At 38.3% G+C, this 144,179-nt stretch overlaps 1 protein-coding gene and 1 long non-coding RNA gene across 2 annotated transcripts; one reads left to right on the forward strand and one right to left on the reverse strand.

Moving 5' to 3' along the window:
• Positions 1–558: 558 nt before the first annotated feature.
• Hmga2 (high mobility group AT-hook 2) lies at positions 559–121,007 on the reverse strand. The gene is made up of 5 exons (XM_078053206.1): positions 119,698–121,007; positions 116,982–117,068; positions 106,521–106,571; positions 11,906–11,938; positions 559–718 (listed from the first exon to the last, which is right to left on the reverse strand). The coding sequence occupies exons 1-5, from the start codon at positions 119,806–119,808 to the stop codon at positions 671–673; spliced, it is 330 nt and encodes a 109-aa protein (XP_077909332.1). The 5' UTR covers positions 119,809–121,007; the 3' UTR covers positions 559–670.
• On the forward strand, positions 71,210–74,361 carry LOC144378626 (uncharacterized). The gene is made up of 2 exons (XR_013440532.1): positions 71,210–72,329; positions 74,089–74,361. It is a non-coding gene; the product is annotated as an uncharacterized LOC144378626 (long non-coding RNA).
• Positions 121,008–144,179: the final 23,172 nt, after the last annotated feature.

Genomic DNA, 144,179 nt, shown 5'->3' on the forward strand with positions numbered 1-144,179 from the left:
CTAGCTGAATGAAAGGATACATCAGCATTTCGTCTCATTTAGAAATTAAAAAAAAAAGTTAAAAATCATCAAGTAAGTGTCTACAAGATTATACGAGATAGAGAGAGTAGTATCTAGTCCTTATCTTTGGTGTTCTAAACAGGCTTCACTACGGGGCGAGCGGGTGGGGTGGTGTGTGGGGTGGTGTGAGGTGTGCGCAGAGCCACACACCGCTTTCCTATACAAATGCCCGGTGACACCAGAGTGACACATTTCTTGTCTGCATGCAGCGCGGTGATTGACTAAACCCAACTCATGAGTTTTTTCTCACCCACCCACTCTTGCTTATCAGATCAACTAACTATTAGTAGGTTAAGGAAAAAAAAAAAAAGAAAACAGTTATTACAAGTTGCATTGTTAAAACTGTGTCCCCTGTGTTTACAGCAGTTTTTCACTAAACCTGGGACTGTGAAGGGATTACAAAGAGAGTGATTAATATAGTCCTTTTTAAGGTTACGTGATTTCGCCCCGCCCCGCCCCCCGCCCCTCGCCCGCCCCGCCCCTCGCCCTCCCGCCCCGCCCCGAAGAAAGTGGAAAGACCATGGCCATAGACAGTAAGTGGTCACTGCAGTGTCTTCTCCCTTCGAAAGATCCAACTGCTGCTGAGGTAGAAATCGAACGCTGGCGCCACCTAGTCCTCCTCCGCCGACTCTTGGGAGGAAGTCTCTTCAGTCTCCTCCTGCAACACACAAGCGCACAGGGTTAGCCACCCCGGGGGGTCCCTGCGCGCTGCTCCTGCCCGCAGAGCAGAAGGTGACCAGTTCCCACTGCACATTAAGCTTGTTCAAAAGCGCATCCAATGGTGGGCCAGCCCTGGTTCCCAGGGCTTCTTGCCCTGTCATTGAGGAATCAAGGTGTTGTTTTTTCCCAGAGCCCTCCCTAGCCACTGTTGACTTAAGGCTTGACATCATGGCGGCTGGTCAGCAAATTCAATTGTTTGCATTCCCGGAGACTGTCAGGCCAATGTAAGCCAATGTACTCACTCACTAATTAGAGTAAAAAAGAAATGGATAAAATTTTTACCCCCCGACAGCACGCCAATCATCAGTTTTAAAAACCCACCTACAAGTACAAAAAAAAAAAAAATGAAGTTATGGGGATCTTAAGACATAAATAAACCCATCCTCCAGATACTGGTGATGATAGCTGGTATTTCTATAGTGCTTACTAGATGCTTTTAGGTACTGTCTGTTACTACCCCTCTTTTACCAAAACAACAGACAAGTCCACTTGCCGAGTTTGAGCCAAGTCAGATGGGTGTCAGAATCTGTGTGCCCTCTAGGCCTTGTGTGGAGGTGGGCAAGAGCACTAGTGGACACCAAGAAAAGAGCCATAAGGGTACTGAGAATTTCCTTTCCAGGCTATATCCTCGTTTTTTTGCATTTATTGTAGCACATTTTGAGACAACGACGGAATTTGGCATAGCTGTTCAATCTCAATACTAAATCCATCCACATCAGCCCAAACATTTAACGGTGGGCTGGCCAAGCAAAGAAAATCTAATATATATGTTTTTGAAGGGCTTCCTCTTCATAAAAATCTAACTCCTCCTTCCCTTTTCCTTTTTCTGATTCCTTATGGCTCTGGAATTTGCTGGGGTTTCTGCAAGCCGGTTCGAGCAGCAAAGTTCTCTTTACTTTTGCTTATTTAACAAATGTGCAGTACCTTTCAGGACATGGGTGGTAAAGCGGAGACAATAAACATTTCTGATAAAAGCGTCGTTAGTGAGAGGATGATTTTTATCAAATGCTGCACACTGTCTCCTAAGATGGCATGTGAAAAAGATCTGGGAGAAGAGGTAAACATTTACTCTCGCAGCAAACTGAGCCCCTTTAAGGATGGCCAGCTTAAAACAGCTTATAACAGCCTTCATACTTTAATAGATTCGATTTTCCACATGGCTTCATTTTGTCTGGGTGGCTAACTGACACAATTTATACCTCTCTTCCTTTCCCAGGTCACTACAGTACACCATTCAGTAAAGCATGCCTTAGAGCTTGAGTGCATTAGATGACCAAACTTCCATTCATTAGCGTCTGAAACACTTCAGCTGTGAAGGAGCTCCTAAATGCTACCATGTGTGACGCTTTTGCGTAAAAGCAGCAAACGAGACGGAAAAAGCCCCCATGAACCGGCCACTCACACACACCCATTGAATGTGCACCCACACATGCACACACTCATACGCACTCTAGACTGGACTTGAATCACAGGCCACTGCTAACTGCAAACCCTCTGCAAAAGGTTTCAAACATTCTCTTTCCCCCAAAGACTGAGAGAGCTGTAAATCCTGGGAATAAACACACATACAAATGAATGGATTACAGCTTAAAAAATATAACCACGGCAGCATCAAGTCATGAGATTTCACACCGGTTTTGTTTAGTCTGCTTTGGGTTTTGTGGGAAATGTGGAACATATGAAGCTACCTCCTCTCTCCCCACCAGCCCCCAAACTGCGGGCTTCACATATTTAAGCAGCAGGTTTATACCTCTTGACGAGGCAACAGGCCATGACCCTGAGATTCTCTGTGGAGTCCTGGTCACAAAGGAGGATGTAGCATGATCAAAGCCACGGACAGACGAAAGAGAGGCAAGCCAAGGAGCAGCTGCCCTGTGACCTTGTCTTTTCACTTAATATTTAAATTCCAGAAAGTCACTAAGCTGTTCGGCAGATACACTCTTTGTCTGCTCCCAAAGGACTCACTTCTCATTATGACACGAGGTGTGGACTTGGTTTACTACTCAGAAACAGACCACAGAGTACGAGCTGGCAGGTATATTTTACTCCATCTTCTCACAGTTAACAAATTAATAGAGCTCAGTCAAGCTGGAAAATCTCCTGCATCTAGCTGTGATTATTCCATCTCTGTTTGATTTTCCTCCACTATCTGGAAACCAAAGTACTTCAAAATCCGGAAGGAAATAGAATTTTCAGGCCATGAACTTACAAAGACCTTGTAGTGGATGGGATGTGATCAGCTTTTCAAAACATTCCCAGAAACTTTGCTTGATTTGAGCTCCTGAAACTCCTGATAATCAAACCCTTTAGACACAACTCAGCCGAAAACGACTGTCGTAGATATTGTTTCCTTTACTTAACAGTTCTTAACATGGGTAGTTGTTTTATTTATGTATCTTTCTGCTGACCTTGAAATTCTTCGGCTAGTAACTATCAGTTAGTACTGGGAATGTAACTAGGAGATCAGGGTGAGGAGTCTCACTCCATTAAACTTTTGGTGGCAATGTTGCTCTCACGTGCTCAGCACGATGGTTTTCTCAAATGTCTAGTTAGTGGAGAGCTCTCTCTTCTTGGCATGGTCTCTACTGGCCACCCTCCAAAGGAAGGCATGGCTGCCAAGCGGATGATGCTGGCGGGGCGTTGGCACTTCCCACGTCTGCAAACTTCAGTTCTCACCTCTCTAGTGACCTGGCCTTTTGCTTGATGTGTGGCTGCGGTGTCACAAATGTGTATGCAATTAAGAGAAGAAAAATCCTCCCTGTCTGGAACAAAGATAAGGTTGGAAAACCCACCCTCTGGTCTCCTAGGTGTCACAGCCTGCTTAGACTTTCACACAGGGCGCTTCGGCGGTGCAAAGAGTAGACAGAAACAAAGGGTATGGGGAATAAGCAGCTGAGTCTGGAATCCCCAAAGAATCTTTTTTCCCCCCCCACAGCTAAGTAAAGTTGGTAGAGACCCCTGGGCTTCAATACTGTTTTAACTTATCATAGATAACAGTTTGCACTTCCAGGTATTTTCATAGTGTTTTCATGTTTGCAACTTACTGCCGAAGGACCTGTAAGTGCATTCAGCTCCTCAACAGCAGTCTTGAAGTAATAAGGGGATTGAAATACTGTGACCAAGAGCTGCACACATCTCATTAGGGGCAAGTTGATGGGGTGGGAAAGCCAAACAGCAGCTCTCTGGTCAAGAAGGCTTACCTGTTGGAATGGGGCTTCAGGAATGTTGTGATAAAAGGACTTTTCAGAAAGGAAGTGCACAGTGACATTTTTATGAGCACCAGCCACTAAAACCTCTAAACACTGAACAGTTCCCAGCCGTTCACATAGGTACTTTACAAAGACAACTGAGGCTGCACCACGCTGGGGTGAAATGTGTGTTTTTTTGGCAGAGGGGGGAAAAGGGAGTGGGCAGAGTTAGAGAACTATATTTTTATTATAGCTATTGGAAAACTGCACTCGTTTTGCCTTAGTTTTCCTTTTGTTCATGGGGAAAAGGGGGGGGGAGGGATTTAATAAATGTAACTCTTTCATTGCTTTGGCTAAGCTTGAAAAAAAATCCCCACTAAAACCAGAAATTACGGTTTGCATAGAATGCCATTCTTTCAAGTTGATTCAACAGGATGCATAAGCTACATATCTCTGGGCACACTTTGACTAAGTTATTTAAAAAGGAGAAAGAAGACAATCTAATATTCAACCTTAACTCCTATGCTTGATGGATTCTTAAAATATCTTGAGTTTCATCATGGATCTTACCACACAAGCATGGGTAAGGGAGTAACACGGGAAGGATGTTCAGTATTTAAGGCTGAGAGCTGAAGCTCTGGGTTTAATTTTCAGATGCAGACTAAACAGCAGATCTGTAGTAGAAGAGAGGCCAGTAAATCCTTCATGAAACTGGGAAGGGGAACCGCTCTCCCTGTAAACTTTAAGGGTTGTGTCGCCCTGGTGGCCCTCTGTGCGTGTAGTTAGGAGGGCAAAATCATAGAGGTCCACATCAGGTTTAATAAGTCCTCTTTTTTTAAAAAAATTCATAATTACAAAGAGTTCTGCAACTTCTATCATATGATGCTGCAGGCCAGAAATACTATTGTAATTTAAGCTGTCCCACCAATACATCTACAAATACCTGGATATCAAGAAAGGGAAAGTGACATTCTTTTTGTCATTTCAATATGTTCAACTCTTTAAGGTCTAAGAATTTTTGTGTTCCCAATTATCTCCAGTCATTCCAGTCAGAACAGAAATAAAAGGTTTTCTTCCTCATCATCAAGGGGCCCGGAACCAATTTTTCAAGTTTCATCTGTAGCTAAGAGACCCACAAGGCCACAAAGCCAAGTTTTTCTATTTTTCTGTCAGATATTTTAATTTAAAATGGATTGAGGCTGTTTAACTTCATGGAAAGTGATTATTTCCTTCCACTAGGAAAACTTTATAGCAGATTTTTAAAAAACATGTTAAATGGAACATATATAACTTGGCAAGTACAAGGAATTCTGATGGAAATGCTATGAGGGAAATATGCTTTTCTAAAGGAGATGTGAGAAGTTGGGATATTTACAGCATTTGTACTGATCTTTTCTTTATTTTAGCTATATGTACGTAACAAGACATGAGTGGCAGCATTGCTTTGTATGTGTTACCAGCAATGCCATAATTGGCTCTAAGTTCTTATGGGGCATGATTGGTGTATAAAGGGTGGATCTTAGACGCCACTGGCCACAAATGCCCACCATGCCACCAAGCGCTGTGTAACCATTGCTTTGCTCCCACTGTGTCACATCAGTAATGGCAATACCTGTCTAATGGCACTGTGGGGTTGCATGAGGAAAAAAAAAAAGGTGAGCTACGTGGGAAAACTATTATTCAACGGTACTCCCAAAAGAAAATAAAATGTCTTAGATTGCTAACATGCACTTCTGTTTGTCTTCTCTGTGCCCTTAGCAGAGTTCCGGTACTAAAAATAACGCCACCCAGGTATCACTGGTCCCCAGGATACTACAAACTTCTCAGTATTGGTATCAAGAGCTACTTAAAAAAAAAAATTCTTTTTGAGATTGAGTTACATTTTTCAAATAGGGAAATCATTTTATGTATAAACTAATTTCAAGTTTCAGGAGTCAGGATTTCTTTCTTTTTTCTTCTGTGGGGAGATACCAGGTAGACTCAGGGGTGCTTAACAACTGAGCCACATCCCCAGTGAGTTTTTATTTTATTTTTTATTTTAAGGCTGTAAATTGCAATAGGGCCTCGCTAAAATGCTGAGGCTTCCTTTGAACTCGCAATCCTCCTGCCTTAGCCTTCCAACTCTCTGGGATTACAGTATGCAAGGAATCACAATTTCTGAGGATTGCAGGCTTGATCAATTTTTCCATGTCAGTTCCAGTTCTTATGGAAGAATACTTACACTTGAAAAATAATTAAGATGTAGGGAAAGGATTCTTGCATGAAGAAATCTTTCAGGGGAAGGGAATTTATTTCACTATTTCCAAAACTGTTCAGCAATGTTCTTATTTTCATGCCATGTGGCTAGGTTGAGCTGTTTCATGGTTCTATTCCAGGCATGCTTACTGATGGCAAAAGCTGGGAGAAGCTGTTGCCCTTCATTTTCTACTTGTATTAACTTTTGCTTAGCTGCTGTATTTGTTGTCAAAAAACAAATTATCCACTTCTGAATTTTTATCATAGTTGCACCTATCTTCCATTATCCTGTGTTAAGAGTTTATGAAAATATCAATATTCACAGTTAAGTAAACAAATAATTACTCAGTGGACAGTTGAGGGACTAGTAAACTTTTTCTGTATATAAAGGAAATATCATAGACAAAGCCACCTATATCTATTCAATCATGAAGGATTTTCTTAGAAAGATTAGGTTTTAAGACCAGTTACTATTTGTTCCCTACTAATTTGGGTCAGAATGTTTGGATAATAAGAAGAAAGTTTAGATATTGAATAAATAAATGGTTTTGATTCAGCTCACCTCCAAATACAGAGGACAAGCCTTCTGCAATATGAACAGGAAAAGCAAGCAGACATTGCCATATCATGCTGAGCCTAATCCACAGACTTCCACAGTTAAAAGCTGTCATACTTGTAGAAAACTCTAATAGCAAATCTGTCAAGTCCAGAAGTACTACAGTTTGCCTTTTGGAGTTTTATAAATTGCCTCAAATTCAGTGATGTTCTTTCCCTTCTGTTAGAATTTATCTTTACAAGACAGTGCCTGCCAAAAAACAGTTGCCTTCGTCTTGCCAATATTCCTTTATTACAACTGTTAGCTGAGCTAATGACTTCATCTGGTTTTGGTTAATAATCATTTTGATATGCTTCCTTTGCCCTCCAATTTCCCTGTGCTGCTATGTCCTTGAGCTACTTTACTGAGGGTTAAATGATGGTTTCTGTTTTGCTCTCTCCTTTTCCCTTGACCTCTGCAATGCCAGAGGTCAGAGGTTAAATCAAAAAGTATTTCCTATACAACAAAATAGTACCACTTAGGGCAACCTTGGATATGATCCTTCATGTTTTGCCAGTTGGTACCAAACATTTACTGGCCCACAAAATGTTTTACCAGCTTGAAAGAACATAAGTAGGAAAATAAATAAATCAGTACTCTTTGTGACTTAGGTGGTATAAATCACGATGCCCCTGAGTGAGCAGACGAGTAACTGTTTGCAAGTCTGATTTATTATGAACTATTTACTGCATTGGCCAAGGTACCATGTAAAAGATGAGTGTTAGAGTGAGAATGCTTTCTCCTTTCTCCTTCTTTCTTTGTGTGTCTAGACTGAGAGCCCCCAGTAAAAATGCCTTCTTTGAGAACAAGATGCTGACTGCAATTCATCAACTTGCTTGTCCCAAAATGAAATCTCTCATTTTGCTCCAAACAATGTTTAGGTTGTCTGAAATATAAACATCCTTAAAACTGCCCTTGAAGTCTCTGTAAAAACATTCAACATTTTTCTTTAAGGGGGGAAAAATCCCATGATAACCAAGGCTTACTGAGATTTCTTTGCCCAGGTGCATGCCACCCACAGAAGATGTTCCTTGCAGGTAAAAAACTCTATTTTGAAACAGAAAGCTTTTTTATAGTCTTTTATGAAGTACAAATTTTCCAATTCTCTCATTGGGAAATTGAAAAGAACAGGTTTATACCTGTCCTAATTGCTACAGTACAGCTTGCCAGGGCTACATAACAATGAGAAAGTAGGATTCAAACATGAAGAACGTCTGGGAATTTTAAAAACTCATTTTCCCTTTGGGTAGGGCCAAGGTAAGTAAAAATATCTGAATTATATAAAAGGAATCACTTCTAATTTCAGTCTAAAGCTTTAAAACGGGAACATCAAGGAACGATGTCATGTGATAAACTAGCCAAGCCTTTTTAGAAGTCCAAGATAAGGATTTATTTTAACCAAAATAAAATCTTGAGAAACAAAACTCCTTTCCTTTATCAATAATAATAACCTGATACCTTTATGGTGTACCTTTATGAAAATAAAAAGGAAAGAAAAACCTATCACCATTTGCTTCTCAAGTTAAGAACAGAATCCATATAGCTGACCGCTTCAAATTGCTCAAGAGCTAGCTAGTTTCTACTTATTTCTAATTAGCTAACTTCCATTTATTGCTTATTTTATCACTTTAAAGAAATACGTCGAACAGTACATCTTGTTTTTACTGGCTTTGGAATTTAGAAAAAAAGTTTATGAGAAAATTGCACATTTTTCCCTTTAGACTTTTAAGGGATGATAATCCTTCCCATTAGGATTATGGGACACACTTGAAGTTTGCAACTAATGGTATCTGGTGTATTTTCCAAACATAAGCGCTCACAGAGGAGCTTCCCTTAATTTTTGATTCCTTTCTAGGAATAGAATGTACTTCTAGACACAAACCCAAACATATAAGTAGATGTTGAAAATTATGATAAATATAAAAATCTTCTCAGAATGATGTTTGCTATTTTGCATCCCAGTTTGTCTTCTCAAATCTCTGAGGCTTCAGAACTTGATAGCATAAGCCCATAGAGTCTTTGTAATTCCACATACATATGACATACATGCAAGGAAGCCACTGACTGCTCTAATCCTATTGATAGGATTTAACAATTACTATACCATTTTCCTTAGTTAAAAAAAAAATTCTTTATTTTTGAAAACATGCAACAAAGACAGTAGTTTTGAATAAATCAGAATTTTCAAATTTGGAGAATATAAATCTCAGATGAAAAACTCAGCCATCCAAAATAAGTCAGAACATAATAATACCTTCTGGAATTCATATAATTATGACTCTCTCATAATGTTCTGAGGTTTAAGTAAGAGGCAGTTATTATTCTATTTCCTAGATGGATAAATAGGACAAAAACAGATTAATGTGCCCACTGATGGGACCAAATAAAAAAAAATCTAGGTCTCCTTGAACACTGTGCAAGGAAGTGCTTGCTTCCTTGCACAGTGTTCAGCACACTGCTGAGCCCATTTCTTTACATATAAAATATTTAATTGTGCTAAAACCTTCACCACCTCAAAGCTGGATCTGAATGTAACTCCTCAAAGTGCTTTTGATGAAGAAAGGATATGAGGTTGAGTTAATCCAGATTGCCACATGGAAAAGCCATCTGGGAGGGTATTTTGAAAGAAACAGATGGAAAAGGAAGAGATTCTTTCAAATGTAGTGTAAAATTTACATTATCCTCCACGAACTTCCATGTAGTCCCCATGTTTATATAATTCATCACTATGTCTTTAGACAATATAAATTAGGTAGTCCAATGAGCTCATATTCTTTTTTTTTTTTTTTTCTAATTCGAAGTCTGAGCTCCTCTCCTTTAAAGGGCAAATTTGGAGCAGGGTAAAACAGCGGTAAAAGAGCCAGATTGATCAACACAATCCACTTGTGACTTCTTTGAAATTCCTGACTCTTTGGGGGAAAAAAAAATCTGTGATTTCACTTAGGCTTTTTGGAGTATTAAAGCCCAATTTGCATTCAGTTCCAGATACGTTAATGATCTCTACTGTGATATATCTGTTCTTGCGTCTCTATTTGCCATCCATCTCATCTCTAACATATTCTTTTCTTTAATGAATGTTTCCGTTTTCCCTTCTACAACTAAATAACAAAATAAAACAAAACAATAAGAATTCACTCTTCAGAAAATCATCCCCTTAATAACTCAGGACGTTCTACTCATTTATCTGTCTTTCCTATCTGTCCTATGTATACTGACATTCTGTGGTCATTTGCTCAACAACTGTTCAAACATCTTCTCATGTGTTTTCATTAAATATCTTCATCCCTAGCTACACATTAAGACTGTGTAGGGAGTTCACAGAAAATACTCATGCTTGTGTCTCCAGGCCAAATAAACAGAATTAATGGAGAGTAGGGCAAGTGGTATGTAGGTCAATGTTTAATAATTTGCTTTCCAAGAAAAAAAAGTCTAGATTTGCAGCATTTGTCAATTTCCAGAGTGTAAATATTCTCACCATAGTGGATTTCCAGCTACCTGCTCCAGTACCCCACTGAATAGGATGCAAGCATCTCTCTCTCTCTCTCTCTCTCTCTCTCTCTCTCTGATTTTAATACTCAGAGAAGGTTAAGAACCTCAGAGTTAAATTGCATCTTTCTCTGATGCATGACCCTGTTCAACTGATCTTCCCTACAACACCAAGAGTAGAGTTGGAATCCATATTTTCAACAGACCCTCTACAGTTCATAGTCCACCATGCAACAGTGAATACTGCAGTATTCACTGACTCAAATACATAGAATTGTCAATTCACTTTCTCTTGATTGTGTTCCTGATAAAGGATGAAAGGCTAAATATATTTGGGATCTTCTATTGAAATATCCACTTTTTGTTTATATTTTGTTTTCTCTCAGAATGCTTACAAACAGTATTTTTAGTGTCCACCTACTCCCACTGCGGGCTGCTAGGTTTGGAATCAGTAATGATGATGATTTTTTTTTTTTTCATCGTAGCTCTGCTTTTATCCCCTCAAAATACAGAGTAATGATCTGAATTCACTTTCCTGGGATTCTTACTTGTGTTTAAAAGCTTCAACTTTCTTCCAAGCAGCATTTTAAAGAATAGTAGATCTAGAAGCCTGTCCAAGGGTCTCTTCCAGGCAAGGCAAGGGAAAAAGCTTCTACAGTATTTTAAATTATAAAAAGGAGATCTACAAGGAACTAGATAACATCATGATACTGCTTAATGGCTTACTTCAGTAGGTTTTCTGTAAGACACCTCCTCGGTGTCTATTTAGATCCAGAAGGAAAGAGCACAGCAGTACATTCTTATACTTTAATAGTTTACATTCACAATCATGATTAGTTTCATCTTCAATTTGTCTTCTTCAGTATATATTTCCTCAATAAACGTGAATTTTATGCTTCTGCATATAGAATGTAGTTATGACAAACAGCTCCAGGCATATAGTAAAGTAAATCAAAAGTAAAGCTGGTTCCTAATTTTAGTGTTGTCAAAGACTTCAGAGACTATGATTCCTTCATGAAAGCAAGACCTGGGAATTCATTAATCTGCAAAATCACTAAAACTTAATTTCCTAGTTTCCCAATCTAGTTGGGGGTATTTTAGGGTCACCAGATGTTACAGAATAACTCAATGAACGAATTTTTTCCCCGTCATTATTCAAACAATAATTTGCAACTCGTAAGTGCTGTATTAAGTCAAAGGGATATAAACAGCCAAGTGGGAAGGATACAATTTGATATTTGAGAATTGATAAAGCAGGGGCTGGAGATATAGCACAGTGGTGAGGGTACCCAGTTCCACCACCACCAAAAAAATAATAAAATAATGTAGAATACATAAGGTTAAATATTAATTTTACATGTGAGATACTACAAGTGTTTTGTTTAAAGTACTTATATTTGCTTTTACACTGAAGACCTTGATATTTTAGGTTTTTAGTGACACAATCTCAGACTATGCATTCCTGAGCTTTTACAACACATTTTCAAGAATATTTCAATACCGACATGATCACAACTAGAAAAGTTATCAAAGGTTTAATTTGGGAATCTTTTTTCAGTATGAATTTTACTTTACTTCTTATACTAACTGGAAATGAAAAATCAAAATGATCATATTTTACCTGAGCAGGCTTCTTCTGAACAACTTGTTGTGGCTAAGGGAAAAACAGAAACAAAAACACAAATGAAAGTCATACTCTAAAAGAAAACACGCACAAAGAAAAAAATCAAGTATGTACATTTTAAATGTAGATGAATGTTTACAAAGCAAAGGAGAAAATTTAAAGTTTAAATGGTTCATCTAAGGTTAAAGGGTGCTTATTCATAATCTCTGTGTGTAAATACAATATAGGTCATCTCAATGAAAATGATGCTCAATTAAAGCTTGGCATACAAACCAACTATACTGAAATAAACTTACCCTTATTTGAAATACTTTGCTTTTAGTCTGCATATCACAACATTTAAGCAAAGGATCTAATTTTTTAATATTTGGATTTTTAAAAATAGCTCTACTGAGATAAAATTTACATAACACACAACTCACCCATTTAAAGTATATAATTCAAAAAAATTTTAGTATATTCAGAGAGTTCTGCAAACATTATCCCAATCTAATTATAAAGGCCTTTCATATCCCCTAAAAGAAACCCTGTATTTATCAGTGGTCTCCCCATTCCTTCCCAACTTCCGCTATTTTTCCATGTCTGACCAGCCCCGAATCTACCTTCTGTCTTTATAAATGTGCCGATTCTATACATTTAGTGTAAGAAGAATCATACAATATTCATCTTTTGTGTCTGGCTTCTTTCTCTGGCGTAGTGTTTCCTAGGGTCATTCATACTGTAGCATCAGTAGTTCATTCCTTTTTATGCCAAATAGTATTCCATTGCATACATGTACCACCATCCTCAGTTGATGAACATTTGGGCTATTTCCACCTTTTGGCTATTATGAGTAATGCCTCTATGAATATCTGTATGTAAGTTTTAATGTGTATGTATTTTTATTTCTCTTGGGTAACCTAGGAGAAGAAATGCTGGGCGATATGGCAATTCTTTTTTTCCACATTTTTGGAACAGCTGCCTGATGGTTCTCCAAAGCAGCTGCAAAATTTTACACTCCCATCAGCAACATACGAGAGTTCCAATTTCTCCACATATGTGCTAATGCTTGTTATTGTCTGTCTTTTTTTATTATAGACATGAAACGGGGTGTGAAGTCGAATGTCATTGTTCTGATTTGAATTTCCCTCATGACTAATGATGTTGAGCATTTTTTCATGCGCTTATTGGCCATTTGTGTATCTTCTATAAAGAAATGTTTACTCAACTCCTTTGCTCATTTAAAAAATTGGGTTATTCATCTTTTCATTAGTGAGTCGTAAGAGTTCTTTTTATGAATGGGATACAAGTCCTTTATCAGATATATGGTTTGCAAATGTTTTCTCCCGTTCTGTAAGTTCGTGTACTTTCTTGATAGTATCATATGAAAAACATTTCGTTGTATCTACATCTATATATATATTTAATTATATGTGTAGGCCAAAACTTTCCTCTCTTGAGTGAAACATCTGAGGGTAATCTTTTCCCTTGCTTAAATTAATTTTCCAATAGAGTTATTAAAAAATATTCGTTTCTCTAGTTTTGTGAAAGGCGAATTTAAAGTCCCAGCTTTTAAATGGATTACTTCCAGTTCTTGCTCTCAGGTCTGAATGTAAGCCTTTCTCATTCCACCTATATATCACTGAGATCTGCCAATACATTGAGTCACTCTGATGTGGAGAGAGACACGCTTTTATGGTACAAGCAAAAGAAACAGAATTTCTACAGTTCTGCAAGTAACAGAAGTTGGGTCAAATTCACAATAGCATAAGCACCTATGCATTTTCTGTCCTCTCACAGTTTTTGTGGTGGTGTGGTGTTCTATTGCCACATATTAAAGATGTTAAATAAAATTATCAGAATTAAAAAGACACATGATAAAAATAAAATAACCAGCAAGATACTTTGGCTCACTTAAAAAAAAAAATTCTCCCTGGTTTCTTTCAATGGCCTTAGAGATGATGTCATCATAAAAGCCCAGGTGAAATGGAATTAAGGATAACTAGGACTTCTAGCCTCTTAGGACTCAAAAGCGTTGCTGAGAGTATTCATTTCAAAGGGTCATTTGTAAGAACAGACTACTTTTCTTCCTCCTCTTTTTTTCTCCCTGCCGATTACACCTGTACACATGTTTACTCCAAAACCGTTTCAAATCCACACACATTCTTGCAGGCTGACTGGTTCCTACTGCTCAGAAATCCCCCTCCTTTCTTGGCCCGGGATCCCGCATTCATGTGACTCCTGCACAGTGCGTCTCAATGAAATCGTCTGAAAGGGCTGCCAGCTCACCCAATTTTCCATGAATTAGGTCCTGACACTTCAATGAGGGGAAAGACAATGTCTGAACCCCTGCCAGCCCTGGCTGCCGGCCTAGTCCATGTCACAGAACTTCCCCAGCTACCCTTAGACACAGCACTTCATACTTCTCAGACCACCAAACAAACAGACCCTTGAATACTTTAATGCTGGTTGTGGTTAGGGCTGCCAGGATGTTTTCCCGGCCTCTGGCACCCAATGGCTCCAGACTGTGCCGAGAAAAAGTTTTTTTTTTTTGTTGTTGTTGTTATTTTGTTTTGTTTTTATTTTTTATGAATGGCTTTGGTCGAAAACGCAGACCGAAGCATAATACTACCGCCATTCATAAAAAGGGAAAGGAAACCAACTGCTGGCTGGAAGGCTTTTTGGCCACCAAGCAAACAGCAAGTCTCTTATCTTCCTTGAGGCATCTCCCAGCTTAGAACTTAGTGTTAATACCTAAACCAGCTCCTCAGGGTTCTTGGCACTTCAAACATGTTGGCCACCACAATTTTATGAGGACTGAATAATATCAAATATGCATATTAATCGCTAGTGGGGTTAACAGTGTGTTTTCGTGTGCTTTAGTAAACGGGTAATGTTTTACACATGCATTTCCTACATAGAGGCTAAAATCTTTTGTTTTCAACATCTGCCCCTTTGTGACTGGGAGGGCTCAGACCTTATTGTTTTCATTTTCTCACAGGGAAACTAAGGCATAGGGAATTTAGATAATCTCCCCGAGATCATTTTCTAAAACTAAAACAACTCGAGTCTATTAATTCTCTTAATCCTTTATATAATGTTCGGAGGAAACCTGTTCTCTTCCTTCAAAAAAAAAAAAAGTTAAATCCAGAGCCTATCCAGAGAAGCTAAATTTCCTGGCCTTGATTCCACCTCCAGATTCCCCTTCATCTCTGGGATCTCTTAGTACTCTTCAAAGCCTCACGGCCAGGGAAAGCTCAGGACTTCTAGCTCCCCCATCTCACTTGGAAATTTTTTAGTATCAATCGTGGAGGATCTGAGTAAGATCTTTTAAGTGTGAATTTCATAATGATGGTTCTATTGAACCAACAGCAAAACTTGTTCATTTAGACAAATCTAATGACTTCATTCCTGATAAACAATGAGTTTATATAGTATAAATGCTTTGTCAACTCAGCACGTAAACTCTGTAGTACAGGAGGTTTTGGGTTCATTATGTTGAGACTTACAACTTTCCAAAAGCTTCTCATGAAAACCCTCTCAGTTTGCAGTTGCAATCATCCTTCTAAAATACATGGATTTGTTTGCTCCCAGAACAAAACCACCACCAGCAGGACTCTAAAGAAATGTTTTGGATTAATATAATATTTTTAAAAACCTGTGAGAACTGAAAGGCCCTATCAATAAAACATGTCAGTCAAGATGAGGACGGGTCCTCTGGCCACATAGCCTTCAGTAGGTTAGTGCTCTGTAGGTTAGCCCTTATCCATAGTGACTAACTCAGCCACAATCCAAACTAGTAAATACTTAAGTAAATGATACTATTGTTAAAGTTCACGTAAGTATCTTAGGGTGTAACATGCTAAGAGAGTGCAGAGTATAAAAAAGAGGAAAGAACATAGCTTTGAATTTCTGAGATCATTCAGCAAACCAGCATCTCTTCAAGGGAAAATGGTTCTTGAATTCTCAAAGTTGACTGTGTATGTCAGTTTTTAAGATTGCGCTGAAAAACACCTGTGTAGGAAATGTTCTGCAATTTCATCTATTTCAAAATAATGGGGGCACTCTCCAGCCCTCTTACACCCTATGGTTCCAGGGAGTCTAGATAGTCTAAAGCTGATACTTAGACAGCTAAGCTCCCCTTCTCATAGGCATTGAAAGAAAATCCTTCATAACAAAGGACCCAGACATTAGCAGTTCAATTTAGTACTAATCTGAACATTAAATGAAAACAGGCTTGAATTCAGCTTAACCAACTAATTTTTAAAAAATGAAGTACAAAGTATAGTAAAGGAAGTATAATTGTCATGCAAAGGGTCTTAAGTTGACCTTAGAAAGCAGCCCTTCTTAGATCGTTGTGCAGAAGTGTCTTTGGGTTTTATGTCAGCAGCAGAATTTGAATCTAATTATATTTTTTGGTTTTTGTCAGCCAGTAGTAGGTGGTTTTGCTCACTTTGTGTTAAAATCAAGTGAGTATTGTTCAGTGGATAAGTACTTCTATTCCCTAACATAATCTTTTTTTTTTAAAGTAGATTGTTTTATCATTCTCATTAAAAGTATAGGATAAGACAGATTCCCTAGCTCTTTACTAGAAAGGACTCAATAACTCTAATTTCTGGGAGAACTGGCAGACCCTTAAAATGTAACTCTCAACCCAGCCCCACAAAACAACATCTCAAGACAGGCCTGGTGGTGCAAGCCTGTAATACCAGTGATTTAGGAGGCTAAGCAGTAGGATTACAAGTTCATGGCCAGCCTCAGCAATTTAGCAAAACCCTGTCTCAAAATAAATAAATAAATAATGACTGGGGATGTTGGTCAGTGGTTAAGCACTTCTGGGTTCAATGCCCAATTTAAAAAAAAAAAAACTCAAAGAATATGTTCAGTTGTTGAAATTTAAAGTCAAAAATGGTGTCATATTAAAAAATATTTGCTAAAAGGATACTTGGTTTTAAGTTTTCAAAGAGTGCTTTATGCTTAAGGCAGCTTGTAGACATAGAGGGGGCTTGTGACTGTGTCCACAGAATCCAAACAACTTTGTCCATCTTACCTGTGCATCCCTATCATGTGGAAAAATTCTAATATCTGAATATACTTGCCGCTCAATGATTTCAACTACTTCTAGAGTGAACCGATTAGTTATTAACAGTAAAAATATGTCAAAAATGGAATAAGTAGATACAGCCTAGAGTTTAGATGAGTAATTGTCAAGTCTATGCAAATACTCCCACACACAGCCTTGGACCATTGAAGCGGCAGCTTTACGTTATGTGATGTACTTCAATAGGAGCTCTTTTTGATGGGGTTTGAACTGTTTTTCTCCTTTAGTCTTTGTCCCAAGTTGTTCAAGGAATCAAAAAATAACCTTTTTCTCTCTATAACCATTCGCCGAGATTCACTTTTCATTTATGTGCTGAGAAATAGGCTTTCATCCTCAGGAATCTCACAGTGCTGTTCTGAATATACTTTCTTTGAATATGACATTAACCTGGTTGGAGGAGGATTACCATTTTCAAAAATGAAAATTCTTTTCTTGCCTTTCATGAAATGATGTAATCAACACACTTGTTCATGTTCTCTGGACTTACAGTTTTAACATTTTTATATTCTAGAAGGTCAAGGTTTGTATTGGGATCATTTTAAGAAAACGCACTCCATGCTCTAAATGTTTTAAAATTTTGCTTTCAAAAGTAAAAACAATTTTTTAAAAAAAGTCTTTACAAATCATGTGGAACTCTACAGCAAGAAGCAGACTAAATGGCACTTCTGACTTCAGTGCTGATGGAGGGTTCTAGGATCCATTCATGAATCTCTGCTATTCTTGTGAGGAGACTTTCTGCCACCTCTGCCACCTTCAGGATGCCCCTGAGGGCCTCTGTGCAACTCCAGAGCTCAGGTAAAAAAATCTCTGATCTCTAGAAGCAAATCCTCCATGAAGTCTGTATCACCAGGATAGGTGGAGGCAGAGCATCTTGACAAGCTTTTGCCCAATATGCCTCAATTGCTGGGTTGAATGATCTGAACTTGCATTGTTGTAGATCAAAATCCACCAAATATCAAATGGATTAGTCTAACAAAATCAAGGTAAGGCCTCCCTAATTCTGCTACATAATTTTTGTGACTTGACAATCACCTCTGTTAGCCAACAAATTTCTGCACCATCTATGTATCTACAATGTGCTCTCAATTCCCCTTTTTACTGCTCTCCAACCTGGTCCTGATCCTTATACATATTTTGCCAAAAGCTACTAGACTCTCTGGTGAAGGGAGGGGCTTCCCTACACCAGGTGTGATGTTTCCACTTTCTCCTGTATACTTCTGCTCTTCATGCAGAGCATGGTGCCTGTCCCTGGACTACCTAGCTAACTTCTTATTCCCCCACCCCCATGTCCTTCTGAGCTCTACCTCTTCATCAAAACTGGATGCTGAAATAACTTACGCATTTGGAATTCTCTGTGTCTAACCAGAGAAGCTCTAGAATATAAACCATAACTTCCAATTCAATTAAAATTAAAATATAAATTAGTTATTGACAACAATCTAGGAAAATTGAGTTTAAGATATTCCATAACGCCAAGTGGTCAAAAAAGTAATTTGATTTATCTAAAGAATATTTGGGGAACTAGATATGATAAAGGTTCAGGAATTTATTTCAGTTCAACTGTTGGTGCAAACAATATGAGGATGATCTGTGGTTATAGCTACCCAATCACACCACTATAGACCATTGCTCTTGGGTAGAAAGTTTTCCTATCTTAGTGGCTTCCTAAATTGAAAATGATCCTGCCCCTTAGTGGTGGGAGGCCTTGGTTTAAAGGAGGAACCACGGATCCTGTTCTTTGAACTTGGTTAGAAAAGAATTGGGTTGGGTCATCAATTCCATTCCTGTGCCTCCTGTGTGCACTTAGAGATGACTGTGCAATGTGTGGCTGCATGTACCCATGAATGGTTATAATTGGACAATAACATCTGGCCCTTCTAGTGCAAAGGAGATTTTGTAGTTCTCAAAGTCTCCTAAGAAGTGATTAGTCTATGGGGAACTTTGGCAACATCTCTGGAATTTCTGTTTGGTATGGGAGCAAGGGGATGTGTTCTTTATCTCCTATTCTCCTTGGCTTCACTCTTGGACTCTAATACAAATGACAAAAACAAGCATCATCTCAAAAGTATTTATTGGATTATTATAGAAAAGTGCCCTTACTGCCACTGGCCTCATTTCATCTGTGTAAGGATCAGAATGGCTAGGATCTGCTCTAGTTGGTCTTGATTAACATCTGCCTGCATGTGGGTGGCAATAAGCCATGGCAGCTCTCTGGAGGGCAACTGAAACCAACACTTTGGAGTTTTGCCTTCCCTCTGGTGTCTTTGAGACACCTTTGGGATGGAGGAGGAAGAGCAAAGAGGAAACCTTTAAAAATATGTGTCCTGATTAGTTTAGAAATTTGTCCTATAACCTGGTTCTGATGAAGTTATTCAGTGGCTTATCCAATACTAACTCATATTTGATGAACTAGGTGTAAGACAGGGAAGGGATATACAAAATAAAAAAGCAATGTGTCAAGAAGCCCAAAGTTTAATGGGGGAGATAAATGAGAAAACCTAGATTAAAGAATACGTGCAATTTTAGGTTAATTTTTTCTATATTCTTAAGTACAAACAGGCATGCTCATCAATATAGAGAAAAATTGTAGGAGAGAACAAAGATGTAAGCACAAGTGGCCCTCCATACCCACTGGTTCCTCATCCATGAATTCAACCAATCATAGATGAAAATATTTGGAAAAACAAGCTCCTTATATAAAATGACATAGTATTTGTATATAACCTACACACATCCTCCTGTACATTTTAAATCTTCTCCAGGTTGCTTATAGTACCTAATACAATGTAAATGCTGTGCAAATAGTTGTTATACAGTATTGTTTAGAGAATAATAACAAGAAAAATAAAATGTCTATGCCCAGTACAGATACGTTTGAGATACTAATTAACATCCAAATTTGCTGTTACAACTCCAAATCCGATGCTGTCACACTTGAAAGTCCATTTAAGATATACATCTTCTTAAACTTGAATGATTGTTCAGATAGTGGTTACATTAAACTGGATCTGGACTTAACTATAGGTTTACAAATTTGCACGTAACATGCATGTCTTATCTTGTATGCTTACCCATATGCGTAATCGTGTAATTTAAAAAATAGTTCTAATTACTTTAATTTTGACTAAAGAGATTCGGGATCATTATTCCCTTGGTTCTAAAAACATTTGTCCAGGTTTTAGACTAAAACCTTTGAAAATGGTTTCACAAAATGATCAGACTATCAGTAATTTCCCAGCAGCTATGACATTTACACATGGAAACTGAATTTAAAAGGCTGAATCATGATTGTAGGCATTTACTTCCTTTCCTGAAGGAATGAGTCTGTACATTTATTTATTGGTAATCTCTTATGTTCTCAAGGATTACCAAGGGATGGTTTACGGTTGAGAGCTGATACTTCTATGATACTTCACTGAGTCAGAGCTCTCCTAGACAACTGAACACTATTTTCTTGGCACTAGTGAAGGGGCTGACTTTAGCAGTTGAGTTGTTTTCTTTGGAGGAAACCTAATATTCAATTTGAGAAATGTTGGCTATTCCCGAACATTCACTTATATCCTTAAACTTTTTAAAGTCGTGAAAGTGAGTTTTTTCTCCCATATCCTCTCACTACCAGCATGGCCCCTGCACCCTGGTTTTCTCAGAGGCTCCTTCCTAGATCCTCCCTCAAGGGTTCCGCTGGATTAATGTCTCTTTTCTCCGAATCTGTCAATTCAAATGTTTTTGTTCCCTTTTAAGAAAACCAGTTTCTCCATTCTACTTAATTTCAAACCCAAGCAGAGCTTCAGGCATCCTCCTGAACAACCTACCTCTCAGGGAATCTCTAAAACTGAAGATTCTGGGATCCGAATTCTGTCGTCTGAACAGCTATACATCTTTGTTCAGGATTGTTTAGAATCTTCCAGACATGCCTCTGAACTCTGCTTCGTGTTTGTATCCATTATATCAAACATTCTTGAATTACCAATCAAGATGAGAGGACATGACTCTCCTTTTTATTTTTATATTGATCCCATGATAATAACAGCGATACAAAGTATATGGAGTGGTTCAACTGTGCACTGATTTAGTCCTCACAACAGCTCTCTGAAGTATTGTCACTCAGATTCACACAAGAAGTATTGTCACTCAGATTCACACAGATTCATATGTGCATTTGTTTAATTTATTGAAACCCAGCAATGTGGTGTTTCAAATATCATCCTGAACGAATCCTAAAGAAAATGATTTTCCAAAGATTACAAGGTCAGTAGCTGGTGAAGCCCCAATCCCAGCTCAGGCTGCATGACTCCCCCCCTTCCACTCTCCACCAGCCACGCTGCTGCAGAAAAGAATTCTGGGAAATTTTTCAGGTTATTCTGTGCCTTTTTTTTTTTTAATGAAAAACCAGTGTTATATGTAACCATTATCTTTTATTTATAAAAAGCATTTGTTTTTAAGAAATAATAAAAACCTATCTTTCCAAGTCTGTGATTTCACTACAAAGAAAAATGGCCAAATAAGGAGAAAAAGTACATTTTAAAGCAACAATTTTTTTTTTTTTTTTAAATCTTAGTTCAGAAGACTGTTTCTAACATAAAGGACAAGTTAGCATTAGGAAACTATTCTAAGAATGATGACTTTGTTCTGAAAAGTTTTTTTTTTTTTGTCAAAAAGATCAAGCTATCAAAAAAAAAAGATCAAGCTATCTTAAAAATATAAATAGTACTTTTTTTCTCACTATATTTTTATAAAAGTAGAACTCCTATCCTGTTATAGTCCTCTATCTATCCTTTACATAATCCTTATGTTTCTTTTATTCTGTCAAAAACTCTGTAGAAATTTTAGGTAAGGCTATGGACACAAAAACAAAACAAAACAAAAAAAGTGTTATCTTGTGTTAAACACTAATTATTTTGGGTTTCCTTTCCCTTCTTGTTTATCATTTCCTCTAATATTTGATTGGGTAACAAATGTAAATTTTAAATTGCATGGTATCTACGACATAAGAAATATACAGACATAGCTCCTGCGTCTGTGGAGTTCATAATTTCACATAGTTTATATTATTGTCTGTGATCAAAATGTGAAGAAGAATAAAGAAGCTCATCTCCCCTACACAGATGTCAGACAGGTGCATCCCATATACTCCCATGTACGTCATCAGACACTTTCCTTCTCATCCCTGTGGCTTTCTAGTTAACACATCTGCACATCTCTTGCCTTCAAACTCTTGTCCAGTCGGTTCTCTGTACTCACTGGCCAGTGCCTTTGTGCATGTGTTCATGTCTTTGGAATGTGACCACCCGTGACACTTATTTTTTACCCATGGTATACATAAATACACGCTTCTATATAGAGGGAATAGTTTCAAACACTCCATTTAAAGCCTGCTCATATTTATATATATTTATATTAAGCCACAATTACTAGTTAAAGCTCCCAACACTGATCACTTCATGCTGCAACCTCAGAGATGTTTCACAAACCCTGAGCAGACCAGCCACTGATGGAAAATTACAGAGTGATTCTTCCCAAGCAGGGAGAATGTCCACCCACCTGACTCAGCCCCCAGCACACCTTCTGTCTTCTGCATGGAATAAAGATTCAAAATGCATTTTCAGTTAATTTCTAAAATGGTCCTGTGGCCTGGAAGAAATCCTGCTCCTCTTCCAGTCCTTTTTCCTTCTGTGCTAAGTCCTGCCTTTTACGGATCTCATAAAGGGTACTTGTTACACATGCAGATTCTGGACTGGACTCGCAGATTCAGGAGGGGCCTAGCAACTTTTTTTTTTTTTTTTTAGAAAAATACGGACCATGCTCAGGACACCTTGTCACAGGAAAGCAAAGCTTCCACAGCTCCAGTTCTCCCTTCAACAAGGCAGTAGCAGGCATGAGAGGACAGCCTTTCAAAGATTCAAAAGTAGAAAGAGAAAAATGGGTATATTTCTAAAACATGATGAAACAAATGGTTATTTGGAACTAAAATGTCCCCCAAAGACCTGTGTCTCCAGGACTGGTGCCCAGGCTGTAGAGCTACTGGGAGGTGGTGGAACCTTCAGGAGGTAAGGCCTAGTTGGAGGGAGCTACGTCATACCCTCGAGGAGAATATTGGGACCCTGATCCTTCTCTCCCTCTGCTTCCCAGCCACCATGAGGTGAACAGGCCTCTTCTGCACATGCTCCCACCGTGATGTACTGTGCTAATACAGGCCCAAAGCCACAGGGTCCAAAGCATACCTGGATTGAAAACATGAGTCCAAAAAAGCCTTTCCTTCCTAATTTGATTCCCTCAGGTATTTCTGTCACAGTGACAGCAAGCAAACACATATTAAATATGATTTTATCTGTCTGTATACTTCCCTGTAAATGAATGTATATGAGGAGGGATAATGGGAAGTAAGTCAATTTATAAGAACCTAGGTAATGAATTCTGATGAGTTTCTTGTGGCCCAGCAAAGAAAATTCCTCTTGATGTGTGTGGGCATAAGAGTAAAGCCCAACTCAAACTGACTTAATAAGGATATTGTTTATCTAACATAACAAAAGCTTGGAGATGTTGCACCTCCCAAGTTCGTAAATTCAGAGGGGAAAGAATGATCAGAGCTTGAGAGTCTTTCCATCTATCTGCTCTACCATGTAACATTTGTTCTCAGTTTGTCGCCTTCAGAGCCATAGAAGAGTGGCAGTGGCAGTTCCAGAAATGTCAATGTCCAGCCGAAGGAGAAACAGTTTTTTCCTTCAGTCCTAGCAGATTTCCCCGCCCTCCTTAAAGGCCAGACCTGTCTGCAAGAGGAGTAGGACAATCATGACCATTGGCTTCAAAAGGTCAGGTTTACCCTACGGAAATGGAAAAGGTCAAATGAGGAAGGTAGGGAATGAACATAGTAACCACCAGTTTGGCTTTGCAAGTTTTTTTTTTTTTTTATTCACTGTGCTGGTTTTGTCTTCAGGACTGGTAAGAAATGCTTTCTTGCCTCACTTGAAATCAGCTGCACAAGATTCTCCTTTTACATTGTTGTTCTGAGCTCATACATGAAGGTTTGCCTTTGCTGAACTGTTTCTGGGGAGGCAGAAGAACGGCCCTCTTTGTAGAATGTACACATTTTACAGTTATTATGGAGGTGGTGTGAATGGTGTTTGCTTTCCTGGTCTGTTTGGAATTTTCCTCTGCTAAATCTAGATTTGAGTTCATTTCATTGTGGACCAAAGGGTGTAGCTGTTCCTGACAGCTAGTTAATGAGTGTGCCATGCTGCCTAAAAGCCAGCTGTAACTCATTGGTCATGTCCAAAAGAAATTCTAGAGACGGGTAGTAAATAACTAAGAAGAATTTCTGCCCATGTTCTGGAAATCAACTAAATGTCTAGTGCCTTTTAAGGGGAATCAACAGGAGTTCTGCTTGGTTAAACTGAAGAAGAGTAGAGCCCAAGGGTGTGCTAGGGGCCCAGGGCTGCCTGGTGATAACTACTCCCTTTGTTTTATGCTGCTCTTCGACTCCCTGTCAGTCCAGCGGGGGAGGATCCCTACTCTGTGAACAAGTTGTCTATTGAAATGAGATGCTTGTCTCTCTGCAGATGCATCAGTATTCAAGTCCTTGGCTCCAGATAATACACGTTTCAGTATGTCTGGGCTTCTTGCCAGATATGTGTAGGTATCTCTGATCTTGGGAGGGACTGTTGGTGGTAGCTTTTTTTTTTTTTTTTTTTTTTAAATAAAGGAAGGATGTTTGTAAGGTGCTCTTTTTGATTGCAGTTGCTGTTTCCAGGATATGGAAGCTACTCTGGAGTATTGGCCTTGGGAAAAATTCTCCCCAAAGAAGAAACTCAATTCACTTTTGCAAAGGTTAGGAGGCAAATGAGCAGTTCTACTCCCTTCATGTATAGGAACAAAAGTTCAAGAGAGAGGTGAAGAACAGGGCTTTGGAGCCAGAAAGACCTCTGAGATCAGTTGTGGAACCAGCTATATGTAAGCTGTGGGACTTGGTAGTAATCTTAATTCCCATTTTTAAACTTGTATAATGTGGATACCTTATTACCTCATTGGTTTGTTAGGGTCATTAGAAACGGTGAATGTCTTTCAAGCACACATCACAGTTGCTGGCTGTGAGAACTTAATAAACACTATTTAATAGAACTATGGAAGGTGGCCGTGGTGGCAGCAATGGTCCTCACAGCAGCAGTGGTGACTTAACCCTCGATAATTACAGTTTGTGTTGTTCAGTATCAAGAAATGGTATCACTCTGGACGATGATCAGAACACTCTCTGTATTATAAACTTAAAATCCACATGCTCCGATGGATTTGCCAGTATGTCACTTAAGCCTTGTCATTTCTGTGGCCTTCAAGATTCCGGTTTCAGCTGCACAGGAATACGCATGACAACCAGGACAGGGTTTTTTATGTGCTTTGTTCACCTAACTTGCACAGGACAATGGCGATTTCCTTTGTATTGTGTGATGCAGAGTTCATAGGCATACATTTCACAGAGATGTTATCTAGGCTGATTTCCTTCATTCAGCTCTAGCTTGGCTATTTAAAGCACTTGATTTGTGGATAGGGATGTCCTCCCCCCACATTCTTAAGGAAAGAAAAAAAAATGAATAGAACAAAAGATTTACAGAGAGAGCAAAGAACACACGCATTCATAATATTAACAAGGAACCATTACTTAATAGTAAAAGTAAAACAGCTTAATAATAGTGGCTTGCAAACTGCATCTGACCCACAGATCTCATTTGTGAATGGATCCAGCCATGTGAACATTAAAGCTATATCTACCAGGCGCGTATGAGAATTCCCTGAAGCCTTTTTTTCATAACATTACTGTAACATGACGCTGCATCAAGAATGCGGTGCCTTAAGTGCTTCACTGTGACCCTGAGAGACTTTACAACTTAAAGCCCTTCCCTTGTTCTCCTACCTGCAAAACCCAGAGGCTGCTGGGAAAGAGAGCTAGGCTTTAAAATCTACTTTGGTCAAGCATTTCTTCTGAAAGAAACATACATTTTATTAAATTTAATGAATGGCTACCAATTAATTACACTGAAAGATTTAAAAGAAAAACTTATTTTCTTCGAAAACGACCATTCTCTGAAGATAACTTTTAAAAAATATTTTATTAGTTATTGGTGGACTTTTATTTATTTTTATGTGATGGTAAGAATTGAACCCAGTGCCTCACACATGCTAGGCAAGTGCTCTACCACTGAGCCACAACTCCAGCCCCTGAGGATAACTTTTGGCAAGTTATAAAATTAGCATTTCAATAAAAGCAAACTTAATTCTTCTGTGTTCAAAGGTTGGTGTTGCTTGCAAACTACCTTTAGGAGGCTCAGGTTGTTAAAAGTGAAGAGAAACACTTTTTCTTTAAGACAATAGCAGCAAGCATTCACATTATGACCAACACAGGAACAAAAATAATAATTCAAACAGATGCCCTTAAGCTATACTGAGCATGTAGAACACACTAATTACTCATATAATGTTCATTTACTTAACAATTTTTTGAGTATCTACTTTGTGCTAAAATGACTAACAGATTATTCTTGAACTGCTGAGAAGTCATCTAACCGACCACATTCAACTCTATATGTACTATTTAGCAATACTTACAATGATTGTAATAATTGAAAACATTCCCGGGATAAATGGGACCTTAAAATTAAGCTAATTTTTCCACCTACAGTGTAACATCAAACCGAATACAGAGCGAATATCGGAGAGCTTGAATATGTGAATAATCTAATTTTTCTAAAGTTTCCCCAAGAGATTCAACATCTACAGTATCAGGATTCAAAGTCATAACACTGTGTAACTTCCCTCCTGCTGAGAAGTAACAAAGCCAGCATTTCTAGCTGTCCTGACAGGGGCAGAAGAATTAAGAAAAGCAGAGTCAGGTTTGGTTGCTATTCATTTCAGAAACTGTCACTGATGGAGCTCATCTGCATCTGTGGAGCCCTTCAATCTCTGCCCTGACCACTGGTAAGAGAGACCACTCCTTCCTTCTGCTCTAAAACACCCTCCAAGTCCTTCAGGGTAACACCTGCTCAGCTTCTGAGAAAGAGCCAAGTCTGTGTTCTAACACCTTTTGTGGAGACTCACCACTTATTCAGGATCTGCAGAGAGAAGGTAAGGAAATCAACATCCAGCAACTTGAATATCACCAGCCTCTAAGTCGAGTATGTACATTTCCAACTGCTCAACCTAGATGCAAACTTGGGAACTTTCCTGCCTGTGAACAAAGGTATGCGACCGAACAAAGGCTCCTCAGTTCTGCCCATGGCTAAGAGATGACATCTGGGGGAGTCCTAGGGTTATACAGAGAAAACGGAGGCTGGGGATGATTTGGCAGAAATCATTGCCAAGGCTCTTATGAAGGCAAATTCTGCATCCTCCAGTTATAGCTACATTACATGGTAGAATCACAGGAATATAAATGCACAAGTAGGCTGGGGTATAAAAAGAACCATTCTACAGCATGAATTCCAGTATTCTTCCAATGAAAAGCAAAAAGACCCAAGTGTAAAAAGATGCTAATGTTATTAAACAACATGGTCATTGCTATACAACTGGGGAAAGTGAGCGCAGGAAAATGACTGGATCCATACAGCACTAGTTTTATCTACGTTTATTTTATCAATGTTTAGAAATGCCACTAGTGAAAAGCTTTATAAAGTCTCTTAAACTGTGTGGAATAATATCTCACAATGTGTCCATTTAAATTTGAATTAAAGCGCGTAGACCATATATGTTCAGACAGCTCTTTCAAAGAAAAGGTAAGAATTCTCTTCTCTCTGAAGGGGCCTGGTGGATACACAGACAAATGTAAACATTGTCTGAGGAAATTGAACAGCTGACAGAGACTTACAGATCTTACAAAAGAGAGAATATTGTTGTAGAAAGATAGAAAGGGAGGTAAGTTATGGCTGATACAAGAACTACACAAGATTTTTGTGGCTTTTTATAGAACTCACATCTGGGCATACCCCATTCCAGAACAGTTTTATATTTCTGATAAAATGGCCCTATGTTGGCATTGCTTTCTATACTGTATTCTAATCATGCCCCCACGGGCTTGGGTAGATTAAGGCCAGGTCAACTTTTCTTAGAAACAGAAAATAAAAATTTAGTGATTAGAAAGAATTTTAATTTTTGTTTATTGCTTATAAATAAGATAAAAACATTTTAGGTGGATATCCACCATCCTTTTTTTGTACTGTGGATTTAACCCAGGAGTGCATAATCACTAAGCTATATCCCCAGTCCTTTTAAAAAAATATTTTGAGACAGGGCCTTGCTAAATTTCTAAGGTTAGCCTTGAAATTGTAATCCTCCTGCCTCAATCTCCCAAGTCTCTGGGATTATAGGCACCCAGCTTCCACCTCTTTTATATTTATTCTTTCATCAAACAATAATTTCAGAACAATAGAATTATCTATGCATAGCTGCTGGGAAGCAGGATTATAGCATTGGGAATATTTTTATAATCATTTTATCCCTTAGCATTAATTACTTTTCATTCACCATATGGATCATTCAATATATGAAATATTATTACAAAATGGACTTCAATGAGAAACCTGGTCTATTTTGAAGACTATAGAGACTTTAGACATGATGAGTCAAAGGGGTACTTTGCACTACCATATGTGCTTAAGAGGACAAATCTTAAGAAAACCTTAAAAAAACCTTCTAGCTGGATATGGTGGCACATGCCTGTAACTAGCAACTCAGGAAGCAAAAGCAGGAGGATCGCAAGTTCAAAGCCAGCCTCAGCAACTTAGTGAGGGCCCTAAGCAGCTTAGTGAGACCCTGACTCAAAATAAAAAAATAAAAAGGGCTGGGGATGTGGTTCAGTGGTTAAAGCACCCCAGGGTTCAATCCCTGGTACCAAAAACAACAACAAAAAAACCTTTCTAACTAGCATTGTGTCTGGTCAAGTGTATATAATGTTCAGTACAATTAAAAAAACAAACGTGCATGGAGTTTTGCAAGGCTTTTCCATACAGGCTGAGGGGTATGCCATGTTCATGAAGCACTGACCCCTCCCCAGGGTTACCCACACAGCTGGTAGTGGGTCTACCCATTGCCCAACACTTTGAGTTCCTTCACGTTAAGCTGGAGAGAAGAGTAATGATGATGAAGAATTCGTAGGAATGCAACTGATCCCTCAAGTATCCTGGCTCAAATTCTTAAAAGGAAAAGAATAACCTTTCTGTCACAGCCCAAGAATAAACTTAGTTAACGTAGGACAGAGGTGTGATGAAGAAAACAACATATTCGTGTCTGAGGTGTGTCCGAGAATACCAAAACCACCGAGTTTCTGAATATTGTGGCAAGGAAGAGCAGTCTGTAGTTGGTACAGTAACTGTATTTTTAGTATGTGAGGAAACCCTTTTGGGAGGTGGTTGCTTTAGGTTTTGACATGAACATGAACTTTGCAGACAGCAGTGTTGTCACAATGCCCAGAGTCCTGTAACTGCACAGGTTTCCTCCTCTTTCCTGAGAAAGGGGTCAATGAAAAAGGAAGCATTCTTATATTCTTATATAACAATATTCTTGATATTCTTATATCAAGGAGAGACAGGGCACCAGTGCCTGCTGGTGGTCACATTCACCCCTATATTCCACACTAATCACCACCATCCAACTTTACTACAGTCATTGCACTGTGGTGATCTCATACCCAAACAAAATTTGCTCAACTGAATATATCCTTAACCATCCATTGAGCTCACTTATTCACTCCTTTGTTTATTTGGCACATATTCATCCATTCACCCCAGTGCCTTCTATACCTCCAGGACTAGAATAGATACATAGCTCCTAGCCCACAGTCAGCACTCAGGAGATGAGGAAAGAAGGAAGGAAGAAAGAATAGGGTCTTTGGTACTCAACAAGTCTAGTCATGCTTGTGCTAATGACCAAACATGATCAAGAAACACATGAAACTGCTCAGTGCATTCATAAATGTAGTTTGAGACATATCGTGTACGTTAGCTAGATTTTCATGTAAAATAACTTAAGAAAATTTAAAGTTAAAATCTGAGCTGGGTACAGTGGCCTGTGCCTGTAATCCCAGGGTTTCAGGAGGCTGGGACATGGAAGATCAAGAGTTCAAAGCCAGCCTCAGCAACAGCAAGGCGGTAAACAACTCAGTGAGACCCTGACTCTAAATACAATACAAAATAGGGCTGGGGATGTGGCTCAGTGGCGGAGTGCTCTTGAATTCAATTCCCGGGACCCGCCACCTTCCGCAGAAAAAAATCCGAAGTCATCAACGCAACTAACTGTAAAATTAATCCTCTCTGGGAGTCTAGGATTAGATGGGCTGTTATGGTGTTAGGTTTTGACCCCAGCTCTCACTCTCCCTTCCTTAGAGAATGTGAGGGACAATAAAAATGTATGTGAATCTTAAGTGAAATACAACTACCTTGCTTTATACTTTTTAGGATGAAAATGTAGATTTCTTGTGCTTGAAAATATGAATCTTGAAGTCAAATTTATACTACAAAACAATTCAACAATGAAAACAACTAAACTGTGCAACTTTAAATAGTTCATTTGCGTTTTTCAACTATTCAAACAAACCTCAACTTTTTGGCTCTCTTAAAAATTTCAGTCCCCCACTGACCATGTCAATCTGGCCATTATCAACTAATAGGTCCAATAGACAGCATTTTAAGAGGAAAAAAATGCCTAATTAGTAATGTGTATGCTAAAAATACTGTGCATTTGGACACATATCTACACCCCACACATATACATGCAAACATATATACATATCTATAAACTTAGCTAGCTCCTGGGTTCCATTCTTGTAGCTCTTGATAAGCAGAGGAGTTATAATCATATAAAAGATATTTATAGGCGCAAGAGTCTCTTAAAGTCTTTCAACATTGGACTGCTTTATGCAGTTGGGAGATGATGGTTTGGAGAGGGAGTAAAGAAGGAAATTCCAAAATGTGAATGGTATTTAAACCTCTTAAATTTCTTCTTCAAAGGAAGAGAAAAAGGATAAAATTATGTTTTCCCTATTCAACAAGATGGCATGCAGAAGGGCTATGGGCAGAAAAATAACTAAAAAGAGTACACAGACCCAGTGACTTGAGTCCTTTTCATGAAATATGTGGGTTCAAAAAAATCCAATAACCATAAAACAACCTTTTCTTTGATGCCGAACAAAAAACAAGCTTGAAATTTAGTGCTTCTGAGCAAGTGAATGAAAAATACAGATGTCTGTACCTTCAGTTCAACTCAGATTCGCCATCTGAACAGCCCCATGCTTAACTCTTTGTACGACTAAAAGTATCAAAGCATTTAGTTACCAGTAACAGTTAAAAGTAAAATGTAAAAATATTTTTTCCTCGTTAATAAATCCAACGAATTAGAAAATTCATCTGTGCCATATCCCTTTTCTTATCCTGTCTGAATTACAAAACTTAAAATAACACACAAAAGCCATTAGGTACATCTTTTCCTGGTGTAGTACTCCAGACTGATTTTTAAAAAATTAAGATATCGATCATTTTATTTAAAATGTAGGACCTTGACGCTATTTTCATTTTCCAAAGTCAGCTTATAATACCAGTTTCCCCAAAGGTCAAAAACAATATATTAAGGAAATACCACCTGCTACTTAGAGCTTGCACAGGAAATTTGCATTTCCACTTTGTAATGTATTATTTAGGGGGGGAGGAAATGACAGACTGCTTCATTATCCCAAGGCACAGAATCCCAATAGCTGCAAAGCGGCAGAAAAATAGAAAGTCAGCCAGTGTCCATTTTCCTACTGAGTATCATGGAAATTAAAAACTCAGTAGGCAAAGGCAAAAAGCATGTGATGAAAGGTGCCAGGCTCACTCCAAGCTCGCTCTCCTGTTCCCTTTCAGACCAGCCTTGCTGTCCAGCTCACTTGAGATGAGAGAGTGCTCTGGAAGGGCAGGTAAGAGCACATTTTTCAGTCTTTTGTAAACAGTCTCTGAAGATCAAGGTGGTGGTCATGGCTGTCCTCTTCAACCTGACTCTAAGAACAAAGGAAAGCCATGGAGAATGCCTGTTCAAAGTTCAGCGGACCCTTTCTACAGTTTTATTTGCAAACCAAACAAGATTGACAGATGACTTCCTACTGTCCAGCCCACAGGAAAGGAGCATTCTGTTCAGATACAGAATAGACATTAAGAAACACAGCAGTCACCGACAGCACCTCCTCTTAGAAGCAATCAACCCTACTGGGGTTTAGCACATACTTCACTCTGCAAATAGTTTCCCATCGTTCACCTTTTCTTCAGAGAATTCTCTCTCTCTCTCTTTCTTCTCAACCTTTTCCATCTTTCGTGGTTTCCCTCCCTCTGCAGTTCTTGTTAGTATAGAAAACCAACCTGCCATTTCCTGCCACAGATCCCATACTTGATGTGTATAAAATTTAAGTCACCAATGTCTGACACATTAGAAAAATGCATTTACTGGATCGATGATTGTATCTAGGCAAGGGCAAACCACCACTTTAAACAATTGTTTCTGGTGAGTTGACTGAATATTCTCTTCAAATTACATTTTCAGTTCAGTTTAGCTTAAAGTTGAGTAGAAATGGAGATTCCTTGAAGCACTTGGCATAAGGCACTTGAAATATTTGGGAGAACTGATGTGAAGTTTATTTTGTTATCTCTCTGTGTAAATTAGGTACGTAAACATACATCTCTTTTGAAAGACCAAATTGATAAAGATGGTTTCATTTTTCATAAATCAGGGTGAGACTTTAAAATTAGCAATATCTTCCCTTCATCTTGTGAAGACAAAATTTATTTAAATTTTGTGGACATGATGTACTAGTATGAGCAAGAAAAACAAATCTCTGTTCTAAAACATCAAATATGTTAAGAACGCAACACTGAGATATAGAAACTATATATATATATATTTTTTTTTTTTCCTATCTTTTATAAACACAAGAAAACCTTCTATTGAGATAAACAGTTCAACAAACTATGGTCAGAGTACAACGCCAGTATTTCACCAGGAAGAGAGAAGAGTCTGAACAGAGAAAGGTAGAACTTGTCTGCACACCATCTAAACACCCATATAAAAACTTGGCCAACTCCCTGAATATTTTTATTCAGCTTCTGTAAGTCCGTTACGCACAGATTAAGTTAAAAAATGATTTTTTAAGCTGGCCTCAGTGGCTCATCTATAATCCCAGTGACTTGGGAGGCTGAGACAGGAGGATCACAAGTTCAAGGCCAGCCTCAGCAATTTAGTCAGGCCCTGAGGAACTCAACAAGACCCTCAAAATAAAAAAAATAAAAATAAAAAGAAAGAAAGACAGACAGACAGAAAGACAGAAAGAAAGAAAGACAGAAAGAAAGAAAGAAAAAAGAAAGAAAGAAAAAAGAAAGAAAGAAAAAAGAAAGAAAGAAAAAAGAAGGAAAGAAAAAAGAAAGAAAGAAAGAAAGAAAAAAGAAGGAAAGAAAAAAGAAAGAAAGAAAGAAAGAAAGAAAGAAAGAAAGAAAGAAAGAAAGAAAGAAAGAAAGAAAGAAAGAAAGAGAAATTAAAAGGATTGGGGATGTAGTCTCAGTGGTAAAGTGCCCCTGGGTTCAATCCCCAGTACCAAAATAAACAAATACATTTAGAAAATGATTTTTAAAATATTAGAAAATGAAAATCCCAAGATAAATGAAGAGGAATTGGACTATTTAGTTTGAAGAAGGTCAGGATATTTGTGACTGTGAGCTTCTTAAGAGATATATATCTTTGACATATATATGTATATATATCTGTAGACCCTTAATACAGTTTTACTTGTAAACCAAACAAATTTGAAGACAGATTTTATATATCTATATCTATATTTATATATAACATATAGGAGAGACAGAATGAACATTAATAAGCCTTTATCTTCTAGGAGAGCAAATCCGGAGACATTTGTTTTAACCCAGTGAAAACATTTGGAAAGCCAAACACACGAAACATCAAGATTCTGGCTTCTATTTCACTTTCAGCTTCTGATGAGCTGTGAGATCTCAGGCCAGTTTCTTGAACTCTCTGGGTTTCCATTTCCCCATTGTAAATGGAGATGGATGTCAAATCCTGCAATTCCATGAAACACGGCTGCCTGTCCCTGTCCCTGCCTTCTCCAAAATGAAGCTAATTACCAATTTTGTCTATAACCAGGTCACTTGAAAAAAGGACTCTCTTTTTCAGTCTGGTTTCTATATTTGGCAGGAAAGATGGACCCCAGCAGAGGCAGAACAAGGAACCAAAAGGCCCAGAGACAGAGGTAAAGCACCTTCTCACAAGGTTGTTACTCCTTCCCAGAGCCAGGCGTGGCCACAGAGGACAGCTCACAGGATTAAAAATTGGAAAACACTCTTGGATTTCTGAATGTGAAGGGAATAAACTCAGTTCCTGCAAAGATAGCAATTAGGCTCCTGTGACCACCCTGCTCTGAGGAGAAAGGAGCCATCTTGTAAACAGCAATCCAGGGCTGGAACTCGGGCTGGTGTTAAGTTGTGCTTTTTAAATGAGTGATAAAACTCCTCCACACTTTACCAAAAAAAAAAAAAAAAAAAAAAAGGAACATCCACAGTGCCTACCTAGGAGTCTTAGAACAGCAAGAAGATCCTGAATTCCTGAGCAATGGACAAGGATCAACAGCTATTCTGAAGACTAAATGCAAGAACACTTTTCTTCCTTTGCATAGATAGGAGTGGTGGTGGTGGGGGGTGGGGGTGCTGCTTCTGAAACTGGAGGCTGCATTTTTCTGGCCACCTACCTCCCTCAGAGCCCAGTGTGTGTGTGTGGGAGACAGCTGAAGGAGAGTCTAGCTGAACATTTCATGTGACAATGGGGGCATTTCAGAGCTTCCTGCTGCTGCTGGTGATCTCACTAACCCTTCCTTTGTGATCTTGGCAGTTAATGAGACTGTAAACCAGCATCCAAGCTGATTGAAGGCAGGTTTAAAGGGCAAGAGAAAATGGTGGTTGTTTAATGATTAAACAACTTTTTACTGTTAAGCATTGACGTTGCTTTATTTTAAGGTTGCAATCAACGTACACGCAGAATGAAAACCAGCGTTCAGGTGGAAGCAGAACTTTGGTCACACTGTTGTGCTTTGGGGGAAAAAGTGCTGCTATCACTTTAAGGGTCAGATTTGCAATTTGCCTTGAAAGCCTCACACTGTCCTACTCTCCCCACCTCCCACGAATTAATCCTATAGAGACAAAGTTAAACACATAATTTGTAAAACTATTGAGAAGTAAACTTCTCATCCACAGTAACTGAAGTAGTTGCCAAATGCAGATAAATCTTCAGCCCTGAGTAGGAAGCCCCACACTGTTTTGAAACAATTGCTAGACTTTGCTCCTGTTGAAAGGAACTGAATGCTGTTCACTCTCACTTCAGGCTTTTAGAGGCAAAGGGAACACTTTTTTCAAAAATCAGCGCTTCCCTAATAAGCACAGTGATTTAGGGGAGATTTTGATTGTCTTGGGTTGGTATTCCTGAGAACAGAATAATTTATTTTGCTCTAAGCAAGTGTGTAACAAGAATAGAGGCCGTGTTGATAAGAGATCCCGGGAGTTGGTAATATATTATCCTCTGTAATTTCTTCCCAAAATAGACTTAATGGAAAGAGGATGCATAATATACCCCTTCTCAAAGGAAGCATTCCCCAATACAACAGAAGCAGTCATTCTAAAAACAGCTTTATGGCCCTTTAGTCAATAGCTCTATTTTCTCCCCTTTCCTAGCTTCCTTCCTTCTGCTCTGTAAGGACCTGGGGGGTGTGTGGGTGGGTGGGGGGGGCGCACAGTCACATCTTGGCGTACACAACTGAAAATGCCCCTGAGATCTGCATCCTCCTTCGGAGGTCTGCAAGACTACTGGAAATTTAATATGAGGAACCACGAAACCCCCTCAGTTTCCCTCGGTCCATGGAGCAGTTCCAAAGTGCCTGCTATGTTTGAATCCCCATGTAAGACACAAAGACAAGTGAGGAACGAGGTTCACATGAAATGTGATGAGTGGCAAGCAGATCACATCCCTAAAGATGGAGATGACAGCAGCAGTAGAATCCAAATGCGGGTGGCCACACTGCCAGTCCTCAAGCCTAATTACACAGCAGTGCTATAGGTCCTTAATTTCTAAGACCCTGGAAGTGAAATTTCGTCATTAAGAAGTTTTCCTAGGACTGGGGTTGTGATCAGTGGGAAAGTGCTCACGTAGCACGTGTGAGGCCCTGGGTTCGATCCTCAGCAGCACATAAAAATAAAACAAAGGTATCATGTTTACCTACAACTAAAAAATGTGTGGACATATGCATATTATATATACATATGTATTATATATATATATATATATAAAGGTTTCCTATCTATATTCACAAACTAGAAGAACATTTCTTCTTGTTCAGGGCCAGCCAAATCCTTATTAGAATAGAAGCAGTTCAAATGTTGATTTGGGTGTCAAGTTTTTTCTTCACATGGGGGACATGTTTTACGATGAGGGAACAAAAGTTATGAATGGTGGCTCAGATTCTCAGAGAGGCTAATAAAAACAGACCACCTGAAATGTAGCACATTTACTCTACAAGTTGTAGAAAAAATACATTTCTGACCGCTTCATAAATAACTAAAATGGTTAAACAAAAGTTTACATGAAATATTTTTTAAAATTCATCTTGGAATTTGGCATTTGAGGAATACCAGAGTTTAATAAAAGACAGTAGATGGAAACTTTTAAGGAGGGTCTGAATGGAAGCTTCTGGGCATTTTCAAGGGCTGAAGATAAATGGCATTCTTTCTTTATTCTGTTAAATTTTACCTCAAAACATATGGTCTCTCTCTTCTCAGATACATTTACTGCCAGGGCCACTATAGAAACATGATAAAATGGTAGAAGAGGCACATGGAAAAAAAAATGGGAAGACATGCCTGAAAGATCTGGAAAAAACTAGAAAAGAGAAAGAAAGAGAGAATCAATTGGATACTTGTATGTATAAAAATACGTGCAGGAATAAAATGTGGCGGGGGGATGTAAAGGCAGGATGAACCTCTGAAGCACGGCACTATCTTCTAGTACACAATGAATACCCTCTGCCAAAGACCTCACAATTACTATCTGAGTGACTTCAGCCACTCAGTGGTGAGTGCATTATGCGTATGGGTGTTGTGATAGCCTGAGGAGACTGCAGAAGGCAACTGGGAATTTGCAACTCTAGAGAGCATTTGCAAAATTTAAGTTCCTGTTCTATATCTAATTCACAACCCAGAGAAACTGTAGACTCTCTTCAGATACAGGGGTGGGGGAGATTAAAAACAGGTCAGATTGAGCAATATGAAAAAAATGATTTTATATTTTAATTGAAGTTGGTTCATTTAAAAACCCACTTCTGTAACATGAAGGAGATTAGCACATCAGAAAACTTCCACTGCCCTGAATAAATGGAGGCCACTATGAGAAATTTAAGTTAAGAACAAATAGCATCCTTCCCAAGACAGGCTGGGGTGGCATCTGAGAATGGCTTTCTGAGGAGGAGTGATACATTTGGGCACCTCTGATTAGATAGACATTCTCTAGAGCTCCTATTCAAAGTCATACAGTAGCATTGATATTGGTGTCCTAACACTATTCTGGGCTCCCACTGAGTACAGAGACCTACATTAGCCTTATTCACTAAGCTAGTCAGGGAGTCAATCCTCAGCCTTATAATAGATCTTGTTTGACTGGTCAAGTGCTATAGCTGGCAAGGGGAGCCTATTGCTCAATCAGTACATTCTCCAGAATCCAGGAGTGGACGCTGGGCTGTGTGTAATGCAGGGAAACCCAAAGTGGGGAATGAGCATCTTTTGACCAATCCCCCACCACAGTCATTATATATAAATGATAAAAACAGAGCTGCTCTGGTGGGATGGGAAAGGACCCAGAACCTTCTCCTTTTGCTAGTCCCTGAGGAGCTTTCTTTATAAATGGCCAGAGACTTTTTTTTTTTTTTCCCCTTTTTCCTTTTCTTTTACTCGACTGGGCCCAAGTTAACCAATTAGGTCAGCAAGAGTGGCAAGCCACCTTTCTTTGGGGTATGCCAATTAGTGGGGATAGACAGTTCCATCTCATTTCCAGCTGAAGAAACCAGGGAAACAGTCCTGCAAGTCAGTTTCCCCAAGTCATGTGGTTAGGAGCAGAACTGGACCTAACATACACATTTTCAACAGATCCTTTTCATTGTGTGTTCCCTCCTCTTTTCTCAAGAGTTTTCTATTATATTTTAGTATGCCCTTGATGTTTTTGAGGACTTGGCAAACCCCCAAATTCACAGTCTCTAAATTTGGGAATCCAGGAAATATTTTGCTCCAGTTTGGAGGTTTCCTCTGAAACTGTATTACTACCCAGAGGCAAGGGTTTCCTGCACACATCGCCACACCGCGAGCTAACTCCATTTCCACATCTACCCAGCCTCTTGCTTGGTGGCTGTGTTCCCAAGGAAATTAAAAAAAAAAAATCTTGAAGAGAGTTACTATATAATCTCAAATTAGTTAACAATGAAGCTGGGTCATAAACCAGATGATTTTCTCCTGGACACCAGCTTCCAGAAGCCAGAATTCAACTCCATGCTTGAGACAAATAAGAAATAACTAAATGCCATGGATCCTGGGTCCATCTTTGGCCATTGAAACCTGATTGCCCAGGGCTCAATGTACTATCTGCAAGCAGCCTTGCGTCTTGTGGACAGAGGGAAAATAGCACAATAGTAATTAGGCCACAAATAAATAGACAGCAGATCTGCACGTTACCTGATGAAAAATTTTTTTGCTACATTTTGCCATTTACATACACATTTTACCACTTATTTCATTCTGTGGTATGTCTTTCAGTGGTACTGATGGATTAAGATACCTTCAACCTCATCAGTTTAACAGTAAATAATTTGCTACCTTTCACCCACTTCTCTTTCTACCTTCCAGAGTTGGGAAGAATAGCAAATTTATATAAATGTTTATGAATTACTGGATTATCCTTTGAAGTAACATTAAATTTCTACTTCTTAAATTTTATTTCATTGGTAAAAATCTGCTCTTGAAACACCTGCCCTTCTTACTAAGGCACCTCCCAGGTAGCCAGCTTATTAACTCTTGCTTATACGGTTTGAGGTTAACTGACTACAGGTGCTGTATGCTGCAATTCTGCTTAAGGGCCCTCTGAAGTCATCCATTCTTGTGACAATCAGATTAGGAGCAGAATCAGGAGGTGGGTCAGCACATATTTGGGCTTCCATTAGGATGGCTACCATATTTTTATTAGATATCTTGACGGATTCACATTTGCCTTCTTTTGAATCAAGAACTCATTAGTGCTATGTTTTATGTATCATTCAACAAGCTCTCCAAAATGCCTACCGCATTTATTAGGATGAGTAGTGAAGACTGGCTATTGTTCTCTGGGTATCAGTCTAAAATTTTTTTATAGTGTTTTCTATCTTCCAACTTTGGCATTTAGCAAATCTATGTTGAATAATGTTTCCAAAGGGATGTGGCTGCAAAATCTGTAAGGTGTGCTACACATTCTTATCTGGTATGTCACCCATCTCCTGTAGAAAATTCTATGAGATGAGTAGAGAGAGACTGGCTAGACCTCCCTGCCGCACCCTTTTATTTTAATCTTGCTGAGATTTACTCAAGTGGTACCCTTCTCTTCTCTCTTGCACAGACTTTTGTCTTCTTTCTCTTTTTAATATCCTAACGTGTTTTGAAAGTTACCGTCAACCCACCAGTAGGTATCTCCTTCTCTACAGCATCATTGACCTTACTCCTAAAAATAGGAACTACTACCAGGAAATAGGTACAAACTACCTTCTCTTTTCAACTCTGTTGCCCTCATAGGAACACCCCTGGTAGAACATTATAAGGTTACATTCAGATATCATCCACAAGACAGTGTTCAGTCTCCAGCTGCCTGGAATTTGTCAACACTTTGTTTTTGATCTTCTCCACATGGTGAATTTTGTTTCAAGTTTGAGGGAAAAAAATGTGTTCAGATGTTTTTGAAGTATAAGATGAAAATTACATTGCTAATGTTTTAAAGGCCATTTTCTTATTCATATCATTATTGCATATAGATCAGTTAATTAAAAAAAATTTTTTTTAAGTTTTCCAAGTGTCCAGAATAAGAGCATGTGTAAACAAACTAGTGAGGTATTTCCAAGGTTCTAAACTCATTAGTTGCCACCACATTTTTTTTTTTTTTTTTTTTTTTTTTTTTACCAGTACTGCTTATGTTATGTTTCACCCTACCAACCAAGCTTGGCCTCTGTTTGTTAGTTCTCGTATCACAGAATTAAATGGACATCTGATCTCCCTCCAGAATGATACCACTTTTAGTTCATCTGCAAATACTGACAGGTATTCTTATAAAAATGGAGCCCAAAAGTAGTGAGAGAAGAGAGAAAAACTTACTCCAAATCATTTGGACCCATTTCTCCATTTTGCTGAGACTAGGAAGGACATTTTGTAGCACTCAGAAGGAGACTTCACAAGCATCACATCTAAGGTCGCTTGCAGAGATGTTTGAGTAAATTATTCATAAAATCCACATTTAAAAATCTCCCCCTGAGTGTGCAGAGAGGATGCTTTAGTTTCATTGATCAAAATTGGATGTTTTCTCTGATTAAAGTTCTGGGTAACTACTCCCTTTCAAAACTTACTGAAAGCTTATCTCTCAATGTTTTCTTATGTGCAAACACTTCAAGACTTGAATTAGATACTGAAGAGGCACACAAAAGTAATTCTTATCTTCTTTAAGAAGCTTAAAGTTCCTTTAGCCAGAAAAGAGGAATGTCTAATAAACAATTGAATATACAAACGAAGAAGGGCCAAATCTATAAATTTAGGTTGTTTACCTCCAGGGCTGCACATTCAGGAAGTCTCCAGCCCTCTTCCCTCCCTGTTGCTCTCTCCTCTGCCCTATCTAGGCTACATCTTTTTCTCAACTCCTTTTCTGCCTGTCCCTATTTTATAAGTTGGGTCTCTTAGTGATGTTTACAGACAACTGTTTATAATGCTACTCTCCTCTCGTTCATGGAAAAAAAAAACTGTGATGAAAATCTGCCTATTTGCTTGATTCATTCACTCATCCCTCCCATGCTCATTCATCCCACAAATGCCATCTTACAAAGCACTGCGCCAGGCAGCATGAAGGGATCAGATCCACATTCTGCCCCAGTTTTGCCTCTCTGAGACCAAAGATCCAGCTTTTGTTCTTTGCTTTTACAAGAGCTATCCAACACCCATTTCTAGGGATACCTGCTGCCTTCCATGCTGGGCGGGGTTTCTCAACATTCTCAAAGCTTCAGTGGTGGGACCTTAGGGTCTGCAATTCTCAGATAATTCTATCAGCCTTCTCTTTCTTCTTTTCACTTCTCTCTACTCCCTCCCTGCATGACCACTTAGTGCCCCCAGGGCTCAGCCAGGGGCTCCTCTCTCTCCTTTTCCTTCTCTGCACACATTCCCTTAGTGTGTACCCACATGGATTCAATTAGCACCTACACACAGATGAGCCCCAGATTCCTATCTCCAGCCCTGACCTTTCATTCTCTATCCAGTCCCATATTTCTCAGTGTCTAGAAAATATATGGACTAGATATTTCACTGCCATCTACAACAAACATGTCAGAAACAGATTTTATTATGCCTCCCTACAAAGGCTGCCTCTGCTGGGCCCCTCCCCAGGAGCAGCACAAGCCCTAGTGCCTCTATTCCCGAGTCTGTTTTCACCAGCCTCCCCTTCCACGGAGTGTCCCTGGTTCTGTGCACACTCCCCTCCAGCATTCCATTATGACCTACTGGCTCTTTTTCTCTATTATTTTCTCAGACTCCAGTTTCTACCACGATCTCTACAAAGAACTATTCTAGATATTAATTGCCTCCAAGTCAAATATGAATATACTCACACACACACATACACATTAATACACAGGAAGATAATAAACAGAAAAAATGTCTGGGGGTATCCTACTCCTCCTAAGACAAATCAACAATAGTTCCTGTCCCATGCTTTCTTTTGTGTGATTTTTAGAGCATAAAGAAATGCTTCAAGCTGGAGCTATGTGAATATTTATTAGGCTTTTCTATTTATTTAACTTAATAGTTGTTTTATTGTTATGTGTTGTTTTATTGAGGTACTGGCCTCAACAGGCACATTGAGAAATAAATGAAGACAAAAATGCAGACAAGGTAAATTTAATGGCATTCCAAGCATATCCATCAAAAGACCCATCTGTATTCCAGTACATCATGCTGTCAGGAAATTATGCCTATGACTTATCTTTAAGTTTCCTCTTTCTTCATTTTCATTCATTTTTATGCTGTTCTTGTCTTACATTAAAGGAGTCTTAGAGCTCCTTGAGATGAATTTAAGAAAACCTACCAGTGACTGGACATGGGAACGAGCTGGTTGAGACTTGTGGCTTCACTGATCACCATCACTGACTTGGTAGAGCCCCGGAAAATGTGCAGAGCCCACAATCCCCATTGTTCTTTGTAGGATCTGTCCCAATTTGTGAACTTGTATAAAAGGACCTTCTTCTCTGTTAGGAAGAGAGAACCTCACTCCTTACTAAACTGTCGCTTCTTGTGAAAATTACCAGTGTGTGGAGTATCTAGGTCTCCTGGATTACCCCTTCTATTACCTTGGCCTAGGTCACTTAGATGCTCATCTAAATCATCTCCAGAAGCCTAGAGGGGCAAAAGACACTGACACAAATTACCTACATTTTTGAAAATTTGCCATTAACAAGAATCTGTTATTAGAAAGTAGAAATCTTTAGCAAAGTCTATTTGGCACAATTCCCAAATGTTCAAGTTTAAACATAGAAAAAGAGTAAACACACACACACACACACACACACACACACACGTAAGTTAAGGCAGGTATTCAAAAGTGCATTCAAAGCAACAACTAGAAATGATAGAAGTAATTGGAGCCCATCTGAAGGAGGGAATACAATGTAATTTACAAACTGCTTGGAAGATAACATATACAGGAAAAGGAGAAGGCTAGAGGAATGAGAAAGCAAGGTTGACTTGAAATGGCACAGAAGGGACATGGGTAGTGAATACATTTTGAGCATCTGTTTTAAGAAATTAAATCATATCAGAGCCAACACTGTGTTTTTTTTTCAAAAAGGATAATCCCTGTACAAGGGCACTTGAGATTGAGACTACTCTCTACTCACTAAGGTACTCTCCCACACATGGCTCTTTGACTGTCTAGTGGGTGCCTTTGTCAACTCTGCATCAGTTGTCAGAGGATGGCAGAAAAACTGCATCCCAGGATGCAGACTTAAGTTGGGAGCCTAAGGATGAGTAACTCAGTGTTTTGCTATGATCTGAAGGCTCTCCGAATAGGTTCCTATACTGGAGAGAGCCATAAATAAATGTCATGACTCCTGAGAGCAGATCTAGTGACAAGACACAATCATGGAAACATTTTATAACGTGTATTGGGGTGGCATGGGTAAAGAGAATCATTTCAGATTCTCAACACTGGGTTCAATCCTAGGCTCCATAACTAATAGGAGAGAGTGTCTGCATGTGGAGGAGAGTCACAAAGAGGAAAGAAGAAAGGGAACCAATATCTACTAGAGCATTGACTGCCTGCCAGGAACATTACATGCATCATCAATCCTGGTAAAGACCCCTTGAGAGAGGTCTCATAAACCCCACCTGACAGATGAGGAAACTCAAGTTCAGAGAAGTTAGGAGATGTGCCTGGGGTCAAACAGCTAGTGAGTAACGTGGCCCAGATTCAAACCCAGGTCTAACTACAAAGCCCATATTCTTTCAATTATACCATGCTGCTTATTAAAAGGCTGAATAATACGCCTTATGAGAAAAAGTTAAAGGAAGTTCTGTAACTCATGCTTGACAAAAAAAAGAATGAAAAGTGATATAATGTTTTTGAAGTATTGTCTAGGAAGGATTAACCTCAAGGATGGCAACCAGCTGTTTTGAAACTTGTTCTGAAGAAATAAGAATAGGAAACGGGCTTTGACTGCCACATGAAGGAAAGGTTGCATGTACTGACTGGAGTGAGTGGCTAAGGAACACTGGGGAATCTTCTTCCTACACAGAAGTCAAGATGAGTGGCCTGGAAGAGAAGAAAAGTTTGCATACGTGGAGAAAAGCACTAAGGAAGTGGACCAGAGGAGAGGTAGAGGGAGAAAATGGCCTCAGGATGGCCCGCCAAAACAGCCCAAATGGCATAAGGGACGAGGGAACAGAAGAAATGTTGGATGAGGAAATACATAGAAAATGAGAATCATAATTATAAATAATTAATAAAAGCACTTTTGATGATGTCTAGTGCAACTATGTTTGTGGCACAAAATCCTATAGCGTCTCCTTCTCTGAAGATATTTTCAAGCAGTATAGATTTTTATCTGGATGCAAGAATGTAAGTGTGGTCCTGTCGCAAAGCAGGAGTAAGTGCTAAATGACCACTTTAGGGGTTTCTGGAATCCTCAAAACAGCTTATGTTTTTACTTTAAATAGGTTTAATAAAGTTCTCATTCTAAAAACTCTCCTGCTCCATTTAATTCTTATTCCTCCATACATTAGGCATTATCATGCTGTGACCATCTACATTTTACACTTGTGAAAACTGTGGCCCAAAGAGGCTAAGGGAGTTATCCAGTTAATAACAGACAGAGCTAAGACTTGACATTAAATCCTTGAACTGATTCCAAATCCAGGATTCTTTCCAGAACCTTGGCCTGTATTTTCAAACACACTGTGAGGGCTGGCTATCCGTCAACCGTACCACCTCGGGTTGCTCCTTTAACTTCCACGTGAATCACTTAACTCTAGAGATTGCTTGCATGGGTGGCAGAAGAACTGCTCAATAAAACTGAAAATAGTTCAGAGTAGCAGAACAATAAAGAGGACCCACGTAGGTAGGGCACCCATGCCACTCTCCAGACACATCCATAAGACTAGTTTCATAATGGCTCTGGACAGAGCGGGAAGCAATGTCTAAAAGCTTTGTTCTTTATTTTTCTGAAGCCCACTAAGAAGACTGCTTCCAGAGAACATTCTTTCCTTCATTTGTTTATTCATTCATTTATTCAAATTTAAAACAGATGAGGTCACAATGTTTGGTCTATTTTCGCTGCACTAAAAAATTTTAAAGCAGTGCACCCTATGGAGAAATAAATGCTGGAATATAAGAAACATATCAAGTTTAACATTTAAAAACGACATTTTAAATTGATTAGCTTCACAAAATCATAGCATAAGGGAAAGCAATTTTTATATTTATCATTGGCTTTAAGAATCATTTTGTAACTCTTGGATGTTTGGGGATTGTAAAGAGAATAATCACAGAAAACTAATGGGATGGAAGTACAGCTATAGATAATAAATTTTCAGGAAGTACAATATTTAAATCAGGGATCACCATTCTCAAGCCTGGACACCAAAGCTTCCATCGAATATAAGTGTCATGCCCAGATGCACAGAGAGCAGCTTTGAGTAAAGAGATGCCTCTGTAATAGCCTCATTCCTGTTTGGTCATGCTTGTAAAACAATTTCAAGCATGAAATTGTTAATAAACATACAGCTAAATGTGGTGAATCCCAAATCTAGGAGATTCAACAATACTGAACCTTTACCATCGTATATCGTAACTGCCACACAGATGTCCTGGATCTGTGTATATACTGAGTGGCAGGGGTATCATACAGTATAAGGGATCCCTAGCAGCTCAAAAATGATGAGAAAGACTAAGAAGGGTTACCTGTCATTAATGGAAATTCAAATGAACAAGTCCTGATTCAGGGGCTTGGTCCTAGGATAAGCAGTGTTCGTGGAACTGACCATGTTAAGGGAGCAGGAGAGACAGACAGCTGAGAGCCTCTGACCCAGCCCTGCTTCCTGCATCCTAATCTTGCTGTCACTGCACAGCTTTCCTTGGAGCTCTGCCAAGCAATGTGCCAGCAGAGAAGCTGCTCTGTTGAGCAGAGGATGTGGACGCTAACTCCCCTCTCACCTGCTTCCGGGGAAGGCTGAAAGCATATGAAGGTTTTCAGAAGCCTGATCCTCCCAACAACCAGCCCCATTATTAAGTAATCCTTTTGTCTCAGAATTAATTTCAACATCAAGTGATAGAGATGGTACATCTGGTATCTCAACCTTTGAATATCAGTTTTTCTACGACAAAACCCAGCTCCTCCCTGCACCAAACCCTTGAGCCCAGAGCCATCTTCATCTTCTAACCTTGCTTGTACCTTTTGTGGTGTGTGTGTGTGTGTGTGTGTGTGTTGCTTGGCACTGAACCCAGGGCCTTGTGCATGCCAGGAGTGAGCTCTACCACTTAGCTACTTCCTCATTGCTTTTATCTTAAATGCTGTAATATAAATCATCAAAATATTCCAGGTGAGCTGGATATACAGACTGTTGTTTTGAAATAGTTATGTTTATATTAGTTATATATCCATTTTGATGACCACAGAAGGTTCTATGTATGCTTGAATTCTTATTTCCCAATGCTGTTTCTCACGAGGATCTCTTCCCCTGTGGCAGAATGTGGAAGTTCCTATGAGGAATGGAAGGTGAGTGGCAGATGGGAAAACCAGCCCTCTTTACTACCAGCATTTGGTGACTACTAATTGTTATTTCTTAGTCTACACAGTTCAAACACTTTGCCCTTTGAATGCTGTTGACTCTTGAAACAAAGGGTACGTAGCTCCCCCTTTTTTAAGGCAAAAGGAAACATGTAAGAACCAAAAGAAAACCATGGAGGTGTGTATTTCAGTTTAGGTTGGACAGAACTGCAAGAACTAATAAGGAGCTTTTTTAAGAAAGGGAGGGGCGGGGAGGAAACTCTAAAAAGTGACACAGGATCCAGCAATTCAATACGCAAAATTCCTACCTAAAGATATCCATGAAAAATCAGAGACCTCTGAAAACGAAGAGACAGAAATTGCATGCAGTAGCAAAGGGAAAATGGCAAGGTCTTTTATAGAATTACCCAAAACATGCAGCTATGTTCATGATTAAAGATGTATAATATCTTAATCTATAAAATGAGGACAAAAAGCAGTTATTTTACAGGTGTGAGTCTTGGTAAGATGAGAAAATTTTTAAGTATGTACAAAAGAGTGAACACACGGCCTTTGTCAGAGGTAACTACTTTTCAGTCATATAAAGACCTGGAAAAAGCATCTGTCCCTGGTGTCGGGGACTTGCTTGTGGTAATGGCCAGACAATGACCAAATGAAGAGACTGAGCAGAATTCTCTTCCTCCCATTGGAAGCAGGGAAAGAAGCTCAGTTTCAACTCTGGTGGAACATTTTCCAGACTACCGCTGAGCACAACTGAGTGTAGGAATCATCTGGAACACAGAGGGTTGGTCCCTACTGCTCTTTTCTTGGCTCCGCTAAGGTCTCTTTTTCTAATGTGCCCTTTCTGACTCCTTTCTTCTTCTTTATCTCTTTTCAACATATCTATTCTCTTTTGTACTACTAGCTTTATTTACCACTTTTTATCTTAGCAAAAGTGTTCATTCTATACTTTTAACACCCAACACTACATGTGCGCAGCAATCTCATATCAAATGGCCTCATGGGCCAGATGGGCTGACCACAAGGCATCAAAGATGTCAGTGGGGAGAACTGAGTCACTGAGGTACAAATGCATGTGGAGGATGGTGCTTTCCTGAACAGAGACAGCATGTGTCCCTCCCATACATTTAAAGCTAATATCTTGGTCCTATAAGCAGCATGTAAAATTTTGTTGAGCAGATTTACAAACTTAGGATTATCATGACTATATAGATAAAAGAGAGGCAGGACATGAGTCTTGAAGCATGATGACTTATTAAATTAGGTTGGAGACCAGATTCTTTTCCATCTTTTTTTTTGGGGGGGAGAGGGGTTGTTTTATAAAGACTCATTCAGATATCATCTTCTTCCTATTTCTCCATGGTTAGGCAACAATCATAATATCACTACCTTCAGATATTTTTTATTCTTATGCTAACCTGAGAGAACATGAAACTTTTTGAACTTGTCTTTCATATGAGTGCAAAATTCAAAATATGCCTGTATAAAGATTAAACAGAAAATTATGGACACTAAATATTCCACATTACAAGAACAAACCAGAGATTTTTTTTTAAAATAGCAACCTATAGCTTAAATTTCCTGCCTGCAAGGCATGCTACACCTTACATCCTCTTAAATTCCACAGGTAATATAATTTATATTAAATGGGGCAGGTCCCAGCAGAAAGTTGTACTGGTGCCAGGCAAAACAATTACTTTGATGTGCACTTTTGAAAGTATTGTAGCTCCTAGGTATGGGGTTTACATGCAGACAAATAGAAGATTTAGATGTACTTTCTGTTATTAAAATTATTTAATTGCTAGCATGTGATAATTGAACATCATATACAAACAAATTAAAGCTAATCTATTTACTCATTTCTTTTTAAAACTTAGATCAACAATTTAAAAACAATAAAAATGAAAGTCAGACAACTTAGTAGTTTGCTAAACTACAGCTTCTTAGAAAAGAAAGCAAAACAAATCCTCTGCCAGCGGATGTATCTAGAACTAAACCTTTTTAAAATGTTGGCAGGATATGTGTAGTAAAGGCAATTATAGTGGATGGAATTCAGGTGGGGCCAAAGTACATCAAGATTACAGTTTTGTAACAAAAAGTCTTTTGCTTTTAGTTTGATCTTGTTGCAGGAAGTCCTCAGTCTATGGAAGAATTGGGTTCTCAAAGTAAATTTGTTTGTAAATTAACTATCTGGAAACAGAATAAACTTTCTTCTTAATATGGTAACAGTTAGAAACATGACCATTTATTAAGTCCCCAAGAGATGCCAGGGAAGTTGCTAAAGATGAGAAGTCTCTTCAAGGCAGAAGTAGAGGCATAAACAAATAATTGCAAAACAGTGCCCCCTGTGGTATAAGAGAGATATTGTGGATGAAGGATGAATGGAGAGAGGCACATCTGACTCCACTTCCCAGCAACCCTGAGGGCCAGATTTCACTTACATTAAGGATGTCAAGAGGGAAAGATAGGGCTGGGGATGTGGGTTGGTGACAGAGAACTTGCCTAGCATGTGCCATGGTTCATTCACAGTACTGCATAAAAGGAAAAGAGAGAGAAGGAGAGAGAAAGAAAAGAAGGCATATGGAGAAGGAAAATATAAAACAAGTAAACAAGTCTTTAAAGAGATGGAGAGAAGTCCAGAGGATATGTTAAAAGTATGAGTAAGAAATCACAAAGAACAGGTAGGGAGAGACTGGAAAAGAGAACTACAATGCGTATGTGAGACACCCCATACTGAGGGTATTGACACAGGCCTACGCTTCCCTGTGTCTGTCTCCATGATGCAGATCTCCATGTGTACATAATAGCTGTTGAAAGTCAGGTATGGGTAAGAGTACCTTTATGCCATACCATAATTCACCATAAAAAAAAACTCCTTCAAAATTACGCCAAATCTTAGGCAAATTCTTGGTCTGTGTGAGTAGCTAATTTGGCTTTCTTCCTCTGTAAAGTGCAGCATTTCATTTCCTCTAAATGCTTAATTGGCCAACTCTAAATATGGCATCAGGTCTTATTTAAGGAAGTAAGAGTTGAGCAGTTTGGTGCAAGGCATCCAGGCTACCTTCGTAAAAACTGAAAAGTGATGGTAGAAGTTGAAATGGATGGCTGAAATGGAACTCGGGTCACAAAGTAGCTGCTACCATCCAGGAACAGTAGAAAGAGTAGAAATTAGGTTGGAACCTAATTACAGCATTACCAACTAATGCAGCTGCTTCACCCCATGTTCACCACTTCCCAGAACCATTTGGCCACAATAAGATTGTTACCTAGAAACATCCTGACTGGAAAAAATTAAGTGCATGTCCTATGATTTCCTATTAATGACCAATTTCCCTAAGTGTTGGCTTGTGTGCCTCATACATGGTCACTCCATCTTTCTGCTCCCTGTTCTCAAACCACTTTCATTAATGAAGAACTTGCTAAAGTGTGGACCTTCCAGGTGCTTCCAAAAAGAGGCACAGCCACCTCTATGAATGTCTCCATCATTTTTCCCTTGTGCCTAGTGTTGCACGATACCCTTAATTGGGACAAATGCTGTGAGGCTCAGAACCCTCAGAATTTGACTTTTTATGGAAGTAAGTGTTCAAATCCTTGGTTCCTACTCTTTTTCAGCTACAGGAAACCCACCTGTGGGTCTACCTATGGAGACAAGTGTTCACTTCACACACGTCCTACCTGGTAAAAGGTTAGTTATCAATAATTGGGAAAGAAACCCAATTTGACAAGGTCTTGATCTTTAATGATCACAGTAATGACAATACTATATTTGATACTGAACCCCTGGAATGACATCAGCTTCCAACTTATAAAGCCTTATAAACCTGGTTTTCTACCCTCAAAGAACTTCCAAATGAAAAATTTTAAACAAAAAGCTTAATATTCTTACTCCGTAGAACTTAATGTTCAGCATAACTTGTCACCTTTAACCTCTTTCTTGTTGAACTTCTTCTTGAATGCCCTTGCCCTTTTCCCCCTGTCGCTTAGTCAGTACCACCAACTCTGATCAGCATCAAACAAGACTATCCCCAAAGAATATTCTGTGAATCAACTCACAGCCCAGAATCTCAATGTAGATGGTGGGAAAGACTAAAGGTGCCTTCTATCTGGAGTATGGGATGCAAAACCACATCCCAACAAGGGTGTTCTGCCTATCTTTTCTACTCTAAAGCCACAGAGCCCACTAATAAGCACAAAGATGTATATAAACACTTATTAATGAATGTAGCTAGGCTTCTGCAGACTCACTTTTGTAGGAATTGTCCTTTAAGGGCTAACATAAAAAAGCAACAAATCTGTATGCCCATAAGATGCTATCATCAGAGGCACTGACCCCCCAAGTGACCCCTGACAGTCCCCTCACCTCTCTCACAAGACTTCCAAAAGAACGCTCCCTCCAGCCATTGTTACATGTGACCTCATGGCAACTTCCCGACATGAGTTTAGCTGCAGGCTGATGTCTAAAAGTTCAGGCACTATAAAAACTGGTTTATTGGATGCAAAAGAGAATTAGGACTTCAAAGACTCTTACTCTGTCAAATTAAATTAACATATGGAACAGCAACTAAGCTATGATTGGTATTCATAGCATCAGCTCTTTGGTAAGGCTCTGGCTGGATTTTAATGCAGCTTGTTCACTGTTTTAAGCGAACTATTGCTGATGTATTACGGTTACTTAGAAGAATACCTAATGACCTGGGAAATGCTCGCAATTCTATGCAAAATCTAAAAAGCCAAATACAAAATTATATGTAAGGTATAATCCAAATTTTCTAAATGGGATAGGCTCTATATTATACATATGTCTTTGAAATTAATTCTTTACTTCATATATAAAACTTTTGCTAAAATATTCACACTGACTTCCTCTGGGCAGCAGGATTAAGGGAAAAACTTCCTTTTAATTCATTATGCTTTTATAAATTTATCCAAAGAAGGTTTTTTTAAAAAAATATTCCTTATGTAAGTATAAACATGCAAAAAGTACTTTGCATAAATAGGGAAAGCATTTACATGCATCCCTGACATGGTGTGGGCAATCCTTAGAACAAGTGTAGTCAGGGTTAATACGCCGATGTGACATAGGTAGTATCCACTTGAAATGAAGTATTTTATTAACTTTTTTGTTTCTTTTTCTTTCTGTTTCTCAATTTAGAAAAATGTAATAATGAGTAAGCAATGTATTAGAATAGTGATAGGATTTTTCTATATATTTTTTTTTTCTGTAAGAGGTATTGGTTCCACAATGTAGTGGAATGCCATTGAAGAAACTTGATACACAAAAGCAGATAGGCTGAAGCAAGTAAATAGATACTACTTAACCATTTTGACTAATAAAAATAGTAATTTTGTTCTGTTTAACTAAACATATCAATATTGCTAATTGTGTTCAATAAATACCCATTTTAGTATTTATTCTTATTCCTTTGTCACACATACATTTAAGTGATAAAGTCAAATTATTATAATCTATTCCCAAAATAATAAGAAAGCCAAGCCTCTAAGAAATAAAAATTAGGACATGCATTTCAAAAGTCTGATATAACTGACTTAACTTGATTCTGGATGCTTTCTATTATGGAAAAACAAGTTACGCCACAATTACATGATGAAAGAGATTTCTTGCTTAATTGGTCGGTGCTTGATATTAGGAGTCATGTTTAAATGAATCAGTATGCAGCTTGCAATTGTTAGATGAATTAAGAAGTAGATATTGTGACAGCAATGCTTTGGTCACTCAGCAGATTGAGCCAACATTGGGTGGAAGCAGTGCCCAGATTCTAGTCCCAGCCTCTGAACCCATGAGTTTCTATGACCTTGGACATATCTTTCAAACCTCCTTAGTCTGGACTCCTCTGGAACATGAAGCTAATGATTTAAAACTCTGGGTGATTAAATGGTGCTTTGCAAATTACTCTACAAATTCAAGATATTATCATTACTACATTATTATCACTACAGGATGCATCTGGTTTTGTTATTTACTATTACAGGCAAATATAACTCCACCTCCCCCAAATAAAACATTTCCTCTTTATTTCCACTAAAAAAATCAAGCGGCTCTAGGCAGTCAGCATGAATGTCAATTTGTCAGTGTTGAGTCTATTTCATTCCAGCAACAAAAATTAATATTATCTGTGATCTGCTAATTATCCACAGAAGCCTATATCTCACCAATCAAGAAGCTTGAAAACATGATGTAAGTGTGGGTTCCTAGAATCGGTGATTTAATCCATATTCTTTCTTGAGATGAAGGAGTGGCTGGCCTTGGAGCACAAACAGCCTCTCTAGGTTCACCAATACAGTGTTTGACAGGGCTGTCAGAAACATTTTGCTAACATCTGACCTAAATAAATACTCACTTTGACACCTTGAACTTTTTATATTGGATCCTTCTTACAGTGACACCCATTATAAAGGGACCCTCTCTTTGCCCTGACTGCCCTGTGCTGCCTTAGTATATTCATTCTGTGCTTGTGACTACAGTCAGTTCAGCTTCCCCTCCCTAGAAGGGGTTTTCTCTCCCTACTCAGATCCTGGTACTGTGAGCACCTGCATATCTCCAAAGTTTCTTAAGAGTTTGCAATTCAGGTTGCTTCAAACTGAAGACAGAAAATCAATCAACTGATTATAAAAATGCTCCATCTCCCTTTATTTTCTAGTGTGCAATGACCACATACAGATTCAACTTTATGGCATAATTTTTCAGGTACTGCTTTAGTGAAGTGATACAGATTTCAGTCTTTTCAATCAGTACAGGCGCCAGTGCCAAATTGTGTGTTTTGTAGCAAATAAGTAAACAAGCAACTTCTAGATCAAGAGACAATGAAATATAAAGCAAATAAAGGGAAATGGTGTTCCCCGTGACATCAAGTCCTAATACTTGATTCTTTAAAATAAAACACACGCACAAAGGCCCACATGTGTATTGAACGAATATTTATGATAAGGTGTTTTCTCTTCCTTCTTTGATATCATGCTTCACCTTGCCTTATTTTCTTTCTAACTATACTACCTGGTTTGCATAACCATTTCACTCTACAAGATTTAGATGTGCAATTTTGAATTAATCCTAGTAAGTAGCATGTTGACATTTTGTACAGACAAGCAGAGAGTGGGAAAGTTAGTCATCTAGCCACACTCTGAGATAAGGCAATCCTGTAGCATTCACAGGTTGAATTCACTGGTTGTCAGAATGACCAACGAGATCAGAATACGGTTCTCGACTTCCTTCTGAATGTAAAGAGATACCAAAGCACACTGCCGTCTGCTCTGTTTCCTCATTTCTGGGCAGCTGTTTTCTCATACTGTGCTATCTCCTGCAGAAAATGGATCTGGCCATCCAGCTGTCACTTAGTTTTGTTCTCACACTGGTAGAAAAGCATTTTTTCCGGGCTCAGTGTGTATTCAGTGATAATATACAAAGGAATATAAATTTTGTTTGTTTTCTTTTTCAGGGACTTTTGGGGTAAGAAAAAAAAAAAACTTTTCAGAAAAGAGGATTTTTGAATCAGAAAGACCTGAATGCTAGTTCCTAATCTATCACTTAGTAGTCATATGACTTTGTGCAAAATGTCTCATTTTTATGTAAGACGAAGACGTTAGAACTTAGTTCATGGAGTTCGTCAAAAGATTAGTTTTCAGGAATGTGCCTGATACAGCATGTAGCACTTAACAATGTTCAGCACTGTTGGCTTAATATTGACATTCTTTGGATGACAGATTCTGATTATCATCCATCTTCATAAATTTATACATCTCTTAAGAAACTGAGATTGGCTCTTAGCGTTTGCTATTTATTTGGAATGAAAAAAACAAATCTTTAAAGTAAGCCAGTTCATGTTATGAACAAAAATATGAGCTTAAACTGGAAAGAAAGGACCAAAAGTCTTACTTCCAGCTCTGGGGAGCCAAGGACAAAGCTAGCTATCTAGCTGGCTTTCAAAATAAACAGGTTTTGCTTTGTTTTTAAAAAGCACCATCAATTTGACAATTATGTGGGCCTCACACGAAACTTGGTTTTCATATACTTCAGTACATTTCAGATAGAAGGACTTTCATTAGGTTTTCAAAAAACAAAGTAGATTTGGTGGAGATGGTTTCCTTTTTCATGCTTGTGTGTGTGTGTGTGTGTGTGTGTGTGTGTGTGTGTTTCATTCTATGTGAGAAGTTCTGCTGATGTCCTTGAAATAACAAGAACCTAAAAATAGATCTCAATAGAAAATTGTGGTGGATTTATGGGTTCAGGTCATAAGACTTCCGTTGTCTTTCTTTATCTAGTAAATGTTTAACACTGAGCTCTCTGGGAAGAAAAAAAAATGTGTGTGCATATGTACATATATTTACACAAGTTTACTATAAGTTTTGTGATTGATGAGGGTATAGTAAATGATTTACAAATAATAAAATACACAATTCTCTGTTAATTCCATAGCTTGTTATTTCAGTGTCTTTCAAAGTTCACTACCAGTTTTTATAATTCTATCTCCACTTAATAGTGTTAAAAAACCAGACCACAAACAAAACGCTCAATTGTTATTCAATTGAACAAAGAAATAGCTCATGTTATTAACAAATGAGTACAGTTCCCACATGAACTGCTGGTTGATATTTTTGCCTCTATTTAATAGGTAAGACCAAAGTGAAAAGGGGAAGTCAGAACTCTTATCCATCAATAATGTGAGTGATTCCTTTGCTGAATTGGAAAAGAGTTTTTGAATACCTGAAGACTATTTTGTCAGATTGTTATGCCCTTCACAATGTGAAGGGTATAAATACAACACTTAAATTTTGCTTAATCTGAATTATTAAAATGTTCTCAATAACTTAAGTCTAGACAAGCCTCATGACAATATATCAAGCTCTATTTGTAGTACCTGCCAATTTCTATGATGTAGAAGCTCTTACTACAGTAAATTTCAGGCTTCCAAAGTGTTAATTGAACACAGGGTTGGAAAGGGATGACAGTGACATTCCTTTAAATAGTATTTTTTTTATACAGAAACAATAAATAAAAATAGACTCAAAAGCATAAATAATAGTAAAATTCAGAAAAAAATGATTTGGAAACAATGAGCTTTGAATATTATATTTAACAAGTAAGACCAAAGTGAAAAAGTGGGGTCCGAACTTTACTCATTCATTAGTGTAAGCAACTCCTTTGCTGAACTGGAGGAGGGTTTCTGAATACTCGAAGACCATTTCATCAAAATTTTTAACATGATTTATTTAATTATAAGTTTACAGACATTAATTTTTAATAATGGCTGCATTTAACAACAAGCTCACAAAATTCCTGAAAATTTAATAATTGACTGTAAGCTGCCTCCAGCATGCTACAAAGTCTCCCTTAAAAATTCTGGTCACTTTGTGTGTATCCAGCTTTATTCATAAGTAGATGAATTTAGTGCGTCTGTAGCAAAGATTAGTGCTTCTGCTATAAAAATGGGGCTGATTTTCTTATTAGTCTTGTCTTTTTGAGAAAAGGGGAAAATAAAATGGTTGCTGTGGCCTTCGTTTCCTGCTCCACGCATTCATTAATCTACAGACTGGACAGTCTCCTTTGACCTAGTTGGTTCTTGACCAGCAGCTGCTGTGAGTTTGCTGTGGCTACTAAGAGGAAAAGTCAGTGGCAACTTGTCTAGCTCCCACCTGAACTGTGCTCAAGATTTGGTCTAATAATCCCTGCACAAGAAACAGGTCCTCTCTTGCTTGAAAACACTCTGGGAAGGTGTTTTTGGGGGAAGAGCCTTACCTAGGGCTGAGAATAAAACTGCCCTTGGGTCCAAGTGTACACCAATTCAAAAAATTGCTGTCAGAGTCAATGTGACCAAATTTGTTAATACTTGTTAAAAAAAAAGATCTAAATTACATACTTAAAATAATCTGAAATAATGAAGTAATTATCCTATTCATCAGGATTTTGCAAAACACAAAATATTCTGATGACTAAAACAAAAGATCTCCTCTTCTTTATTTTATTCTTTGTTAAATTCCCTGAATTGTTGCTTCTGTGTCAGATTTTGTGATAGAAAGACTCAGGTGTCAGGAAACTAATTACTTAGGTGCCAAAAGTGTTGGCAGGTAAATGAAATGGGTGAGTTCATGATGGATGAGGAAATATCTGCTTTTCTAAGGTGCAGTGGGATATTTGTAAATTAAAATGGAGCTTACCAGAGATGAGAGATCTTCAATTCTCATCATAAAAATAACATAATCTGGGAAATGGTCAGATTATTCATAAGCAGAAAGGTGTAGGCTCTGATAAAATGTTTAGAAGGTAGAGAACAATCTATAGTGAATTGGGCTTGTCCTTAATCAGTATTCAGCACTCAGAAAGGTGACCAGAACATTTCCATTGGATTCCTTAGGCCAGAATTCTTCTGGTCCAGATATAAATTCAAACCCTCATTTTCTTCTTTTCAGCCTTCTGCAATTCAAAAAATATCCTGTGATCATGATATCGTAAAGCAAATTTCCAAAGAGTGTATGTGTGTTCTGTGATAAGGGTTGATTAGTGAAAAAGACAAAATCAATGAATTCTAAGTAGGGACAAGTAGGCTCAGAAGTCATTATGAGGGAAAATAGTTAAAGGTAGATTCTATAAAGAACAGATAAACATTGCAAAGGACTGGCTCCCCAAATGTGTCATGAACTACAAACTATGAAATCTAAGAATATTTGGAAACATTTGGATACTTGACTAAACTTTTAAGTTTTCATCTGTTAGGCAGTATGAGTTGCAAATCTGTGAGAAGGAAGAATAGGAAAAACATAGCCAACACAACATCACTGCTATGCCGCATTTCCTTTCTTTCTTTCTTTCTTTCTTTTTTTTTTTTGGTACAGGGATTGAACCTAAAGGCACTTTACCTCTGAGCCTTTTTATTTTTTATTTTGAGAAAGAGTCTTGCTAAGTTACTTACAGCCCAAGTTGCTGAGGTTGCCTTTGAACTTGAAATCCTCCTGCCTCAGCCTCCCAGGTCACTGGGATTACAAGTGTGTGCCACTGCACCTAGCCTTAGTTTCCTTATCTTTAAAATAGGAATAATCATGAACAGGATTTTGCAGGATTGCTAGGAGAATTCAGGATAATGAAAATCAAGTGCTCAACATTTATTATACATGTGCAACGTTATGTTGCTAACTCTGGGATTATCAAAGATAAAAAAAAAAAAAACTTAAGCCCTAGGCTAGGACTGGGGCTGAGGGGTAGAGCGCTCGCCTCGCACACGTGGGACCCTGGGTTCCATCCCTAGCACCACATAGAAATGAATGGGTGAAATGAAGGTATTGTGTCCAACTACAACTAAAAAATAAATATTAAAAAAAACTTAAGCCCTTGAAGACTGTCAAATACGTTCAATGATCACATGCACGAGGCATCTGCGTATTAAACAGTACTGATATTTAAAAACTCATTTTTCTTAATGGGGGAAAAAACAATGCCCTTTTAGCATCTTTGCAGGGCTGGCGTAACCTGGCTTTACAGGAAATGCCAGCCATTTCAGGGTTCTTTTGAGGCTGAAAATCTCCACTTTTCTTTTTATTTCCTATCTTTTCATCTTTCTTTCCTTCCTTTCATTTTCACTCTACTGGAGATTGAACCCAGGCCCTGGATCCATGCTAGGCAAGTGCTTTATCACAGAGCTACCCCCCAATCAGAGAAGCTTCATTCTTTCAAGCTGCTGAAGTCATTTAAAAGAGGTCTGACTTGAGTTTATGATCTACAGTATAGTACACAGAATAAATATCAAATAGCACTAATCAAAAAATAAAATCTGAAGGAAAAGAAAATGAGTAAGTGAGTGTTCTACCAAAGAGGGTGATTTTCTGCTCTCCTGTCAAATGTTTTTCCCCCAGCTTACAGCATTTGTATATTCAAAAACTCATGGAGGGAAGGATTTGGAGGCTATTAAACACAGCATCACCACACCTTAGCTGGAAAGCAGCTTGGTATCATGTTTGTTACCTATGAAGAAGCTGAGATCCACCCCCAACACCCTCAAGCAAGCAAATCACATCAGGATTAAAATGGAGAATTTGCATCAGTGGCTTGTGCTGTCTCTTGTGTTGGGAGAATCATTTAACTTTCTTATTTCTTCAGGAGAAATCAAGCACTACTCCTGGCCCACTATCCCATGACATAATATTCCTTTTGAATTTTTAAATACCATTCTACACACCTACTTCCTTTGTGTTCTTCCAGATCACTCCTTTTAAAGTCCTTTGGTCTGGGCCCCAGTGTAAGAAAAAAACAATAAAATGCACTGAAAATAGGTAGAATACGTCTACAAGGACACCTACAATGTCACTTATTTCCACATTCAATCATGGTGATTTCCATTAAAAGTAAGAATGTTCTCAGAGAGTTATAAGATAAACTTGCATGGTATCTAGTTTGTGATACCAGATTTTTTTCATCAAACAATAGTGCTATGTCACCGAAAATAATTTACAACAATTCTCACTTCTTTTACGATTGCCAGAACCAGGATTCAACCAACCAGTTCTGCTTTCTTAGAAGCAAAGAAATTCCAGCAACACCAATAACTGAAGTTGCTCTATTTAGCCTAATGCTGATAGCACACACAGAGATGTCCCAGGCAGAGATGCCACATGGAGTCAAATTCTTATGCCAAGTGTTTGTTCCCACAGTCATTCATCTCAACTATTAGATATTTTCAGCCAGCGCGATAAGAAAGGTCTCTAAATCAGACTCTTCATGCAGTGTTCCTCCAATGTTTAATCAATTAGGAAAAAATATAGATCTGCCCGCAGGCTGCGAAGCTACTGTCCATCAGGTAATAGAATCATCTACATCCAACAAAGGCCTGCAATTGGCCACTGACTTTCACACAGCAGCAGAGGTCAGAAGATCTGCTTCTAGAAATGGCCACGCTGCACGCACACACACACAAAAATGTACATTGGTAAAAATAAAGGAGAGGAAAAGACCAAGACGAAGAAGGAGAAAAAAGGAGAAAGAGAGAGAGAGAGAGAGAGAGCGAGCAACACACCTCCTGACAACAGCAGCGTTGTGATCCCTCTGGTAATGTTACCCAGTTTTGTTTATCATGAAAAGATCCCATTAATGCCTCAGCCCATCAAACAGCAGACCAAGTCCATGAATGGCACCTATCAGAGCCCAGGGTAAATCCAATGATTAGAGGGAATTCGCCAAAGGGCCTTTGTAGCTGAGAAAAATGCCTACTCCAGAGAGGAATGCAGAAAATTCCTGGGAGCACAGGCCCTTCTTTGTTGGCAGTCTGGCGGTATTCTGGAGCAAATAAAGGGACAAAAATGGGATCTTAGATGCAATGAACATTTGAAGAAAATGGTTTTCAAAGACCTCCTTGAAACATTCCTTTAAAAAAAAAAAAAACTATTACTCTGATAAACATGAATGACAGAACTTCTACCCAAACCATCATTTTATACCAACGCATAACTTCAGAGATTCTCCACCGGAATATAGTTTTAGTTAGATCCCCTTTGTTCTGCAGAGTTTCCTGGTTAAAGAGTAAGCCAAAGTTAAAACTTTACAGATAGGAAAACATACACGCACACACATATACACACGCACTGATCTCAACGTTATTGACAGAATAAGCAGTCAGATTTAGTGTAACATGAAAGCAACAGGCAAAGAAGCAGGAAGCACATAATGCCAAATTGAGCGTATTAACCATTCTCAGATCAGAATAAAGCATAAGGAATATGCTCAGTTATCACCATATCCAAACATGCATATGGCCCACCAGAAAAAAAAAAATCTGTCAGATCAATTGAATAGGATGAAGAAGGAAAGATAAGGCATGAGGACCCTAGATATCAGTAAACCTGGATCCCATCTACTTCTGTACACAAGAGTTATATCTGTTCAAACCCTCTGACTAACCTAAGTCAAAGGTAACATGCCTATGTTGTTTTTAACCACACAGTAGTCCAGGTCTACAGAGCATGCAAAAGGAACATTAGTGCTACTATACCTCTTTTAGTATAGTTTCCCAGAGAAAACAGAATCTTTCAGTTTTGTTTGGTGGGAGGAAGCTGGCCTGATAGAGAATGAATCAGAACTTTAAGGTACAATGGCTTTTTAAAACCTGAAGGCTTAGGTAGTCCTCATCAAGGCCTTTGGTACATCTGAGTTTCTCATTTTTCTCAAAAGTTTTTTTTTTCCCCTCTCCTTCCTAAGTTCCAAACAATTTTAATGACTTTTCTGCACAATGTGCCCCTAAGTGTAATACCTTTCCTCATAAATCTTGTTATAGACTTATTTTATGTTCCATTTTAATGTTTGCTGGGTTGAGGGAGAAGCAAAGTAATAATCATGTAATTCTAGTTGAAGGTTTTCCTCCCCTTTCTCTTGAGCTGAAATCTAATAAAGTATTATTTATTTGCATCTTTGGAGAGCTATTCACTAACATTTTTCAAAACTGTAGTAAAGTGGTTGCAAAGGTGGTGTCTTTATTGCTTTGCAAATGTTGTTCATTTTACTATTTGTTTAAATGCCATTTTACTGGTACCAGTGGATTTACATTATAAAGCTGTATTAGGATGCTATTTGGGGTACACACAACAAATGCAAGCCTTTGCACTGTGCTTCTCCATACCCGCTTCTTGTTCACCCATATAACCATATAAAACACTTCTCCCAGACTTCCCTTCCAAATAATTGAGCATACATAATTGTGGGGTTATTGCATCACTGTTTACAGCCAACTTTGCCCTTTCTAAGAGTTACTCCAATAAGTCTCTACCTGGGGGTGTACTCTCATAAAATTTATACATCTGTGCACCAAAAAGGAGAGGTCAATTTTGCTTTTTGCATCATTCAATATAAGGTTTTGCAAACACTAATGAATACAATACTTTCTCAACATACACGATGGCTTGAAAAACAATTGACATACTTTCCTGATGCATTTTGCAAATTTCCTCCCATGTCTGGATTGAAAAAGTTTTATTATTAGAGTGCTTATGAATAAAATGCTTAGTTTTGCCAATGTAGAAAAGCCCTTTTGAAGAAAATTTCCAGAGCAGAAATAAATTTAAGCACAGAATGAAATAAATGCTCTGAAAGACCCTAATTGAGGATTCCCTATAAATGCAGAATAACTCTCCACCATGACAGAGTCCTCTGAAATCTTACCAAATGAATAACTCCTGGAAACGTCTTCTTAGAAGATAAGAGTGAACTTGGAAAATGCATCATCAAAGAATTACGCAGTGCCAATAAAATAAACCACCACATACATACACACACAGTTTTCATTTACCAGATTCTCTTTCACAAACCTCGCAGATGGTAGAGTTTTAAAACTAGGTTTTTCAAACTCTAATCTGATTTTCTGTTTAAAACAAGAAGCCATAGCATGTTAAAATAAATGCAGGGGATATAATACAAACACCAGCCATGCTCACATTAAGTTGGCCAGTGGAAGAGAAGAAATAAAAACTGTGGACTCAAAAACCTAATTCCAATCATTAGCTTTGTAATTGTTTAGACTCTTTAATACTATTTCCTTGTAGTACTACAATCTAAAAAAAAAAAAAAAGGTGAATTAAAAAATACCATCACAGACACTGCAGTTCTGCCAGTGGCATTTTTGAGGTGCTCCAAGTAAAATGTGCCACAATAATGAGGACTGGACTCCAAAAACTGGGTATCAAACATCTGTCGCACTCTTTTTCTTCTTAGAGGATCCAGACTCTCCTAACATCTTTCCATTCTGCTCCTCACCCCCAATATTAGACCAAGGAAACTTTTGTCACTTTACTTTTAGAACCACAGCCTGTAGGGACCACTTCATCATGACTCACAGGACAGCTCTGTCCATGAAAGCAGCAGTCGAACCAAAGGTCCCTAGGGGCCACTGCTCCTGAAGCCCTGCCACCTTTGCCAAAAACAAATCTCATGAACAAGGAGGTAGTTTCAAAACCAAGTTCTCCTTTACAAATACTAACATGCAAGTGGACTTAATGCTACCTTTTATTAAAACGTTGCTTTTCACATTTTTAAACCTGGACTCTTGGGAAGAAAAAAAAATCACTCTGAAAAACAAAGACTCTAAGCAAAGAGGTTATCTGTTCTTTTCAAAGACATCCATTTGGCCTCTGCTCATACAGGGCTGAATTCTGGAGTGCCCTGTCATGGCAGATCTTGTCATGAAACTAAACACCTCGGGGTTTGAGCTGTGACCACACCTCGCGAAGGGACCGGTAGATGTTGCTGTGAACAAAGCCGGTTTTGCTGTGGCCCTTGAAGGTGCTCCTGTATGAACAGCAATTAAGGAGTCGAGATGTAATTTCACCCTCCTTCGAGTCAGGCCTTGTCTCACCTTCAACAGGAAATGGGGGCTGAGTCAGTGGGGCATGACTATAATAGGAGTCCGTGGCGGGGTGCAGTGCAGCCATCAGTGTAAATCTGTCATGGACACACTCGCAGAGGAAGAGGGACTTCCATGCACTGCAGTCTTTACACTTTTTGATGCAGATACAGATTTATGGCACACGGGAAGCAGGGAGCCTTTGAGCCAAAGGGGCCCTGTGAATCAAGGCCATTTTGTAGGTTTCCGCCGGTCGAAAGAACCACACATTTATAAGTGTGCTTGAAGTCAACCTCCCTCCAGCCCCAGGAGGCAGGACCATTTGGTTGAAATAAAACTGAGGACTTTTCCCAACAGCTGGCCAGCCCTAGTTTTAAGTTTTAACAACAGGATGAATGGATTGAGGACGGCTGAGGGGATCAAAAAGTGTTATGCCAGAATCCTAGAGACCCTCTCCCCTCTCCACTCCAGTTCCCATGTATCGCATTCATTCCAAGATGACGAACTCCACTTTGAAGAATTCCCTTGCTTTGTTCACCCAACACAGATGACTCTTTCACCAAGATACTTAAAAATGATCCAGCCGAGACCTTAAGGAAATATCTAAAAAGTTTCAGGCCCGGAGGAATAAAAAAAGGGGAGGGAGGGGAGTCAATTAGAAGTAAATGAAAAACCAGCCCCAGAGTTGGCGTTAATTAATGAAAAACACAGTTTCAAAGCATCCCTAATAGAAGACTTCCTCCGTGTAGCTAGTATCTGATTCAGAGAGTGACTCAAGCAATAAAATCACAGTTGGGACGACTCTTGTGGTGCTGGCAGGCCAAGTTCAATATTTTCCCTGTGAGGCATGCTTGTACTATAAAAAGAATGTGATGTTTGAAAATGAGTGTCTTTGCTCTCTGTGTGCTGGCATTAAAAGCCACTCCTAGCCCTCCTGCCACATTTCAAGACTACAGTATGAATCACAATCATGTGACGAGCAGTTCCTTGCCAAATTCTTTCATGCTGCTACCACGGTGCGTTCCCTCTTAGGTCTCTGCCAGCAGCTTTTGTCCCCAAGCCAAGACCATCATTGTGAGTGTCAGTGGAGAGGCAGGGCACTCTGCTCCAGATTCACCAGAGACGAGACAAGGAGGCACATTATTGTGAAAACTGTAATCAACTGAGTGGATGAAGCGGGCAGAGGGGGATAAAAGTCAGCTGAGAGATGGAGCAAGGAAGCTACCAGAAAGGATGAGGCACACAGAAAAGGGACTGGCCTTGTGGGAGGGTAGTTTCTGTTGTGCTGGCAGACAATTGAGTTTGAGAAATTCATGCTCTTGTTTCAGACTCTTGACAAATGATCCATCAGTGACATAGGTAAAGAAACCAAGACCCACAGTTTTTAGGTGAGGGACTTGGGACGGGCACACAGCAAAGAGAGGCAGCTTGGGCTGGAACCCAGGCTAGGGTCCCTGTCTCCTTTGCAATCCTGACAGCCCCAATTCTGCAGGTCAAACTGGGAGAGACCAGAAAATTGCTCTTCTCCAGACTTGGGCTTTTAAATATTTAATCCATTTGTTCAATAGATTTAGAAAATCCATTGTCTCTTAAATATCCACATTCCCACTGTCAACAATCTATGTGTATGAAAATATCTGTCAGCCAGATTAACAGCCATAGGGCCAATCTTCCACAGTCCTGACCACAGAACCCGCCCCCAAGCCTAACAGTCGTCCCCAAATGCTTACTCCAGGGTCACAACCGGAACTAGGAGAGTGTATGGAAGAAAATATTATTGTAGTTCAACATCATGAATCACTACTGATGGAACCACTCAAAGTTTATCCCCTACTTACATCTGCATTTCCTTTGTGTTCATTTATTGCTGTGGTTAACTACAGATTAATCGACTTGCCAGTTTTCTGGCTGAGTCTCCTATAAGCCTAGCACCATCTGGCCCCTGAGAGGCAGAAATGGATCATGCAACCAGGAAACTCTCTGGAGTTACAATGCTTGTTTATCCCAATCTTCCCAAATGGCCTGTTAGGTACAAGGGTTTGGAATCTAAACAGTGTTTCAGCGGCTAAGTTTCCATACTTTACATTAGAAAGATGACTTGTTCCAGTAGATGGAAGAGGAAGTAAAGGAAGGAGTACAAGCCTCAAGGTACTTGGAAGAATACAGAGAAGTAGTAAAATGGTCTTCTCAGTCTCCTTTCATGGAGTCCTGGTCTACCTGGGAGCAGGGTCCATGTATGGATTGCGGGGGGCGGGGGTGATGATGCTGATTTTCATTGACTATATTGCTAGATCCACATCTTGGGCAGACTTAGGGAAATACAGAATTTAGAGTAGTACTATATAATAGCCTTGCTTTTCTTTGTACTGATCAAATTACATGAATATGTAATGAAAGACTAAGGCAGGGTTTTAAAAGAACTCAAAATCTTTAACCTATCAATTTTCTCAAGTTTATCATTCATTCAACAAGTGAAAATTGTGCAGCAATTATGTCTTAGGCACTGTGCTAAGGGCTAGACATCTGAAAGTAGGTACAATTTGGTGTTCTCCTATGAGAATTAGGCTTATTGGGATAATACAATGTTTCCAGTACTATACTTGAATGGTGGCTGTACTTGGTAATTACTAACTTTGTAACACAGTAACTTTCAAAAATTGGGCAATTCTCACCTTGATTAGCATTTTTGCTGGTAAAATTAACTCAGAGGAATTAAGTTTCTTTGTTATTTTAAAACTCAGAATTGGTGATGCTGTTGCTGCATGGAGTCATACTTGAAGCAATTATGAAGAAAAAGAGGGTAAGGATAGTGAAAAGACAATTGGATTTTCTTTAGAGTACAAGGCAGAATGTTTCAGAGTCATTTGCCACATAAGTAGGATTGGGATATAGAAAGAAATGGGTGGTAATGTGATGATTCTGATCTACCTGGATCTACCATTTGTTAGCTGTTGACTTATCCTGCAGGGGACTTCACCTCTCCGTGCCTTGATTTCTTCATCAGAAACATGACTGTGATAATGGTATCTACCTTAGATACTGTAAATTATCTGAGAAAGAAACTGAACCCTCACAATAGCCCTGATATGTACTATCCCATGACCTAATCTATTTTCAGAATAAGATCTCTTTTTTTTTTTTTTTTTAGATTAAGATTTGTCATCAACTACCCAGCTACCTCTTTAAAGTCCAGCCCAATTCATTGACCATCTGTATAGCCAGAATATTCTGTCCTACACCTGGCTGGCCTCTTGACTGGGTGTTCAGTTAGCATTCTTAGAATCCAGGACTCCTAGCACATTCACCAGCTTTTATCTACAGATATGTATATTTGTATATTTATATGTAAACAAATATGTTTACTAAAGGGCTCTTTGTCAACATCTACAATACATCTGAGCACAGTGGATGTATCTCTAGAAGGGAGGTCCTTGGGTCTCTGATTATGGCTGTTACAGGAGTCAGCACACAGGTAGCTTGCTATGCACTTCTGGGGAATAAACCAACGATTCAAAGGTGTAAACAAAATTTTATTAAGAGAATTCCTGAGAAAATATCTGGGCTGGGGTTGTGGCTCAGTGGTGGAGTGCTTGCCTAGCATGTGTGAGATACTAGCTTCAATCCTCAGCACCACATAAAAATAAATAAATGAAATAAATTATTTTTAAAAAGATTTTTTAAAAAGGAAAATATCTGTGCCTTCTCAATTCACAAACTATATCCCATTCCCCTAAACTGCTATGGAAAAAGGCAGTAATAACCTCAGGAAAACCTGTGGCTATTCCTTGTAGTCCATGTAAAAGGTAGGGGTGTGTGTGTGTGTGTGTGTGTGTGTGTGTGTGTGTGTGTGTAAGAACATGCTTAAGCTATATGTCTTGTAAATGAGAGAGATGGAGAAGAAATGCTAATAGAAACCAATGGGGGTTATCCAAAAGATAAATTTAATGCTTTGGGGGTCAAAGGCAAGGGAGTGGCAATTAGAAGAATTCAAATATTGTTGTTTAAAAAAAAAGCTTATGTATGGAAGGCTATTTTGGCTACAGATATCTCACTATAGGGATTCTGGTGATCAAACTTCAAAGAATTTTTATTATTAATTATTTGAGTTATAGAAGTTAAGATCTAACACTCTTCAAGATTTTCAGAATTTCACAAATTCTAAGCAGTATATAAAATATTTTCCTTAATCCTCTTCCATATGGTGACTCAGTAGGACGCCAACTTAAAAAGAATAGCCCTGGTGAGGTTTTCCTAGCCTTCACTGAACTGGCCTTAGAGCTAGTCATCAAACTCTTCCGTCTCTGAAATTCCTTACTAAAATATCAACCCCTGTACAGGGGGTCATTTATGTAATGAACTCCTTTTAGAAAAGGCATCACTTAAATTGCCAAATAAATAGAGTGGGGTAATTGGCTTTCTACAATTCTGGGTCATAGGAACCATACATTGCTTTCTAAATGAGCTCAAAGTCATTAAAAATTCCAAGAATTTCATAACCTACAGTTCAAGAGAGCCTTGCTTACTTATTAAGGGGCACTGGGGAAAGCAATGAATAAAACAGGAAATGAGGAACTAATGGACTGTGCCTTCAAAAAGCAAAAGTATGTTCCAGATAAGGCAGAGAGGGAAGGTGATCACTACCAGTTGGACCCTGGCCAGTGGGTACAGAAGCTCAGTCTGGACATTTTTCTGGAACTCAGTAGTGTGACCTGTTTGAATCTGTACCTCCTTCCCTGAACACCTCTGTGTTGTCTCTCAGCCAAGCCTTTCTCTGTAATACCCTGAAAGAATGTTCAAAAGAAGCTTCCCAGGAGAAGGAAGAGTCTTTGATGGGAGAGTCCTTGACCTCAAGTAAAATGCCCTTGAAAGCCTTTGGGAGCGGTCTCCCACTCCCCATCCCAACCTCTTAAAACTGTGCATTATTTATTCAATGGCTATTGTTTAAGAATGGAGAAAACAGAGCAATAAAAGTACATATGTAAGCCAATTTTAAGAATCTGATCTTTCTCTTGATTCAGTTTAAGGTAGTAATTAGCCTAAAAAAAAAAAAAAGACATTTTTGTGGATAGATATTTGATATCATCAGATTACATCTTTAAATAATTTTGAAAATTTGACTCACAAATCATAGTGGATTAATTATTTTAAAAAAGTTTTTCTTACTATTGTTGTTATTATTTGGACCAGGAAACATGGGAGGGGTAGCAAGCCTTGAAATTATTTTTTACAAATTGGCTTGAGACATTTACTGTGTGCTATAAGGTACCTAAGTGATCCCATTGCCACAAAGCAAGCTATTTATTTCCAGCATGTTATTTATTCCCAGGGATTGTACACATCCAGATGATGTCACCATGGCTTCTAGTGCACAAGAAAATAAGCGAATGAGACACACATTAGCTCATGTGGCAAATCACTGGGTTTGCCAAATGGAAAAGAACAAAAACTTAGAGGAAAAACATTTTGTTTTCAATCTACAAGGATATTAATAAAACTCAAACCCAACATTCTGTGGCTACATTTCCCAAGAAGAGGAGTCTCTTCTAGCCAAAAGAACATAACAACAAACTTTTGTATCTGAGAAATACGTATCTCGTGATGGCATTTAAAAATCCCAGTATTTATCATGACCAGGGCTGGCTGAAAACATGTTTCTCTGAAAGCTGGGTACCAAAGGGCGGGGGATGGGGAGACAGGACTCTTTGTACCCTAAATAGTCTGTACTTTAGAGTGAATAAATCCAATGAATGTAATTTGACTCATCATGTTTCACAATTCACAATCAAAAGTTTCTCTAGATAAAAGTCTAAGAAATTCTAGGTAAAAACCTACTAGCTAGGGCTAGGGGTATGGATCAGTGGTAGAGTCCTTGCCAGGCATGTGTGAAGCTCTGGGTTCAAGCCCCAGAACTGCAAAACACAAAGACGAAACCCAAAACTCTTACTATAGAATCAAAAAGGGGGTGAAATTGAAGAACATAAAAATTTCTTACAAAGCAAGACTTTCTGTGCAAATATAACTTAGAGAAGCTAGAGAGAAAAAAAAATGTCATACTACTGAATAGCAATTAAAAATAGAATCAGCTGGAAGGCTTCTTGTGATTGAAAACTTGAACTTATTGAACATAATTGTAAGAAAATTCCAGTTCAGAAATCACAAGTGATTAATACTACTAATTGACATTCACTCAGCATTTCCTATGTGCCAGGAGCAATCTGAAATACTTTGCACAATGAACTCATTTAATGGTCTCAGAAATCTGTTATAATCATATGAGGATACCATTATCATTACTATTCTGTAGCTAAGGCAAGGAATCCCAGAGAGATTAAGAAACTTGTTCAAGGTCCTACAAATAGTGATTACTACCATATGTTAATCTTGATGAGTCAAATTACACAATTTCAAAGATACCAATAAATGTTGAGAATTAAGAAGCATAATCAAGTAGGATATGAAAAAACTGTGATAGGAAATTTTCACTCAGTAAAATAATAATGCTGAATATTGGGACAAGTTACCTCAAGGATACCAAATCACATGCATGAATTTAACAATCTTCCTTAGAAATAAAGACCATCACAAATAAAGCTTAAATATGACCCTGGAGAGCAAAAGAAGATATATTTGTGCATTAATACCGAACAGTCATTATCAACTGACCATGTTCAGTTTGGTTAAAATGTTAGTTTTCACTAATGGCCAGGAGTATGCACATGTATTAAAAGATTGCCTGCAATTATTTTTCAGTTTTCAATCTTTTCCTGAATGTGCTGCCTTAATCAATGCATGTATATGAAGAGGACAACTGGTTCACTGATTGTAACAGAGAGAATTCAGTCGAAAAGTAAGATTGTTCATTATAAACTGTACCTTTCTAGAAACATTTAGAATTTTGAAAAGAAGTAGCTGTGGCAGTAGCATAGTCCAGCCTTTAATTTACAGGTGAGAAAAGAGTTCTGCATAGAGATTAAACTAAATTCAGGTTAGAATCAAGGTCACTTAAGGGGGGAAGCACAGTGGCTAAGGACATAGGAGCACTTACTAGCCCAATGACCTTGGATGCATTAATATCTTTTAGTTCCATTCTCCTCCTCACCAAAAAAAAAAAAAAAAAAAAGAATAAAGAAATGCTTCTCAGAGCTGCTGTGGAAATTAAGTGAATAATGTACATAGTATACTTGGCAATACTGGACATCTAGGAAAGGATGAATTAAGAGTTGTTGTTATCATGATCTTTAGTGATTGACAACCAGTTAGCATCAGAAAGAGATGTAAAAGCACTTCTGGAATAAATGTTGTTATAACTGTTGTTTTAAGTTGAGTTCCTTATCTCTTCTATGTACCTCAAACCTAAAGAGACAAATGTCACAAAGGAAATGTTTTCCCCAAAAGTATTATTATTTATCACCTCCTCTCTTCTTTCACCCCTAAAACAATCCTTCAGTCTTTTAGGAAGTGTTTTTCATCAGAACATAACTTTGAAGTTGGACTTTTCAAGCTCTGTGGGAAGGTTCAGATGCACATTCACAAAGGGGAAAAACAGATCCAGGAAGTCTGACCAGACCAGACAGATGCCATGGCTCACAAAACCTGCTTCCTCCTAATTCCAACTGGGCTCTTCCTGGAAGGGGGTGGGGGGAATCTAACACTGGATTAGACTTTTCAACATTAAAACAAAACAGAATCAAATAATCAATCTGATCCTAATTCAAATTTGATCCTTGTGAAAAGCAGTCATTTAAAAAATAAATTTCTATAACTGTTCAGGTTATTTATGAATAATTCCCTATCTTTCCTGCATCACTTGGGTTTCAAGTTCTGTTTCAAATAAGACTAACCAACATTTAAGGAGGGCTAAGTAATCGGGCATTATGCCAAGTGCTTTGTTTACACTTTCTCATTTAATTCTCACAACAATTACTAGTAGCATTAGTGGCATTCCCCATTTTACAGATGGAATGACTGAGGCCTAATGGGTTAAATAACTTGTTCAGGTTACTCAATGATTAGCAGCAGAGCTATTAAAATTAAACAGCAGTGAGCGTGGGCCCTGAGATAACATGTTTTCTACTCCTGTTTGGGTCATTGCTCCATATGCCACATCCTCTCAGGGGTCTCAGTTTCTGGGCTTTGAGAAGATGCAACCACACTCCAAGTTGCTTTCTTGCCTGATGTCCCAAGGCCTGCTGCTGCTGCTGCCGCCGCCGCCGCCGCCCCGGGCGGGCTGCTTTGTTTCCACGGTCAGCTGCTCTGGCTGGGCCTCCTTGGGCTCTGCCCTGTTTTGTTTTTGCTGCTGGACGTACTACAGACGCAGCCCTGGCAGCAGCGCAGCCCAGAGCACAGTGGAGGCTTCCTCTTTCCCTCCTTTCCTGGCTGCTTCAGTATGAACAGAAAAAGGTGGGCAGGGGCCAACTGGCAGAAGTCACAGAAATAGCAGCGCATGATTCTCAGAGGAGCAGCCGAAAGGCCGGCAGGCAGGTCCAAGCCTCCTGCCCAGTTCTCATTGACTAAGGTTGCTTTTGGCAAACAGTCACCAGCGGTTTCCATGCTCGTTTCCCTCGGGGCAGGGCAGACCACTCCGAGGATAGACTACACCGAGGTAATGCTCCGTGGTCCCATGCCAGCAGCTGACCGCCCAGGGACAGGAGATGGAGACATTCAACTGCAAATGCCACGTAGAACCGCCACGCCTTCTGCAGCACCGACCCTACTCGGGAGACCTACCAGGGACTCCTCAGACCACCTCTGAGCACGTGGGAACGGGGTGCAGTTCACGCAAGGGAATGTGTCAGTCATCGCCGCACATGCGCACAAGGCCGGTTCTGGGACTTGCGGGCTTCCTCCAGCAGCGTGCTGCTGCTCATTAGCAACCGCTGGGAGGGAAGCCGTGCGGGGCTGGTTTGCAGCGAGCCGCGGACAGCGCCGGTGACTCAAGCTCTCCTAGCGCAGTTTTCTCCGCGTCCTCCCCCTCGCCTTCCCTCTTCCTCCTTCCTTCTCTCCCTTGCCCGCCCTCTCTCCCTCTGGGTCTGGGGCAATGCTCCGGCCAGGGCAGTTCCACTCATAACTGGATCTCTCCACTGCTTAGTAGCACACGTGAAGATTTGGTGGAGTGGTGTTTTGTTTTGTTTTGTTCCGCTACCATTAAGCAAGATTGCCTCAAAATCCTTTAAGTGTTTTTTAACCACGTCTTATTTACATATCCCGGGCAGCAAGCACGTGATTCACCCCAGGATGTCATGGAGGGAAGGCAGATGCTCCATCTGAAAAAATATATCTGATGCTGTTTCATTCAGGAGACACAAGCAACTGGGCCATCGAAGGACAACTGTCTCTTGGGCCAACAGGACACAGAACTCTCCCTCTGGAGACCCTCAGAGATGAGGAAGAGGAGGAGGAGGAAGAAAAAGAGCTGCGGAGGTAGGGGCGAGATGCAAGGTTCTTCTCCTTCTCCTTCTCCCCTTTCTCTGCCTGCACTCTGGAGGCAAAACTTTATGCCCACAGCAGCTTCTACCTGGCAGTGGCGTTCAGTTGTGTATCAACGCCCGGTACAGCCAAGATACACCTAGAATGTGGTGTCTTCCTGCAACTCCCATACCACCCAGAAAACAAGCTATGTTGGCCTTGACAGAAAGGAAAACTGAAGCATTTCCTTTTGAGTGGTTTTATATGATGAGCTTATGTCAGATACGCATCAAGGGTTTTTTTTTCTATCTTTTACCCCATGATAGGGATAAACAGATTATGATTATTCACATTTCTAAAAAAAAAAATCTAATGATCCATCAGAAGGTAAATCGGCCCTTCCTTACTGGTGATTTTTTTTTTTTTTTAAACTGTAAGCAATCTTGACTCCAGGACCCAGACTCCAGGTAACAAGGATCTCCTCACTAAGGAGGAATCCTTCAACATTCATAATCATTTACTAGGAGACACCAGTGAAGTCTCCACTGTACAGTGACTGACTCTCAGGCAAAACACCACAACTAAACACCAACCTTATATTTCTTAAGCTTCCATACTCCTCTGAATATGACATTACCAAGTCATTTATCTTCTCTAAATCTACATTTTATTATCTTTAATATGAAGGGATTGTATTATGGATCTAATTTCCCATCTAACTCTAACATGAAATATTTGTTGGATATAGTAATCTATTAACATTGTCAATGGCAGTTTTTATTTTAAGCTTTAAATACTAAGGGCAGCATAATGCTTCATAGTACAAAAATACCTCATTGCCATATACTTTGAGAGAAATATTTCTGCAAAACTTTTCTTGCTCTCCTTGGGGGTTGGGTCATGCACTATTAGACTCTCTAAGCCAGGAGACAGATGCCAGTGATACAGGATGGCAGGTAGGGATTTTATCAATTTGATTTGAACTGAAATGCTTTGAAAATGCCCAGATTTTTCCTTGGAAAATATTTTTGCCTCTAATATTATCTCCAGTGATGAAGAGTTAGTGTCAAAGGTTTGTGAATGGATTTCAGAATGTACAAGTGGCACCTCCCATCGTTAGCTGTCTACATTTTTTTAATAACCGCTTGCATATTTTTGGTCAACCACTGTAAAATAAACAGTCTTTCCCAAATGTTTTTGTTTTCTTTGACAGCACAGCAATAATTCACTTGGAATGCTGTAGAAAAGAATAGCACTTTAATGCAGTTGTAAGGCTGACTTTTTATAATTTCTATTCATCAAGTTGTTTTGAAGTTAAAAGAACATAAAACACTCTGGGAGATGTGTTATACTTGTATCTGCACTTCCAATTCTAACAGACACACACACGCACACATACATCATAAACACATATATATAAATGTGCATATGCATACTCTATATATAATCTCTTTAAAATAATATTCATCTAAGGCCTTTGCTGTTTTTATACTTTAGAACTTGAGAAATATAGTATCTTAGTTATGGTATAGTTTTGTGTTTATGGAAATGAAGGTATACATTAATGTTTATTCCTACTTAAAAAAATTTCTGAAAAACAAAATATCCTAGCACACTACCTGCTTACTTGATAGGTGCTCTTGCTTATTTTTCTCTGGCTATGCCCATCCAAAAGAAAGCATAAAATATTTTTTTAAAAAACTTTATATATAGTTTATTTCAAATGTGATAAAATTTGGTCAAATGATCTTTATTTTCTTTCCTTTGGGGATAGGGATTATTGTCACAGGTGCATGTAACAGAATAAAATAACTATGTATCAAAAATGGAAGGATGGAAAATCACCTAAGCAACTGCACAGTCTCTGTGTGCCACTATGCAGGATATCTTTGTTGAGGACGACACTTGGAGTAAGAAACTGGAGTCTGGGTGGTGGTACATTTTCACTTACCCATCTACTCTCTGAGAAACCTATTTCAGGCCTGGACAGCATGGCTTGTAACTTGTGATCTATAACTGGCATGAATAAATCTTGTGTTGAGTTTAATTCCAGAGGCCAGAGTTTATCAGCTGAACCATCAAACCTGAATTCCTTGCAAGTGATTAGCCCTAGATGCCTGACCTGGCTTTGGGCTTCTCCAGCAGAGAGCAGTGAAACACTGTCAATAAACCTAATTCTAAAAACCAGAATAGATTCCAAGCTAGGAAAAAGGCAAAGGCAGAACTGGCTGGCTCATTAGAGTGGCAACGAAATTAGAAAAGCTGGGTTTATAGAATATTAAAAAACGGATATGTGTTAAGAGTTTGATGCCACTGATATTAACAGCATTGCACATATTTAGATATTTAAATGTTAATAAAAACCTCACTTGATAGTTAGGAAGATAACACAAAAGGTGGATAACCGGAAAGAAAGTATTCTTTCCAAAATCAGCTTCTTCCTTTAATCCTGCAATTCCTATAGGGTTGCATTTATTAGCTTTACTGTTGCATACCTATTAGGTCACTTTCATTTGCATTCTGTTATTGCAAACTCACTCTTCAATCTGGCCACCTACCCTGGCAGTTTTTCAGATATCTCTTGTTTACAGCACAGTAAAGCCTTGGTAAACTGAATACAAAAGGTTTATACATACACATTCTATAAGAAACATCATTGCAGAAAAGCATTTTAAAAAGTCTGAAAATAGTTTTCTCTGTGGCTCTAGTTCAAAATGAAGTTCATAGTGGGGATGTGTGAATGGTGCTTCCAGGTAAAGTGATTTATGGCATTACACATGAACTTGTTAACAGTATAACACAGAAGTATGAACACTCATCGAACACCTTACCCTTGGCAGAGGTGCAAATAGGTTCTTCTTCTAATCAACAATAGCATGATGACAGAGGATATTAATGAATGGAATGTTTGTGCTTGGCTGCTCTTAAAGAAAACATGTATTTTCACAAAAGAAAGCACAAGCATTTTCAGTTTCACAATGTGGTACATTTGATTTGACCTGTTAACTTTTCTTTTGAGGCAAAGTATCAAAGAAGATATCTAAAAACACAGACTGATCATTCATTTGCTCTACTGAAGTGGGAGATAATACCCTATGTATACATCACACAAACTTTTGGCCAGTGGCTTGATGGGTTCTCATGCTCAATCTTTTTTTTTTTTTTTCCTGCCTTCAAAGCACTGGGCTCAAATGCCAGCTTCTGCGTGCAGGCTGCCAAAATACTAAGTGAAGCATGGGGCACTACACATTAAAGGGGAGAGGGCAGCATGGCAACATGCCCGAAAAACACGCTGTGCGGCAGAAAGAACTTCGAAGAGACCGGCTCACATCAAAAGTCACTGCGTGTTTTACTTTCTCCTGGTGATCAGTGTCATTTGACCCTTTATTGGAATCTCCTCTCAGCCATTCTATCTGCCACTTCTTTTTCACTCCTCCCAAAGCCCCCCTCCACGGCACCACCCAGCAAAAAGAAACAGCTCCAAACCAGGAAACTGCTTCCAAAGGGCAAACACAGCTTCAGCCAACACACCCCAAAGGCAGGCTTCCAATGGCCCAGTGGCAGGCAGATGCAAAGACGGTATTGCTTGGGACCATGCAATGCTGTCCGGTGGTTGCCTGAAGAGTCTACATTCCCCTCCCTTGGCGTTTCCCAAGGTCTCAGTGGGAAACCCCTTTTCTTTCTTTTTTCTTTTTATTTTCTTTCTTTCTTCTTCTTCTTTTTTTTTTCTTATCAGTTCAAACAAAAACAATGAATTCCTCAAGCCCACAAGAATGTGACAAGGTGTCAACAAAGCCAACCAGGAAGGTGATGTATGGCCCATGTAGTTCCCATAAATCACTTCACAACTAGGGCTACAAAGAATGAGCCCTGCAACCCAGAGCCCAAAGTGTGAGCTCTCTCCACCCTCAAACACCACCCCCTCCATCCTGTGCACATCCACCCTGCTCCTGCAGCCTCACAGTTGCTCACCTGTCACCAACCAGCTGGCCTGCTCAAGGGTTAGAATAAGTTTCCTTCTGTGGCAAACACTACACATATATGGTGGAGCACTGTAAAATTTAATGTGCTTTAGGGACATGGGTTGACATGGATTTCTTGAAGCTGTCCAGGAAGTTCTTTTCAAAACTTTAATTTCAAAGGTTTACAAAAGGCAAAATCATTTGTTTTTAGGTAAAAATTCAATTTAGAGAGTTTTGACTTCAGTGGTGAAATGATTTTATGGTTTCAAAAATCAGAGGCCAGGAACTATTTTGCCTGTTTTATAATAACACAAAGAGAAATTGAAAATTGCCAATCTTGAATCCCTTTCTGGGTTTACAGGATTCAGTTTTCTTGAAATAAAAATTGAATATGTAGTTGTGTGCATGTTAAAGTAGGAGGGGGATGGGAGCATTTGAGATTGCCATATGCAAAGTAACTTACTAGCAAATACAAAATTATCAAATATTTTCTTTCGATGTTTTAATATTAATAACACCATAATTTGGGAGTGAGAACACAGTATAAGTTCCTAATGCAAAAATTTCTGAAAATATTTAAATACAAATGATTGGCTATTTTAGAACAACTTAGATCCAATTCTGTGAAAACCCTGGTGAAAGTTCTTTAAATGAATAACAAGGCAAATCAGAACAGCTAAGTAAATAATTTGCAAACATTTACTCATATGATAGGCTCACTTGTAGCTATTACATTCCTATAAGAAATAGTTTTTTGAAAACTAAAGACAACAACGCAAAGGGGAAAAAAAACTCACCAATTCCCATGATGAAGAACAGGGTCGGCCTAGTTGAATGTGATTCTATTTCTTCCCTTCAGCTGCTTTTTTAAAATAAAAAATTCTAAAAATAGCTGGCATAGCAGAGATGAACTCATTCTTTACTAACATTGCTCATTCTCTGATGATAGTAAAAATACTTCAAAGAAAACAGTAAATAAAAGTAGAAAGAATATACACCAAATTGGTAGTTCAAACTCATAGAAGGTTAACTGATAGTTAATGTAAGCCTTAATATTTAAAATAAAAAATTGAATGCATGAAAATCTGTACAAAGGATTCTTAGCGGCACTTACTGGTATTTGAAATAATAAATAAAGGTTTATTATAAATTTCAAGTTCTAGTGCATGCAAATAAATACCTTAGAATAATATCATGTACTCATTCAGGAGCACAACTATTCATTTAAATAAAATGATATCTGTTATTACTGCCAATAAGGCAACCAAAACGTGTATGCATGGAGCTACTGTGAGTACATCATCTAGGATGAGATGGAGGAGTAGACATTGAATTTGGGACTATGGTGGAAGAATTACTTGTATTAACTATTAAGTGATTATATATATATATACACACACATAAATACATACACACACATACATACATACATAAATTTTTTTGTTTTGTTTTTATACATTTGTGATTTAAACAAAGCAAAGCCCATTATGGCTATGTTGTCAAGCTACTTGGGATTTCTTTCTTTCTTTCTTTTTTTAAAAATATTTTTAGTTGTAGATGGACTCAATGCTTTATTTTGTTTATTTATTTTTATATGGTGCTGGGGATAGAACCCAGAGCCTCACATATGCTAGGCAAGTGTTCTACCACTGAGCCACAACCCCAACCTGCTACATGGGATTTCTAAGAGTGTTAATTGGGGGATCTGTTTGGATAAAGGGACATGAGAACATAAAATAGAAACATGCAAAATATGTGAGATTCCAGTTTTCTTGCAATGATAAAAATTGGTAGAAACAACTACATCTGTTTCAAAATATGACTCTATTGTCCTGAGATACAGTTACATACTAGAAGAGAAAGACAATGGAGCCAACCATTTAAATTCTTCTAATATTTTTTTTTAAAGAGAGAGTGTGAGGAGAGCGAGAGAGAGAGAGAGAGAGAGAAAGAGAGAGAGAGAGAAAGAGAGAGAGAGAGAGAGAGAGAGAGAGAGAGAATTTTAATATTTATTTTTTAGTTTTGGCAGTCACAACATCTTTGTATGTGGTACTGAGGATCGAACCAGGGCCGCACGCATGCCAGGCGAGCGCGCTACCGCTTGAGCCACATCCCCAGCCCTCTTCTAATATTTTTAAGCATACTTGTGAAAATGTTAACCTTCATGCAGAGACACAGAAAAAAGAGGCAAGTTAGAATAATGATCCTCTATTTTTTTTATATAAAAATGATGTTTTGCCAAGTCTTAAGGAGGTTCCAAGGGTAAATCTAGACAGCCTGGTGCACCCTGGTATCAGCCCAAAGACAAAGATAGAGATCACTTGTACTCCACTCAAGGAAAGTGGAAGGCACCAGGGTCACTCTGTGTGTCTCCTTCTGAAAAAGATCTAAAACAACTTCTACAAGGAACTACTTCTTCAGACAGTTTCCTTCCTTCTGGAAACCCAGGCTTTGTTGTAGGAGAGCAGTTTGTTCCCATTGAAAGGAAGGCAATTAAAGTTTCCTGAGTTTTGCTTCATATCATTAAAGACTTTGATATACATTTTCACTCAATGCATCTCTGTAAGCTTGACAAAACCTTCAACTTAGGAGTAGACATTACAAAGCTTTAAATTATACATAGGTTTTATATGCTCAGTGCTCATATTTTATATATTTTATTATTTAGATCATGAATTTTTAATTTTGGTTTTAAATTTGCAAAATAATAATCTTTATATTCATAGACAATAAATGAGACCTATGAAAGTTTAAGGGATAAGCTATTGTATTCACAATTAGTTGATATCAAAAACAGAGCCCTTTTAAGATCCAACTCCAGGTTAATCCACAGTGAAGACAGGAGAATTAAAAAATTATTGCAAATTTGCCTGTTTAATTATCACTATATTTATTCACCAAATAATTATTAAATATCCAGTGAATGCAAAATGCTGCAGTAAGCTATAGAGGTGTACAAAATGAAATCTTACTTATGGTTTGCCATTAATTGGTATTCATCAAATTGTTCTGTATGTTTCTTATCTTTTATGAGTATGATTTTTGAATCCTATAAAGGAAAGAACCATACATTAAACCCCATGGCTGTCTTGACTGTTAATCATCTAACAAATGATTCTACTATTATCATTATTGATGGACAATACCACAAGCAAGACTTCAAAACAGATACCCAGTCTCTAATCTTTATTATTAAAGTCTCAATGGTAATTTTCTGAGGAGGAATATAATAAAATGTAACTCACAGTAATGTGATCATGATTTTACATATATAATATATACATATTGCACATACATTCGTATTTTATGTCTACTAAGGCAATAACTTTCTACCAACTTCTCTTAGTTATTATGTGGGGAATTAAACTTTATCACTAATGTATGTGATTCAGTAACAGTGACATTGGAAGTCTCTCCACTTCCCTTCTATTCTATTAAAATAAATACTAGCCTACAACACTAAAAGCACACCTGACTTCAAGAATAACTGAAACCATTTACACATAAACTTGACTCAATTAAAAAAAAATGCTGAGAAAAGGAAATAAAGTGTTTTCTGCAGATAGTTGCTCTATAAGGTTTTCACAGCTCTAGGCAAAAGAATCTGGAGGTCTCATGGTACAGATGCAGACACATAGCTTGGACATATTTGTTTCTTGGATGCTTTTTTCTTTCTTTTTTTAAAGATAGATACTGTGCTTTGCACTGAAAATAGCAAGATGAGTGATTCAGTCTCATGTATGAAAAATATGTAAATAAACAATTATTAGCACACCGTAAAATGTATTCTATCCCATGTACTCATGTGTACTCATGGTGGCAAAGAGGAGGGGTAACTAATTTCTAGAGGGGGCATATAATATTTGAACTGAACCTTGGGGGATGTATTGAGATTTTTTTCAGATGGATAAAATGATTTAAAAAAATGTCAATCAGAACAGAAGTGTGGGGGCAAAAAAAATGTAAGCTGCAGAAAACCTCGTCTTTCTGTACCAAGAAGTAAAGGCTGCAAATGAATGGAAGGAGGTAAGATCAGAAACTAGACCTACTGCTGTAATCAACATAAGCTTGGACTTTATCCCTTAAGGGGTACATGGTAGCCACTGAACGTTCTTGGCAGGGGAATGATAAGGTTTCTATTTTGAAGATAACACTTGCAGCAATTTTGTAGGTGGGTGGGACAGAGGAGACTAGAGAGAGCAGGGAAATTAGGAAGAGTGCAAGGTTGAAATGGGAGGGCCTGTGCAAAGAAAGAAGCAGTGAGAATGGAGGGAAAGAGAACTCAAAACATATGGTCCAAGACATATGTAGGAGCAATAAATGGCAGGACTTTGTGAGGGCTGAACATGGAGAAAGAAGAGAGTCAAGGATTACCGGGTAAATGATGGCACTATCAAGTAATCAAGGAACAGAGTCATGGAAATGCAGGTAGTCACTGAAACTGATATCATGGAGCTGACTCCATGAACCCATGGAATGAAGATGGGAGAGGGCCTCTGATAGAAGCCTGGAGATGAGCAACATGTAAAGGGCAGGCAGAGGGAGAAGAGCCCATTGAATGCAAGGAGCGTTCAGGCAAGAGAAGAAACACGAGGTAAAAGTTTTTGTTCAGGAATCCAAGGAAAGAGTGTGAAATGGGAAGTGTGGCTAACGTGGTAGGTATTTCAGAACAGACGAGAGGATGAGGAGGTTACTGATAACCTAATTTAGAGTTCCTTCTGTGGAGGTACTCAGTGAGGCATGAAAGGGGTGGAAGCCAGATGACATTCAGCTCAGGAGGGGGTGAAAGGCCTGAAGAGGGGAGAATATGTTTTCCTTTGTATCCTCTTGCTTTCCTGCCATGTCACAAAGGTTTCAGTCTACAAAATCTGTACTTTGCTGTGCCCAAAGACCTGTAAACCCAAGAAAGCATATGCAATAGATAGGGTACTGTGGCATTAGCACACTACAGAGGAAAGTGACATCCATGTTCATAATCAAAGGCCTTCCTGGGCCATCCACAGGAAAACTAACTGGATGAGGAATGGGTAGAAATCACACTGGAAGAGATTTTATAAAGACCTAAACAGCTCATTTGGCATTGCTCTGAGGAGCTGACCTCCCGAGTGTGAACTAAAAATGGGGTGTGCCTAGGAAAGGAATGTAGCTCTCTAACCAAAAGGGAAAACCACACTTTCAGAATCCCCTTCAGAAAGGGATATGGTGATGGATAAAACACATTCTGCCTCGTTATTTTTTAGCTTTGAGAGTCTATATGTGGAACATTCAAAATTCTCAAGAGAAAGGGAAAAAATAATATCTGGAAGCAAGCTAAAAGTTTTTTTGACTCTATTAATGAACTTAAATTCATTTTCCATTCACCTACCAGAAGGAAGAAACCCATATAAACGGATTAAGAGGGCCAGAAAGACACACCAGGGTTGGCACACTTTTTCTGCTAAGAGTCAGATGGTAAATATTTCAGGGTTTGTTAGTTGGATGGTCTCTAGCAGGTACTTGACTTTGGTGGGTAAGAGCTTATGATAGAAGGTGGTTTACTATGGTTCCCAAGGAACAAGCCTTGGACTTCTCCCTAGAGACCACAGCAAATAGCAATAGGGGACTGTGAACTATGACAACCAAATTAGTCTTGGGAATCCATTAATCTACCAGGTGGAACTTTAGTAAGTATGATAATTCCCATCTTCTGAAATAATTGCCTTTCTGTTTCATTTCTATTTTCTAGTCATTGCTGACATCTTTCTGAGTTGCTCTGAGATCCACCATCTTCCTTCTCTAATTTTGTTTTGATTTAGGAATGTACATAATGATGGTGATGGTGCAACTCTATTTCAAATGCTATTTACTCAACTTATTTGGCCCAGAAGACCATACACACACACACACACACACACACACACACACACACACACACACACAAATAATAATCAAAACATACTTGGTACTGAGTTGAATAGTCAAAGCCTTAGGAAATAGCTCCTCGTTTCATTCTCACTGATCTTTCCATAGATTATTTTTTAAAAAATAAATTTTTTGCCCTCATTGATGAAAGAAATGTAATAGTTTAGCAATACCAACCTCTTGAAGTGCACGGTACAAAAATTTAATGGCAATCCACTAGACTCACTTATACGCTTGGAAGCTTAGAGCAGCATTAGAAATTAGAATATGACATTGTTGACATTTTGGCACAAATTCTTAATTTACTTTTTAATCTCAAAATGCCATGATTCCATTATTCTATCAAGTACAGTCCAAAAACCCCACTAATCACCTACCTGACAACTTGCTAAAATTGACTCTAGCATTTCCATAGATTCTAGTGAGGATTTAGGTAAGAATTTGTAGTAACAGGCAAGACCGACACTCCCTGAATTTTTCACCCCTTTCATGATTTCATAACCATCCTCTAAGATGAACTGAACTGTACAAGAACCATGGAGAAAATAGTAATTACTTATATAGTAAGCTATAAAAAGAAACTCTTGCTTTAGTTTTTCTCCATCTTCAAGATGAAGGGTGCTTTGGGCCCAACTGAGATGACTCACTGCCTCAGTTCTCCCTTTCCTGTTTCATGTTCAGACATCACCAAGACTGGAGAGTAATCCGACTCCTCCCTGAATGTAATGGGCTGCTGCCAGGATGATATTCAGTTTTCATTCTCTGTGTGCTCTGTAAAACCACCTACCGCTCAGAGAAGCTCTTTGACATGTTCTGAACTCTAAAGAACAAATAAAAATGTCATTTTGGTGGGGAGAAATGAAGCCGGAACAAAGAGATCAGAAACTTGATACTATAAGAGCAGCACGTCTCCACATGGCAAGTGAAAAACACTTCAGACTCAAAAGAACCTAGCAATGTAACCACTAGCGTTCTCCTGAGACCTGACTGTCACAGGAGACCCTTACATTTCCAGTGGCATTTAACAGATTCTTGCCTTTTAAGTGAGGCCAGCTACAGAAGGTTACTCCTTCTCAGATGAAGAGATTCTATTGTGAGCCATGTTGGAAGAAGAAAGAACTCCAAAAGGGAGTGAAGATCAGAAGACAAAAGGGACGGATCTACAAGGTGTTTGTGACATGAAGCTTCCATTTTTGTGCGTGGCTGGTGGTCGAGTGGAAGATCAAAACTTCAGTCAATTTAGCAACATGGTGCCCAAGTCCAGCCATTCAAGTTGCTGAACAACACCATGAAGGAGAGTCCAACAAGCAACAAGGGGATTCTAGGAACGTATAAGAAAGAAAAGGCAGGTTCTGGCCTTCAAGGTGCTTCCAGTCTTGTTGAGGTGACAAGCTTCATGTACATGAATTTATACACTTGCTCACTTCCTTCAAAACCCCACCCAAAATTATTCTTCTGCGGGCAGCCTTAGAGTACTGACTAATAGCTCATGCCTCAACTCTGTGTCCCCCACAAGACTCATATCCTCTGCTTTTACTCAATTTGAATTTGGCAGAAGTGTTCTTTAGTTGATTCATGTGAGCTCAGTCCAACTGATTTGTCAGTATCATGAGGATACGGTTTCCGTCTTCTTCCTTCCTGTTCTTTTCAGTCATTAGTTCTGTAGCTTAAACATAATAAACACTCACTAAGGGAAGACTGGCCAGCCAATTCTGATGACTCCCGCTCAGATACCACTCCAAGTGTGCTGGTTCCTGGCTCTCCCCCTCACAGATTAAGTTCCTAGAAGTTTCCCATCCTGAGAAAGTCTCCAGATTTTTCTGTGGCCTTTGTATCCAACAGCAAAGATATTCTCAGTGAGCAGAAAGTTAAAAAAGAATTCAGTGTCCCAGTGGGCTTGACTTCTACTCATCACAAAAACAGGACAAGTGGTTATTTCTACTCAGTTTGTGCTATTAGCTACATTCAGAAATTCCAATTAATGAGAATGATAGGCTTGAATTTGTAGATTTTTTTTTTTGTCATTATGTGGGCTACTAAGGTAACTCAGCTAATTCCCATGCACCCCTTTTCACTTCTTTTCTCACAGACTCTTTTCTCTTCTGCTGTGTTTAGAAATCAGAAAACCAGGACTGATTTCTCCTACCCCCATCCTCTCTCTCACTCTTTCATCCTCACAAGAAAAACAACAGCAGCAAAAACAATTTGGCTCAGATGCATTGAGAGCACATAATGGCAAGCAATGTTGATATGTGTCAGTTACATCTGAGCTAAGTGCCAGTGAGGTTTTTTTCTTTTCCTTAAGTTAGCACTGCTAAAAGGAAGGACGGTTTGCATTAATAGTGGCTTTGATTGCGTTCTTAAATTTGTGATGAAGGATGTGAGGTAGGCAAAGCAGGGAGAGGTGATGTTATTTCACTGTGAAGAACAGTCTCACAGATATCAGAAAAAGAACAGCTAGAATGAATCATTTCTCCTTCTACCTGTTTAGGAGAACTGCAGCTTATCTTTAGGTGTTCTATCTAATCACCTTTCATAACCCAAAGGTGAATGCTCAGATCCTAACTCTTTTTTTTACCATCTGCTGCTAATGTTACCCTTTTGTATGGCTGGCTCTTTCTTATCATTTGGAGTTCTAAATTCACACATGTTCTTTTCTGTCGAGCACACCCAAACTATCCTATCTAAAGTAGTCTCTCCCAGGGGCTGGAAGTGTAGCTGAGTGGCAGAACAATTACCTAGGATGCACATGGCCCTGGATTTGAACCTCAGCACTGTAATAAATAAATAAATAAAAGTAAAGCAGCCTCCTCCTGTCCAACATTCTCCATTGCATTAAAACTTGATTTGCTTTTCTTAGCTCTTATGATTGCTTGAAGTGATCAGCTTTATTTAGGAACTATGCCATTACCTATAATTCCTCTCTGGAATATAAGAGCCATGAGAGTGAGGCAGTGCTTCTTTGGTATCTAGCACAGGGCCTACCATTAGCAGGCAGGACTGAGTGAATGGCTGTCTCCCTAGGGCCATTCTCAATTCCTTCCCCCACCCCCTTTCCTATATTTGTGAATTGCTTTTTTCTCTAACATAGAGGTCCACCTTCCTGGAATACAAAGTTGCTACAGTGATATATTTGTCGTGATTACTTGAGTTCACAAATTTTTGATCCACCATCATTTTAGTCGGTCACCATAGCCTCTATGTTAGCAAAGAAGAGATGGGAACACAGATGAGTAAATACCTTCCCACCACGACACTGGAGAAACAGGAAGATGTCATTCTAGAGCATTCCACATTGAATTCCAGTTTAAATTAGAAAACTTCAGAAAGCCAGAAGATGAACTTAGGCTTAAATTTAATATAATAATTATTTTTAAACAATAGTTTTAGTAATGTCAGCATATATGTGTGCATTATTACCTGTTTATGTATAATATAAAACATGTGCCCTCATAAAATCAAACAAAAATACACTAACGTGCAAAAGAGCTAATAAGAATAAAATGGATCAAAATATTTCTAATCACAGTTAAGCAAGGTAGGAGATATAGGCCAGGGACAATTTTCTCTTGAAGTTCAATGACCACTATACACACAATCCAAAGGGAGCCTACTATGCTTATGAAAGGAAACACTAGAAAATCATTTGTAGTGTGTTCCTAGGAAAAAGAGGATTGGGTATAGTAACATTACAACATTAATGTCAATGTCATGAATTCAAACCATTTTTCTACTGTTAAATATTTTGCTGTCTTAAAACAAAAATCCTGAACATTTAGAGCAAAGCTGGTATTTGCTTCCAAATGCAAAGTGACCATGCACTACCTACAAAGCAGCACCTAAAGGAGTTTGTTACATAGTAGAAGACTTTGAGGAGGCACAAGAAAGTGCTATTATTTTTCCAATAATCATGATTCTGTTTCTGGCTATGTAATTTTGTCTGTATAACACTCCTTAATTAAATTGAGAGTCAGGTCAGAAATTGTCCTCTTGGCTGCTACGTGGCATCTTCAAATCTCTGAAAACCCCCTTTATAGGTTTGCTTTTACTGAAAAGCACTCACCCACTCTCTCCGGTGTTACAGGAATTAGAAATCCTGGAGCCCACAAAGTCTAAGCATGGCTCACTGGCTGGAAGCTAATAAGCACAATGGAAATGGGCCCTACTTGGTCACCATGGATACCTCAGATATAAAGGATTCCTATTCATGGTACTCATCAGCAACTACTAACATAAAATCCCTTGTGCTGCTTGGACCTAAATATGGTCATAAATGTTTACTGCACATATATAATATTCATGGAACTGTTCTGAGACTGCAGAGCTACAGTGTGGAAACAATGTGTTTCTTTCCTTCATGTTATTTGCGTATCCTGTTTTCCATCTGGAGAAGTTAAGGTTTTGTTCTGCAATTAGCCTTGCAGAATCAAGAATTTTTTTGTTGGATTGCTAAAACTGCTTAGCCAAAATCAAGCATCAGGGCAGTTTTTGTGCCAAGCCAGCTTACCTAAAAATTTTGCACCTTACAAAAGATTGGAAAGCCTCATGTTGTCTGCACGGGTATAAAGTCACAACTACTGCAGTCTGAATACAAAATTCTTCTGTCCATGAGACTGACAGGGAACACAGCCTAATGTTCCTGCCCCTTACAGTTCTATTCACCTGAAAACCTTTCAGGTCATTTCTTGTGAATGAATCCCAAATTACCACCAGTTTTTCATCAATGATCCATGCAAAGGATATTTGCCATGATTTTTAAAACTCTTTTAAATCTAACAATCCTTGAAGTCAAGGCAGTGGGTTTAAACACACCAGGGACATTTCACTCTTCTTTACAGATGCCCATGGCATGCTGTAGAAAGGTACAGCCAACTACTGGGACCAGGACTTGTTCTTGTGCCCTCTTTTGACTGAAGAGTTTTAGCAAACCAACAAAAATGCACCATCCTGTAACATTAATTGCACAAAAAAACTTTATCTTTTTCAGATGAAAAATGGGATGTCACTAGATATGACTTAACAACCCAGTCCAACAAGGTGCTCCCTAGTTTCTTTCTCCTGCCCTCCTTGATTGCTGAGAGCATCCTCAGAATTTAGGGTTCTCTACTGTCTTTGGTGCACTTCAATGGTGAGCTTGGTCTAATGAGCTAATAGAGAAATAAGAACCATGCCAACTTATCATGAGCTAAGCATGGCTGAGAAGGGGGAAGGAAACCCTACTTGAGTTCTTGGGACAATGAAATAGCTGGAGAAGGATTTGGTAATGGCTGCTTGTCCACACAGCATCATTAGCAGCTGACAAGCTATTCTATCTCCTTGGTATGCAAATGGCCCCCATATTCCCTTTCTTTTCCACTTCTACATTAATTCTTGGTTTTGACATTCTCCTAGGATGTTTATCCACAGCCATACTTTGGCCATATCCCATATAGTTACCTTCAGTTCTGCTCCCTCTCCTAAACTTCACACAAATGTAACTTAAGTACATGAGTATTTCCACTCTATCTGGATCTCTACATCCATTCTTCTTGCTGAGTTTTTCACTTGGTTGGGCACATGGCCATCCACCAAGTGACCCATGCTTCTAGTCCCATGTAATCCTTGATACTTAACATTTCTTTAATTTTTGGAATATAGGAGCTTTCTTACAACTGGCTTGCATTGTGTTCACCTATGCAGATTAATTGTTCTCAAGTAGTATTTTAAATATACTTTCGGAAATATTTAGTTTTTCCTTAATTTATGTGTAATATAAAAATGTAAAACTACTGAAAATATTTAATGCTATTGTTAGTACCAGAGTGGAGTCTGAGAAAGATAAACATAACCACAGTTGGTGTTTGTTTGTTTGTTTTGTTGTTTCTTGTCAACATCCTTTAAAATATGAAGTCACACTGTGGAATTAGGAATGATGCAGAAATAGATTTTTTTCAAAACCCAGCATATTAAATTTTAAAGTAGAGGCTTTTCAGAAAATAGTTACAATATATCGTGACTCAATTTACTCTTAAGATTTTGTTTACCTTGTACAAGAACTCAAATGATATGTACATAGTTTCTAAGTTTTTACCAATTTAGAAGAATCTAAGATAAATAAAAAGAGATTAAATTATCAAAAGCAGTATTTTGAAAAAGAAAACTAATTATTTTCTGTATCCAGTCTTTCATAGTGACCACACACATAGGACAAGGACTGAAAAAACAAATACATCCACATACAAGATTTGCCCCCTGAAACTCTTGTGTCCATCCCCATAAGCAAATACTTTTTTCTTTAAATGACCATTTTTTTAATTTAATCTATTCTTGGCACATTGATTTTTAATGACTTAAAGGAAAATACCACTAAGTAGACATACCTCTTTCCAATTTTGCACAAGAGCCTGCCACCATGGTGTTAAATACTAGGTTTCACTGTTTCCTCTTAGATAATGACCTTGAACCAAACCTAGCAAAATGGCCTACATTTTGTATCTTTGAAGGTATTTTTCCACCATCTGCTTCTAGGTCTATGTTCTATTTTGTAACCTCGTTGAATGCGGTAGCAGTGCTAATGTCATTTATATTTATTTCTCCAAGTATTGGATTCCAAGAGATTAGCAGCAGCAGTAATTCCTCAGGGTACAGCAATTAGTGACATAATACTGTAGAAATACTTCCTTTATAAATTCCAATGACATAGCTTTAAGAAATCATTTTGGGGAAATGACTCAAGTATAGCCTAGCAACATATGCTTTTTTCTTCCATTCAACAAATGTGCATTAAGCAACTTCTATATACCACTGTCCTCGATTTGGAAGAAAATGCAAAACTCTTTTCAAGGAGCTTACAAAACTGGTAAGCAAAGATAACACACGTTTGAAAATGATCAATACAAGAAAAATGAGTAATGCTATGAATGAGATATTGATATCATGTGTTCCCGCTCCAGGAGTGAGATGGTCCACCTCTGAACAGGGCAGTCAGGAGCTAGTTTATAAACAGTGGATTAAACGGGGCTTGGAAGTTAAAGGATATTTAAAGCAGCAGAGAGTGGAACTGAAGGTCAGAAAGTGCCCTATTCCTGGAAAAGAAAGTTTATTCACTTGCCTGTGTGTATGTAAGGAACATGACATCCAATGGCCAAATATTTCTAATTATATGATCTGAAAAATATATAAATGATTCAGTCGCAAATTAGGAGCCTTTGGACAGTGCCAGGACGGGAGGACAATAGGCTAGTGTAAAGATGTGAAACAATACTCTAGAACTGGCCTAAGAACACAAATGTAACAAGATCAGGGGAGGGCCAAGGTGTGCACATGAACAAAGGTGGCTGAACACACCATTAACCCACCTAAGACACTTTGGGGAGTGAAAGGAGTTCTATTGGGAGTTACACTACATGGAGGCCATAAGCCAATCCAGTGGAGGAAGGAAAGGAGTGGAATAGGAACTTAAAGGACATCAGGACAAGCTGTCTTGATGCCTATTCCTTTTACTGCAAACCCATGACCTCTAATTTTTTAACTTCCCCACCAAGTTCTGGTCCTTGGATGATGTGTGATACATGAGACATTACTGACAGTAGATTAAAAATGATCCCTGGGCATTATGCCTGATGGCACATTTCTTCATGAGATCCAGGGTGGCAGGACTCCAGGATTGTCAAGATTTTCCCTTCTATGACTTTTAAGAATGTTTCTTGAAAGCTTTGTAATAATGTAGAAAGATACAATGCAACAATTGATCAAGATCAGAAGTAGAAATACAATAAGGGCTAGGTTTAAAAAAAAAATCAGAAAGGAACATCACGGGCAACATTTTGACTCTTTGGCTTGGACTCTGTTTAGATTTGTCTTAAAGGATTCCCCAACACTGCAATATTTAATGTGCTTTTTAAAACCCTGGGATACTGAATAAGTGGGCTGCGTATTGCTCTCTCCTGAGTTCAATTTGTAAAGATATAAATATAAGGATGCCTATTAAATGTGAGAGAAAAATCAAAGGAGCACAAAATCATTAGTTTTTTTTCTTTCATTTCCTGAAGCAATTTATTCTAACAGAAAAATTGTTATCACAAATATGGAAAGTCAAGTCTTATTCCTTTCAGACTATACATGAAGCCTAACTATTGTTTGCAGACAGTAACAGAAACTGGTGCTTTCAAATATGTCATTGAATCTAATACTTTTAAGCCTGAAATAATGTAGGAATTACTGAATCAAATTTTATTCTTCCTTCTTTTCTTTTTCTTTTTTTTGTAAGTGGGAAAGAAAGGTGGAGAATCATAAAATCAATCACAAAACATATGGAATACTGAGGGATGATTCAAACAACCTGACTTACTCTTGTATGTATACAGATTCATTTTCTCGAATTAGTACATACCATTGGAAACTGCATCAACCCATAAAAATAACTCATACGCCTATTATGTTTTTCCATTTTAAGCTTATAATAGCAATAACGACCTCAGCAAAAGACATTTCCTTGGAATTAATGGCTGGCTGGGAGGCAGAGCCAAGGGCCACTGGTTCCTCCCAGCTGGTCATTAATCCTCAGGAAATGCCTGCACCTCCATCATTATTGCTAAAGCACCATTATAGAAAATTCTCACAGTTCCAATATATGGAAATTTGAGGCTATTTTGCAAGCCCTTGGTATTCGTGTGAGTTAACAGGCCACCACTGAGCACAGAGGACGTAATTATCAAAATGACAGAAGGGAAAATATTGTTCTCCTAGGTCTGTAAGATTATAGGAAATGGGGACTAGTCTTATGGGAAGAGGTATATTTGAAGCTACAAGACATTAATTTAAAGGGAAATTTGAAATCGCATATATAATAAAAAGACATGGCAATCCATTCCCATTACATAGTTTCAAAACTATTCCTAAAAAGGTACAAATTAAGGTTATATGTACATTTCCTCCAACATTGATCAAATAATATTAGAGAGAATGAGGTCAGTAAAATTGTTCGTGAATGCAAATGATTATATTACACCAGTGAAGTTTGAGGGAATGTGTACAGTTGTGAATAGGTTTCTTTATTTTTAACTTTTATTTAAAATTTTCATACACACTGCTAAATATTACATGCAAATAAATATCAGTTTATTCTAGACTTTATGACTGCAGAAACAAACAGAAAAACTTAAAGTTGTCTCTTTTTTTTTTTTAGCTAGAAGTTTAGCAGATGCAAACAAGCATCTATGAAAAGGAAAGATCAAATGATTAATATAGTGCTGGTGTTCTGCAACATAGATTTTAGTTCTCTAAAAAAATTTTATTGGCTTCCAGGCAACACTGAAAATGAAAATGAGGTGTTTTCAGGTCTATTCATTCCCCTATAAATAAACTGGCCCCAACAAATGGGTTCAAAGGGAGGAATTAATCCAGAAATCATACACGAAACAGTCTATAAATCTTTTCAATGTGTTATCATAACAAACTACAAATGTTGGATATGATGCTTTATACTTAATGAAATTCACTGCAGTTTCTCTTTAGGTGTTACAAACACCTGCCTGTTTCTAAGTTTGAAGTTAAGAAGATGTTATGGGTTGAACCATGTCCCTAAGAAGATATGTTAAAGTTTTAACCCATCTTGTATCCATGGGTGTGACTATATTTTAGAAACAGGGTCTTTGTAAATGTAATCAAGTTAAGTCATTAAGGTGGACCTTAATCAAATATGGCTGACTTAGAAGAGAAGAGAAGCTCAGACACACAGGAAAATACCACGTGAAAGGGTCAGAAATAAGAGTGGTGTACCTAAAAGCCAAAAGAACATTAAGGATGCCCAGCAACACCAAAAGCTACGGAAAAGGCACTAAATAGATTCTTGCCTACAGCCTTCAGGGAGAGCATGGCCCTGCCAACACCTGGTTTCAGATTTCCAGTTTCCAGAAATGTGAGAGACTAAATTTCTATTGTGTTAAGACACCCAACCTTGTGGTACTTTGTCACAACAGCCCTAATTTTAAAAAAAAATGTGTATACACACACACACACACACACACACACACAAAGGGCTTGAGATCCTAGGTTCAACCCCAACCATCTCAAAACACACATACACACACACACACACACACACACACACACACACACAAACATACAGCCTAATACAGGATCTAACCGAAGAACAAACTGTAGTCAACATTGCAAATGGAAAACCAAGAAAGGACAGGTGAGGCAAGAGGAAGCTGGTCATTAAAGGGAAAAGCAGTGGACCAGGAGTCAGGAAACCTGGTTCTCCTCAGGGCTAATGAGGTTGTGTGACCTTAAGCTGGATACTTAATTGCTCTCAGCTTTGATTTTGTCACCTGTAGAACACGAGAGAATTCTGCTATAGCAGTTTTAGACCAAGTCTAGGATTACGGTTGGGAAAATCAGAAAATCAAGCACCAAACAGACAGACATTTTAGTACTTTTGAAATTCACTGCTGGGCATAGCTTGGACCTCCATGACAGACAGCAAGACAAAGGAGCACAATTGCAGTCTTCTCTTTGCCACTAGCCATGCCTATACTGTCAGTGTGGCCGGCCCCATTTGTATGGATTAGGTAAGATCCAAAGAAGTTTACTACGGAAATAACAGCAGCCTGCCCTAATAATTTTCCTTTCAAATATAGTTCTTTCTACACTTCCAGGATTCTCCAAAATAGTTCCAGCTGATTTAAAAGTAAGCTTGCATTTAAATAAAATGATACTTATTACCAAAATTACAGCATGTTACTTGCAATTAACAGATTTTTAAGGCGTCAATAGGAAAGACTGGAAAATTAGCTCTTTAAATGCCACCATCTCAGGGGATTCAAGATCCAACAGGGAACTGGATCCAAATATACTAAATGTGTGTTCTCTTAAAAGTAATTACATTTAGGGTGTTCCCCCCCCCATTGGTCGTTATGATCAAATTTTATCATCTTTTTCTTCTGTTTTCTTGTTATCTAATCAAACACTTGCATTTCAGGAGTGACTAGTGGACTGCAACAGACCTGTGCATTCTCAAATTTTAATGTTTATAGTATAAACGATGTGTAAATCTAGCTTTTCTCATCCTGGAGTACAGGACTGAAAGACCTAGCCAGATAGACAGCCATCTCTCTGTTCAAGGTCCACATCTCAGCATGGCTTTGCTGTGTGCGTGTGTGTGTGTGTGTGTGTGTGTACACACATGTGTGTGTGAGACACAGTTGCAATTTCTTTAAGTTAGGGAACTTAATACTGTAGTTGTGTTATCAAGTGTGGTATTCCTAAAGGTGTCAAGGTGACAGGGTTGTACCATAGCTCATCCTGGACACTGAGCCAGATGTACAATGAAAATCTGTCCTTGTAGACATTTTTAAATCTCTGTGAAACAAAAGTTTCTGAAGAAGAATAAAGATTATGTATTTACAACTTCAGGACCCTGGAGAATATGTCCCAAAGGATGAACAGGTACTCAAATAGGCATGTTGTATGTGGCCTCAGGAAAAGCAGGTGTGTTGCAGTCCTAGGCCAACTCTTCACTTCCTGGCCTCTGAAGTTGGCAGAACTTTTAATGCAGTAGAAAAGCACAAGTTACTCCAGGCAAGTAATTAGCTGTGTGCCAAGCCCACCTATGTTTCTGCCTGGGCCAGCCAGACCTTTATAATGAGGGAATGGGAAAGAGTAACTGCACAGCCACAGACAGGAGCCATGGGCCAGAATTCCACTCCCCACATTCCGACAGCTAGGCCAAGTTCTTATATGTTTAGAGGAGAACACACATCTCAGTGTCTGTCGTCATGAGACATGAAAAACTCTCAGGCAATCAAGAGTCTTAAAAGGTATGGTGGAGACCTAAACTCACACATGTGATAAAGTTGTCTATATCTTAATTCATGCACAAATACACAAATGAGTTCATGTAAAACTTTTTTAGTGGCAATATCATAGTTGGGATATTGCACTACAATTTTAAAAAATGTGGGTTAGAGTATTGCTCAGTGGTAGAGCCTGCATGCATATGAGGCACTTGGTTCTATCCCCAACACTCTTTTTTTTTTTTTTTAAGCCACCATTGTGGGGAGCTGGACAAAGTGTATAAAGCATTTCTCTGGGTAGTTTCTTACAACTGCATGTGAATCTACAATTATCTCCAAAAGAAAGATGAGGATAAATTTTCTGGAATTTGGGGTAAAGAAAAAAAGAAGAAAGAAAGGAAGTCTAATTTTTCTACCAGAGAAAGGGCAAGAAAGAAACATTTTATTTTTTAAAATATAAATGTATTAGGCTACCAGAAGTTTCCTTTCTAATATGATTTTTTTTTTTTTTTTTATCTAGGAACTTGGAGAAAATGGAAGACCTTCCTTCTGACCTTTCTGTGGGGGTGGGAAGAAGGGAAGTCAATAAAATACAGTGTAGGTGAAATACAGATTGTTTCAAAATTTGTACCGCCATCAGCTATTTTTCTTAACAAATATTTTCAAATGTCACAATATTACACATAGTTTAGAAATGTTGCATTAAGTTAAAACTCATTAATCCTGGAAGAGATCTTATTATGATTCATGAGCACGGGAAGCCTAGTTGTAAACCCAGTGCAATCATCTTTCCTAGATTAACGAACTGGGAACTGTGTCCTCACACAGCATCAGCTTTCACCATGGATTTTAGGTGGGGAACCTAATGCTTTGGTGGCATTCTCAAATTTGGCCATTCCTGTTCCCAGTGAGGGACAGGAAAAGCAACTAAATTTATTGAGCGCTCACTATGTGCCAAGCACTGTGCATTGAGCTGCCTAGACCAGGAAGGGTGGAACCCGTGTGTGGTGAGGATGCAGGCTCATGCCCCAGACATGACATCACACTGCCACTCTGCCCACTCAGAATCACTGATTCAGGGAGGCCAAAAACGATTAAGTGATTCAATGGCTAAGGTCCCAGGCATCCATGGAGGAAAGGGCCTCAGGAAAGTAGCATCTCTGACTCCCTATGGAACATGTAGAATAATCATCAGGGTTATTTAATCAAATTCCACTCTAGACTATACAGACATATGTTCTTTCGGTCCCATAACTGAACATGAAACAAAACTCAATGGAGGCAACAAAACCAAAAGAATAATAATACTACAAATATGGGGGAAAGGTTTTTGCTTCTACTGTATGCTAACTGTACATTTAATAGATTAAAAATATAAAGCCAATAGCATGTATAAATATTCCCAAAGCATCATTATATCCACTCTACTTTCTTTTCTTCCCCATTTTAGTGGTCTTACTCCTCATAGTTCAGCTCTTACATCTGGGGCACTCAAATTTCCTACTCTGCCATTTTCTCCAATGTCTCATTTTCCACTTCCCCACACTTCACTCCTCCAGTCTAACCTTCCCACTTCGAGTGTATCTCTGCAGGCATGACCACCAAGAGTAAATGGACTGAGAACCATACAAGGAGAGATGTAAGCTCAATGTGTAAAGACCCTGTCACAGTGACGATGAGTAAGTTCACACACCACTAACACTAAGCGGTACTCATGAAGTCTCCTTTCTAAGCCACTTTTTTTTTTATGCACGTAAGGATATTTTTCTCCCAAAGACAATTTCAAGACTGCAAGGAAATTAATCTAAGCATGTTCTCCAACTTAAAAGTCTCTGACTCAAAAATAACAAAATCACAAAATAGCACACCTAGAATTTCACACAATTTGAAAATCTTGGTGTTTGACTCATTATACAAATTCCTGGTGTCTCAAACAGGGGTCTAAGTCATTTATTGTAACATACTTAAAAACGAGCAAATAGTAATTCTGAATCTATACCACAATATAATAGTGTCAGGCAGAAAAGTCCTTTTGTTTTTTTGGTGGTGGGGTAGTAGTATTCCTGCTCACGTTAGTATCTCCAATACTTTTCTTCTTCTTCTTTACTTTTCTTTCTTTCTTTCTTTCTTTTTTTTAGAAAAATCCTTTTTTAACAAAAATGTACTCCATCATGAGAGAATTCTTCATACTATGATTGTGTATGGCTAAATCCTCTCAGAACTTTGTGCACCGAGTATCCTATTAATCCATTAATATACATTAACTTACTTGCTTTATCACAGTTAGCAGGAAACAGTGTGGTACAAGTGATACAGCATGAAATAGTTCTCTGTGAATACTAAGGAACCCTGAGAAGTTTTGACAATTCAAGGAAGATACCAGTTATAACATCTTGTGCCCATACATTTTTTTTAATATTTGTTTTTTAGTTTTAGGTGGACACAATATCTTTTATTTTTATGTGGTTCTGAGAATCGAACCCAGTGCCTCACGCATGCTAGGCCAGCATGCTACCACTTGAGCCACAACCCCAGCCCTGTGCCTATGAAGTGATCTCAATGAACCTCCACTAAAATCAGTGATTTAATAGCCAAGCAAATTATATATTAGACAAAGTAACTATTTCTTGTTTATAAAGTTAGGGATTTTAAATGGTTTTATGTAGCTCACCAATTGTCTAAGCAGGATGGAAAGCATAAATTCCAAAATCTGGCTGATTCACTGATACATTTTAATACCAACCCACACCCCAAAAAAGTAGGCTACCCCCCTGGAGGAAAGGCGTTACTAAATTAAAAAAAAAAAAATACAGAATCCACCACTGTCTTGGTGTGACCATCAGGAAACGAGCATTCTGTAATTGGCAAATCTAAACAGAATGCCATTAAACTCTGTACCATTGCAATGAAGGGAATTGCAGGGGGTGAATCAGGGTTGGGAATAACATCATCTCCAACCAATACATATGGGAAATTTTGGGTCCAATGATAAAAATTAAAAATGGTGGGAAATTGAAGGATTTAATCAAGTTCTACTTACTCCTAAAAGAGCAATTTAAGATGTAGTAAAAACAAACACAGGAAAATGAAAATGTTATAGCTGACAACATTATCACATGACCTTTTTACCCTCTCTTTGAAACTCCTAAGGCTGCACCTTCAGTGTCACCAATGTCCCTCCTCTGGAGAATGGAAGACCACAGAGATGGCATGTTCCTACCTTCCAACTCCACTCCAGATCTGAGAGTGGACCTATGAGTTGGAGTGCTTCACCACATTTCCATCACAGGAGCTGGGGGTTGTGGCTCAGCTGTCGAGCCCTTGCTTAGCATGTGTGAGGCCCTGGGTTCAATCCTCAGCCCCATATAAAAATAAATAAAATAAAGGTATTGTGTCCAACTACAATTAAAAAAAATAAATTTAAAAATTCCCATTACATAACTAAAGGAACATTAAAGTTGGACTAGCTCAAAGATTAATGCCAAGAAAAAAAAAAAAAAAAAAGATAGGGGCTCAGACCCGTAATAAGGAAATTGTGCACTAGGATCAGATTTTGACACAAAGTGGGTAGCATACATCTTCTCTGACATTAGAGTCATTTGGAACAGGGAATGAAAAGACTGCAAGACAAATGGGATTTTGTAAAACAATACCAGCTATAATCTTATGATTCCATGTTCCTCGGTTATTCTTTCACCTTTCCGGGCTGCAGTGCTTCCTGTTATGGGGTGCTGCAAATATGTGGGTCATCTGGCAACTTGGCAAACCTGCCCTTCCCTCTTGGAAATGTGAATACTCAAAATGAAAGGTCACATGGCATTGCTACCTATGTTATTCCAACTGTAGAGCACTTATTGCTGTGGTGACATAAGACTCAGATCAGGTCATAGGTTTATGTTTTCCCCAATGAAGCCCAGTGATACCTGGAATGCTTCAAAATGCCCTTGGAAGAAGCCAAAGGAACACGATGTGTTACTGATTTTCTCCTATTCTTTATTATTCACATTAGTTGTAAAAATTAAGAGTAAGGAAATGGAATAACATGGATTTTTGCCCTTTCCGCCCCCCCCCCCCACACCAATGAGAAACAACTGTAGAAAATTATTTTGTGACATTTGGCCAACAAAGCTCTCTTGTGTTTTTCTGATGATCCAAAGCTGTGACCAAAATTCTTTTAAGGTACAGCACTAGAGCCTATTTTGGAGAGCAGAATGCTATTTCCAGAAGTGAGGGAATGGAAACATTAATCAAGGGCAGGGCATTCAAAGTCTCTATTGGGCCTGGGCGATAGTGGCTAGCAGTTACTTCTCAAGTGGGGAGGCTTAAGCTGTAATTCAAAGTCACTGCAAACACTGCTTTGATGTCTACAGGTTGTGCTTATATATTTATGATAGCTCAGATGATCAGTTTTTTGTTTTTCTTTTTTAAAGCCAAAGAATGGGATGCAAATCCACAGTTACTACTGGAAAACAAAAATTCAAAGACCACACTTCACCTACACTAAAGAAAAAGTGTCACTTAGCCACTCCACTTACCAGGCACTGCAGTGTACCTATAACTACTGACACCAATGACTATGACCTATTGTGTGCTTGCTACTTGTTGAATAAGGTTTTTTGACAGCTTCTCATATAATTCTTCAAAACAATCCTATGAGTCAAGAACTGCGATCACCCTCTGTCTTGCACATGGGAAACTGGGGCTGGTGACAATGACCAACTTGCCTTAAATTGATACCTGAACCCAGGTAGTCTAAGCTCTTAGTTACTTTACTGAATTCCCTTCTACATCCTCACAGCTGAGGCAAGAAGATAAATATGCCACCGTTCAGAAATATTAAGGTATACAATTAAGTTGTTTTAAGACCTATTGAGTTTAAAATGATTGAACAAACATAAATTATAAGACCAACATATGTCAAATCACAGCTCAATAGAATTACCCTTGTCCTCCTGATGCCCCTTTCCCCTTTCTTCTTTGAGACTCTGAAAATTTGATACTTGGCTTTTTAAGTCTGTCTTCACTAGATAAAATTTGACCAATTATTTTTTTTTAAATCAGACCTGTATACATTTGATATTAGCTTGAATATTTGCTGTGATGACAAGGACAGAATGCAACCCAGGCCCACATCACATCACTAATTCACACATGACCTGTATATAGGCAAATTCAAATAAGGGTGTAGATACAAAGTATTCAAGGATTTGTAAAAGAATCCTATGGTTGGACTGTGAAATTCTAAAGAGCTCAGAATACTTGAACACTATAGTTAAATTTAGCCTCAGAATATCTGAAGCATGAAATAGTAACCTACCTGCCAGGCTTCAGGGTATTCTTTCAGGGTTCCCAGACCCTGATTTCCCCAAAGGAAGTCCCCACCTATTGTGCTGGCTTTGACATCCCCAGGAACTAGCACAACAGACTTAGTAACAGACTTAGTGCAGTTCTTCTAAATTTGAATGTGGGTAAAAAAAATTCTCTGGGTCAAGTGTAATCTGCAGTCATTCATCAATATTAATGAAACATAAAAGAGAGACTTTCGTTTACTATAGCATCCTGAAGAAAAAATTCTTCTTACCTAACTTATAAAATCATATTTACTATAAGAATGAATAAATAAGGTGTGAAAAACAAAACTTCAATGTCTTGTCTGCGTTCAATTATTCCTGAGGACAGGGTTTGTGTGCAGCACATCAACAATTTGAAAACCTGATGTTGGTTTCCTTCCCACCAAGCCTTTTACCAGAGCTGACCCCCTGTTCCTGCCCTGCTCCCCATCTGGTGGAGGCTCTAATGAGCAGCCAAGTGGCCAAAGGGCAGGCAGCAGGGGAAACAGCAAAGGAGGAGCCAAGAGGCTCCATCATCTGCACACTCCAGGCAGTCCCTGGATGATAGAGCTGGTTGTAGCAATAAAGGATTTTATGTTTTACAACCGTAAATGCTGACAGCCTTTAGTTATAGACAGAATGTTCTGTCAGGTACCTAAAAGAAAAGGCATGGATAAATTTGTCCAAGAGAATTTAGCTTACACAACACAGAGATCCTCGTTTCAATCTGGAGAAGAGGCAGTAGGTTTGATTTAATCCAATCAGATTAAAATATTTTTCAAAAATGTTGAAATATATATGTCAGATCTTGAAGAATTTAGAATCAAGGATTTCTTGATTAAAAACAACTCCATTCTTAAGAACAGAACAAAAATATTCTCTTGGAATATGAAGTAATAATAGTTTTGCCTATTTACCTAGCCAAAACAAACAAAAAAAGTGGCACATTAACTTTATTTACATATAATACAGGTATTCTAATCTTTTAGACATATTTACTTCCATCCATAAATACTTGAATTTGGGTGAATGCAGATAAATATGGTATGTGAGTATGGATAATACACTGTATAAGAATCTAATATTTATATACAAGCTTTTTATTTTATATGATCATTCATATATAAGACCATTTATTTTTGCATGAAATGATCACTGAATTCCATAATATCTGTCCATTTTATTAAAATGAAGCTGAGATGACCTACTTAGTAGAGATTCTATAGATCTAATATCATATTTAGAGACAGGACATTTATCTGAGCTATCTCCTATCTAGAATTCAACATTCTACCACGAGTGGGAGTGGGAGGAAAGCCCGTCCTTCCCTGATTAAAGTTTAATAAGATCACCAGTCTACAATGGTACTGTAGCCACCCCTTGGAATGGCTGACCTTGTGATCAATGTTTTTATAATTCCAAATGGTCTGGGTCTAACAAAGATTGGTCACACCACACTGAATTGGATTACCGAGTGGGGCAGATTATCAATCTCTTTTCTGAAAATCTCTTTTAACAGAATAATTAAAAATAGCCTTCCAATATTAAAAGCAGTGAAAAGATTAATCTTGAATCAACATTTTAATGACCAAATCCAATTCTTGCTTTCTGGATATGACTTATTAGTGTTTTCATATTTAATCTTGTGATTTTAAATAAGTATTTTAGTAAATTTTGCAGTAAGTTACTAAAATAAAACAAGTAAGACACTTTTCCCCACCGTGGTCTTTTAGGGTTTGGAAAGCACTGATTTTTATCACAAAATATTGTAAAGAAAGGGATAGCTTCAGAAAATATTACTCTCCAACTCTGAATGTATTATATGCATCAGAAAATTTATATTTTAATTACTGAACATATATACAAAATCTGTGCACTTTAAAGAGAGCATCTACAATTTTATAAAGCATGCTAATTTACAAATTTCTGGGGGGCATGGGTTTCTCCTTCACACACTGAATTAGCAGACAGTTTTTGATGTTATATTAAAGTCATTTTTTCCCCTCTGACTCCATTACAAAGTTAGAATCATCTGCAATCTGCATTACTGGGTATCTCTTTCTAAACACTGATATTAAATTTCAGTTTAAACAAGAGAAGTGTTAAATTACAAATGGCTAAAAGTTTTTTTTAAAAGCAACAAACATCTGTAAGAGGAAAAGCAATGGAAATGAAAACCTAATGCTTTAGCTTTAACATTAGATTCCAGGTTCTTTAATATACGAATGCTTGGGAACCGTGGAAGAAAATCACAGTTTTAATCATTCTGGTTAGAGTAGATTTTATTCTGATTTAGCTCCTCCTTCTTGATACTCAATTCATCATAGAGATTTCTAGATTCTCACAAAGTTAGAAACACAAAAGCCCTGGTTACCTATCTAGAGACCTTAGATGTTTAATTAGCAAATTAAATTACATCCCTTGCCTCTGTATCCACAAGTATTTTTTAATAAAAGAAAGACCACTGTGCTCCAACACCCACAAAAAAGAGGTGGGATGGAAAGGCATATTTTAAACTAAACATACTGCACACACCCCATTACCAAATAAAGATAAGCAGCAGCACAAGAAAACAGCTGGAATTCTTACTAACTTCCTAGTGATCAATTGAAGTTAATTGGTCCTTGGGTCAACTTGTAGGTCAATCTCAGAATTTCCAGAATAACTTTTATTTTTCTTTTAAAATATATTAATTCATATTTGAGACTATTCTCCTTCTGTTGTTAATTTCCTTTCTTAAAAAAATATTCTGAAAACAAAACAACACCTAAAGTGCTGACTGTTCTCACTGATGTATTCTTCATTATCTGGTTCTTGCTTTTTTTTTTTTTTCTTTCTTCCAGCTTTGGTTGTTCACTGACATCTGGATAAAGCATTGCATAGATGAAGTTAACATCTTTATTATCTCATTGTATCCTTGGGTCTTAGTTCCACTCTAAAACTTTCTCCAAATAATTTCGATCACTAAACTAGCCATGTGATGAGCTTCCTTTTCCAGGCAAAAATGGAGAAATGCAAATATTACATAAATGCAGTTGGCAGCAAGACTGGCTAATGGAATCCCACAGAGCTTCTACAGAGAACCAGCACATCTCCATTTGTACATAATGAGGCAAACAGTAGAAATACTACTTTTCAAATTAAACAAGACATGCCCCAAATCCTTCACTGTTAGAAGAAAGGCATATAAACTGTAACACACAAATTTCCCCTATGCAAACAGACTTCAAATGTGCTTTAATATCATTTGTAAGCAATCTTAAACTTGATAATATTCAGCATAGGTACATGGAAGGCATAATAATACCATAAAGGAAACTTGGTTAGTTTGACATGTCATTTCACTGTATGTGGAACTACTGGTGGCTGTAAGTAAGGAGGGCTTAGGCAACAACTAATATCAACATGAAACTGTACAGAGGAATTAATCATAATTTCTATCATTTATTGAGCACTATATGCTGTACCCTTGATTAAGACTTTTGCCGGCACCCTCTCACAAGAATTTAATCCTTACAAGAATTTTATGAGACGTGTACATTTGGCAGATGAGGAAACCAGACCTTTTAAAAGGTCATGTAATTTGCTCAAGATTACACAGTTAGCCAACTGATAGGTCAGAATTTAAACCCAAGCCATCTGAAGTCAGATCCTGAGCTCCTAACTATATATTTTTAAAAAATTAGTCTCTATCTGATATCAAGGTGTGAAATCAAATTCTGCTGGGGTTAAGGAGACATAAGGAAGTAAACAGAAGAAGTGTGCTTAACCTGCTTCCTGGATCACTGGATTAGCCAATGCTCCAGCCCCTCCAGAAGCAAGATTGATGTCAGTTTCTCTCCTATACCTACATATTTCTACTTACTCAGCTTTTGATTAAACTCCCAGCTACCAATCCTAATTATATCAGATGAGGGTAACAGTGCAGATACTTTTTTCCAGACCTGTTACATGAATCTCTGAGAGTTATAGGATGTGGTTTTAAAAGCAAAAGTACTTTAAAACAAAACAATCCACAAGAATAAAAGGGAACCATCTGGCTTCTAAACCATATACATAGTAAATCCAGTCAGTTCAAAAATAAATCTCCAACTCAAGGAAATCAGTGAATGACACTGTTGGAAAGAACTTAACTTACTATAAAGTACAAGCCTGTTTCCTATGGAAATCGCAATGATTTGTTTCTTCAGTGCAAGCTTTCCAGCAAAGAATGCCACTGAACGGCATGCCTGGCTGTGACTGGTTCCCCAGTCACCAACAGAAGATATACAAGCAAAGAGGAAACATGTTGTCTAGAAAAAATACACAATTTCCTTTTATTTCCCCTTCTAAGTAGAACAGCTCTTCTTGGGGGGACCAAATCAGGGACTTGTAACAATTCATCACACAAAATTTTCCATTCTCACAGCCAGCAAATATTGGAAACCAGGACAATCAATGAGGATGCCCGGCTCTTCCCAGAAAGACCAGGTGGACATCTCCTCTGGGCTTCTTCCAGCTTGAAGATCAGATGCCTGAAATCCAGGTTCCTCCCAGATAAGCAAGAACCCCACTAAGAAAAAAATGTAGAGACCCTTTAATCTTGCTGTATGCTTTACTCTGGCTTGGCAGAAACATTAGCTGGGTGAGGATGAGTGATGGGAAACAAAGGCATAAAGATAGTTAGGTGTAAGCTAGAGGACTGTGAGGTTCTAGGGCAGGTTGCAATTCATTCACTCGCCAGTTGTGGAGCCATGGAAGACTGCAGAGAAGAGCAGTTTTTGTGATTTCAAACTTTGCAGGTTAATTGGAGAATATTATGGAATAGCCCAAAGGCAGAAGAAATGAAATGCAGAGTTAAGAGGCCCCACTCGATTGTGAAGTATTTGCCTGGTCAACTTCCTTTTGTGTATGTGTTGTGCATGGGCATTTGTGTGTGTGTGTGTGTGTGTGTCTGTGTGTGTGTGTTTTGGGGGATTGAACCTCCCATATGCTAGGCAAACCCTGTACCACTGAGCCACACACATACCCAGCTCCATGCTAACTTTTATTTTAGTTTAGCTTAGACATGTTAATCCTGCGACTTCAAAGAGCTCACCTATTGTCTATCATGTTGCCTCTTGAAACAAGTCTTTCATAGTCATCAGTTCAATAGCATAGGATATCTTTTCAAAGTTCTGATGCTTAGAAAAGAGCATACCTGTGTTTTATGTTTTCCACTAACAACTTAATGAACAGTACACTCACTAGAGTATAATAGAAATAGTACTTTTTGACTTCTGAGATGATGTCAAAAAAGGCCTTGTAATTTCTTCTTGGTTACCAGAACACTTTTTCTAGGAACTCTGCATACAGATAAGAAGACTGACTTCCCAGAGACTGCCTAGCTGGAGAGTCCATGTATGCATGTTCTACTCCTAGACATGCCCAGATTTCTGGTCAATCAAAAGCACCACACCTATCAATGAAGAAGTCTCCAAATTCCAGATCCAAAAGTATTGGAGTCGTCTCCTGATGCTTAAGTCCTCCCAGCTGAGGCCCCAGACATTCTGGAGCAGGGACAAGACTTTCTGCTGTTCCCTGTCCATATTCTTAACCAAAAGAATCCAGGAGCATAAGAAAATAGTTGCTTTTTTACACTATTGTTTTGGAGCCGTTTATTAAGCAGTAACAGGTAACTGGAACCACATGTACAGCAAGAGAGATGATAAACCAACCCCCTGGTTACAGAATCCACACTTGCAATGTGATACTTAGTTCTGGGTGATATATTTCAAAAGATTAAAAAACAAAGCACTTGAAAAAAGAATAACAAGAATGTTCCTTTATGGAGAAAAATAATGAAAGATTTGGAGATCCTTAAATCAAAAAAAGAGAACAAGTGTTTGAAGAGCTAGCATCAGGGAAAGTGAAAACAATTGCTCTGTATATTTTCACTGAGGAGACCTGGAGACAGTGGGCAGAAGTCACAGGGAGTCAAATGGAAGACTCTAATTTAGACTCTCATAAGACTTTCCGGGAAGGAAGGGACAGCCTTGAGAGACAGTGAGTTCTCTGACATTAGAGGTGATAGGGCAAGGGCTGGATGATCACCACATGCTAGTTAGTTTTGGAGAAAATTCATGTATGAACAGCAGGCTGAATGAAAAGCACTTACATTAAGGTTACACTGTGACACTGAGATGTTTTTAATCTAAAGATCATCCCCCTTTCCTTGTGCTAAGAAATCTAATCCCAACACATGTGGAACAGGAAAAAAAAAAAAGCCAAGATGAATCAATTAAATGAAAGGCAATACCAAAGTGTAAATAGAAAGTGATGCAGAACTCAAGAGTAGAAGGGAATGGCAAAATAACAGGAAAACATAATCTAGGATAGTAGGAAACTTTAAAAAAAGGTAGAACATGGAGAATAAACCAGGGGCAGGGAAGAGGAAAGCCAAGGATCCCATTACAGAAAATACTCGGTACAGAGGCGGCCTTCACCCTCTTGAGAAATGGCTTGGGTTAATGTTAGGACTCGTTCTGTCTATCAGTGGGCAAGACAGATCAGAAGTCCCTGGGTCATGTGAGATCAAGGTTCAAATGGTAAAATGAGCAACCACTAATTTTCTGGCCTCAAAATTCACAGCCTGTATGTGCCTGTGGGGTCCAGCAAGCTTGCATGGATGCGACTGTCTTTAAGGTCAGTATGTAGACAACGTCCACTAAGGAAAGTAAACAAACAAACAAACAAAAACATAAAACAAACAAAAAAAAACCCGGAAATTCAGCCCTTGTTTTCTAACAGAGACATTATGAAAAAGAAAACACAGATCACCTAGAAAATGATATATGTCCAAAACAAAGCATAAAATCAAAAAAATAAAATATTCAAATTATCTCATACACATTTCATCTGAATTTTATCACCATTTGTAATCAACTCCCAAGGTTTCGTAATACCTTCAACCCTCCTTACTCAACCCACTGAACAAGTCTTCCCATTGTTACTTTATGTGAAGGAAGAATGGAAATTCCTTTGATGTTGATAAGACATAGAAAAAGGAGTCCCCTTCAGGAAAGGAAAGTGTTTGGAGTAAAAACCCTGGAGCCTAAACATAAGCAGTGATAATCTGTCCTTGCCTTAACCCTTTCAAAGATGTAACACTCCAGGAATTAAAAATACATATAACCCTTGAAATACAACTAATATATTCATTTTTAAATTTTTTTTTTCTTTACAATAATCAAACAGAAAATATATCTTATCACTCACCCATTTCCTGGGTCTGCCTCTTGGCCGTTTTTCTCCAGTGGCTTCTGCTTTCTGCAAAATGAAAAAGGAAGTTATGTAGTTTCCTACCTGACATTATTTGTAAGTACTCCATGAATAGACACATTTCAAAGAAAAGTGTTCTGGATTGCAGATGAGGTACTGAGAGTGTTTTAACAACCTTTTTCCTTTAAGGTTCATCTTTTATATTTTTCAGTACATTCTCCTTCCCTGCATGATGCAAAAAGGTATCTATGCAAATCCTTACCATTAAAAACTTCTCTGGAGTGATCTCTTCTGAAATGCATAAAAATCCTTTTGTAAAAATCTATATTGCTTTTATTTCTGTTCAAAAAAAAGTGAAATATTCCCACATTCCATAATTACATGAATTAGTATTTTAGAAATGAACATTCCTTAAATGGTCAAGATTTGCTTTCCACGTAACAACTAAAGTTATGAAAATTTCTACTGACATATTGATTTAAATTTACAAAGCACTTGTATCTATGCTGCTAGCGCAAAGCAAGTCTAAACGTAAAAAAGAATACATAAGCATTCTAGTTCAAAATAATAAACATCTGCCCACTTCTATGGGGTTGATTTCCTGTTTCTGGCCCAAAATAATCACCTGTCAATCAGTTCACCTAAAGCAGAGGGGGGGAGGGTAGAAGCTGGTAGAGATCATCCATATTTGCCCCTAAGATGGAAACTTAGGACGAATGACTAAAAATAACAGTTAAACATATACATTCCAAAATAACTTAAAAGATACATTATTAATAATTCCACACTCAAAGCTGACATGAATATTATTTCCAATTATCTTCAGAGTTTGTTTCATTGCCTTTTCTTCACAGATCTTTTCCAGTATTGCTTATTGGTTTTCTTTTTTCTCTTTTTTATTTTCACTGTTTTGATGTGAATTTTAACATTATTTATAAAGTAATTAGTCTTTTCGTTTTTGTCATCCCCTACTCTAATTCCCAAGCACACCAAGATAGTACACACATACACAGCACGTCACATCTACAAAAACATGTGCTTATACTTTTCAGGATAAAGAAAACTTAGTACATGTTGCTCTCTGTATGAGAATGATCCTAAGGCTAACTCCACATAAAACTACAGACAATCTGAGCCAGGACACCTTGTTTTCCATTTTACTTTTGCTATGTAGCTGAGCAGCCAGTGGATACTTGGTACTGTTATACTAAAATGAGATATTTTGACTGTCGACTGCCAAATCAAACTTACCTCTTTCTCTCTTCAATTTGCCTAATAAAAATAGAAGGTTAATAGTTGATAGATAGATAGATAGATAGATGGCATTACTATTCAGCAGGTCCACTGATTGATCCAAACTCCATGTGACTGTAATGTTACCTCACATTTTTGGAGTATTTAAGTTACTCCAGGCATTGACTAAATCAGTCACATAGTTTACTTTAACCCTCACAGCAGCCTTCTATGAAGGCAAGAAATTAAGCCTTAGATTAGGTAACTTACTTAAGGTCATACAGGAAGTTGTTAAGTGGCATACCTATTCTACTGACTCCAAAGATGGTGCTCCTACCCTCTTAACAATGCCACCTCCCCTTAGTACACAGGACCTGCTAGTAGAGAAAATATTTTGGAAACTAAAATTGTCATTGATTCAGCTCATTTTTCAGAACAAAAAGAAATCTGGTGGCTTTTAGGAGCTCTCTCTGTCTAATTTGGGCTCTGAATTGTTTATTACTTCTGAATGGCTCCACAAAGGAATCATTACTGTTGGGGACCCCGGCATTGCATGGCTTAAATTCAGTGGAAGCCAGGCGTACCCGGTGAATCACACTGCCTTTCAGGGTGGTGTCTTATGGAGAAGGGAGGTGTCCTGAGACACAGACCATATTTTGGTAAGCTTAGATTTAAATCCCTTTTCTGCCACATTATCTTTATGACTTTGGGCAGGTCCCTGAAAACCTTAATTTGAATTCACCTGTAAAACGGTGATGTTGTCTCCCAGAGGAGACATGGAGGTACCTGGAAGTGCCCACCATAAACAACGTACTCATAAATGTTCTTTCATTCCTAACAAGACGGAACCCTTAAAGGGAAGACTTTTTTTTTCAAGTTTATCTGCTATACAGAAGATTAAGTCAATACAAATATTCCATTACACCCACCTGTTCCCTTTAGCAGAAAGCTTTTAAAAAACCCTTTAGTACATAGAGAGTCATAGGAGTGCCAAATTCCCTGGTACAGAAGCAGCATTTGATTTAATCTTTGGAAGCAACTATAAGATTGCAATTTTCCCAGTAGTAAATTACACAAGCATAGAAGATAGAAATCCTGTTTAATGGAAATGGCTAGTGAGTGGGGTTGGGGTAGGGAGGGATGGCTATTGACCTTAAAGTTAACGGTGCTCTACTAGGCCTTTCTGTGTAGTTTTTATGTTTCAGGGGCCATGATGTGATCCGGGTATATCTGAAATCTCCTGAAGAGAAGAGTTTTTCTCCTAAAAGGGTTTCACTGCATTGCCAAGTCAGAGAAAACAAATATCTCAAAGAGAGAGAAAGTCCTTGCAAATAAGATGACTTTTAATTGAGCATCTCATTTACAAAAAGCCTATTGAGAAATAAAATTCATACCATTAACTAAAAGGCAAAATATCATGATTATCACTTGGACTTGTTAAAAGCAAACTTGCTCCTTGGCCACACAGGCCAGTGTTATATGTAAACTGAAACCCTCTTCTGAGACTACATCTAGAAGAAACACATTAGCTGTGCTGTGTGCCCTCAATCTGGGAGGTTCTCATTGTTCTTTAAAACCCACATTATTTAATGATTCTAATCAAACTCCACCAAGGCTGCAAAATGAGTTAGGTTGTAAACCTGCACAGATTCAGGAGTTTTGCATGTTGAAAAGTACTGGCTTTAACATTGTTTTCCTGTGTTTAATGCTCTCCAGGATATTGCTTTTCAAACAAGACAAACAAAACGTTCAGGGGACTTGTTTTAATATGTCAACATACACAATACTGCAGAAGTAGCTATTTGGTTTTCCTTACTGGAATAGTTTGGTTCTATACTCCAAAAGCTTGTATAAGTAAGTCACAACTAGTTCCAAGTACTTCCTGCTTATATAGACAAAGGGAGCGACAGTAGGGATTCTCCACTTGGAAAAAAGAAAAATTGTTTTTATCAGCACTATTATGCTAGTATTCACAACTATCTATCATTAAAAGTGCTTCTTCCTCCTTGATTTTCTTTATTTATATTTTTATTTCTTTGTTAAAGTTTATATATAGAAATATAAACTTCATTTTATATTTAATGTTGAATAGGAATTTGTACAATGGGAAATGTATTTCTTTCTCTAAGAAGTTCTGATGCTCTAGGCTCTTACATTTTCAAAAAATGGTAATTAAGGGCTGGGGCTGTAGCTCGGTGGTAGAGTGCTTGCCTTGCACGTGTGAGGCACTAGGTTCAATCCTCAGTACCACATTTAAAAAAAAATAAAGATTTAAAAAATGACAATTTTTTTAAAAAAAGGTAATTAAAAAAGGAAATTCAAGCCGTGCACAGAAGTGCACACCTGTAATTCCAGTGACTCAGAAAGCTGAGTTAGGAGGATCAGAAATTTCAGGCTAGCCTGGGCAACTTAGCAAAATCTCATCTCAAAATGAAAAATCAAAAGGTCAGGAAATATAAATCAGTGGTAAAGTACCCCTGGGTTCAATCCCCAGTACTGCAAAAAAATAAAAAATAAATAAAGAAAAATAAAAGAAAAGCAAATATTGCTCTTGAATTTGAAAACAGTACAGTACTTGGTGTTAGAGCCTAGCTTAGAAGAAATGTTCACTATGTATTTGAGGAAGGAAGGGAGGGGAAATGAATGAGGGGAGGGGAAGGGAGAGGCATTGTGTTTATATATGTTTTATTTTCTTCTTACCATCAAAATTCTGGAGCTTGGCAAGATTGCAGATATCATTTCTTAAAGTACTCTCATTTAATAAATAAGAAAACTTCTGGATGCACTAATCTCCAAATTCCCTGTGGGCTAGAAGTCTGTGGGTATCAGTGGTAGAAGGCACACATTTCCAATCCCTTTATGAGCTTGTAGAGTGGCTCTCCAAAAGCTTCTCACAACTTAACTTTCGAACTGCATTTTAGCTCACTGGAGATAAGAGAAATCTACCTTGTAGCAGTCAGTTTATAAAATATTTGACAGTTCACAGTGGTGGAAAGGATATAAGCTTTGGAATTAGTTGCATTTAAACCCAGTTTTTTCCATTAGAGATGTCACAGTTTACAACCACGAACCACAGTCTGTCATTGGTAGAATGGAGACCACAACAACTAATAAAGAGATTAAAAGAACTAAGATAAACAGTATGTAAAGTACCTGAAAAAGCTATGGCATTTGGTGGGTACTCAAATGTAATGTCTTCTTTGCTCTCCTCTTGTTTTAGAATGTTGCCCTTTAAAAGAATACCTAGCAATCCTGAAAGTCTCCGCAGTGTTTTTCTGGGGACAATTTCACTTTAGTAGGCCAGCCATTACTTCTGATTTTCCACCTCATACAAGATGAAGCAACCTGCCCACATTTGTAAAGTAGTGGAACCGAGACCCAGTTGAATGTCAAGGCAGTAAGGGTCTATTCTTCCTGAAGATATTCCTGTATGAAACTAAATTGCCATGGGCAAATTTTAAAAAACAAAAGGAAACCTTCTAGGGTGAAAATCAAATGAGTAGCCAAAAGTAACATATTTTCAATATTCCTATAAAGACATGGACAAGCACAGTGATCAGGAAGCAAGAAAATAATTCATTTCTAACTTCAGGGACTAATTTAGACAAATATCAATTTTTTGCAATTATAAATGCTCCCATCATGTTTTATCTACACTGTGATGAATGACACATGGAAGTCAGAATTTCCTACTCCAAATACATCAGTGCATCTGCACAGGAAAAAAAAACCCAAAACTATAAAATATGTGGGTGGGGGGGTTCCTTATTTTGTTTTCATGTATTCTGACTTTTTAAAGACCAAGACCTGCATAGACCTAAGAGTATACAAAGTTGACTAATCAAAGTCTAGAAAATCAATTGCTCACTTAAAAAAACAGAAACAGTGTAAATCAATGTGCACTGGCATCAAAATCAACTGGACTAATCAATCAGAAAAAGCATTGAGTAAATTCTCATTTTGCCATTTTGATAGTCTAGCTCCATTGGTTTCCCCATTTTAAAGGATCACTCATTTTACTCTTGAAAAGATGTTACAATTTGCTCTCAAAATATATTTTGCAGTAGGAAGTAAAAGTGAATTCCATCATTCATTGTTCTTCATGCTTATTTCACCCAAGGAAGCCCTCATTGTCAACTCTGTCATTATTTCACACACATTTACAAACACTAACTTAAAATCAAGGCCAAAAATGGCAGGAAAAGTTATTATATAATCTTCCCTCTACCTCTTCTGTAATGAGAACTGATACAAGAGTTCACAGGGGTTACCTTCTGAGCAAACCATTTCCTCCTTTCTCCTAAAGAAAAGAGAATGACTGCACTATGACTCACTAAATTCAAATAGTATACGCCATTCAAAATTGTTTAGTGTATTAAATGAATATAAAGTCAAGCAACAGAATAAAATAAAGTCAGTTCCCCATTCATCTTTTTCACTTGGTTGGCAGAACCAAGATTCATTAATGAAAAACTCAAGCATCTAGGACAAGGAAATTCAGTTTCTACCCTTGTGCCAAGCTATGTGGTTCTAAGATGAGCTCTGGAAACTGCAGGAAGTCAACTAACAAGACAAGACAGGCTGGAAAGATTCAACTGGCATAAAATGCTCTTCAGCATCCAACTGTTCTCAAGAAAGAACTGAAATGCAGGGGAATGCCAATCTGGTATATTCGGTCTCCTTAGCAAAATGATCTGTTGAGACCTCAAGATAAAAATTAGCCAGGGATGTAAGTCAGCCAAAAAAAAAAAAAGGAGTTTTGATAAAAGACTTCCGAGGGATGAGAGTTTCCACAGAATTACAACTATGGGTCCCCTGACATAAAGTGACTACATAAAAGAATTCAAATGAATTCCAATCTCCCATATTTGGATCATAATCTATGATGATTCAAAGGCATTGCCAGACATAATTTATTGATGCATTAAGTAAGACTTTGGCAAAGTGAAATTAAAAAAAAAAAAGTCAACTGTTTAACTAAGTCAAGATAATAGACATAATAGTTGGGCTTTACTTAATTCCTCCTACTTGAATTTGTTTGTAAACTCAGATAGGAATGTGATTCTCACAATGGAACTCACCTGCCCATTAAAACAGAGGACTCAAACTAAATTATGCCAGTGCTGTAGGAACCACAGGTTGGAATTGTATGGCAGCTCCCAATGTAACCTTTCTCTGACTTATGAAAGAATGATGCTTTTGGGCCTACTATGTTCTGTAAAGAAAATCCTGTCCTCATGCAGCACCTATGCTGTAAGATTTTTCTGAATTGATAAGTAAATCCCAAATTTTCTCCTCCTAAAATTTTTGTGATTGGTGTTAGTAATTAATTTATTTTAAAAAAAATCAATCCCATTTCTAGAAATGCAAATGATTAGGAGTATGAATGAGTCTTTTTAGTACCCAATTAATATCAGGCTATGTTTTCATAGCAAATTGAAGATGGAAATTAAATATTTTTCTGAAGACTTTCTTTGAAGCATGCATACTTTACCAAATGATACTTTAATTCTGCACTTTGCTCTCTTGGTCTGGCCATTTCACCTAAAGTCAAAAGGAAGGTCAAGCAAATCTGACTTATGAAGTAGGATTATCTTACACCTGACATTTTAAAAAATTCATTTCCCTTTTATAAAAATATAATTCAATCTCAGAAAAATACATTTTTCTTAGGAGCACTTGTGTGCGAACTGGCTTGAAATTTAAAGATAAATTTAACTTGTGACTTTACATACAGAAGTAGTGTCAGTCCCTCCAATATTCTTTCATGATTGAAAAGGAACAACAGAATCCCAAATGAAACAAACGTTATTATACCTTCATTCTTTTCAGACATGAGAATTGGGAAAATTCAAAGTATTTCTACACATCACAATTAAGAGAGAAAAGCAAAACAAAACAAAGAGGAAATTAAGAGACAACTGTAAGGCCCAGGTTGTAGCTCAGTGATAGAGTGCTTACCTAGCATGTAGAAGGTCCTGGGTTGGAGTCCCAGCATTGCAAAAAAAAAAAAAAAAAAGTGAGGGGGGTTAGATAATGGTGGGGGTAGGGACTTGAGGAGAGGAGCAAGAGACAACTGGTATCTCAATCTAAAAGTGTATCTCAATCTAAAAAATAAATAAAAGGGTGAACAAACTCATGTACACACTCTCTCTTTCTCTTTCTTTTGGATAAAGTATTTATTCAGAAAAACATTAACTTCGGATTTCTTTTATTAAGGGTAACAATATGAAACCCGTTCAGGCATACTCAGATTGGAGTTCTTAGGAATGACTGGAATTGTCACAGAATGGTCATCCATGGGAATTGGTGTTAATGGAATATAAATAGACTGAAGAATAATTTTTTTCTTCCATAAGTTTCAGACATAAATTGTGTTTTTTTATAAATTTGTTTGACATATTACATAAATCTATTTTCTATTAAATCAGCCTAAAATTCAAGTGATGGCTAATTTGGTAGCCAGTCTCCACTTGACACATTCTGCATTCGTTGTCAAGTTTCACACTGTTAATTTTCTAACAAGCAGTTTGGTTTTCAGATACCTCAAGGCCAGTTGCTGAGTCCAAACACAAACTTTGTAAGTAAAATACAAACACCAAGCAGCAAGATATGTTAAACACACAATATCAGGATTCTCCTTTAACGTTAGAGTTCTTTTCTCTCATATACTTACCAATTTTTATGATACATTTTTTCATTGTGATAAATCCAGTATGTAAGAAAACTCCCAATTTATTAACCATAGAAGACTTCTCATATCTACTCTAGTCATTCTACAGGAGGTTTTTTTGTTGTTGTTGCTGTTTGTTTGTTTTTATCTTACATGTTATCAACAATATTTTTCTAAAAACATTTGTAGTTGAAAATCCTAATGAACATATGCTTTTTTAGAATACAATATATATTTGATAAACAAGGATGTGTTTGATAATCATGTCTATATGGGATAGAAGCACATTCAATCAATACTGATTTCAAAGTGAAATGCCTTAAGTTTATACATGCCATGAACAATTCATCAATGTCATCATTATTTTGCAAAGTATTATCTTCTCCAAATGAAGCTTAATTAATAAAACTGAAGAAAAATAACAGTCATGTTATGGGCAAATGTATTTATTCACTTTTATTAGAAGAGGGAATTTTGTAAATGAATTATATGAAATGATTATGTCTGGAAGAATAAAATATTTCAAAAAAGGACTTCTTTGGGAGAAAGAAAACCTCTGTTTTGGAAACTACACAAATATTTGCATACACAGGAAGAATTATAAAGGAGATGAGTGGCCTAGAAGGGTCTTTGTAAATGCCTATCACTGAAGTCACTAAAAATAAAACAAATGTTACTTGGGAATAGATCAAATTTTGTTATTTTGCTTTGAATGGTAAATTACGCACAAGTCTCAGATTTCCTTTTGTCAATAAAGATGCTATTGGTCAGTGGTAATCTTTTTAAAGATCAGAGAAGGGGATGGGACCATTTCTACCTACTTCCTCAAAAAAAAAAACCCTAAATAAATAAAGAAATATAATAAAATTTGGGAAATTATTCATTTTCCTTTTTTGCATCAAATTTTTAAAAATTTATTTATGGTGAGCTATAAAGATGTAACAATGCATTTTTTTTAGAACAATTACATGGTAGCTCAAATGTTTTTTAGCTACACACAGGTTTGCTATCTCTGAGAGAAAAAATAAGTAAGGTAAATTTCATGCTTATAGAATCTGAAATAACTCCTATTAGAATAACTACTAAAATTAGTTCTTTTTAGTTAATTTATACACCAGGTAAAACAGAACAAATAGAAAGTATTCATATTAAGAACACCAAATTATGTTCTGTCACTTTTAAAGGTTCTTAGAGCTTTTAAAAGTTTTTTAGAGCTCCTTTGAAATTCACTGATAAATATGAGTTACAATTAAATGTAAACTTTAAGAAACAGTTAAATATATGAGAAATTTGCCCTTCAACTTTGTTCAAAACTATTAAAATAAAACAGACAAATCATAGTTACTTATAAATAACAATATGTATCACTAGAACTATGGCAGTTTACATCACTGAAAACTATCACATATAATGTGCTTGGTGCACAGTCACAGAAAAAAACAAAACATTGATCTCAAAATGATGAATACATGGTCCTTTAAACAAATACTATACATGACATATTCAGATCTTAAGAAGATAAAATTTACTTGTAATTTTTGAACCTTTGTTTTCAACTGTTATACAAACTTTCAAATAAAATGCAAACTTTTATGATTCATAAAGTCAAAATTGACTTTTAAATTCACCTTCACCTCTCTATACAACAATGTATCTTGAGATATTTCCTCTTTGCTAACTCAAAATACAACCAACATGAAGTTATTTTAAGCTGCAATTTAAATTTTTCCAAAACGTTGACTGTTAAACTTGACTGGGTTCTATCCTACCCAAATACATACACACACACACACACACACACACACACACACACACACACACACACATATTCTACCTATATGTGTATGTATGTATATGTATGTATATATATACATACATATATATATATATGAGTAAAATAATTGTTTTAAAATCTCATTGTTCAATTCAGAGAATAACACTTTATGAAAAGGTTTTAGGGATTATGATATACTATATTGCAGGTTCATTATAAAACAAACAGTGATACATTGTCATCACATTTAAAGTTGTAAAGTTCATGAAATTTTTTCCAGCATTCCATAAATGGATTAACTTCTAATTATTGTCTATTTGGCAAAACACATAACCTTAAAAGGGGGACTTGGCTTACAGTAGTCATTTAAATAAGCACCAAGTAAATTAATCTCTATTATTTTTCAGAGGAAACTGCAAAATTTTCACTACCAGACAAAATTTATAGTTTTAATATTTTTAACTCTTTAACCATTGATTCAAATATTAATTTTATCATTCACTACCCCAACCATCCACCCCCACCCCTTCACTCCTCCACCAGCATTTTAAGGTTCATATTATTTGGTAGTGTTTGTTTAAAAACACTGTAACTAACTGCAGGAAACTTTTTTGCTAAATCACTCAGGAAAAAAAGATTAACTCCCATCCAACTAATGTTAAATGCAGGGTTACCCATCTGGGACAAATCTTTAGGTGTGGATTTAAAATGGGAAAATTAAAAGGAGGTTCCTGCAGTCATTAATGAAATTAGGAGAGCTTGACTTGAGAATTCTCACCTTTTGAGCTGCTTTAGAGGGACTCTTGTTTTTGCTGCCTTTAGGTCTTCCCCTGGGTCTCTTAGGTGAGGGCTCACAGGTTGGCTCCTAATTGTGGGAGGAAAAAAATGCTGTTGTGGCAAAGACCGTCTGAAAGAAATTGACCCAGACTCTTTAGCTATGTTTTCTGCATGTGCTGCTCAAAACAGAGCTGCTGGAATACATTCAGTTCAAATATAAGTGGATGATAATAGTACAGAGTTTACAGAAAGGGAAAATGACTATACTTTTAATTCAAGAATTCAAAGAGAAAACTATTTTGCATAAGAAAACTAGATTTTATTTCAAACCCAAAATGGTAGCAAAATCTGAAAAGGCTGCATGTTCTAGAAAGAAAATCATATATTTTTAAGATATAAAAGTTTACATAGTTATGCATTTGGCAATACATGGAAACATTGATCATTTTACATGAATACCACTATCCATTATTTCAAACAACAGAAATATGAAGCTAGCATTCTCAATAATCTTCATATTGAAAAGGTATCTTTTAATCATCTCTGTACATGTGCATTCTAAATTGATTAGGAGTCAGTCGACACATTCTGAGTGAAATATTGGAGCAATTACCCAACTTCTTCAGCTCAAAACAATTCCATTCCCCCTAAAAGTTCCAAATAATTATGGTAAACCTGAGGGGGGAGGTTTTGCTTGAATTATCTAGATAATTGCTTCAATTCTCCACTTCCTTTCCATGAGGCGGGCATGGTCTCCAGTCGAAATTTAAGTTTCTTTTTATAAGAATAAGCATGTTTTATTCAGGATACTTTTATGGTGATGAATTGGAGGAAACCAAAAGGAGGAAAGGGAAGATAAGAGGAAATATCTGGGAAGGAGAAATTGAAACAATCATTTCTATAAGCAAGACTTTAAATGGCTCCTATGCCAAGTAGTAAATACTAAGTGGTTAAGAAAATGTGATGATTACTATTTCAAATCTTAAATATTTATCCCGTGAATCATTCACATTTCATTCAGATTCGGTGATTAAATCAGACTAATTAAAATGCATGAAAGTTCTCAATGAAAATTCACATCCTACTTAGATAATCTGGGAACAGTTCCTTACAGGCTTCTGAGGGATACTAGTTCCAGTGGGGCACATCCTGAACACACACATCCCTAGACACATTTTTCTTTCTTTGGTGAACTCTTCCTTAACTCGAAGGTAAAACTTCCAATCACCTCCAGATTCCCTAACATTTTCTTTTAGATTTTTTTTTTTGGCGTGTGTGTGTGTGTGTGTGTGTGTGTATGTGTGTGTGTGTGTGTTTGTGTGTGGGTGCAAATTAGCAGAGCTGGGTGGCTGGTGGGAAATGGGGGGGGGGCGGTGTAGGGCAGAGACTTCCTGGGAGGTGTAAAACAGGATCCAAAGGCGACAGAAAGTGTCGCTTGCGCAGAGCGGGAAAACTCAGGGGCCTCTAGATTGGCTTGTTTCCTTTGATGATTTCAAATAGGTACAACCCTCTCAGTTTTTCTAAAATGCATTGGTAAGCAAACGTTGTTCAATTTCCCTCAATTTGCTCTCGGATAGGTTTTGGACTCTAGGATTATTTTCTCATCAGTTTATTTGCCATGAGGAACGTGAGTTAAGAATAAGGAAATAAGAAGTTTTAAAGTCCGAAGAAGAAGCGGAGTTTAAATGTTCTTGTGGTCATGTCCTGCTCCAACCCCGCTGGCTGAGCCTTGGAAATTGCAGCGAACAAAACCCCCCGCCCTGGGCGCTGCGCACAGCTCTGCAAGAGCCGGCTGCACGCTTAATTGGTTGCATCCGCAGACAAAACCCTCTGCTCCGCGGGGTCCCGGGCGCCCCTCGATTGTACCCTCCCAGCCCCCAGCCGCTCGTCCCAGGGAAGAGCATTTAATGCGAAAGAACATTAACGTGGGATCCAGGAGCAAAAGGGAGACGGGGCGCTTGGCGAGGAAGTGACCCTAGCTACTGTGCACTTTCTCGGACACTCCTTCCAACGCGCCCTGGGCGAAGCGAGTTAACCCCTCCAGCTGGGCGCCTAGGATCCCCTACAGCCCCTTCCCCGGACCACCTTTGGCGGCTGTCGCAGGGAATTTAAAGATCCCTTAAGAGCACCCCGGCAGCCCGGTCCCCACGCGTTCTTTGTCGGGAGGGCGCGAGCCTTGGGCCACAGAGAGCTTGGGGAGGGCGCCAAGGGGGTCGACTGCGGCGCGCCAAACTGCCGGCGAGCAGCCCCAAGAGGCGGGAGAAAGAGCCTCTGGGCCCCAGGACTCCAGCCCCTTCAACCCCAACCAGCTAAAGTGCCCTAGTCCCCAGCGACTCGCTTCCCCGGGTAATTGCAAAGGCAGCTTAGAGAGAGTTGGCAAGCCCTGATTTGTGGGACCCCGGCCGCTTCCAGTCACCAGGAGACCCCGCGCCACTCAGGGCCGTGCACAATAGCGAAAGTCCGAGGACATGCTTCGCACGACCCCACCTCCCGCCTTTCCAGGGCCGCCCGCAGCGACTCCCCACCTCCCATCCCCAAGGGGAGCTGGAGCTCCGCGGTGAACTCTAAGGGGATTCCACCGCCCGCCCCCCTGATCAGCGGGCTGTGTGAAGCCGCCGCGGACACTAGGCTCCCGCGCTCTGGTCGCCCGACGCGTCGGGGGCCCTCGCAAAGGACACGGAGGTGGACTAGTGTCCCCGCCGCGCCCGCGTACTGACTTGCTGTTGCTTCCTGGGTCGGCCGCGTCCTCTCTTCTGAGGCGCCGGGACGGCAGGTTGTCCCTGGGCTGAAGTGGACGGCTGCCCGGCGCCTTCACCGCGTGCGCTCATCCTGCCTCCTGCAGCCGCCGCCGCCGCAAGCGCTGCCTTCACCGCTACCGCCGCCGCTACCGCCGCTGCAGCCGCTTAGCCTCAGCCACCCGAAATCTGCCCAGCACCTTTCGGGAGACTGGGTGAGAGGGCTGGAAAAGCAGGCAGGGAGAGCGAGAGCTGGAGTGCTGCGAGGACTGCTGTTGCTTAGGCTGCCGCCGCTGCCACCATCAACACCGGACGTCCAGCGGCTGCCAAAGAGAGAAGAGGGGAGGAGGAGGAGAGAAGGAGGCGCTGCCGGTGGCGGCGACAGTGGTGGGTGAGTGCTGAAGGTGGAGGTGGTTTTGGCTGTGGAGGTAGCGAGCGGAGGAGGGAAGCCGAGGAAAAGAAAAGAGGGTTTGAAGTTGGAGAGACTCTTTTCTCGGTTTGGGATCAGGAGTTGCGGGCACTGGGAGCACTTCGGCAGAGGCTTGGAAAGGGAAGAGACTTGGAGTGAATTGTGTCCCTTGAAATGTTAGGCGGGGAAAGAATTCCTCCTCCTCTTTTCCCCCTGCGAGAGAGAGAGAGAGAGAGAGAGAGAGAGAGAGAGAGAGAGAGAGAGAGAGAGAGAGAGAGAAACAGTGACTTGGGCAGTCGGGAGGGAAAGGGAAGATGCGGTGGAGCTCAAGTCGGGCACTCAGCGCAAGCAAGGGACAGAGGAGTGGGTGGCACCGCGCCTCCTCGGGTGGCGGGAGCAGGCAGCGGCGGCACCGAAGAGTCGAAGAGACTGGCCGCTAGCTTCTGCGTCCTGCACCAAGCGCGCGCTGCCGGGGCTGGAAGTTTTCTGAGTTCCTGCCCCAGGATTCAAGGGGGATGAGTGTGTGTGTGCTTGCGGCGGGGGTGGCGGGACGGGGGGGAGTGCCCACCTCTAATCGTGGGCGGATAAAGGGGAGGGGGCTGCGCAGGAGGAAAAGTATGAGGAGGAGGGAGGCCAGGCAGACCGCCGAGCCAAGGCGCCTGGCCGCGGGCCAGAGACAGAGTTCGAAATACAACTGCCTTGGCGGCGGCGGCGGCGCCCGGGTGCCACCCCGAGCCCGGCTCACGTGCTCCCGCCGGGCGGCGGGGTTAAAGGGACAGACCGGGGATCCCCAGCCGACCAGCTGCGGGCCTCGCCCCTTTGGCCGGGAGGTCACTCCCGGGCGGGCGTCCTGGGAAGGCGCGGGAACTTGACTGCCCCAAAGACACATTTTAGAGCTCGGCCTTTACCTGCGCCTCCACCGAGCGGAGCCAAAACTTTGCCGGAAGCGTCTAGCAGCAAGGGCTGCAGCGTCCTAGTTCACTGAGTGGGAAGGCACTGCTGAGAAGTAGGAGCTGGCCCCTGACAGCCCTACTCCACCTAGGGATTTCCTCACCCCTGGGCGCGCGGCGAGCACGCACACAGACAGCTTTCACGAAGATACACACGCATAATCACATGCGCACTTGCACGCAGACACACGTGCACACGCTCACACAATATGCACTCGTAAACACGCACGTAAATACAGGCGAACTTAAACACACATACATAACAGGCATACAGACACCGGACCTTTGTAGACGCAAGCTCGCGGAACGCGCCAGTTTCTTCATTGAGCTTTTTTCTCCAAGAAAGACTAGGGGCAACACAAAGTCCCCCTGCGACTGGTGCTACGCACCGGGAACGCACAGTCACCTTAAAGGGGACCTCACAGATTGCCAACAGCACGGTTGAACCGTCTTTTCAGTTTACCTTTATTTAACCTTTTCCTTTTCTGTCCTAATTTTATAGCCTGGGCTGTTGCTGAGCTCTGTGAACATCATACTGGTCACGGTCCTTTTTTAAAAGGTGGAGTACTCTTTTTTTTTTTTTTAATACACCTCTTTTTCATCCTTGAATAACACAAAACCGAAAAAAAAATTAGGTTCGGGTTTTCACACATCACACCCAAAATTATTTTGGACTAATTCCAAAATAAAAACTTTCACCCGGGGAAGAATTTTTCTTTCAAAGATACAGACCATCGTGTAATAAAAACGCCTGCTCTGCAGCCCTAGGCAGGCAGTTAGGCACCGCCAGGTTCCGCTGTGAATGTGGAGGAGGCGCGTGTAAATGTCTGCTTCCGCGCGACGGCGCTGATTGGTCCGCGTTGCCATTTTAAATCCATTTCCAGCTGTCCTTTGCAGAGTTGAGACACTACGCTGCACGTTGAGTGCTCTGCAGGAACCCAGGGTTGCTCCTGGGTCTGGGAACGCTTAGCTATGATGGAAAGGGAGAGCCCCCGTCCCTCCAGATGGAGTCCAGCAGTTGACTGGGGAGGGAGGGGTCTAACAGGAACCCAAGGTTTTCTGTCAGGAGTTGGCTGAAAGATGGTATCTTCATCAAAAGGATTGAAATTTCACTTACTAACGATTGCACTGACATTTCCTAACTGCCAAGTTTGCACATTTTTGGAATATGAGCACATATTTGCACAGTGGTGTGCACATTTTACATACACATACAAAATGGGCTTCTGGGTTTGTTTTTGTTTGTCTGCTTTTTGTCCGGAGTTGAGATAAAATTCTGAGGATGAATATAGACCAAGTCATCCAGAATTTCAGTTAGCTAGCTTTATACTAGATACCTCATTATATCTTGATTTTTTTTTCAATGCAGAGACTGGCAAGAAGGTGATTTTAATATTTTATTTATGCAATCCATCCCTGAATCTAAAATAAACACAGAAAAACTGGGAAAGGGGAACGCCCAGTCTGCTGTTTTCAGGCCACTTTGCTACCAGACTACTTAATCCCTTTTGAATTTATATAGAGAGGGATAGAAAAAAAAAAAAAGATATTGCATGAAGTTTTGTCTAAGATGTTCGTTTTATATATTTTCATTATTTGGAAACCTCATTTAAGTTTTTTTCAGGTTGCTATGTTTTTTGCAGTCAAGACATGAAAATTCATCTTCATCAAAAATGGATGGAACTTGAGCCTATTATGTTAAGAGAAATAAGCCAAACTCGGAAGGTCAAGGGTCGTATTTTTTCCCTTATATATGGAAGAAGGAAAAGAAAGGTGGGGGGTGATGGCATGAAAATCAAAGAGAGATCAGTAGAATAGAGGAGAGGGACAAGGGAGTGGAAGAAGGGAAGAAAAGGGGGGGGGATGCTGGGAAGGGACTTTGGCCAAATTGTATTGTTACAGTGTGTGCATGTAACAACAAATTCCACCATTATGTACAACTATGACATACCAATAAAGTAAGTGTGGGGGAAAAAATTTTATCCTGTTGATAAAAATTATTTTTAAAAAATGGTGTCCTTGGGGCTGGGGTTGTAGTTCAGTGGTTGAGCACTTCCTTTGAATGTGTGAGGCCATGAGTTCAAGCCTCAGCACCACATAAAAACAATAAGAAAAATAAATAAAACAAAGATATTGAGTCCATCCCTAACTAAAAAAAAAAAAAAAACTTTTTTTAAAAAATGGTGTCCTTAAATATTTTTATAAAGCTAAATGGTTAGACTTTTCTCTTTAAAGAAAATTGTTTTGTTTTTACATCTACATTTGAGATGTTTATTTTCCCAAAATGTTTCTCAGTTCACTTCTCTTTTATTATACTATATATTACCAATCCATTCAAGGGTAAACTCTTTCTAATTTGAGAACTTTCCAGGTGGTTTTCTGTCCACATTAAATGGTTTCTTTTCTTCTTCACCACCTACTATCAAATTGAACAATTAGCACCTTGGTTGTATATGTTAACAAGGTTTCTAATTATCTGTGACACATGATTCAGATTAGTGTTTAGATCAGGTCAGTTCATTAGTGGGTGGTAAAATCAATTTAGTGGACTCAGAACACCATTAAAAAATAGAATAGAGACTATCCCATGTAAAATTTCTGATTTTCATTATATAGTACATATGCATAAAAATTGTTTTAAAATTTTTTCCTGTACCATTTAGTAATTTGGAACCTGGGATGTATCTTAGAGTTTAGGGTGTCTTAGCACTGTGTTATTACATTTGAGATAGTACTATTTCTGTGTTAGTGGTACACCTGATATTGGATGTCTTATTTACATGTAAAGTCAATTGCTTGCTCCAAATTAGAGAGACACATGTTTAAATGCCACTGACTTAGAATTCCCTTACACCTCCACTAAACTGGATTTTTGTGATCTCTGTGGTGTTTAACAAATCATCTCTCATTCTGTATCTCAGTGGCTTCCTTTCTAAAATGAAAGATGAGGATGATCTATGAAAGTTTTTCCAGTTCTAATAAATAAACCATGTATTAATGTCTTGTTTTCTGATTGCATCATGATGATATGTAAATTTTATCTAAATTCCTTGAACAGGTAGTATTTCTAACACCTCTTTTTGGGGGGCCAGTTTTGTCTAGGTGGTATTCATTCAAAAATAAACTTTTGGTCATTTCTTACTATTTATTGCTATGACAAAGTTACTTTTATTAAAGTTACTATGTTTACAAAATGAGAAAAGTGTTACTCATATTAAAATATCTTCAAAATTCTTTTGACTAAAGGAGATTCATCTATGATAAAGAGGTTGAAATTCTCACACTGCACTTAGTTACATTATATTTAAACTTAATGCAATCATAAGAAATGACTTAAGGATTTTTCAGATTATAATGTATTATGAATTATGGGTACATTTTATTACAGGGATTAATTTTGACTAGATATTTTGAAAGCAAATCTATACAGGGCCACAGAAAATTATAGTATTTTTTAACAGAAATTACAAAATATATATATATATATACACACACATACACACACACACACACACACTCAGTGTAATATAAAGTAAACACATATCTTGCCTTCAGATGCTACCATTCTAATTTGGATGAAAAAAAAATATCAAGTGTTTTTAAATGAGCTCTTTTGCATGGCTTAAGCCCACAATTTGTTTCTGCAAATATGTGTAGTACATAATGAAAGGTGGGAAAGATTACTCTCAGAGTTTCCCTATAGCTTCACCACATACAAAATATGTGTTGCTAAATTAGCTTTTTTATTTGTTTGGGTTTTTTTTTTTTTTTTGACAAGTTTCCTATTCCTCTAGTAAGAGGATCATCAAAGTGACTTTGTTTCTTTTTATTTTTTTTTATTTTTATTTTTTATTTTTTTGGTACTGGGGATTTGACTCAGGGGTACTCTACCACTAAGCTACAGACTTATTTTATTTTGAGACAGGATCTCACTAAATTGACCAGGCTGACCTTGAACTTGAGATCTTCCTGCTTCAACCTCCCCAGTGGCGAGGATTACAGGCATGTGCAACCTGCTCCTGCCTGTTTAAATACTGGTTTTTAATAAGTTGAATGCACATTGACTTGGTTTTACAGGAATCACCTATTGTTCTCTCAGTACTCAGGAATGTAATTCATCTAAAATTAAAGAGAACCTCTTAAAATAACTAGTATTCATTTAAAAGCTATTTACTTATCACTTTAAGCCTTCCATTTACCTTTACAAATCTTTAGTTTTCTCTATCCAGTTCATAGTTCATTCAACAACTATATTGAGAACCACCTACGTGCTAGGAATCATATTCTTTTTGACAAAAGTCATGGAAGCAGAACAGAAATGTAAGTTTCATTTCCATCTCTTTATCTTGGACATTATACTGTTAGCCCCAAACAATCATATGCTCTCTCTATATAATCAAACAGCTTTGGATAGTAAGAGGAATGTGGGCTTTGAAATCAGATTTAGCTGTGTGAAGTATGGCAGAGAGAACTCTAAAACTGCCCCCGAGGTGTCCTGCTCCCCTGCTTTGGTGTACCTACATACATAATCCTCAGGACTATACTATGCTGAACTTCATTTCTGTGATTAGCTTGTATTAAATAGCATAGTTAAAAACTTAAGACAGGGAAATTATCCAGCAGATAATTGTACGTGTGTAAAGCAGAGTTTTCTCTGCTCTGTCTTAGGAGATGAAGTTAGAGATTTGAAGCACACAATGTATATAAGTCACTATTGCTGTTATGGAGAGGGAGGAGATGTAGGGCAAAGAATATGGTCTTTAGGAGCTGAAGGCAGTTTTTGACTACCATCCTTTGCCCCATGACAGGGAAACAGGGAACTCCCTCTCCAAGTACAAGAAACTAAATTCTTCCAACAATAAGAAGGATCCCAAAAGTGTAATCTCATCTTCCCCAGAGCCCTTAGACAAAAACACAGCTGAGCCAACACCTTGATTTCAACCTTCAAGCAGAGAACACAGCCACTCCTTACATGACTGCTGACTTACAAAGCTGTGAGCTCATAAATGAATATTTCAATGGTATTTAAAGCCCTTTACATTTATGGAAATTTGTTATGCAGCAGTGGAAAAGAAATATCTGGTCCAATAAGCTTCCACTCCTTTCTCCATTCCATGAACTGCTTCAAAACACAATCACTCAGAATTATCTGGAGACCTGCCCTGAGGTTGCACTGCTTCTACCAAACCACTGCCCTCTTTGAGCTTGTACTGAAGGAGTGGCTGGCATGAAAGTGCGGCACCTCCTTGAGTTGCTTTCTACCTTCCCTGCCTCATCTCCATTTTCTCTTACTTTCATTGCCCTGAGGGTGTACTTCTCAAATAAATCACAAGTATTAATTCTTGCCTTAGGCTCTTCTAGATAGCCAGGCTAAGAAGAAACCCAGAAACTCAAACTCAGTCTCATTTGTGGTGGTTTTCAAACTTGTTCACAAATTCTTTAACATTTCTTGCACAAAATGTGGAATTTAATTCCTCCTCCCCTTGAATAGGAGTCAACTTTACTAACTTGCTTATAATAAATGAAAGACTGTAGAAGTGAGGACACATAATGTTAAAGGATAGACAAAAATGGCTACAGGGTACCCTTGATCTCAGTCTCTTTCCTTGACTCCCTCTTTCTTTCTGGGCCTTAGAATCTCTGAGCCAATGCATAAAGAAGATACATTGAAGCCACCATGCTGATGAGACTGTGGGGAGAGGAGAGGAGAGGAGAAGGAGAAAGAGAGGGAGAGAGAGCAAGCTAGCTGTACTATTTCCCAAATGTTTGCCTTCCCATCAACTGCCTGACAGGCGAACTAATTCCAGGTTCCGAACCCCTGCACTTAGGCCAACTTAGGCTGATAAGAGCACAGAGGAAAGACCTTTGTCCCAAATGTAGATTTATGAGCAAAATGTATATTGTTTTTGTTCTTCAGGCACTAAGTTTTTGGATGGATTGTTGGTAGGTATAGAATCCTGCCCATCATTTTCTCTGCAAAATTCGTTTCTCTTTTTATTTACCTTTCTGATGAATAACCTCAAGTGGGAAAATATAATAAAAACCTCAAATGAGTGATTTACTTAGCCAAAAAATCCTTCTTATCTGGAAATCACACTCCACCAGGAATTACTCTGTATCTTCCTTTTCTTTTGATATCAAAATATGACAAGTCCCTGTCGTTGTGTTTTCTAAACGTTTCTTGTTCTGCCCACTCTGTTTCCACTGTCACTTCAGGAGTTAGGGCTCTCTGCATTTACATGTGAATTACTTCTCCCTGGTCTCCTAGTCCTCAGTCTGACATTTTAAAAATCTATTCTCTACATTGCATCTATGTGGGTTTTTTTGGGCGGGGGGGGGGGGGGGAGGCATCAGTCATTTGTATTGTTTTTTTTTTATTTTATCATTATCATAAGTGTATTAGAAAATGTATTGTTGAAGACAGGGGTGGAAATAAAGAAAAAATTCCTTAGTTATCCTACCATCCAAAGTAACCATGAAACATTTCAGTCCTTTGAGACTTTAAGTGAACAAATATAGGTTCATGCTGTACATTCCATTTCAAAATCTATTTTCTATATAAATAATATATGAAATTTGAATGAAAACTTTTCACATTAATGAATGTTCTACAGTACCACTTCTAATGGCTCTGTATTAGGTATTTTAGTGTGTGTGTGTGTGTGTGTGTACGCGCACGCACGCTTGTGTTTGTTTGAGAGAGAGAGGAAAAAAAAAGAGAGAGAGAACACCTGGAATTAAGTAAGCATTTGATAAAAATTTTTATGACATCCTTGTGGAAAGCTGAAGAAATGTGGCTTGGATGTTACGCATTCCTTTATGCTGACATCAGTTTCAAAGGTGGTCTCTTCTATCAGCATCCTGGTATAATTTCCAAATTTTCAGATGTCCTAAAGATAAAAAGAATAGCTAACTCTACTGATGCCCAAATTGAGATTCAAAAAGATCTCAATGAAGCCTAATACAATTTAAAAAGACAAACACGAAATATGCTATTAGTTTCAAAGGGAAATAAATTCAGCCATACCAGCAGAGGGTAGAAAAAGTACTTAAAACCAGTTCCTATGATTATGTGTAGGACTAAGAAGCAGATATGACTAAGATACTACCTCACATCTATTCCACCCTTCTAATTTAGTAAAAAGATCACACAGAAAACTGGGTATGACAATATGCACAACTATAAAACGCCATGTCCCAATCTCCCTTCTAGATTGGGGTCATCAGAGAAATATAAGCAGGCTTTTGGAAGTACTTCAGGAAAGCTTTCTAAAAGGACTGACTCAGCTGAGAAGCTTTTCCCGGTGTACTTCCCACAACTTCCTTATTTTCTTTTCCTGCCTGGAATGCAGACATGATTATTAAATTCCAGTTGCCATCTTAGATCATGAGGTAATAGAAAATGGAAGCCTCATCCTAAGACTAGTGGAGTAGAAAAACAGAAAGAAAACAGGTCCCTGGTGACTTCATGAGGCTCCTCAGCCTCCTGCCCTGCCTACCTCCCTCTAGACTTAGCTTATAAGAAAGGATTCGATTTTTATTTCATTTAAGCCACTTCTAAGTTAGAGTTTTAGTTCTCTGTCATGTACCGGCAATTCTTAACTGACAGAAGATTCAATCACTGTAAGTTTGGCCTGAGTTATACTATCACTGGCTTTTATTCAATGATAAACTTTATATTTGTTGAGCAGAGTTAGATTCACAGCAGAATCTAAAGCACAAAGTACAGAGAATCCTCATTTGTCTTGTCTCCACACACAACACTGCCCGAACTATAGATGTCAGCCAATGGGTTTGGTTTGTCACAATCAATGACCTTACATTGACACCATTATCACATAAAGTCCACAGTTTGCGATAGGCTGCACTCTCGCTGATATACATTCTATGTGTTTTGACAAATGTCTAATGACATGTATCCACCACTGTAGAATCATACAGAATAGTTTCACTGTCCTCAAAATCCTCTGTGCTCTGCCTACTCATCCCTCCTTCCCTGCTAATCCTCGGCAATCATTGATCTTTTCATTGTCTTCCTAGTTTCACCTTTTCATATAGTTGGGATGACACAATATTAGCATCCTTTTTAGATTTAGATTTTAGATTTGTTTCTTTTACTTAGCAATATGCATTTAAGTCAAGACCTCCACCATGACAATTCATTTCTTTTCAGTGCTGAATAATATTCCACTACCAGATGTACCCGTGTATTTATCCACTCATAAACTGAAAAAAATCTTGGTTGCTTTTGATTTTTGGTAATCACTAACCAAGCTGCTGTTAGCATTGTAGGCTGATTTTTGTGTGGGCCTGAGTTTCCAGCTCCTTTGGGTGAATACCAAGGAGAGTGACTGCTGAATCGTATGGTAAGAGTATGTTTAGTCTTGTAAGAATCCACCTAACTCTCTTCCAAAGCAGGTGTTCCATGGCCACTTTGTGTTTTCACAAGCAAGAAATAAGAATTTCTGTTGCTTGACATCCTCACCAGTCTTAGGTGTGATAGATTTTGAATGTGGGCCATTCGGATAGCTGTGCAGTGGTGTCTTATTGCGTCTTCAATGTGCAATTCCCTCATGATTTATGATGCCAGACATCTTTTCCTATGTGTACTTGCTATCTGTATATCTTCTTTGGTGAGGTGTCTGGTCAAGGTCTTTTTTTCCATTTAAAAAATCTGATTGTTCATTTTCTTATTGTTTAATTTCATGGGTTTTTTGGCATATTTCCAATAACCTGCATCCTTTATTAAATATGACTTTTCCAAAAATTTTATCTCAATCTATAGCGTGATTTCTCATTGTCTTGCCATTGTTCTTCCTAGAGCAGAAGTTTTTACTTTTAATGAAGTACAGGTTAGAGATTATTTCTTCATGGATTGTGCCTTTGATGTTGTGTCTAAAAAGTCTTGCTATATTTCAGATCATCTAGGTTTTATATGTTGTCTTCTAGGAATTTTATGATTTTGTATTTTACATGTAAGTCTATTAATCATTGTGAGTTAATTTTTGTGATGGGTTTAAGGTCTTTGTGTAAATTCTTTTCTTTGTTTTCTGCATGTGGGTGTCAAGTGGTTCCAACACAATTGGTTGAAAAGATTATCATAGACTTATATTAAATCTTGAAGTCAGATAATGTCAGTTTTCTTACTTGTTCTTTCTCATCAATTTCAAGTTGGATTATTTGGGTCTTTTCCTCTCTACATAAACTTTAGAATCAGTTTGTTTATATCCACAAAACAACTTGCTGGGATTTTGTTTTGGATTGCATTGACTCTAAAGTCGGGAACTAAAATCTTGACCATATTGAGTCTTCCTATTTATGAACATAGAATCTCTCTCCACTTATTGAGTTTTTTGATAATTTTCACAGGAATTGTGTGATTTTCATATGGATCTTTTAGATACTTTATTAGATTAATGCCTACGGATTTCACTTGGGGCTGCCAATATAAATGCTAATGTGCTTTTAATTTCCAATTCCACTTGTTCATTGATGGCATATAGGAGAACAATTCACTTGTATATTAGGCTTATGTCCTATAACCTTCCTGTGATCACTGATTGGTTCCAGGAGCTGTTGATTTCCTGTAAATTCTTTTGGATTTAGTATATATATTCATGTTGTCCGCAAACAAAAACAGTTTTTTCCCTCCCAATCCACATATCTTTTATTTTCTTTTCTTATTTAATTACCTAGGGTTTCCAGTACATATTAAAAAGTAGTAGTAAAGCAGGGTCATTCTTGCTTTGTTCCTTATTTTAGTAAGAATGCCTCAAGTTTCTCATCATTAAGCTATAGGTTTTTTATAGATGTTCTTCATCAAGTCAAGGAATTTTTCTCTATTTCAAGATTTCTGAGAGTTTTAATCATGAACAGGGGTTGGATTTTGTCAAATGCTTTTTCTGCATTTATATTGATACGAGTGTATGATTTTTCTTCTTAAATTAGTTGATGTGTTGGGTTATATTAATTGATTTTCAAATGTTGAACCAGCCCTGCATTCCTGGGCTGAATCCCACTTGCTCCTGGAATATAATTCCTGATGCTTTCTGTTTCAGAATGTTATTAATTATTGATTTAATTTATTTAATAGCTATAAGCAAATTCAAATTATCTATTTCTTCCTTAATGAGTTTTATCTTTTAAGGAATGGGTCCATTTTGCCTATTAACAAATCTGTGGGAATAGACTTGTCCATAATATACCTCTGTTATCCTTTTAAGGCTCCTAAGATCTGAATGATGACCCCTTTTTCACTTGTGATATTAATAATTTGTGTCTTTGTTCTTTTCATAATTAGCCTGGCTAGATGTTGATTTTATTGATGCTTTCAAATAATCAACTTTTGTTGATTTTCTCTATTCAATTTCTTTGATTTCTGCTCTGATTTTTATCATTTGTTTGTTTGTTTGTTTCCTTTGGATTGAAGTTGCTCTTCTTCTAGCTTCCTAAAGTGGAAGTTTAAATTATTTAATTTATATCTTTTTTTCGCTTCTGAAAATATGTACTCACTATGACAAATTTTCCTCTAAACATGATTTTTGTCATTCTGTACACATTTTACTAAATGTGTTTTCATTTTCATTTAATTAAAAGTATTTTACATTAATTCTGTGGACTTAGACTTTGTTATTTAATCTCCAAGTATGTTGGGATATTTCAGCTCCTTCTAGTTTATTGATTTCTAATTTGATTCCGTTGTGGTTTGGGTACAGACATTGCACTGTTCTCATTCTTTCACATTTGATAAAATGTTTTATCACCTACAGTATAATCTGTCTTAGGGAATGTTCCATGTGAGCTTGAGAAAAAAAAATGTGTGTTCTGCTGTTTTATGATAAGGTATTCTGTAGATCTCAACTGTATCGATTTAATTAATGGTGCTATTGAATTCAACTATCTCCTTACTGATTATCTGTTTCTTAGATCTATTTCTGATGGAAGGGTGTGAAATTCTCCAACTATGATAGTGGGTTCATCAACTTCTCCTAGTAGTCTCACTAGGAGATTTAGTATATGTATTCATGTTGCTCTATTGTTAGGCAAAAACACATTAAAATTGTATGTCTTTGTGGAGAACTGATCCATACATCATGATGTAATGCCCCTCTTTATGCCTGACAACTTTCCTTACTTTGGAATCAGCTGTGTTTGAAATTAATACAGGCACTGCCATTTTCTTGGGATTAGTATTAGCATGGTTTAACTTTCTCTGATCCGTTACTTTTAACCTATGTGTATCTTTATATTTGAAGTGGGTTTCTTGTATATAACATATGGTTAAGGCTTAGCCTTTGAGCCACTCCAATCTTCTAATTAGTGTATTTAGACTATAGATGTTCAAGTGATTACTGATATAGTAGGATTAATACTTACAATATGTATTATTGTTTTGTAATTATTTATTGTCCTTTTTCTTCATTTTTGTCTTCCACTCTTTTGCTGCCTTTCATTGTTTCAATTGAGCATTTTCTATGATTCCATTTCTCTATTTTCATTTGTACTTTTTTTTTTTACTTTTTAAACTGCCCTAGAGTTTTCAATACACATTTATAATTAATGCAAGTCCATTTTCAAATGGTACCATTTTAAAGTGTACCATTTCATAGATAGTGCAAAAATCTTATAATAAATATTCCTAAGTCATCTCTTAATCTCTTGAATCACCATCATTTATTTCATGTATACAAAAGAACATATAAGCATGTATTTGCACATATATTTAAATATGCACATACTCATACATAACGAAACACATTGTTGCTACGATTATTTTGAAAAAAACGTGTTACCAATTAGGGTCAGTTAAAAATATGAAAAATAAAAGTCTTTATTTTACTTTCACTTATTCCTTCTCCAGTTCACTTTCTTTATGTAGATTAAAGTTTCTGATCTGTATCATTTTCCTATTCCCTAAAGAGCTTCTTTAACATTTCTTTAAGGCAGTCATATTAGCAACAAGATCCCTCAATATTTGTTTGCCTAAAAGAGTCTTTATTTCTTTTTCACTTTTGAAGGATAATTTTACGAGGCACAGAAGTCTAGTTTGGCAGTCTTCTCCAATACTTTAAATATTTCTTCCTATCTTCTTGCTTGCATGGTTTCTGAAAAGTCAGTTGTAATTCTTATCTTTACTCCCTATGATAAGATGATTTTTTTCCTCTGCCTTCATTCACTATTTTTTTTAATCTTTAATTTTTCTACTGTTTTAATGTGATATGCTTAAATTCAGATTTTGTTTTCTTTGCATTTATCCTTCTCTGTGTTCACTGGGCTTCTTAGATCTGCGGTTTGATGTATGACATTTGGGGATAATTGTTATTGCTTCACATATTGCTTCTGTTCCTTTCTTTCTTCTTCTGGTAAATTTATTATGTATACATTGCACCTTTTATCATTGTTCCACAACACTTGGGTATTATGTTCCTTTTTTTTTTCCCTCCTCTTTGTCTTTCAGTTTTAGAACTGGCTATTGCCATCTCCTCACATTCAGAGATTCTTTCCTCAGCTGTGTCCCCTACTAATGAGCTCATCAAAGGAATTCTTCATTTCTATCAGGGTCTCTTATCTCTAGAAATTCCATTTCTCTGCTTACATTGTCAATCTGTTCTTGGATGCTATCTACTCTTTTTTTTTTTTTTTTTTTTTTTTTTTTGTAGTGCTAGGGATCAAACCCAGGTTTCAGCCAAAGGGAAGGAAGGAAGGAAGGGAGGGAGGGAGGGAGGGAGGATGGACAGACTTGCTGAAAACATACAGTATGATCAGATTTTAGTGGTAAGTGAATTCCCAGTTAGTGGAAGTGTTTAGGCAGACACTTAGCCACTGAACAAAAGAACATTGTAGGAATGTTTAGATGGGAGGTAAAATTAGATAAATAGTTTTTACTCTTTTTTTGAAGAGCAGATCCTGTCCTTCAGATGAAAGCCTACTGAAGGCCTCTAACCTGTTCCCCTTTCTTGGAAATAACCTATATAACTTTCCAGAGCAAAGCTTAAAAACACTGGATTAGAAGAAAACTGTATCCCCCTGATGCCAATTCATAATTATAGACAACTTCAGTTACAGATGGATATTGGCTATACATTTTTGATACCTAATAGAAGTATTAGAGAAAAATCTGACTTGTCATCTGAAATTTTTAAAGTAAAAATAAAGTCTTCTATTATATATAGTTGGCCCTCCATATCTATGAATTCTACATCCAGGGATTTGGCCAACCACTAATTAAAAATATTTGGGAAAAATGTATTTCTATTGAACATTTAGAGATCTTCTTCTAGTCATATTACTTAAACAATACAGTATAACAACTATTTACATAACATTTATATTGCATCAGTTATTATAAGTAATATAGAGATGATTTCAAGTACACAGAAGGATGTATATAGGTATATGCAAACACTAAACCACTTTACACAAGGGATTTGAGGATCAGAAAATTTTGATATCTACAGGGGGTCCCGGAACCAATTCTCCACAGAAGCCAATGGACAACTGCATGTATCAGAGATGAATGTTGTCTATTTCAAGTGGATCAAATGCATTATTACCTCCAATGCAAATTTTGCGTCTGTTTCATGGTTTACATACTTTGTATAGTAGCCATTATAATTGGTATCTATTGAAAGTACAAAGAAGAGTAATAAGTAGTAATAAAAATGAATGATAGAGTACACATTTGGTGCCAAGCCTTGTTTCAGGTATTTTTTGAAGAGACAAAGTCTGGGGAGGAACAAAAACCAATCAGACCTGGATGTGGGTTCCAGACTTCAAAGAGTTTACAAACTGGCCAGAATTACATATACATAAGTCAGTATAATTTAAAGCAGAAAAAGATAATCACTATCAAGTATGTGTTGAGTGAGTTCAAGGAAAGAAGAGATTTCCCATGGTGTGGGTATTAAAGAGGGCTACTTGGGGCAGTGGTATTTGCGAGGGCCTTGAAGGACAACCAGAGACAGAGATGAGAGCAAAGGGATTTCAAGTGAATGGGGGGATTATGAGAAAAGTTGCTGAAATGCAAACCTGAAATGCATGTACCAAGAGAGGTTGCACTGTTAGTCAGATGCCAGCTGGAAACAATTCACTGCAGATGGTGCTTGTGAAGGCACTTAACTGCAAGGACCACGTACAGCGATTGGGCAGGATTATAGGAACAAACGAGAGAGGTGGAGGCACCTAGATACAGGCAACACTAAGGAGCCATCATCAAATGAATGGTGAAGGAAATTCTGTTGAGGACCCTGTTGAGCATTGGAGCCCTGGAAGAGGAACTTTCTGGTAGGAGGTAAGGTCAGGGAAGCATGTGGCCATTGCCAAAGAAGAGGCACCAAAGCAGAGAGAAGGTAGGAAGAAATCCCTGACCTCTCTATTTTATTCTGTTTTTTTTTTTTTTATGCTATGCATCATTGGCCAAACTCAAATTGTCAACAAGCAAAGGATCATGGGTAGCTAAGCTATGAGCATCAGACTTCAGACAGGGTACAAAGCAGGTAGAAAAGCATGAGGAATACATCTTAAGTGGGCAGTTGGTGAGGGACCAGAGAATAATCATGAGACGAAAGATTAGATATTTAGAGAAAACTTAAGCGCCACACTACGGAATTTGTAAATTATGTGATAGATAATATAAAGGCATTGATGCCTTTTCAATAAGAGCATGACAACAAAATCTCCAGAAGTAGGCAGGCCAGGTAGGGTAGAGCTCCCTGATGTTATCTGCATTTATGTTTTGTCTTCCATCCTGTGTCCCAGTTCTTAGCATGTAGCTTTCATCTGTCTGATCACCTCATGGTTCAAATATGGCCGCACCTCTAGTTTTGTGCCCATGTACTAAACAAGAAGAAAATAACTAGGAAACCAACTTTTCCAGAAATCCCATGCAGATTTTCAGCACAGAGTCAACCCTAGCTCTAGATAAGGGAGGCTGTGAAAAAGCACTTTGCTACTCTGAATAAAATCATTTTGTTTTTTAAGAAGAAGAAAAGAAATATTGGGTAGCAGCTAGCAACATTTGATACAAAAAAAGAGAAAGTTTGATGAAAGAAAAGCACTCAAATTCTTAAGCATTTGGGCTTCTATTAATTCCAAATTTAAATGTCATTGCCACAAATGGAAAAGTTGAATGGAGGAGTTATTTGGGGGAAAGCAAGAAGATTTCTGAGATTTGAGATGCACTGAATTTCTAGTGACAGCAGTGTACAGCACATAATGACTAAGCCATGTTAGAAAACAGGAAAGATGGAAAGTAATGACAGAGAACTGAGTAGGGAGGCTTATTGGATTGCTCTTCTCTACACTTCACTTCTTTCCTTAGTAAATTATATACTCTTTCTGGTTGCCACTTCCAGCCAAGTTTACTTACCAGGTCTATGAAAGCTGGGTTTGGTGACATTAATTTTTTGGACATGGGTTTGAGAACAGTAACATGTGCCAGTTCCAGGCCACAGTGTTCCTGCTTGTTTTTGGAGAATCTAAAGTGGGAATGAGAAGAGCCATCTCAGTCCCAGGATCAAGACATGAATAGGTCCCAGCCAAGCCCCGTGGAGCCACAGTCAACTTACAACCCCATGAGGGAGAAGTAGATACTGGTGGTTTAAGTCACTGAATTGTGCAGTTGTTTATTATGCAATCCTATTGGAGCAAAAGCCTAATTAATTCAGGTGGTCAACCTCAAGAACATATGGAAATCTTCAACCCCACAAGGATGACTATGATCAAAAAGATGGATAAAATAAGTGTCAACGAGGATACAGAAAAAATTGGAACGCTCATGCATTGCTGGGAGTATTATAAAGCAATGCAGCATTTATGGCCCCATTCTCTCTTTTTCACTCTGTCCTCTTTTTGCCCTTCCATCTTCTGCCATGTGAGGATGAATTATACTTCCCCTCTGGAGGACACAGTATTTAAGGCACTGTCTGGGAATCAGAATCACAGAATCCACCAGCATCTTGATCTTGGACTTGCCAGCCTCCACCACTGTGAGACAGTAAGTTTCTATTTATTATATTCCTAGTCTTTGGTATTCTGTGATAGGAGCACAAAACAGACTAACAGATTTGCCTATGTAGAAATAAGGTAGATATTCGTGACTTCATATCATAACCTAACTGCTGCAGTCCGGCTGGGCAAAATAACCAGGAGGTGACAAGCAATTTGTGAAGGTTGAAGTGGGAACTGCTTTATTGTGGGGAAACTCAGCGGGAACTGAGCGGGAACTCAAGGTAGCAGGCACCCAAGGCAGCAGGAGCCTCCTTATTGCAAAACAGCAGAGGTATATATACCTAACTGATTACACACAGCTTGACTCAATTAGCATCATCCAGTTACAGCAATCAGCCAATAAGGAATCCCTACCATCTTAACGGCGGTGGCGTTGCCTCACAAACCACTCCTCCTGGCAAACTGCCAGGTGCCATCTTGACTTGATATGTGGTCCTCAACATCTAACCCACCAATTTTTAAACCTTTTAATAAAATACTTCCTTTAATAATGTACACAAGCTATACTTGAATAAAATTTCACTGTAGAACATTCAAATAATTTTAAAATATTTAGAGTAAAAAAAGCAGGAAGTAGTTCCTCTTTACCAGCTGTCCATCTCTATATATTATCCTCCCCAGAGGGAACTGCTGCAAATGATGTATATTCTTCTAATTCTTTATTCAAGTGTCTACATATGTATACAGGCACCTATACATTTTTACTTTAGAAATAAGACAATACTTTGTACATTATACTGAAACATGCTTTTAAAAAATCTGTCCTAAAGATCTTTCCATGCATATAGTATTATATGTATGTATAGAACTGTATAGTATTTCACAGTTTGCTTATATTTGACTAACTTTTCCCCTACTGAAGTATGTTACATTGTTCCAAATTTACCATTTTTACACAACAATGATAGGGGAGCTTTGGTGTATCTTTGAGCATGTGTGCAGGTATTTCTGCAGGATCATTTCTAAATGTACATTAGCCTTCTAAAATACTTGAGATAACTGTGACAAAATACTTGAGATAACCACCTTATAAGGAGGAAAGACATTTTGGCTCACGCTTTCAGAGATTTCAGTCCACAGTCATGTGGCCCAGTAGCGTTGAGCCTATATTAACAAAGTACATCATGGTGGGAGTGTGTGGTGGGGGAGGTCTATTCATCTCATGGTGACTGGGATGCATAGAGAAAGAGAGGAATGGGCCAAGGTCCCAATATCCCTTTCAAGGGCTTGCCTCAAGGACCTAACTTCTTTCCCTTAGGCCCCATCTCTTAAAGAAGTGCCACCTCCCAGTAGTGCCACAGGCTGGCAAACAAATCTTTAACATATAGGCCTTTGGGTGACATTTAAGATTCAAACCATAACAAAAGTTCCATTAGTTTTAACTAACTATAAGAGTAGTGTATTATTTTATGATAACCAATGGAGCTATTGTTGATCCGAATGACTTGTTAAAGCCGTGGTAGCTCCATGGTTTTCAAAAAGGAAGACCTTAGAAGGTAAGCTGAGCAGGGGGGCTAGATTCATACTGCAGCAGCTAAACAGAAAGCTCCTAGCCTAAGGTAGCTTTGGATTGCTGAAAGTGATTGTAGGGGGTAGGATAATGCATCCTTCTTCAAACTTCCACTTGGCTTGATCATACTATAAATGTTTCATAAATCAAAACTAGATGTCAGGAAGAGAGAATAATTTAGATGATAGATTTTATACATTTTATTGCCTATGGTTTTGTGTTAAGTCCCAGACTCAAAAATATGAACTCTTAGAATGCTTATATTACCATCCACTAAAAGAACACACATGGGGAGCAATAAGACTTTTGCAATCCAACACAAAGCATCAGGTGATGCTCCCAAATTTTAATGAAATCCTTAAGAAATGAAGTTAATACATCCACAGGAACTCATTTTCACAGACACCAACATCATGTAGCTTGGAAAATATCATGCAAGTTTACAATTTTAAGAGTTTCCAGGGCTTGGGTTTGTGGCTCAGTGGTAGAGTGCTCACCTAGCACATGTGAGGCCCTGGATTCGATCCTCAGCACCACATATAAATAAATAAATGAATTAATTAATTAAAAGTATTGTATCCAACTACAACTAAAAAATAAATATTAAAAAAGAGTTTCCAGTTCAATTTAATAATAAAAAAATGTAAATAATTCTAGTTAAATCTGCAAAGTTGAAGGCATTGAGCATCTAAAGTCAAAGTCTCATCAATATTTTAAGAAATAAAACAAACCAGAACTCAAACAGATTCAAAGATATTTCATTCCAACTTCTTGTCAAAACCACTAATTCCTCCCTTGAGAATAGAATCTCTTTCTTTTTTTAATTCAGTACCCACATCCTTTCTATTGGTGCATTATAATTAGACATAATAGTGGGATTCATTATGCCATATTAGTACATGCACACAACATAATTTGATCGATCTTATTTCCCAGTAAGTTCCCTTCCCCTTCCCTTTTCCCTCCTGCTAATCTGTTTTGCTCTCTCTGTCTTTTTTCTTTATATTCTTTGAACCTTGTATATGATTGAATAAATGTTTGATAAATGAATGGAAAAAACAAAGGTACCCTCTGAACCTGAGTGTCCCCATTCCTGAAAGGAGAGAGAGTACATCATTTAATTAAAACTTTTCTGCCCCTCAAAAGCAGTTCTGAATAAAAGGACAGGACTTTTTAAAAAGCAAACAACTTCTTGAAAATTAATAAATACATGTCCTTTATAAAATTCTAAAATACTATAAAATAATTGTAAAAATGAAAAGAATCAAGCCCCCTCCCACCTTCCCCAGAACTCTTAACTTGAATCCCATTCTTCAGAGGTAATTTTTTTAACAATTTCCAGTTGATTCTAAATGTTTTATGCCTTTTTAAGTCTGTATGTAGTGAATACCTCTTACTCTTTTTTTTTTTTTTTTGGCCACACAAGATCATCATTCTCCCTGTTTGGAGAATTCCACCTCCATAGAGTAGTCCCCCTTTATCCATGGGAAACGCATTCCAAGATTCCCAGAAGATCCCTGAAACAGCGTAGTGTGCGAAATTCAATATATACTGTGGGCTTTTTCTATATATATACATACCTGTGATGAAGCTTAATGATACATTAGGCATAGTAAGTGATTTATAATAATAGCTAATAATTAAATAGAATAATTATAATAATACATCTAATTAAAGGTATTTAAAATTGATGAATTGTTTATTTCTAGAATTTTCTGTATAATACTTTCAGACCATGGTTGACTTTGGATAATGGACACTGTGGAAAATGAGACTGCAGATAGTGGGGTAAACACTATTAATAGAGCAGCTCTTGCTTCACAATATAGAAGCTAAGAATGCTAGATATTCTCTTTCCCAGCATCTCTTGGAGTAGAGGTGTAAACATACATCCTGGCCTTCATCTCTTAGACCCCTGGACTTTAGAAGTTAGAGAGACACCAAGAGTAGGTGACAGGCAGAATCCATGCTAGGAAGAACAGGAGCCATGGCTGTTGTAGTAAGTTACTGAAAGCAACAGCACTTAGTGGCACTGGCCTGAGATCTCCCTGCATCTTGCATTGGGCAGCTGCCTGGTGAGGTTTGGAACATTATGACTGCTAGTTTACCTCAAATCTGATTGTCCAAAGGAGAACATTGTGTTTGTGCTTTGCCAAGTTCTCTCTGGATCATTCTTTACTGTTTTCTGTGCTCCCCTTCTCCAGCATCCTGAGATACTTTCACTTCCAAAATGACAACACCTATATCTTTTCCTGTAAGGGCCACCCTCCAGCTTCTGGAGCTAGCTTTTGTTGGAATGCACGGAAAGCTGTAAGTCCTGAGAATTTGCCTCCAAGGTCAGCCATTAGCGGTGGCAAACAGGTGCAGAGTGGGAAAGAGCAATCTCATACCTTGGGTTGGGGCAATGCTGAGGCCTAACTTCTGCTACAGAGTTCCACAGTGAGATCAGGCTGAAAATACCTTGCTTGCTGGTACCCTGCCTGGCCTTTCTCTCTTTCCCTGCTCTATTTTCCCAACTCCTTGCTAATTTATCCTGACATAATTTAATAAACTGCTGGAGTACAAACCTTCCAGGATTTGCATCTTTGTAATCTGACCTAAGACACCCAATTTGCAGGACATCTACATCAGTCAGATCCTTTTTTAGAAAAAAAATAAAAAGTCCCCCTTTTTGTCTAAATTAACATAGATTAAGATATTTGCACATGCATATATTTCCACACAAAAGTTAACTGTACTTTTAAAGAAAACAGTCTCCCGAAAATATTCTAGATTCTTACTCTTTGCTTTTTTTTTTTAAATAGCCACTTGTTTGCCTTGATGTCCATTTTTAACATTTTAAAACTTTTCTTTCTTTACCCCCTTCCTAATTGTTCCTTGAATTTCTTATCAATCTCATTAGGAGGGAACTGGTCCCACACAAGTTTAGATGTAAACTATAATTGATGAAACAATCTGCATATCCTACAGTCCTTAGAACTGGGTTGGGATCATGGGATGATCACCAGAGCAAATATGGCTAATAGAGGCCTCAAATTCTAGTACTTTTGATTAAACTGTATTTTCACCACCCCTGCTTAAACAGGAAATGTGTACCTAGCTCATAGCTGTAGGTAACCATTTTGGGCCTAGTGGCAAGGAACCTGATGAGTCACTGTCAACACAATGTCAGTAGAAGAAAAAAACCAGAGACATTTTTGAACCCTGAATAAAGTCTAGTCTAAAGGGCTATTCAGTCATTTAACCCAACATATTTCCTTTTTTATTTTCATTAAGAGTTTTGGATTAGGAGCTAGGGATTTAGCTCAGTTGGTAGAGGGCTTGCCTTGCATGCACAAGGCCCTGGGTTCAATCCTCAGCACCAAAAAAAAAAAAAAAAAAGAGAGAGAGAGAGAGAGAGAGAGAGAGAGAGAGAGAGAGAGAGTTTGGATTAGGTTTTCTGTGACTTTCAACCTGTAGGTTTGTCATGAGGTAAAATGATTTAACATATAGAAAAATACTTAGAACTGTGCCTGAATTCACTAGATTTTGGTAGCAGAAATAGTAGGTATGTCACATGTACTTCAAAAATGTTGCATTTCTTTTGCTTGTATCTGGTGCTCACAGAAGCTTTATTTTATTCCCAACTTATTTTTTTAATCTAACCACCCATGAGTACCCCTATTACTTCTTCAGCCCACTTTATACTTGTTCTACATTATTAAGCTTTATGTTACTACAACAAAATAGCTGAGGGAATAGACTTATAAAGATAAAAGGATTATTTAGCTCACAGTTTGGGGATTCAAATCCAAAATCAGGTGATCCCAACTGTTGGGAGTCACCTGGCTCCAAAGATTAACTTCCCCATCCCGTGAGAAGAGCCGTCCAATGGTGAGCCCTGCTGGCTCACATGATCCTTACCCACCAATCAGACCAGCCCTCCTGACTCACATGATCCTTACCCACCAATCAGAAAGCACCCCATGCCACGCTGTCAAACCATTAAACTTTTAAACTGTCATAAGTGTAAAACCACCCCCTGCTCTATAAATATGCAGAGCTGTTCCTCAATAAATGGGCATTTTCTCCAACCCACGAGCCTTGTTCGTTCTTTCACCAACAGTTTGGCCTCTGATACAAAGTGGAGGATGGTAGTGATGGGAGTACATGTTGAAGTAAGTGGTCAAATCATGAATTAAGAAGCAGAAAATAAGGAAGCACCAGATGAGTTCTATAGGAAGATACACCCCAGTGATTTAAGAATCTCCCACTAGGCCCCTCCTCTTAGAGTTCCACAGCACCTCCCCACACCACCACTCTGGGGACCAAGCCTTTTACATATGGACCTTTGGCGGACATTCCTCTGAACCAGTCAGAGCATGTCATCTTGTTCACTCCACCACTTTCTTTCCTTTCTCCAAGTTCAAAATTGTATGGGGACATAGAATACACAATCAGGGAGAGAAAATCTGGAAGGTGGTAATCATGATTTCCCATCTTTCTTTAAGTAGATCTTTTCTTATAGTTGATCTAGTTTATCTTTCTTCTCTGTTGGTGCTCTGAGTCACGACACTATATGGCTTTTGTTGTTAATAAGCAAACAGAATCTGAAGTTGAAGTCCTGTCTTCCCACTGACTATACTGAATTTGCATCCAGCAGAAAGCTCAATTGCAGGGCTGGGATTGTGGCTCAGCAGTAGAGCGCTCGCCTAGCATGAACAGGGCCCTGGGTTCGATCCTCAGCACCACATAAAAGTAAATGAATGGAATAAAGGTATTGTGTCCAACTACAACTAAAACAATAATTTTAAAAAATTTTTAAAAAAAGAAAGATTGATTGTTCTTCCTCTTGATTCAGTCCTTTACCAACGGTTCTAAACTATTTTTAAACTTTTCCAATATTTTCCTTTCCACATAAATCTTTTAAATCCATCAAATATTTTTAATATGTAAGATTCCTCTGGTGTTCAGATGAACAATCATGTAGTACAAGGGAAAAAATGCTCTTGAGGAGTTTGGATGAGTTCACAGTGCAGCAAGTGAATTTTTAGTGACTTGACATCAGAACTTCAGGATAGAATGTTTTTGTAGTGCAGTTTTGGCCTTAAAATGTGCTTTTCTTCAAACTCTCATTACCAGGAGGTGGCATAAGTAAACATTAATATCAATACAATATCATATCATCTTATAAATACAATGCAATTTCTTACTCATCTGTCTTCCTTGGAACACATAATATATGCAAGGTTATTTTTAAGTGTGTATATGTTATTTTGCTTTGTTTTTGTACCAGAGATTGAACCCAGGTACACTCAACCACTAAGCCACAGCCACAGCCATTATATATTTATTTATTTATTTAGAGACAGGGTCTCACTGCGTTGCTTAGGGCCTCACTTAGTTACTGAGGCTGGCTTTGAAATTGAGATCCTTCTGCCTCAGCCTCTTGAGCCACTGGGATTACAGGCCTGCACCATTGCACCCTGCTATACACAGGTATTTTAACTGGGAGTATTCAGGCCTACATCTGAACATAGGGTAGAGATAAAAAATTATTCCAAAGATTTTTTTTTCGTAGCACTAATGATATGTGATTCAAATCTAT

The sequence above is a fragment of the Ictidomys tridecemlineatus genome, chromosome 6, assembly GCF_052094955.1.
Source record: "Ictidomys tridecemlineatus isolate mIctTri1 chromosome 6, mIctTri1.hap1, whole genome shotgun sequence".
Lineage (NCBI taxonomy): Eukaryota > Metazoa > Chordata > Mammalia > Rodentia > Sciuridae > Ictidomys > Ictidomys tridecemlineatus.

Bases quoted from the DNA above. Each gene is read 5' to 3' on its own strand.
- Hmga2 (XM_078053206.1), bottom strand. From the start codon at position 119,808: ATGAGCGCACGCGGTGAAGGCGCCGGGCAGCCGTCCACTTCAGCCCAG. The intron at 106,572-116,981 runs GTGAGAATTCTC...TTCATTTTGCAG, and splicing joins CCTCTAAAGCAGCTCAAAAG to AAAGCAGAAGCCACTGGAGA. The intron at 11,939-106,520 runs GTGAGTGATAAG...TTTTTCCCTTAG, and splicing joins GAGGCAGACCCAGGAAATGG to CCACAACAAGTTGTTCAGAA.